A 129,966-nucleotide genomic window follows, 5' to 3' on the forward strand; every position below is an offset into this window, starting at 1 on the left:
AAATCCCCCCTTTTCGTCAGGGCCCTCCCAAATTTCTTTATAAAATTTGAAACGGTTGAAAAGGAAAGGACTTTTTGAATCACAAAGGGGAAAAATTTGGCCCTTGTTTTATTTTTTTTTTAAAGAAATTTCGTTTACATTTATTTTTTGATTTTTTGCGAAATAAAATTTATATCGGGGCACCAGAGCCTTTTAAGGGGAATGGGGGGCCCATTTTTTTTGGGATTTATAAAACCAAAATTTTTTTCCCTTATATCGGGGAAACTTTCCTGTTTTCAAGACCAACACCTAGTAAAAAAGCAAAACGTTTGTTTGCGGTTTTGTTTTTGTATTTCTGAAAATAAAATTATTTTAAACCCTTAATTTCGTGGGGGAATTTTTTAACCCGTGCATATCTTCTTTTTTAAGTGCGTGTATAGAAAACCTTTATATTTTATTTTACTAACAGTATTTTTTCAGTGCACAAAATGGGTAAAGATTTTAAGTAAAACTTTTTTGCAAATATGCCCCGTGAACAAACAAAAAACAATAAAGGATGAAAATTGCGGGTTTTAAAAGTTTGCTCTTGGGTATATTTTCTTTACAGATAAGGCAAACTTTTGACGTTTATCCGGAGCACCCAAAAATTCCCCAAACCCCCTTGAGTCACTTTTTTTTGTGGTTTTGTTCTTTTTTATAGTTTAATTTTTTTTTCATTCTTCCCAAACGGGGTTAAAAGAATGGTGTTTTTCTTTTAAAATTTAAAAATACCTTAAAATTTCAAAAATTTTTAAAATTTATTAGTTTTTTAGTTTGCCCTTTTTAAATTTAATCACGTTGCCCCTTTCAAGAGATTTCGGGTTTTCCCGGGTTCGGGGAAAAACTAATCACCTAACTATACAAACGGTTGATTAGCCTTATAATATTATTTATCATATCATTGGGTCAGTCTACTGTATTATATGTTGTTTGGGTTTTTTTCTGGTTTTTTTTGTTGTTTTTTTTATTTCCGGTCTTTTATGCCTTTATAGAAATACGTCTTAAGAATGCATTGTGTTGACATTTTACTGAGCTTCTACCTTATTCCTTCACCATTTTAATTTACCTTTTCATGGACAGTACTGTCATAGTTTAAGTTACTATCCACTACCGGGCTACCGGGCTACAGCCAGCGGAAATCATGTATAGTAAATAAACACAATATGACCAAAACCATAACTTAAAGATATTCGACTTTATGGTTTCTATAATCATGAAGTATTTAGCATATCATAAAATTAACTTATGTTCCACTTCTCTGCATCACAATCTTCATTATTTGAATTTAAACATAAATTAAATTCTCGTTCTTGTGTAAAATCTTCAGAATTTCTACATTTCTAATACCTAACTTATAGGTAAATTCATTGAAAGTTTATTTCTCTTTAATACAAACAATAATCTAAGGATTTAATGAGTTTATAAATTTATTTTTCCCGGGGAAAAAAAAAAAACCCAGAACGTTTCGTAGGCGTTTGAAATATTTTAAAAAAAAAACATCCCATTTTCCCCGAAAAGGGTTTCCCGGGGCCTGTTCCCCCAGTCCCGAAATAATTATTTAAAGAAAATTTTCAAAAAAACAAAAAAGCCTTTCCCGGGGAAGCAAAAGGAACCCCCTGGATAAATTGCTTCATTTTTGAAAACGGGGAAACCCAAAAATGTTTCCCAAATTTTGTTTGGCCTTTTTTCGAAAAACAGGGGTTTCAAGTAATAAAGTATTCTTGGCCTTTAAAAAAAGCAAAAATGGGTATGAAAAAGGGCAGAAAAAAGCATTTAAAATTTTTTTAAGTTGTGGAGCGAATATCTTTTTTTGGGCCCGTTGCCCATTTGGGAAATCCTTTTTTTTGCTTTCCGCTGTGAGAGAGCTCAATTCTTTGAAGACAACTGGATCTTCTCTAAGGCTGCAATTTCGATAGGGACTAGTCTTTGTTATTAATTACACCACATTTTTCATACCAATACGCTTTGAAAAAAGGCGTTGGCCGCAGCGTCTTAAATGTATAATTACACTGCTCTGATTTAGCTGATACAATATTGGAATGTGTGAATTGTTTTCTAATTATATTCATCCAATTTCAAACGAAAACAATTTAAATATATCGCGTTTCCCCTAAAAACGGTTTTACATTGTTCATTGAAAATATATTGGATGTCAAATGGCTTGAAAAGCCGTGTCCATAATTTAAAAAATGTTTGATTTAAAATCGCGTTTAGACTTATTGCAACCGTCGAAATATAAACGTTTGCTTGAAAAGTTTCATTCATAATTTGCTTGATCTACAGCTTTCAGAAGTTACTTTTGATTGGACACCTGAAGACATTTTTTAAATAAACTGAATTCTTACATTTTTCAACTCGTGTTAATATGACAGTAATTTAGAACTTAAAAGTGTTGACAAACCTGATAATGCCTATTTGAAATAATATGTATCGGTGTTTTACAATCTTATAGATGCAAAGATCAAATGTAAAATGTTAAATGGCAGTTTCTGACCTATTTATAGAAATATTAATACTCGTTTAATGAGAGTTTCTTGTTTACTAATTGAATACGGTCGCATTTCAAAATTTCAGAAAATGTCACATTTTTCGTTATCTGACGTCATATATTATGAACAGAAATATGACATTTTGCCAACATTTAAACATGATATTCCGCAATAGTTTTAGAATATAACAGCCTTTTTTTTAATTTTAAAGAAAAATTAAAATTTTTCCATGCATTTGGGAAAAAAGTCATCAAGAAAAAATTTGCAAAAAGTTTCCAAATTTGTTTTAAATTTTTTCCCTCTCGAAACCCACGTATTTCACATTTTAATTTTTTTTTTTTTTGTCATGAATTTTTTTCTTTACCCCAAAAAGAAATAAAACTAAACGTCGAAATTTAAATACTCCCAAATTTTAAACCCTTCATGTTTAAAAAAATTTTTCGGGTTTATATTTCTTTAAATTGACCCTTTAAAAATTTTTAAATTGGGATTTTTAAAAAAAAACCTTTTCACCCAAATTTCCCCTCAATTTAAAAAAAAACCCTTTGTAAAGGGTTTTACAAAAATCATCCCAAAAAAATTTTTTTCCGATTTTAAAAGTCCCACCCGTATTTAAAGGGCAAAAAGTTAAAAAATAAAACAATTTACCTTTCACAAAGGGTTTTGCCTATCACCGACGCATTTATAAAAACAATCAACAAAAATTAAATTAGGTACAGTGTGTGGGTAAAATTTTCTCCCACTATCAAACATTGTGAAGTATTATTTTATATGCATACTGCTGTCTGGGTATGAGAAAGAATTTTCCATCTGTTTGTGTCTTAAGCCATTCAGTGTAATATTTAAGACAGTTTCATAGTTATATAAATATACAATGTATGTGCATCTTTTAAAGCATTTTGTTTAAACATATTTTATTCGTCAAAAGAATTATAGTGTACCAAAAACAATTTCTACATATCTTTAAAACCATAATTATGCTAATAAATTCAAAAAGAATTTAACAGAAAGAAACCGAGTGCTTTTTGTTGTTGTTCCGTAAAAAGTAATTTTAAAAAACAATAAAAAAAATTTTTTTTTATTTAAAATTTTTTTGAAAAAAAAAACCCTCATTGAAATACATGTTAAAAACATTTTTCATATTTCCCTTGAAATCGTCTATAACATTTTAATTTGGTCTTATAGTTTTGACTGTTACATTTTCAGTTACCATTAAAGTATATAAAGCTATATATCTGCTGCAAAAATATCGTGTTTTTTTTTTAATAAAATGCTTGTATAAATGTGGTAGTTAATTGTACAAAATTGATAAACAAATGAAACCCTTTTTAAAAAATTTAAAATATTTTGTTTTAAACATTTATTTTTACAAAAAAATACAGAGACATTTTTTTTCGGAAAAAACCCCCATATGTAAGGGGTTTTGGAACTAATAAAAATTTTAACTGTTAAAATTTTTATAAAAATTTAAAAAAAAGATAAAACTTTAAAAAACCCCCACAGGAATAAAATTTTATCGTAAATTATGCATCAATACTAAAAAGAACTGATTTTAAGAGGCACAAATCACATGTTTAGTGTGTGGGCGTTGTATTAAATATGATTAAGTTCGTTCTGTTCTTTATTTCTCAACTTTATTTCTTCAATAAACAACTATGTAAAAAAGAGATCGCTATATACGAGGTTGACTGTAGAAGATAGATAGAAAATTTTAATGAATATATATACCAAAAAAACAACCCATCTTGTCATTTTAATTTCGAAAAATGTACCCCTAGGTCTTTATGCCCAAAAAATTCAAAAAAGTAGCTGTCTTTTAAAAACAAATTGACAAATGACACTATGAGTTTTTTAAAAGAAAATTTTTTCATTTTTAATGTCAAAATTTCAGTGAAAAACCCCAAATGTGAAAAAAATGTGCACAACGTTCCGTACATTTTGGGGAACCCTTTCGTCTTTAAAAACATCGGGGCAATTTTGGGGGTGAGGCCTTAAAACTCAACCGATGTAAAAAAATTTTTTTTACCAAAAAGTATCCCCGGTGTTTAAACGTTTAAATTAGTTTTTCAAAGTATTTCTTATTGTTCCCCTTAATTTTTGGTTTAACATTTTAATTTCCAGGAGATTAAAAATGGCGTTTTCCCGAAGTGGGCGTTTTTTTTGGGGTTATTACAAAAACCAAAAACAATTTTTAAAAAATTTTCACTTTACCAAATGAAAAAGTTTTTACTTTTAAATTTTTATTTAAAAATCTTTTTTTTTATCGTAAATTTAAAAATTTGGGAAAGGGTTAATTTCTTTTTTACAAAAAATTAGCAAAAAAAGATTTTTTCAAAAGTTTTTTTTGGCTTTATAAAAAAAAATGGAAAAATTTTTATGAAATTTCTTAAAAAAATGATTTTTTAAAAAAAATAGATTTTTAAAATTCCCCTTTTTTTTTTTACACAAATTTTTTAAATAAAATAAGTTTTACCTAACAACAACCATCCGTCCCCTCCCACCTCACAAAAAATAAAGAAATAAAAGGAACTATAAAAAGATACAAACAGACAAACGATAACAATCACAACACAAAAACAAACTAAACATTAAACAAACACACATAATAAATAACAAAATAAAATAATGCAAAAACTTTGAATATCACGGAAATTGTCCCTAGTTTTAAACAACACATTAAAATAAAAATTTCTTTTTGAAACCTTGCTAATGAAATTGTAAAGATTTTGAAAACTTTGAAATTGTTTGCTTTGTTTTGCTGACATTTTATCGTCACTAAACGTTATAAATCCGTTTTAAGAATTATGGATTTTGTTCTTGTCTTGTTTGGTTTATAAGTTTTACGGATGATATAGGAAATACATTTTAAAACTAAATTTATATCAATATAGCATTTACAAATACCCTTTAAATATGCATGCCTCCAGATGGGCCAAAATATTTCGAGAAAAATCAAACTTGAGAAAAATGTACTAAGATTTTAGGTATAATAAAGATATTCAAGATTCAAGTAATAATTTACATGTTCTGGGCGATAAATGACCGATTTAGAGGAATTCACACCATATTGCCACTGTAACTAACGCGGTAATGGTTATTTTGTATATTTTGACCTTATTTTAGTTATTTACGTTGATTGTAAGCGCTGTTTGCAACGTGTAAATTACTTGCTCTGTCTTCTTTACAATATTGTACTTTTAAATACATTTTCAAAATGTTTGAACCTTGCATGCTGCTTTTAAAGTAATTAATTTGAGGAAATAAATTCTGTTTTATGGCTGGTCATAAGTAGTTAACAGTCATTGATATACATGCTTGGAAGAATCTAGGAAGTCTGTTGTTCTTTGCGTTCCATTGGATGTAATGTTAATGTAATTTAAAATGTAATTTATAATGTAATGTAAATGTAAATATGTAAATGTAAATATGTAAATGTAAATATGTAAATGTTAATATGTAAATGTTAATATGTAAATGTAAAAGTAATGAAAATGTAATGTAAATGTAATGTAAATGTAAAGTAAATGTAATGTAAATGTAATGTAATGTAATGTAATGTAAATGTAATGTAAATGTAATTGTTCTAGCTGGAAATGTTATTATGTATTTTTCAATGATATTTTGGGCCTTTAACTTTAAATCCATCAAAAACAGGGGACTTTATTTTTAAAAATTTTTATATTATTAAGATTGACAATAAAAAATAGTAAATTTTCTAAAAAAATGAAATATAAACCCTACCGAAAAAAAAAAAAAAAAAAAAAAAACATTTTGAAAGTTAAAATTAAAAAAATATTTTTGCTGAAATTTTAACTTTAAACTATGATAACTTCTTTTTTCGATCTCCCTTTTAAAAAATTTAAAAATAAACTTTTAAGTTTCACCCCAAAAAGAAGATAATTTTTATGTTTTTTAAAACCCACACCCCTATAAGTAAAAACCCGCATGAAAACATATAGTGTTATTGAAAAACTGCCAGTTGTTTTGTTTTGGTTTTTTTGTTGTTGTTTTTTTTTATTTATTTTTTGAAAAGATCGAATTCAATTGACCAGTTATAAGAAATGCAACTTTCCAAACATCGTTTTAGCATTCTCTTACTCAAATTAGCCATTCGATATTCAGTAAGAATTTCCTAGATTTTAATACATTACTGCAAAAAAAGTATTTCACATAAGGATGAGCATTATATATTTGCACAAGATCCGGGAAGAAACATATTTCCTAGATGAAACAGATTTAACACGGTACCAGAATTTTCTAAGACATTTAGATAAAATAGTTTTATTTGTGTTTAAAATGTTTGTTTACATTTCAAACCCCTATTTAGATTGAAGCACGGTTCATTAGATTAAATTTATATGTATGTACATGTATATGAATTCAATGATCTAGTTAAGTATAATATTATTCTTTTTATTCTTTTCACAATATCCGCTTTAACATTAGAAATCATATTTTATTATATGAATTACAAAACAATAAAATATATTTCGTATTTAGTATTATCTTAAAATGAGTTTAAACACGGATTTTAATTGTAATATAAATCAGTGGTCAGTGGTCAAATCAATGTCTCCAGATAAATGCAATTTTTCATAAAAAAATGAAAATGAAAGTAAAAGTAAAATATTTTGAAGTGAAAAAAGAAAGTAATTTGCACTATGCAATCAGCACTTAAAAACAAAGTATATTACTAAAAAGAAATCAAAATAAACGAACAATAGCCCTGACTGCGTTAGTCATGCAGTAAAAATATGGTGATAAATACTGCCAAATTAGTCAATAATCACACACAACATGTAAATTATTACTCGAATTTTGAATCTTTTTTACCATTCTTAAAATCTTAGGACACTTTGCGCAACTTTGATTTTCTTGTAATATTTTGGCTCATCTGTAAACATGCAGCTTTAAAATTATTCGTGAAGATCATCCAAAAACCAGTTCATTTCTTTATCTAATGATGTGGAGTTTTCTCCCTTTATATATAGAGAAATTACGTTGGTCACTTACATAGTCCTGGATAAAAGATGATGTTTATATTTTAGAACTATTATGTTGTAATCCATATTAAGATTTATCTCACATTCATATCATCATTATTATTATTATTATTATTATTATTATTATTATTATTATTATTAGGGACAACAACAAAACAATATCATACTTTAACTAATTTATTTTATAGTCATACATAGTGGCATATGTAATTTATCTCACTGAGTAATGTCTTAGTTTATCTTTGGCATTTTATGGGCACGACTCCATTAATAAAAGCCAAAAGGTTTGGATACCGGGCATACAAAACCCTGTTAGGGCATCCATAGCAAAGCAAACAAATGACACAAAAATCAAAACAAGCAAATGGAACAAACTGTATAGCTTTTTGGAACAGTATGTTCTAGAAAATAATTGATCAAAGCAATACTAGTCTTTCAATTCTTCATTCACAAAATAGTCAATTTTCACAAATGTATATGAGCAACAACACAGCATTGACACTGTTGCGCGAAATTGGTTCTGGGAAGCAGAAACCAGTATCGCCAGTATCACAAAATGTCTATTCGCCGGCCGCAAAATGCAAATTTAGCAGACACAACATGTGAAATCTAGCATTTGAAAGTTCATAGAACACAATCTCTGGAGTCGCACCGTTGTCGAATTCTCTCTGCTGGTGGTTTTGGCCAAAGCAGTTTTCCTAAAAGATACCTCTTCCGTGGTATTTAGTAGGGCTAGCTGTCTTGAAACACGTCGCTTATGTTGGCTAATCTGAAAACATATCAAAAGAGGACAGAAACAACAAACAAAGCATGACACTAGTATTAAATTTAAGCTCAAATCTTTGACACTTCACACTCATAATTGACGAGGAGGGCGGGTGGGTTTTTTCAACAACTCATTTCTTCCTTGTTACAATATTCGACGCCAGCGTTAAAAGGATATGACGTAGATACAGTACCTACGTCATAACCAGGGCAGGGTATAAGTTGTTCCCCAAATAACAGAGACTATTCTATAGAAATAGTCATCATTATTAGGGACAACAACAAAACAATATCATACTTTAACTAATTTTATTTTATAGTCATACATAGTGGCATATGTAATTTATCTCACTGAGTAATGTCTTAGTTTATCTTTGGCATTTTATGGGCACGACTCCATTAATAAAAGCCAAAAGGTTTGGATACCGGGCATACAAAAACCCTGTTAGGGCATCCATAGCAAAGCAAACAAATGACACAAAATAAAAACAAGCAAATGGAACAAACTGTATAGCTTTTTGGAACAGTATGTTCTAGAAAATAATTGATCAAAGCAATACTAGTCTTTCAATTCTTCATTTCACAAAAATAGTCAATTTTCACAAATGTATATGAGCAACAACACAGCATTGACACTGTTGCGCGAAATTGGTTCTGGGAAGCAGAAACCAGTATCGCCAGTATCACAAAATGTCTATTCGCCGGCCGCCACTAGACTTCGGATGGTGAACGGGAGATTTTCCCGTTTTCCAGTCGAAGGCTCCGCCAATAACATACAATATGATACAATATTGGCTCCGGCGAATTGAATACTTAAAAAAAAATTAGTCGTGCCCAGCCATTCTATATCATGATAGAACACTGCCTAGGTAATTCAACTTTAAAGCAGCTCCAACAAATATGCATATACTAGCGCTCAAAATCAAATTGACACTATACAATCAATTTGGGTAGTAACCATTCCGAGTTCAGTCTCTTGACATGAATTAAGCAAAAGCATTCAAACTGCTCCAAATATGTGCTAGCTAAATGTATATACATTTGACAGTGCATGTTTTCGAGATATCAATTTAGGCAATAACGTTCAAACTGCTTCAAATATGTGCTAGATACATGTATACAATAAGTGCATTCAATCAACTGAACTATAAATTATGCATCAACACATCAACTTTTCAAAATATGCCTTTCCTGAACCACTCTATGCCATAGGTGTTCGGGCGCGCTGATCAGCCACTCACCCCACAACCCTCCCACCCCCCAAAACCCATTTAAACTGCAGTATTTTTCATTTGAAAACATGTTTTAATATTTGGTATATGCTTTTAATTCAATTACCTTCATTTCCCACAAAAATTAAAAAATTGATTTATATATATACATATTTAGTAAAGGTATGCAACTCCCTGCCACATTTTTCAGCACTCATCTTAATAATAATTGAACTCCATAACCCCAACGTTTTTTCACCAATTTTCAAATATTATGGTTCTGAAGGTTGGAGGGCCGCAAAGTGGGCGAGGGTCCCCCGGGGGCAGCCACCAACCAACGCGCCGAAAACATAGTGCCCAATACAATAGTGACCATCAAGATCGTGAGACCTGCATGACTCTGAGAGCAGATATTTCCAATTGCATTCCATGGGTTCGAATCCTTGCAATTCAACCAACATGTTTAATAATGTCAGGTTTCCATTTGTTTTTAAATCGCATGATGTAAACACTTACACTCCATGCGGTAAAGAAAACTAGCAACAATTTAATGCATCATATCGTCGACAAGGCAGAACACTTGTATAACATTTTAGTATGCTTAGCACCTATTGTCATTAGAATAGCATGCAATATTAACGTGTTAGAAATTGTCCTAATTTTTTACCCCACAATTGTACCTAGGTTGCCACAATTGAACATAGGTTCGAGCTATATTTTTCAATTTGCAGCATTTCACACCACCCATCCTGGTCAGTCCTGGACTGTCTTTCTTACAACTGTGTGAAGCGCTTATTTAAAATAGGTACTTATACTAATATACTTAACTGAGCTGTAAAAAGATTTGAAACAATTAATAGATTTCATGGAATATTTACTTATAAAATATCTTTATTGGCCAAAAACATACTAAATTCCCAAACTCCAAGAATAATGGTTTAAGCTTTTTGTTGGACATAAATTCTACTGCCAGTGTTATCAGCAATTACACAAAATATTCTTTCACTGGTCAGTTTGCAGCATCAAGCTATACTGTCAGTTAAAAGTTGTTTGATTCTGTATTAGTGTCAATTCAACCAATTAATAGACTTAAATAAACATTGATTATAATAATACACATGTATTTACATTTTATTTTAATTGAAAGCCACATTCATTAATCTATCTGCAATACAGAAAGCATTTGCTGATTTTCAGCCAAGACATTTTTGATTATCAAATTAAGTAGCTGCTGAAAACAATAATAGTCTAATAATATGGTAATTTAAGTTTTGAACAAAGTGAAACCTTAGAACATTGCCAAGTATTTGCATCATTTTATTTAAACATTGTAAAGTTAGTGTTTTTATGTGCCTTATTATGTTTATGTTAATAAAATAATCCAGACAGAAATCAACAAAGTTTATTACCATGAAGATAAAAAGGCAATCATTTTAAGAAAAAATTATATAAATATCAAGAGCTTAGATGGACTCTGAAGTGCATAATAATTTATTACAAAATTATAAAATATTTGTACATTTAATTGACACTAATAGAATGTAAACAGTATTAAACAGTATGTAATAGATATTTTTGACATAATGCATAATGCCCATCAAGGCTTCAATTATAATGAGTGAACAGGTGAAAGTCAAATAAGTTTAAATCTTGCCATAATTCCTTTCAATTTTTATAATGATTAATATGTACTTTCCATTTATGAACGATAAATCAATGCCATTGGAAATTACCCAAAATGTTCAATTTATAAAAAGTTTGGGACAGTCTTTTTATATTTTAGGCATACTTATATTTTATCCTTAACATTTTAAAATATCAGCTGTAGGTCAATAACCTTTTTTCAGTCAATTATTTGAAACATAAAGTCAATTCATAACTTTACCATGACAAAATAGGCATAATGTCATTTTAATATCATAACCATGTTATTTTGAAATTTAATAGGGTGTACTTTTCACAATAAAATATTGTTTCAACACGGAAATTAAAGTAAGACGATTTATATTAACTTTTTACCTCAAACCTCACATTCTCTATTAGTTTACATAAAAATTGGTCTTGCACTTTAACCAAAGTTGGGTATTATACTAAAGCCAAGAGAAAATTGTCTTGAATGATTTTCCTTTGAACAACATTCAACAAAGAAAAGTTAAACGTTGAATGCATGATTTTGTGTAAATATTATCAACAGTGTTTAACACTAAAATTTAAGAAGCGTGTTCACTTTTATCACTAGCTTAGGGGAATGAGTACCTATCATATATATAGCATGAGATTACAAGAAATCCTAAAGAAATGGAAATCTTTTAACCTCTAAATTTAAAACTTCTACCCTCTAAATTAAAGTTTTTAAGTTTAATTATGTGTAGATCTATTGTCAAACTATAAGAAAAAATGAAAAGTAAATGATATACTTTCAAATTTAAAGTTTTATATTTGGATGGTGTTCACTATGACTAAATCATCAAAAGAGGTTCACAATCATTTAATAAATTAGCTATCCATTTATTATATTAAAATATTTATCATTTTATTTTTAGTAAAGTAAATAAAAGGTGCAATGGAAAATAAATTTTACAATGAAAAGTGAACTACAACTTGTCAACTCAAAATTGCAATAAATTGTGTGACAAATATAATTTGTTATAAATCTGTACTGTAATGTAGCCTACACCATGAATTAATATTATAAACAACATAGTCTATTTAAAATTATTATTATTATTATTAATAATTTATTATTATTATTATTATTATTATTATTATTATTATTATTATTATTATTATTATAATTATGAATTCATGATTGTCTTATTATTATCATTAGATCACATCATCATTATTATTATTACTATTAACAATTCATTATTATTATTATTACTTTTTATTATTATTATCATCATCATTAATAATTTATTATTATTATTATTATCAATTCATTATTATTATCATTACTATTAATTTATTGTTATTATGTTATTTTTATATAATGTTTATTAATTTACTATAATTATTATTATCTAATATCTTACTCATGTGACTGATGTTGCATTGAAGTCTGTATCTTTTAATTATTTGTGCATTATTGATTTATCAAATTCTATTTAATGTGATTTTAACCCCTTCTTATCCAACATAATTTGCTTATTATGCATACTTAATTTTACCATGAAAACAATAGGCCCTAAAATAAGGCAAAGTATTCACATCTATGATAACAAATACTGAAATATAACTGAATAATTAATTTGTTAAACTTGTAGATCTAAACCTAGGTTTCACATTGTAAAATAATGTATAAAATAAACATTTAAACAGGAAATACCTCACCTAATACTGTAAGGAACTAAACTTCTAGATCTACTAACATCAGTCACCAATTTATCTCATACAACAATTCATCAAATGTCAGGAGTCCACAAGACGCTGCTGATCACCATCGCATTTATTTCCACATTTCCCATACAGACCAGTAGTGTATTGTCTTTAATCACATTCTTCCAATCTCGTCAAGCAAAAAGAAAATTATAGATCTATTTCGAAGATTTAAAAGCAAATAAAATATATTTTAAAACTGATCAGCTAATAATAACTGATTTATTATGAACCTGTTAGATTAATAGACACATTTATTCCTAATTCAGGACAATTAGCACAAGTTAACAAAATTTCTTGCTTCCACCATTCTTAACGCCATTGAAAATAGCAAAGTGCACCTCCTGACCTAGCTAGATCATCGTATTATTTATGTAGATCTAGATCTATCATATTTTTTTTAAAGGTTTTCATTACAATCATCATCGTTACCATCAGTAACTAATACACCGCGAATGATTTAACATTATAGCGAAATACAGACATAACTAAATGAATAGCCGTGGGTGAGAGTAGATCCATGGATCGTCATAATAAAATTGTCAATTTACGGCAGCAGTCAGCATAAAGCTAGACAAAGTACAATTCACAAAACAATGAATATAAATAATTTAAATTTAAACTGTTCTCGACAACAATCTGTTGAAGATCTAAATCTGAAATTGAATAAGAAAACTTCTCTGTCCATATAAAATCCTGCTTGATTCAGTGTGTTCCATGTTCCCACCAAAGACATCAAGAACAAATCCGCTTCAATCGTGGAAAATATCAACAAAATTGCTGCTTATAGGGCACACAGAAAATCACCGACGTCTTATCGATTCATATCTAGAAGATATTACTATCGATTGCTGATTTGATCAGCGATTTTTTCCATTTTTTTTCAACAACTCATTTCTTCCTTGTTACAATATTCGACGCCAGCGTTAAAAGGATATGACGTAGATACAGTACCTACGTCATAACCAGGGCAGGGTATAAGTTGTTCCCCAAATAACAGAGACTATTCTATAGAAATAGTCATCATTATTATTCTTTATTGTCAATGAATGCATTTTAAGCTTTTATTTATATATTTGTCTTACAATTATAACCTTTTTTGCACTATGAAGCTGTAATTTCGTTACATCATACATATTTATCTTGTTGATTTATAAGCCAATTTGGCTGTTTGCCTTCTGTCGCTTTTTTATAACTTAATGTACAACATATCACAATATTTTTTTACAAAACTATGTTCAATTTGTTTCTTTAGATAATCGATATCTCAAATGTATTTTATGTTATGTAATGTATCAAATGCATTTGATATAACAACGGCATAACATCAATAACGAGCGATCTTTTTTTTGTAATGTAAATACATATGAAATACATAATGTAAATAAAATGCCCAGCACGTGCAATGCAATAGGGGAGACTGGGGCACTCTGGGACAAAAATCATAATTTTCAATCTCCAACTTAACATATCTTAAGGATTGATGCTTTCTTTTGTGGATTAAAAGGACAATATGTACTGGATGTAGCAGATAACTAACTGAACCTAAAATAATTAAGTTGACTTGGAGATATACATTAGAATACGGTCATTAAAATGTCCCAGAGTACCCCGAGCTAGGGGCACTCTGGGACACCATATATGGTACAGTGGGACATGCTTGGGTACGTAGGACAACATGTATAATTTCATTGAAACAAAAATATTACTGGAATTGAAAATCTGCGGTTGTTTCAAAAATCTAGATGTTCCAGTGCACGTAACTTGTGGAATTCTGCTTAAGCCGATGGGGGCGGGGGAGGGGGCGGTTAATTGCACTTTCCATTACTGTTTATGAACAGGGTTGAAATCAAACTGAGCCTACAACACTTTCAATTTTGCTGTTTTGGGCTTTCTGTAGGAATTCTATTGAAATTTCTCTATTTTTATTTTAATCTTGATAGGTGCGTGTAGTCACACTTGTTTTGTCCAAGCATGAATCATTGCCATATTAATGAATGACAAAGTTAGGAAAATATAATCTTAATTCATTCATTTGACGTTCATTGTCATTTAAAGGTCAAGAACATATCTAAATTATTCCATATGTTTCTTTGATCACAAGTGTTGTTTTGTCCACATATGAATCAAATTCTTCCATAATGACAAAATATGACAATCAAAATTCAATAATATGGCCATGACGGTCGAGGTCATTCAAAGGTCAAGGTCAGTTTATCCTTTCAGAAGTTCTTGTCCAAAATTTTGTTTTGCCAAAATATTAAGATAATTCATTTATTAATTACCAACTTACATTCAATTATGGCAAAAATCAGTGAAAGTGCAATAATCTAACGGTCAAGGTCATAAAAGATCAAAGGTCAATTTGAGTTTGATACACCCAAAAGAGTGTTGTCCCAGAGTACCCCAACCACCCCCACCATTTTTATGTGACAATAATTTAAAAAGACAACCAAACCAAGATTTATTTCAAATCAGAAAATAAAGGCACTGTTTAGCACATAATCATTTACTAATATGATACAAATAAGTATTCAATGTAGAAGAATTTGAAAGCTATATAGGAATTTTATAGAATTTCACTTTGGAAGGTAAAAAGTGCATTGTACTCGCCAGACTGATTTTTACTAAATTTGCTGCTATGAAACTTTTGAAGGTAAAAAAGCTTGACAAGATCAATCATCTGCATTAATCAGGTTTAAATCAAAGAACAAAAGCTATCAAATAATCCCATTGTCCCGCAGTGCCCCATGTCCCAGAGTACCCCAGTCTCCCCTATAAGATAATATTAATATAAAATGTGATTCTGAATATCTGATCACCAATGTTAGAATTCTGGGGGTAGTTCAAACTTGCAGACCAAGATTATAAGTTCCAATGGCGAGATCTCGAAGCTTAACGTACAAACAATTTGTTGCTTTCCTTAGTGTTAGCAAAAGTACCATATAACGTTGTAGGAATTTGGTTGTTTTTATGATATATCTCTCAATGAATAAAGTCGCATTGTCCGTTGTATTTTAAACAAAAGGGACACATTATTTTTCCTTTTATGTTATCATTGTTAATTTAAGGCGCCTAAAGGTACTTTGTTGTTTCAAAGAATCACTCTGTAAAATATCATTCCCTTGGGTAAGAGTTAATGAACCTTGCACGGTTTGTAGCAAAGAGTAATACGTATTTGTATTTTAGCGACAGTTGGTAAATTATGAAATTGTGTTATGCCAAAGGCTACAAACAAAATATTATCCCAGTCTTCGAGACTTATTACATCTAATTCATTTGTAATTGCCAGGAGGTGGTTTATGTATTGATTTCATAGACTATTCATGAACGAATATAAATAGTTTATTAATATTTGTCATTTAATCATTTTTGTACAGAAGCCGATGAGAAATTTAATTCCAATATTCATTTAAAGGCCCAATTTGCTTTTATTTTAATTTCTCAAAAGCTTTTATATTTGGGGTCCTGTTTATAGCTCCCAAAAAAGTTACTCACTGGCAAAATAACCTATATCATATTTTGCTTCTAGTTGCTTTCTGGGGATTGTAAGAGTTGTATTGTTTTAGAAGTTTGTGTGGAAGTCAAAATACTACTTTGTTTACAGAACAGAACAGAAACTTTATTTTCAGACTTGTACAAAATACATCGTCTTACACAATACAATCAATCAAATATATTTGAATATAAGTCACATTACATAATAATTTCATAGTCAAATGTTAGCAAAGCATATGTTTGTATTGCTTAATTTATAATTCTGTTTAACGCAAATCATATAAAAATATTAGCAAAGCAAAATGTAATCTATATTCATGCAATCAATACTTATTTATCTACGCTATGTTACACAGAGGATTAACCGTGAATTCAACTATTCTCTTAGCCAGTGCTTCTCGTATATAACAAGCAAGGTTACGTAAAATAATCTTATTATCACTATTTAATCACTATTTAATAATTCTAAAAATTAATACATACTAGGTCTAACGTAGTAAAATTTCTTTGTGTATTTTTTCTCAGGTCAGTCATTGTAACAAGTGCAAATCAAAACAAAATGGTACTCATCTTCAATATCATGTAAGCTACAGTATACAAAAACGTTCATTTCTTGGTATCCTATTTGAACCATAACAACCAGACTGTATAAGTAACGGATGTGCTGATAATCTTATTCTACTAATATAATGCCTAAGGCTACTAGGTAATAAATCCAGATATTTTTCATACTGGAACACATTTTTTATATCCTTGTATAACAATAAAACACTACTATTAACAATATCAGCGTGTCAGCTTTGTACAAAGGAATCAATTAAACGCTGCTTGAATTCTAATAAAAACAATGTACTACATAAACCCCCTTGATTATGCCAAACATACATAAAACCATTACATTTTGATACTTTTTTGTCAAATAATTTCACATTCAGCAATACAAAATGTACTTTCTTCGATAGTTAGCAACATGCTCTAAAAGCATTATTTTACCAGTTTAAAACTCATGTTTGCCCTTTTTTAGAAGGATAAACTTATTCATTACTGAGGCATAATATACTTTTAAAAGAAGTAATTTCAAACTGTATCACATAAATATTAGTGTATCTACAAAACAACAACAATCCACCTAATATGACATCAAACTACACATGTTGAACAAATAACACGCATATAAGATGATATCAAACACGTTTTGAATCTAGTCGTTTTTAAACCTTAATGACTATAACATCAATCTGGATGGATCTTTTTCACCTGGCGTATTTAGTCTCTCATTTGTCATAATCTGAAAGGTAAGAATAAAAGCACAATATAGAAATTATCAATTCATCAATAGAAATCATCAGTCATCAAGAGAGGTTTTTTGTAATCTTAAATATGAAATTTGACTTATACATTAAACAAGCTTAAATATGAAATTTGACTTATACATTAAACATGATATTACTTGGTGAAACTATCAAATTCAATCACAATAATTTACCGTCTATTTGCTAACATACCATGCTGTTTTACAGCAGTAGATAAAAAAAAACTTGATTATTCTCAATTTATATAAATTTTGTATTTTCATAATCATAAATTTCTTAATGAAAATTCTACAGCTTTATATAATCTTTGTTAAAAACATCATTCATTCCTGTCACAAAATATCAATATATCAGTCAATAACCAAGCTTGTGTATATAAAACACAAGCATGAATGTTTAATGATAAAGATCACCAAATTTTGTACAAAAAAAGAAAGGATGAAAGAAAAACAAAAACAACATAAAAAAGAACATTTTAAGTATAAAACAAAAAGGTTATTTTGTTCAAAAATAGTAATTTGAAATCATATATACATGTATATTCAGACTAACAGCGTAGCGTGCCAAATTTTCTGAAATAATTTAAATGTAAGCTTCTTATTCAAATTTCAACAACAACCACCAAACCCCAATCCACGCCGAAACAATAAATGGCGAGAAAAATCACTCATTTTTTGGAAACTAGCTGTTAGGCAAATTAATTTACATTTTATTTTACATTTAACAGCAATTTAAGATTACATTAACGTCCTTGTAAAGTCAAGGTAAACATTCAGTTTGATAACTATATATAACGTAAGTTCATTCATTTTTCAATTTAGAACAGATTTTTACGATATCTTTATTCTGTCCAAAACGTCATAGTGTATAAATCACTTTTTCTGTGTGTCAGTCACTTTTTTCTGGCATTGTTGTTAACTAAAACAAAAATATCCCCGAAAAAGTTCCTATCAACTCGATGTATAAATATGCGTAATTATTTCCAATTCCGCTATCAAAACTCTGAAAAAGACAATAAATCAATATATGTGCATATTTTATGCACACATGTGTAAAGTTTTACATCACTCTGTCGTGTATTTACAAAGCTAACGCTCCGACGCGGAAGCATTTTATATTTTATATTTCATTTCTGCGCGATCGGGAGAATAAAAGTAATATTCTACTTTACCCACTTCTTGCATTAGCCTAACATTGTATTTATAGCCATTTTATTTAACCGCCCCGTCTCTACGTCGATTATCTGCTTGTGTATATACTGCAATAGCTTCATTGTTTACAATGATGACGTATTCTGTGTAAATTACACTACGTGTATGCCTCTATCTCATAAATGTTCAATAAAAACGCTCTATTGGCTGTAGATAATAACATAGTAGTGAGATTTGGGAAGAGCGAATCGTAAATCACGGCGGCTGTCAAGGGCTAATTGAGTTCGGTCTTATTGATTGGTTAAAAACGGAAAATGATGTTGTATCCTGCTGATCCATTTATCAGTGTCAACCAATCAGAAGCTATATTTAGATAAGCGCCGAACTACGATACAAGGGAGGTAACTGTTCATGAAAGGGAATACCTAACAGGTCTAAGAGTTGTCTTAACTTTGTAGACTATGAGAAATCTATCGAAAAATAAAAAATAAAACACAAATGTTTTTATATGTTTATGAGTTGTATTTATAGAACACTTACATAATTCATAATTTGCATAAAGTTTTTATAAATTTAAGACATACACGAGAGTGACCCAATTCGTTGTTAATTTTGATAAAAGAGCTCTCGTTATTATAAATTCAATACAATACGAATGACCTGTATTGTCGAAGCCACATTTAACACAATGTAGGTAAATGGAACAATTCAATCCAACCGCAACGGCGTCAAAAATACATTTGCATTAATGATATTTGAAAATCTGTATTCAATTTTGATCCTTAGCGCCGCGGTGTCTGAAACTCTCGTCCTATCAAATGAGAATGGCAATTTGATAAATTGCTTTATACCGTGAATGAGTCGAAACATGTGTGCGTAGTCGGGAGAAATATTTAGCCTGAAACAACACGTTCTTCCGTATGCTGGTACTACTGATGTTTACGTCACTGTTTTGGTGTATGTATGTTTATTGCTCGATTCGCATGTATAATTCATTCAAAACTAAACAGTCTCCGAGGTGTGCAGCTGTACGCAGCAATCCGATATCTGGCAACAGTAACTCTTCGTGACTTTAATCTTCTTGTTTTTATAGTTGCGTCCCTTCCTGCAGAAGAGGAAATCTACTAAAGTACATGTCATACTATGCGGGAATAAAAACGGAAGACTGGTATGTAATTTAAGCTACACAAATTGTGTCATCAGTTTTATATATAATATTACATCATATTATTTAGGATATATATTGACGAAAATTCGAGTTATGCGCTTGGTAAACGAGTAAAAGGAACAATATTTTCGTGGGGACTTAGTTGGTATTGTTTTTTTTCCGCTTTTTGGACATACATTGTTTTTCTGCAAAAAATATTGATGCGCGTTTAATATTTTTGGTCATATTTTCTTAATTATGTCAATGTAATATTAAATTAGATTAATTTTGGATGTTATTCTTTTCTAATTTTGGTAGCATTCGTGACATGTTTTAGACAATTAACAAATTAATCACCTGAGTTATTTACAAATATAAATTATTCATATTTTATTCCTTTTATTTCCATTTCTTCAAAGCTTTTTATAAATTATGTAAAAATATTTATATTCAATCGATTCTTCTTGATATGAATGTTAATTCATTGGTAATTGATAGTTTCGTTAAAATAAGTTTTATAAATTTGAAAGTAATTACTAAACTGTTGCCGAAAATCAAACGTTGATTTAAATTTGCTTTTGTTAAATTGTTCATCATTTTAACTTATTAATTTGCTTAACTATCTAACTCATATATTCCATTATTTAGATCCGAACTTTAATATTTTCCTTTCACTTTTTTCTTTATATTATTTCGTAAGACGACGATATGTCAAATATAAAATGTTGTTGCATTGATTGCAATATTTTGAATTAAAAACAGCATGTATTACAGAGCTAATTGTAATCATATAACATTTGAAAAATAGGTTGCCATTTTAAATCATAAACTTTCTGAATATAAAGAAAAATAACTTGGGTTTTTATCAAACTGAAATGCATTATTTCATTGTTTCTGTAGAATAGGGGTAAATTCTTTATTATAAGTATGATCATTTTTTCAAACAATTTATTTCAGATTCTCATTTTAACTCTTTTTTATTAATATACCTTTATCAGAAACAGCATTGTCTCACTACAAAAAAGATAAAAGCTTAAATTTAGAAAAACATCGATACGAGAATCTGAATTATTCAAAGTAACACATTAATTTTATATCTTTATAACTTTTACCAAATGCCACGCAAATACCGTATAAAAATTACAAATATACATTACAAATAGAGGAAATATTACAATGTACAATATACAATATAAATAAATTCAGGACTATGAGCTATTAAGGATAATATTTCACTGCCTTCATTTCTAAAAATGAACACATGAAATATTAATTTCAACAATCATTTGAAACCAATAATTTAAGAACATACTCTTTTTAATTTAACGTTACAAAATGTTTGCTATTCCCTATCATTATTGTTTTAATTATAAAACTTAATTTAAGTTTGATATATCTATAAAAAATATTCATAATGTGAATGAAAATCGGTTAGAAACATAAATTTTAGTTACAATCAAACGGACATTTTAATGACCATTTAACCTTATTCAATCTTCACTTGAAATTGCGACCATAAATTCTTAACTTAAAGAATGCAACAAGACAGTATTAAGTCACGTCCATTTTACAAATATTGACAAAATAAATGACTAAAACTGCCGTGACCTTTTCCAGTACTGGACATCAAACAGGCATATTTGAAAGGCTAATTAATAATTGTGACACACGAACGGACTTCTTAAAGTACGCGGTTCTTTCCCTCAAAGTAAATCACAAACGGGAGGCGGAGGAAAAATATTTCAGCAATTGTACCAAGGGTCAATATTTTCTTTTCGTTAAATTATGATAGATCTTTCCTCTTGTAAATTGCTCATTTCAAGACAGTATAATTAATCAAAGTGTTTTCGATTTCTTCCAAGTCTTTTCAAAGGTGGCGAAGGTTGTTTAACCACGCTGGCGTTCGATTTTCTCATATTTTTCTCAAATTCTGTCCTTTCCTTTTCCACTAAAATTAATGTATCTTACTGTTTACTATGACTATTTTAGAAAGAAATCTTTGGAACATTAAAAAGTATACATCGCCGGTGAATGTCTTCAGTTAGTTATATTATTATTTCTTTTCAAAATTGACAGTTTCAGTAAACTTATTGCTGTCACAATTTATTTTTCCAATGTCAAGATTAAAACAATTTCATTTCATTTTGAACAACAATTAATGATAGAAAATAAAAGTCAGTTGACCACACATGTAACTGTTTTCACATTTTAGATTTAAATTTAAAGAGAAACATGGTCTTTAAGTCTGTCATTTCGGTAGAATGTAACATAAAAGTGACATATTCGCATAATTTTTCCATCAATTGTTTTTAAACTCTAGATTCTTACAAAAACATTCATCAGTGACAATGCATTCTCGTTTTCATTTAAGTACTTGCAGTCACATTTTAATTGATCAGCATTGTTACCAACGATTTAATATTATTTATATCCCTTTCTTGCCATTTAAAGTTGCTAGCCTTGATTGGAAAAGGAACATGAGAAAACTTATCACACACATACTTAGATTTTAAGGAGTGTATTAGTATTCTAAATCAAAATGACACCTTGCTTATTTAATTCAAACCCTGTTTGAATTTACACGTATCGTATTCAGTATTATCAAATTATAAATATACCTTGTTACTGCCGGAGTTTGGGTTATTTGTTATTTCTTCATATTTGTACTGATTATTATAGATATTAACTTTGAATAATAGATTATTTTCATTTCCTCCGATCATAAAATGTATATACCATCATCTCTTAAAAGGTTTTGAGATTTGCAGCAAAGTAACAGTCTAAAATCAATTCATTTATTCACTTGATAATTTTACAAATAAGAAAATTATTACATTTTTCTTAGACATTGGCATCAACCATTAAACTTTTACATAGTTTTAGCTTATTTAACTTCTTTATATTTTTCTTAAAATGGCATAATTAAGATTGAAGGCATACATATTTATCCAGTAGTATGTTGAAGAAGAAAAATAGAATTTTATTAGATGAAATTCAAATATTTTTCAAAAGCATAGTTCTGTATTTATATTCAAGGTATCAAACAAATAATTTACATTTTTGCTTGTAATATTTTTCAGTTTTCATATTTACTATATTAAGCTACTATATTAGTTGTTATCTTTATATTATTAACATATTTATAAGATATTTTGTGATTAGAATGTTTTAAAATGTAATAATACAATAAAGAACTTTAGATTCGCCAACATATACTAATTTTTTGATATTTTTCAAACTAATACAAAAATCAAATGACTTAATTTCAACACAAATGAATTTGCACGATTGAGCGTTTGAAACTCATATCAATAAGATGTATTAAATAAGAAATCCTTTACTTTAGTGCATAGAAATAATCTGAATGTCCACTATATACTTGTATATGCATAATTCAATTGTATAAAGCAGCAAATAAATGTACATTTCTTAAATGCCTTGTAGCTAAAATGTATTTATAAATTTATTTCTTTATAAATGTTTTGTCTTCTGATACCTGCTTATAAATGATAGATGTAAACATTGCAGGTCTAGTTAGATGAATTTGTCTCATGTTTTATTTAATTGTTTTAAGAAATTATCTAAATGTGTAAAAGCAACATATTTTGCATTTTCAAAGAATTCTCCTTATGGGCACTTTAATATCATTTATTATTCAATAATTAAAAGCATTTCTTTTGTTAAATATTTTACAAAGATAGTTCACGCAATCAAATAACAGTCAATGTGATCATTAAACTGTACTTTTTAATATCAATTATATTAAAGATTATACTATGCTCGAATTAGATATAAGAAAATATTGGTAATTGCTACACAGTCTCTTTGTAAATATACAATAAACATGTTTGGGTTCACACATGTTTAAGCATACTATAGAAGGTCACACCATGAATATAAAGTGTCATAAAAAGACTGGCAGTTTTTTTAAAGAAAAGACCAAATTTACTGGACCTGTGATAGGGAACTTAGCTTCCCATACATAGTTTATGTATTCTTTTATTCAAATTAGACATCATAGATTTCAATAACCTTCAGTGATTAAAATATTTTACTCTAGGATGAGCATAGTATATATTTAACTAAAATAATGATTATACAACTAACAAAACAAAACATTGTAATATACAAAACATTGTGAAATTTATAGTTTTGAAAATTATCATTCTGGTGAAATGCTTGTTTCGGATGAACAATTACAAGCAACAAGTTTTAAGGTTAGGGAAAACAAATACAAATCAAAAAGAAATTTTACTGCAATTGGAAATAGAATACTTAATCAAAAATCTTAACACAACAATTATGATAATTTTTCTATCAATATTACCTACTTAATATAACAATCAAGCGAAGGGTGTTAAAAATATATAGATTCTGTCTTCAATGTGTTAAAGTCGCTTTATAGGCAGCATGTTTTTTAAAAAAAAAATAGGGTTTTCTTCACTTTTAAAAATCAAAGTAAATAAATAATAAACAGTAATATTATTTATTCTGTTAGGCCTGCGTTATAAAAAGCATAATTTGAACTATTATTAATTTACTTTGCATTTTCAGGTCGAAATTCATAGAATGAAAGTCATTTAGGAATTTCAAGCATTATTTCTACCGCTATTTAATTTGATTGAAACTTAAATGTTATGTTTGAAGATCGTTTCATTTTTCAATTGTTTATATTTAATCTATTACGATATGTTTTAAATAAAATTGCAATAGAAACAATAAAAGTCACTTAATTCGTATTTTCTGTTTTAAATTCAGATGAAATGTTCTTTATATAATAATGTTTGGCATGTAAAGATGTACAGAGCTTTCTTTTTTCAACGGAAAAAATCGTATTTTCCCTTTAACATAAGGATGCTAATATTCATTTTCTTTTTAACAAGAGAAATAAAAAAATCTTGTAAAAAATGCAAATATTTATGGCTGTTTAGATGCAAACATTTAGCAGTCACTTTAAAGAAATATTTGATCAATCATTCGCGATTCTTGAATCATTTATTACCTTAACTTATCCCTTGGAAATGTCTTGTCTCACCAGCGTCAAATTCAAGATACTGTCTGACGTCCGATTATCACTGAAACATTTTGATTGGTCTCTGTGATTGATGAATATTCACGGTGCTTGTATGAGACATGACCCCGAGAAAAACAGGGGAAACATTGTTTCTGCCACTGTTAAATATTAATGGCAAAGCAAACTTTTTGTCTTCCATTTTTGATTTAAATTATGGCTTTAACAAATCATATGATCATATTTTCCAATGTAATTTCAGGTTAATGTTAAAATGGATCGATAAAATGTGTCTAACAACTAGAATCTTGCGTTATTTGTTTACACAATCGTTGCAGAATGAGAAAAAATCCAGGTCGGTAAATAATTGTTAAAGATATCTTTATTTGAATGATCCAGTTGTTAAATAAATCAGTAGAAATTAATGTGAAAAGAAATCAACGGCATCAAAATCAAATAAAACATCATTTACGGATTGTTGGTTTATAAACAATATCAAAGAAACATGTCGGAAAATAATCCATTTAACAATGATAATACATGTGTTATAAATAAAATATCAATTTAATATTCAGATTCTTCCATAAACTGGACTGATGAAAATGTTATTTTTATCCATTCAACGTAATAGATAAATATCTCATAGATGAAGTATCCCTAAAATTGTGTGTTAATGACACATAGCAAATATAAGAAATGTAATAGAGAAAGCACCACAATTGTTTTCATCAAACAAGCTTTGCTTGTGTCGCAATTCTAAAAATCTTTATATTATCGTCAATCAAAAACTTAATATAAATTGTTTGAATTCTCTTTAGATTAGTACATGTTTTGTGCGTTTTCAGTATGGTTTTGTTATTTTTTACCTTTCATGTGCACATTCCCATTGTTACAAAAAAGAATTTACCGTTTTTCCTTTCATCGGCAGAAATATTTCGTGTTTTATTTGATGTGTTTGGACTGTCACTCGCAAAGTATTCCGTGACGCCTACCAATGGATTGTTCTTTTTTGGGTTTCTTTTCATCTTCAACAGCCTTTTTATTTTACTTTTACTTCAATAAAAACACAAGGGACAACTGAAATAACAGAGGCAGAATTCGTTAAATGACATGGTTTCAGTCCAACGTGTCAGCGGGCCTTGTGATAAAGCTAAAATTAATGAACGCGTGTTCAAACAAAAACACTATCATCAAAAAGTGACCGCTGTTCGCCGCTTTCTGAAATTTATTTTCATCGCGATGTCTGAATAGTAGGTATTATGCAATGTCACACGTTTAGAGGACCACCGACATTCATACATTATAGAAAAGAAATTTCACTTTAGTTTTTAAAATAATCAAGTATCAAAACAAACAGATCAAAACTGCTATTGTTAACTTTCTATCTTAAAATATGTTCTGTCAAATTATTATTTAAAAGAATGTTAAGCAGAGTTATGCAGAACGAAATTATTATTTATTTTTATGAATATAGTAATTCCAGTGCAAAACGGGTGTTTTTTGTCTTTCTTTGCAATAAAAATGCAGAAATATATCATTAGGTTTGGTTCTTAAAGGGAAGTTGATTGCCCTTTTTACATTAAAACAAAAACAATATTGATACAGAAAAAATAAATGAAATAATATGAATGCAATCTAATGTTTATTTATAGTGGATACTGATGCATGATATTTATTTTACAATTTATATTATTGGCTGTCTAGTGTCTACATATCATTTATCAGCAATATAGAGACTTTTAGCTGTATTGTTGATAAAATAAAGAAGTTTCATTGGTGGGGAATATTTCTGTCTTCTTTGATCATCTTTAACATCTGAACTACTTTTGATGTATGAATATTTGAATAAATTGGAAAAGTATTATAGGAAAAATAATTTAATACCTTTCAATTATTTAAAGCAACAGCACAGTTCGTCTGCGACAGTATTTATGATTGGTATTTATTGTTAGTTATAATTATATTAATTTTCAGTTGTTGATTTCAGTCGATATAGAACAGAACAAATATAGATATACAATGTTTCTGTAGATATGAATTCATCATTCATATTGAATGACTAAATACATAATATAAATACAAAATATTTTTCATATTTCTGTTTATATTGTTTTAAATACCTTTATATAAATATATGTTAATCTGTTCGGTTACAACAGCAAGTATTTTTATCTAATAGTATCCATTTTGAAAGATATATCATTTCTAATTTTGTATAAGATGTCGAAATTATTTTTACATTTTACTGCAGACAAAGGTGTTAACTATATTCCGGTGTATAAAATCAAAACCTGTATCAAAAAAATTCTTATTCTAGAATTATATTTAATCATAAAAATAAAAATATCCTCGCATTCACGATGACACTGACTTTATATTTTGTTTAATAGCATTCTGAACATTTCAATAAAAAATTCTGAACATTTCAATAAAATAAGACATGTCTGTCTGTGTCAATATTTTACCCTAAGGCTTCTTTAATTTTTCTCATTCAAAAATTGCATAAATTGATATATAAATAACATGATATAGTTTATGCTCTGATTTTACTCCTTAACATAACAACACTAACAAAATCAACTACAATAACGCAAAGTAGTAGTACTATATCGAATAATTTTCTTTGATATGTTACAAACTCAGCTGTGTGTTTTGTTTAAATGATAGGAACTCTAAAATGTCATAATATTTTAAATTCTTTTCTTTTCGACACTCAGATTTGATTTGAAAATTTTAAATCAACGGCACACTACCAACATTTGAACAAACAAAACATTAGCTCTCTCTTCTTCTTTAGAAGCATGTCGATGAAGCCAACTTGACGCAACGTTTTAAAAGTCGGCACATATAAGAGCCAAAGAATACTCTAAAAACAAAGTGAACGACGTTCGCAGTTTTCATTTTACAACCCCTTCATTTCAAATGATTTCGGATCTCATCAATTGTACTAACTTTGACTCATATATGTCCAATGAATCTGGCAGCGACTTCACCATCACACTTCTAGAGCGAAGGAAACGTCTAAAGATTGCGTATGATAACAAGCAAAGCGTTTGGCCAATACAAGATCTTGCCCCCCGTCAGGGACGCTTTGACTTGATCACTAAAGACTGTCTATTGTCTTGTGTAATACAAAACGTGTCCATGATTTCTTTAATAGGGGATGAATAATGAGCCTAAGGCCACCTTTAGTGCAAGCCAGTCGTCCATCATACTTGAAATGTAGAAAAAAAGTAATGCGACCACAAAAACCTGCTCAATACAAAACCAACTTTGTAGTTTCTTTAACTAATTGTGACTGGCTTAAACAGTTCTCAAAGACTGCAGTATCATTACAAATCAAGAAATGCATCTCGATTGCTTATTTTCCTGTTCTAATTACTGATCTAATTTGGCACATTCGGATTCCTTTTCCATATCATATTCATCATCTACAGACAAAAAATATGATAATTGTGGATATGTCTTTTAGTCATGCATATTATGCTTGTAAACGAAGATTGTAAATCTGACAAGGGTATTCTACTAATAATTTAATGACAATTAGTTTGAGAGATCATTAGTTAAAATGATAGTATTGATTTTAAAATAAGTCACGATCGCTCATAAGCTTTGTCATTCAACCAAATTTATATTAAACTTAAAAAAGGATCAATCTTTCTGATTACATTTTGCAAATTAAACATTTTTTATCAGTGCAATTTGCTTATTAAAGTTTTTTTTGCTAACCCATATTTCTGTACAAAATGTACACTGCAGAGAAAAGTTTAACCTATTGATGAAAAAGCACATTTGATATCATTCTTTTTTTCCAGATGTATTACATTGTACAGTACAACTTTGTAATCAATCTTATTAGTAGGTAAAGTTTGTTTTTGGTTTAACTGTGACACTGCCAGGTATTTATATAGGAACATTGTAAATAATGTGTTCGTTGTTTGTTTGTTTTGATATGTAAAATATTTTTATAGAAACATCTCAATTTATTCATACTCCGGTAATTGTTTTTTTGTATTCGTGTTTTGTATGTAACCTATACACATTATTTTGATTAAACATAAAAGATGACTTTTAGTTTAAACATATTTTATTGCAGCACACACATGTAAAATAATACATGTAAAAAAGTATACAAATGATATGTATAACAAAAAGCAAATGGGTTGTGCAGCAAGTTCTAGGAACATTAAATTAAGCCATTCCTAGATAAAAAAAAAACTAAATTTAATATGGTGAAGATTATTATTAACTGACACAATTGAAATTTATTCGTTTTATCAAATATGTTGATGTGTATTTATTTGTGTATGTTTTAAACATATATTTCAAGTAAATACTGAATACTAGTGATACTGGAAAGCGGGTTTCGTGATTGGAATCGAATATCTTCAAATTTATTTTAAAAAATTCATTCTGTTATATCTTACTTGCATTCATTTGCTTTGAAGTTAATATTACTACTGTATAAGAAAACCTTGATATAAGCATTGTTGAAAATTCAATATATGAATAGTTTGTAAATTTATACTAAGTTCAAGGTCAATCATATTATAGCTTCCCGGTTTCAACTCAGATTTGTTTGAGAAAGTCGCACTCAATAAATTGTAATTTCCGTATTTAGAAGAAGAAAAAAGGAACAAGATGGAACAAACTATGTACATGCTTTCTCATTCCTACAAATTGGTTGAGAACATTCTTTTCATTGCAGTGTTGTATTTCGTATTAGAGATGGAAATTGGTAGTTTTACTGATACAGATTTCCTACCATCCGTCTTCGTCAAGCCGTCAAATTGACATCCCCGTAGTTCATCTTTATTCCAACATATCCTTTTACTTAAAATACAAAAGGACTATTTCATTCCCGCAGCGTGGCGGATATTTTCATAGGAAAACCATGGGTCTCATTCTTATGCATCAGATTGTTTTAATTAGTCGCAGTGTCTTCCGGTTCGCGGCGAATTGCCGCCGAATTACTACGCGTGACGTTTACACAATATTGTGCAACGGTCTCTAAAGATTGAATATCGAGAACGGGTTAATTAAGTGGAACTGGGCAAACAATGTCTTGGACCAATAAGAGCCTTTGGCTCATTTATCATCATCATGTCAAGTTTTTTCATTCTAATATTCTAAATTTTCAAGCTCAGTCCCTTCACATGAGATATCTGCATTCATTTTGTTCACTTCATTGACTATAGGCTGATTGGATTTTCCGGCGACTGTTCATTCTGTAAGAATTGAGACATCCATGATCTTTCTACGGGAATAATTCAATATTCAATCCACGTGCCCTCAATTAAAACCAAATCTTTAAACTTAAAAGACATAATTCCTATTAACCTTCAGATTGCCTTCGTCCGAGGATAATAGAATTTAGTGTTTGTACTTTGCTACAGTTAGTTGAGCATTGCAGATAAGCTTGTTTCACTACCTTTGAAGTGTTTGGGTGAAAAATATCTTGGAAAAAATTCCTTACAATCCTGGATACATTTTATCATTGACGGTTGGAACTTTAATTATCGTTACAGATAACGAGATAAACGTTTTCTTTTGTAGCATCAAATTATTTGAAATCGGTTGAGTTCATGTCTTTGAGTACAATAGTAAACAACCGGCGTTGTTATCATTGCCAGTATTGTTGTATTTATCGTTGTTATCGTCAATATTATTATGTAACCACTGCAATTCGTGAAGTATCTATTTAAATTTTTGATTTTAATTGTCGGTATAAAATAAATTATTTTTATCAATATTGCAATAAAATGGATTGGTTCACAATGGGCTCATTTTAAATAAGTGTTTCAAATATTGTTAAAATTATATAGAAATGTATCATTTGTGTATTATGACAAAATATTTCTTGAACAAAAACTGTTGATTAAGCGATTTAGTATGAACATTTATATGATGAATAATCATATTTTGTTCTAGAACAATTCATTATCTGCTATATATAAATATGTAATATCAACAGTAACAAACAACATCCCCCATACATTGCAGTTTGCTGTCAATATGAAACTAAATACTACCAACATGGTTATTTACAACATTATATACACCTAAATTGTAGACCAATTCTTAATAATTTAATCAAATGCAAGATATTCTGTATATCATTAAAGTTTTGATTATGTTTTATAATTCATATTTACTTAAATGAATTATGTGAAACTTCTATATAATTACAGTATTTAACATACAATGTATGCGATAAGTATTTCAAGCAAATAATAATAAAAACATGATGATTTGCAAGCAAGAGCGATGTCATAATAGGCTAATATTTTGATGACCTTATTTGGTTGATATTCAATGTTTGTATTCAAATTCCTTTCATTCAAAGACAATCTAATCACTAATGAAAAACAAACAATTAAGAATGATATGCTAAGCGTACCTTTTCCGTTTTCAATGAAGCACTAACAATTGTTCCTTACTTGCATATTTGTAAAGTTCGTCGCCATGTTGTTAAGGGTCTGTATTCGTTTTCTTAATATGGGTTTTCCTGTCTTCGATAAATCAAACCATTTCTTTTACTTATCATATCTATGTTTGGGTTTTCTTGGTTAAAATTCTGCTTTATGTGGTGCAAGGAGGCGTGGGCAGTGGCATTTGTTTACAACTATCGCCAATTTACAGGCTCCATCAAACCGACCTTGCAATGTTTTCATTTGTTTGTGTTTTGACCGTTCTTTTAGGTTTCCATTTTACTAACAAAATGTTTAATTATATTTATTGTGTCATAGTCGTCATCATACGGTAATGTAATTCTTTCATAGAAATTTCTGTATCAACTTCTATATCAACGGGACATAGCTTTATATGCAGTGTACACATACATGATTCAATGAAAACTCGACACAAATCATTATGTGCACTAATTATAGCAAATTCTTAAATGATTTTTATCCAATTCCTTTTGGCATGAACCAATACTCCCAACCTACTATTCTGTTCAGCTTGCCTTAGTTAATACCTAAGATAACTTATATTTCAACACGTTAGTAGCTAGAAATAATGGTTAGCTGTGAAAAGTCATTATTAGTTTTCTCGACACTTGATTGCTTTGATGTCTTACAGACTTTCAAGAAAAAACAATTCTGCATTAATTATTGCTTCATTTAGCAATTTATAAGTTCTCTGCAAAAAATTACAATCCTTCAGATAGTTTTGATATAAACAGTCTTCTTCACTCAACCACTTATTTTTGGCAGATGTTAATCATTTTTGCTTTTAAACATCAGAGAGCAATTTGGAGAAAAAATACATATTTTCTAAGAGTATCAAGTCTCAGCTGATGATAAGTAGGAATTTTCCGGGGATGTCTTGAAGTGTTTCACCACATTCTGTAATCAAATGATTGACAGGGAAACAGTACTCCCGCTGATTGCAAAGGAACAAAAACACGAGATTATTTCTCGACGTGAAATGAATATGATGTATATGTCAAAACAAAAGTAACTCTGATATTCTTGATGCACAACGCATGTAATGAGATGGGAGAAAAGGAGGAAACAAATATATGTTTTGTGTACATAATAGTTTGTTATCCTGAAAAAATTTGGTTTTAAGATCGTAAGATAAGTTCTTGGAGACTTATTTTTATTTTTCTTGCATTCGATTTTATTTTGTATTCAAATTCATTTACACTGTATATTTAAGTTTCACTCAAGGGATGTATTCATAATTTTCTTTTCGTTAAAGATTACAGTTCATGAAGCAAATGATAATAAGCATTTCTGAAATAGAGTAAATGTTATACCTAAATAACGTCCAAAACACCTAAATAACGTCCAAAACGACAAATTAAAAAATGTTGCAGACTCGGTTTGATTGAGCCTGTTCATGGACGGCACTGCAAAATGCAAGTTACCGTCTTGGCCCCGTAGCACCGGTTGAAGTGTTAAGCATGATTTTAACCTTGCATTAAGATGAATATTAATTAAGCTGGGTTTCTTTTTGTAATTTTGCTTGTGGTATTCATCACATTTTGAACTTCAAGTTGTTTCATTGTAATTCGTTAACCACATATCAATATTCTCATTCTTAGCTAGCTCATTAATGTCAAAACATCGGTATCATTTATTCATTCAACGTCAGTATCTTTGTAATAACTCGACAGTAACAGTACTATTCTTCTAAAAATTATCGTGATCTCACAAACATCACTTCCGCCCGAAGATGACGTAAGCAAAGCATAGTGAAGTTGGGCTGAAATGAAACACCTTTTCTCACTATGTCAGACTGTTTTACCTGTATATCAAACTTTGGAAGGAAGTGTAGAATAAAACAGGTAATCAGTTGGAGGCTGGTTATACTGTATCTTGAGTTACTTACAGTAATTCAGTTATGTAACTAACGTTTATAAATATTAAAGGCACGTCTAGATGCATTTGGTAAATTCCCAAAGATATGTAAAAAAAACTAGGCTAGCTGAATTTAGAGGAATTAAGGTTTTTGCATGACAGACAGCGTACAGATGTAAGTGATTGCAATTCAACGCAAAATATTTGAGATTCTCTTTTTTTCTTCAACTTCAGTGAATGCGTGGGTACAAAGTTAGGTTGTATGAAAGAGAAGTATATCTTTGCAATTGATCTTCATATAAATATCGTATTTTATTTGATAACATTTTCCTTTAATCAAAATGTTAATGATAACGATGACTTAATATGTTAGAAGGAAATGAAAACAGACACGCATTTTAACCGATGTTTCCATGTTTTTAACCAATAATAATTAATAATAACTTTTATTTCACCTATCAATTATTAGCTTCTGATATTTTCATTGGATAAAAAGGGTCACATGGTGACTAACTACTTTTATATAGTCGGTTAGTAGTAGCTGAAACATATTCTTCGCTGGAACAATATGGCAAGGATTCAACAAAAATGTCTTTTTAGTTCAATATTTCCCTCCATAAAATTGCCATTTTTTTGAAATATTCACTTTTGTCTTTCTGCTTTTCATCAAACTTTTCTTTGTGATAACAAGAGTTATTTCCGTGGTCACCTTTCATTTTGCAGACAATTTCATATATATCATTATCGCAATCATGTTAATATGATATGATATGATTATGCTGATTGTGATTTCTTTTAGTATAAATAAAAAATAAAAACTTTTATAGCTAGTACTTCGGGATGTTGGAGATGCCAAGCCTGCCATTTTCACTAATTGTTTTCATAATTTAAAAGTCACCTTTTTTAGAGTTGATAAAAAGTTGTTATACTTTAATCAAATGATAATATGTAAATGGCATCAACTTGTAAGAACATAATGTAAGGTTTATGCTCCTTCCACACGTGCAGATGAAAACGAATGACTGGATAAAATGCCACTGCAATTTATTTTCTTTACTAAATTTCTCTCTTTATACCATTGTACAAAAAAAGCTAAAGCTGGGCTTATCTTTCATATCAATGCTATCAATTTAAACCATTGTTTTGAAGCTGTTGGAACCATCTTCTGAGTAGACAATTTATCATCTAATGATGCGCCTAATCAGCTACACGCTCCTTCACAATGATCTTTAAAGATTTTTTCTTCCAGTTTATCGATGCCGTTTCACCTTAAGAGAGATAAGAATGTTTCTTAAAAGATAAATGTCTGATTATGTAAACAAAAATAGAGAAATAAAAACAAAATACTACTAGATACGAGTTGTACATCGTGTTACGTCCTTTATGTGGTAATATTTGAAATCCTTAGGAGAAGATTGTGAGAATGTTACGTATGAAAAAAAAATTAAAGGAACTCCACTGAGTTTCAAAATCATAAAAATAACATTTTAAAATTGTACATAGATCAAGTGAGGTACTCAATATTGAGCTATTAGGGAAATATACTCAGACATGAATTGAAAATCGTATTTTTGTGCTATTCGTAGCCACGTTTGAGTGGAAAGAGTTGCAGTGCTGTTCATTTTTTAGTCATTATACATGAAAAATAACTATTCGGAAAAATGGAGCGAGTGAGTGAATGAATAAACCAAAGTTATTGGTCAACTAGAGAAAATATGAATCCCTAAAGAAAGCCCAACAAGGCAAAATTGAAAATGTTGCAGGCTCGGTTTGATTGAGCCTGTTCATGGACGGTACTGTCAAGTGCAAACTACCGCCCATGACTTTATATCAAATGGAACATAAATCTCGTAAAATATATTTCTAGTCACGTAATGTCATATAACGTCAGTGGAGTCCTATTAACTGAAGCAATATATCAGAAAATGCTCTTGTATGTTACATCGTAATATCGGACAATTGTATCAAAGCAATATATACGTCTGTGCTAAATGAGGTACAATGTGATCTGTTTATGATCTTTGAAAAAACATGTATGTGCAGCTGTTACTTATCGTATGTCCTTGCTTTGAGAATTCCATCGGTGTTTTAAACAGGTATAAAAGTAGCATGGTAACACATTTGCTGTGCAACATTTAAGGTCACAAACAGAAGAAACACGTTAAGGTATTCCAAGATTAAAGCAAAATCAAGCAATATTTTGACATTGATATTATAAATAAAATTTTATATCAACCTCATGCGTACCAAACTGAGTTTTAAAAACTAAGAAAATCACCGAATGTTCTAATCAAAAAGATCATTTGTTAACATGATATCAAAAAGTGTTCGTATTGTTGGGGAAAAAAGATGGACACTGATTTAGACAGGCCTTTGAGAATTCTAAATTTGGTCGCAAATATTAAAGCACCTTCTACAACTGTTTCAGAATTCACTTGGTAATTGTTCATATTGTTTCTTTCATCCAATGAGATCAACCGGTGTCATAGCCGTCGTTTCATTTAGAATGAAATCGGTTCTGTTTTGGTTAACATCTTTGACATTGTCAAGTTCTTCATTTGTTTATCATCATCTTACTTATGTTTACCTTGGCATATCACGAAAATCTCGTGCAAGAATCCAATATACAAGGAATGCAATTAATATTTATTGTGCGTTTCAAAGAATTGGTGTAAGTGTTTCATCTTGTTGAAACAGATTAAAAATGCCCGATCCTAATGCGCTTTTGAAATGCACATTTTCACATAAGCTGTTTCGTAAGGATTTGTTTCCGTTAATTGTGCAAGAAGCTTATTTGTGCCGGTGTTTTTATATAAAGTCTTTGTCTTAATGGGATATATGAATTGTTTTCAGGTGTTAGAAATATGACAATGATTATTGTAATAATATTCTTGTATATTCCACTTCTCGATAAAAAATATACATTTAGATATGTACTTCATTTTTGAATGGTAGTTGGTAGAATAGACACGAACAAGACAACATGTAATCAATGTAAGAGATAACTTAATCAATATATATGCAAAAACATTGAAAAATAAATGAAGGGAACGAAAGACTAAAAATTATTTTAAGTTCTAATAAATGCCATTCTATATGTAGACAAAATATAAGCGCAAAGTTTTGTATTTGCTACTATTAAAAGTTGTAATTTGTTCACAAGAGCACACCTTTAAAAGCCGGTGCTTGTGAAGAATGAGAACAAAGCTTCATGAGGAAAGGCGGTATTTAACAACCGCAGCCCCCAACAAAACCTAGTTACAACTTAACACCGATACGGAACCCAGCAGGACCCATTTTGAGCGGTTCTCTTGTCAATGCCCCTTATAAGTACAAAATAGTTATTTCGATATTTAGATGCAAACATATGTAAATGCCAAAATTATACAATTTGCGGGCATATTCCAAATTTGAATGTTTTGTCAGGCTTTCTATGACAAATATTAGAAGTTCATTTGGCGGGGAATCGCTTTATTTTCACTGTCTCGTATCACAGAATATGTTAGGACTGAGAATGAGGTTTGGTCACCATTCTCCAGTAGTGTTTTAACTATTGCTGTTTTTTATAGTGCGTCTCACCTTGCTCCTTTGTCATGTCTTGACTAAAAATGTTCGTTTGCTATTTGCGTTTCTGTTTATTTTCTACTTCGCCGTTACTTTTCTCCCACCTTTCATTTTTTTCCTTCAAATTTTTTCACTGATAATTAAACTAAAGCCCCGTTTTGGTTCGTAACTGGTCCATCATTCGACCAGTTTGTCTGCCCCTTCCCATTTGGATCCTGTTAATCTTTATTCTTAACAACTTTTCAATATTGGTGACAAGGAAAAGAAATTAACTTAGAGAACAATCGAAGAGAAGCTTTTGATATTTCTGATAATTTTAGCGATTAAAATTGCAAATGAACAAAATAAAAAAAGTAAAACATCTTTCCTTGTTTGATTAACGCTTACTTGACATTTAAATGTTAACCCTTTTATATGTAAGAAATTGGTGTCCGTTTTCCAATCAATGCGGAAAGTCTCCGTCTCGTCTCCTCTTTCTGAATATCGTATGTTTAGCACTCATTTATTTTCGACAATCACGTTTTACATTTTGTCTTACGATACGTAAGAGCCAAGAAAGTAGATAATACAATTGAAGAAATGTAAATGCCGCTCTAAAATAGTTTTTTTGTTATTTTGACTTTGGAAATGTTATCCAGATCGTACTATGTTTGCCGAATACGTTCGCATTCTTTGAGTTTGATTATTACTTTTGTGTGAGGTTATGGATTAAGATTATTCAAACATCTATATGCATTCATGCTTACAACTATTTAATTCCGGGAATCCTCGATTGTTCATGTTCTGAGGACTGTTAATATCGGAGGTTAGCCCAAATCATCTATCCTGTTTCGGCGACATATGACCTATACTGTGTTGGTTCCAGACAAACAAATTTTGATGTTTTGAGTGTGTGTTCAGAATTTCCCTTCGTGTTTTCAGGTTTCCCTGTGTTTTTTAGAACTTCCTTACGTGTTTTGAGAATTTTCTTTCGTGTTTTCAAAATTTCTCTACGTATTTTGAGAATTCCCTTACTTCTTACTTAAAGGTTGGCCACAGCTTTATATTGACTCTTTCATGCTTTAATCTGTTGTATCATATTTGACAGCGATAGTGTCATCTCTATGCTCATCGCCGTGTTGCGCTTGTTCTGCATGCTTGAATTTGGGTTATTATTTATCAAAATTGTTTCTATTTTGCCCTATTAGTTTTAATTGTCATGTCGAAAAAGTCTTATTAAAGGCGATTTTATTAAACTGAAGCTTATAGTTTTATTTAGTTCGTTAGGCTTTAGCCTTATATAGGTCATATATAAGAAGAAAATCAACAAAGCTATACAGGTTTATCATGATAGTTACAAGTCTGCTTCTTTAAAATTACGAGTACAAGACATTCTTTAGCCCATTTGTGCATCTTTTTTTTGTGTCATTAATCGACGATGTCAACAATCAATTGTATATTGCACCATCTTCACCTTTATGGTGTGTATTAATGAAAAGCTTACTAAGTCTTATAGGCAAGACATTTTAAAAATGACTATGATCTATTTTTAATTTTAGATAAAATAATTTGACGTACATTGGAGAAAATGAATTAACCCAACCTTTCTTAAGTTGTTGAACAAGGTACATGCCAAAACAGAAAATTGAACATAACTGCGTTTTATTAAAATATTTAAGCTTTGAATAACAGTTCAAGAACGAAGTTGTTATTTCTGAAACAAGTGTTTATTTCTTTAGGAATCCAAATATCAACCTTAGGTACGTATCAAAAATAACTTAATATCCGTGGTTAACATTTTATCTGTATATATGTATACGCAACATGGGGTTTCTGAAACTCAATACGGCCCACATCAATCGTTTTTTTGAATAAAATGTTTTTACATACATTTTATATTGCCAATCCCTTTAAAAGCGGGCATGGCCTGCTCATTTTTAGGTTTTTAACTGCCAAGTGTTACTCTACACGGGAACTCGATATTATATTAACTGTAATAGAGCTATTTGTCTTCCTAGTTCTTTCGTCGTTCAACAATAATGTACAAAAATAGACTCGCAGACGTGAAACAACTACATTTACACGTGCCACCAATACTATCTATACTTTTAATGTTGGAATAACGTCGATTAATACAAATGTGAGTAAATAATATTTATTTTATTTGGCTGATTTTAAGTTTTTTAAATCTTTTACTATCAGCTTAACACGGAACAGTTATTTGAATACCTTCGCTCAGTATTTAAAATATTATTCTTATTAGTATTATAAGATACTCGTATAACTATTGTTTCAGTGGAAAAACTTTCTTTTGTTGAATGTATTTTTTTGTTCATTACGTTCAGTAAATACCATTATTTCAAGTATTTATACAGTTGTGCTTACTTGTATAATTTATTTATTTTAAGTTAATTGAACATTTCATATTACAAAGTTTTGATTTAACCGTAAAATAAAAGTTCTGATCTAAACTAAAATGAAATGTTTAAAAAAGTTTCAAACACTTGTTTTTACTGTTTTCTTTTCTTTTTATTTCATGCATTTTGTTTGTTACGTAACGGCGTTAATAAACTTTTCATAATCTCATTTTCGTAAATGTTATGTATTGCCTAAAACAATCATAGCATAATTTCATCAGTTTATCATATAAAAGAGATTGTAGTAAAATACGGTTTCAAAATGGAACACTTCCTTTGAAATAATCTGAAAGTTATGAGAATATTGGGGTTATGTGAAGTAACATGATATGTTATGTTGCAACCAAATTAATATGACGTAAAACATTTAATATCTCGGTAAAACTTCATTACGATATAATTTCCTAACATTATAAATCGATTTTATGATTTAATTTAGCAAGCGCGTCATTGTATCAAATGTTAAATCATTTTATCTTAATGAATTACGCACAATAATTACGTAATATTGCTCTTCGTTTCGTCGATACAGCAAATTCAAGAGACTACTGTTTGTTGACTTTTCGTGTTTTTCTGTAGTTTGTACAGCATTGACAAAAATACACACACACAAAAATAGAAAGTAAAAAAAAACTATTGTAGTGTTTTCGTGCAAATTGACGAAATATTAGAAGCACGAACAGACGACATGTTAATGTTTGTCGTGCATTTGCCTTTTCGCCTCGAAAACGGCCTGATATCGTACAATATGGAATCAGTCACAATGAATAAATGCCACAAGTTCTAACTTCAGAGTACCATCACTGTATGTAATGTTATTCATTATAAGATCAAAAGTGCTGTTATAACCTTACTATAATAGCAAGGCAACTGTAACGTTTTAAAGGATATAAATTTCATCAGATATTAAACTGTTCAAAATAATCCCCTAATAATATTTAACACAGCTATAAAATGTCAAATATAATATTTACTGCTTTTTTGTGTGCTTTAGAAATTTCATTTGCGACATATAATGTTTCCATTCATATAAAACTGCTATCAAGAGCCCCATATCCCGAATTCTGAATGAAACGTTCTAAAATTACACCGAGTGACTTTAATTGACTTTTTACTACTCTTTTATGACCAATTTTCATAATTTTGCAGCGTTTCATGGCTGTTTTACTACCTAAGCGTTGCAATGCTCTATTGTTCTGGCTTGTCATTTGTCAGATTGGAACGTTATTTTCGTGGGTTGGTATATAGTATTCCTTTATTTTCAAGTTTTATTAAACGTTTCAGAAATAAAAACTTATGAATGAAAAATTATTAAGTAAAATGCAAAAAAGTGATGAAATTGAAAAACGTATATTTATTGATTTGATTTTAACTTTTTATTATTTCATAAAACTAACGTCTGTCTCCGGCGAAAATACGCAAAATTTCAATATATCAAATATGAGTGAAATCTTTATAAACATACGCTATATTAACATAGGAAACATAACGTTTTGAAAACACAACATTTTATTGACTTTAACACTTAACCTGCTAAATTTCATTTCTAGGCTTCTATTTGTGAATTGTACATTATAAAGTCAAGTCAAGTCATGTCAAAAACTTTTATATCTCTCATTCCATGTACAAACATAGAAACAATGAGGTCAACATGAATAAAAGGTACAATGAGGCTCAAATAACAATTATTTAACATAAGATCAGGCTATACTTACAAACAAACAAAACAATCTGACATTAAATACGAGATATGTATATTTTCAAGGACCAAGTATGTGGAGAGCCATACTTTGCTGTATGTTTATAAAACATATGTGTAAAAAATTAATACTAGTACCCTAATCAGGAATCAGCTATATCAAAGTGCTTAACATACAGTATTTTGTATTACTATTTAGAAATTAATAATACACGTCATAATAATATATTTTTTTAATGCGCAAAAAGAAGATGTTCGTTTTGTATACAGTAGATAGAAATAACACCTTTTTCTGTTAGTTATCCAACAGTATAGGGCAGTGACTGACTGCATGGGCGTGCAGAGTGCCCTTGCTCTTAACTAATGGCAAAGACTGATCGATTTTTTGAACCGATTGGAATCAATTTTAAAGTTTAAATTGTCAGTAACATTGTTACATATTACATATATTATGTTTACTATTAAAGTTTACTATCTATATTGCATCCTGAAAACAATCTACCATTCTTGTCAAACAATTAATGAAAGCTTGTGAGAATTATTAGGATATTGACTTAACATAACATTTACATGTATCATAAACATTTTCATATGATAATTTGTTTGATGTAAGTAAATTATATATTTAATGACCATACATATTTTTAATATCATAATTCAACTTAATTTCAGTTGTGTAGATTATCATTAGATAATGAACAGAGAATTTTCACAAAACATATTTCAATTAATTTAATGCTTGTTGACTATGAACTTTTAAAGTTTTTATCAAATATTAATTGCTGCTTACAAATTGTCATTTTTTCTTTGAAAAGAGAAATCTTCTTAGAGCAAGGAAAACAAAAACTAAATAAATTGGTAAAAAATGGCAAGTCGGTAAGATAGTCTTCACGTGAGAAATATTGTAAACTGCTACATCTTCTATGCTCCCTAGCACCGGCTTAAAGAGTATTCGGTTTTCTACTTTAAAACTATCGCAATCATGCCAGCTCTAAAAAAATGTAGCTGATAACTGGGATTTGTCTCTGTTTGGTGGCCATTTTGCAAAGCCCACGTGAACTTCTCTACAAAAAATTACAGAAAAAATAAAATGCAACATAAATTCAAATGAGTAATTTAGAAAATTGCGTGTTCGTGTATTTGTTTATTTATTTATTTATTTATTGAGTTCTTTATAATTGTTGATAGTAGTTTGTCTGTGTATTGTTTTGTTTTTGTATTTTCTTGTGGTAAAAAACGAAATCTTGAAAAACGAAAAAAATCTAAACTTTCTTTTATAACAGCTGTGATTTCTATTTTAATATAATATGAAATAAAAACAAACGCATAAAAAAGTAAACTTTGGCACATATTTTATATCGCAATTTATTTTTGGAAAACAGAATCGTGCAAGTCAAATTTACATGCTAGAACATGATATTGCTAACGACTCATTCCAGATTTTTGCGAAACAAAAATTCAGAACCTTTTCACAGAATATTTACTTCAATTCAGTTTGAAATAACTAAATAAGAAACTGGTATTATTTTAATTTTTATTAAGATGCTTTTGTCAATACGTCAACACACAAAACAAGAATTATGTATCTCCGTGTCCATGGGTTAAATGTTAATATATAGACGTATAACTACATGCAGAAATATGATATATTAATAAATGTTTTTGATAAGACTAATAAACTATTTGTATAAACCACATGGTCAATAGAGTGACGTCCAACACAAAAACACGTCTTATCACAGCAATAGGGAAGAGATGTTACTCTAGATGTTGTCAATTGAACAAATACATGGCATTCAGATTGAAATTATCGTAGGAAATCATCGATGTAAAGTTCTTGATCCTTTGGAGATGTGTCTGGCACGGTAAATAGAGACAACATGGGCTATAAATCATTGGATGCCATGTTGTCTAGAACGCGCTTGTGTCCATACGATCTGCAAATGAAAATAAATTGATTATTTTAGAAGCTTGCAGTGCGCATGACAAAAGAATAATTGACGCAGACCGATAAACCTTTATTGAACTGTAGGGTCCACGCAGTTTTGGGAAACCATTGGATCGAAAATAGCATGTACGTTTTAGCTGGATACGAATATCGACGTCTCGAATCACTGATTTTCTTATTCTATTAAATATTTATATTTATTTTCCATTATTTGAGATCATGGGTCTCCAAAAAAACAAACATAGAGTAATTTTAGAATAAAGGACTTAATACGGGCGACTGTAACCTGAAACCACTGTTCTAGAGACTGTAATTGGCTATACGTATAATGTTATGTATATATTTGTAATTTACTGGTAAGCGGTCCTCAAAAGGCAAACAATACTAATATAATTAATATTTGTACAGGTGCTTAGAAAAGCAAGAAATTATTATGCCTGTGTTGTATAACCACGTATGGGGTCTATGAAGACGTCAAATTCGAAGGCAGCTTTCAACAATTCTGAATAATATTTCTCGCAACTTGTTTAATTGATATTCAAATTGTTTTGCTGCCTGGGTTTTATTTTAGCATTTAATGCAAAGAAACAACTATTATGATAGAAAATGAAAGTCTAAATAATGTTTTAGAAATAGTCCACATGTGATTATTGTAAAGCTTAACTCAAATAAATAACGAATACAGTTGGAAATATTTCCCGACACAATATGTTTATGAACATAAAAAATTATCAGTTTTGTAAAAACACCGAAACCTAACTGAAGCTTGACAACGGATTCAATTTGTTTGTTCTCAGACATTATTTTGTAATGATTTTAGTTTGTTTTTTTCAACTCGGAACCCTTTGAACTTTCGTAATGAGTAAAAACATTGCAGTAAATAGGATGCAGATGCAAGAACTGAAGTGAAATAAAAACAACAGAGAATATTTTGTATTGAATGTTAGTCATTTATATCATTTTGTTCGGCAATATGTATTGTTTTGAATACATAAGTCATCAAACCCTCAACTAGATTCCTTATGTCAACTTTTTTTTGCTTTCTTGGCTATGTTTTTTCTGTTTTGTTTTTCCTCAATACTTAGTCATTCGTACGAGAAAAGAGATCCGAAATCATGCCCAATTATCCATATTGATCGATTCAGAAATTCTAGAGGACCAAAGAAAAGCAATGCAATCCTTTCGACTTCTTACTATCGTTCAATGTCACAACAACCTACTTTGCTTCTTAGGTATATTTTTTACACAGATTGAGTAAATTAGTTTTATTTAAAATACTTTATTTGTTCCGATACGTATTCTTTATTTTGACATTTGCTCGTGACAATTTCTCCGGTGTATAGTACACGCTAGTTTTCACAGCACACCCGCGTTATTCTATACCCATCAATTTAATATGTTCGTGCAATGTTGCTTCAGGTATCTATATAATTCTGTTTTCAGATTTGAGTGACAGGGCTAGACAGTCGTTCTCCGCTCTTACAGCCCAACGTCGTCGTTTTGACAGGCGAACCTGAGTCCTGAATACCGATAATTCGTGAGTATTGTCATGTCTTCGTCATCTAGGGGGAAACCTGAATAAAAGGCCCTCGACCTGTAAATACAAGCTTATATTAATTCATGAAGCTTCGAGTTCTCGCAAGAGAGTTCTGCCCAAAATCGGCTTTTAATTGAGACACGACGAAACCTCTGTAACAAAAAGAAACCTCGCCCGTGAATATTTTAAATCGTATTTTTTAAAAGAAACATACAATACGAAATTGTTAGTCATACAAAAATGCTTTAATTTATTCAAATCCGTTTGTTAAATAACAACATTCCTTTAGTGCGCATAACAATCCGTCACACAAACGGTGTGTAATGTATAAAAAGGATTAAACTGAACAATTCATTTTTAGACTTTTTCCGTTGACACTTTAAGTGTCCGTCCTTAAAAAGGCGTGTTTCTACAGATTTTACAAAACATGTCGGAACTAAACCCTTGTAAGTTTGACGCAAATCTTAAAGTTTGATTCTTAATATATTAGTTGATATTACCGTCGAGGGAGGGGGGAAGGTGTAAAAAGTCATTGATCACGTCGTGCCAGATTTGTCTGTTCTTTGTCATATCTGATTTTGAAAATGGGTACCAAAATTAAATTTATTGCAAAAAGGCCAGTTGAATTTTGTATAAAGCACTCCGTTTATCAACTGGCTTCAACAATTTTGTAAATATTATCGTCGCCATTGATCGATGCGTAAGAAAGAATATAGAATCAGTTTTCGCAAGTTTCTGGCTGTATTGGTCAAAATGCAGTAGTGAAATTCTCCCTTCTTTTTCGTATATTCTTTGAATTGCATTCTTTCATATAGCCTTAAATTAACTTGACAGAATACAAATTATATGATATTGTTCATTTCTTTGGAATATATCTTCATTGAAAAAAGTCGCGTAAAAAACTTCAAATTTCAAATTGATAAAAAATTAATAGGAACTGATCCGTCTAAATAAATACCTTTGCATTTCCATCATTATTGATTATAGGATTATTTTTTTTATTAAGAAAAAGAACAACATTTCTATTCCATATTTATATTTAATTTTTTTCCGAAGCATGTATTGTATTGCAGTGAATTATATATTTTTATTTTTCTGTGATATATGAACGAACATTTAATATATTCAAATAAAAATGAAGAAATGTAATTCAGCACTGCTCGAACGGGAAAAACACGATATATTTAAAACATGTATTAAATACTATTATTGTATCGGTTTAAGGTTTTAGACTTTTCCTGAATTTCAGAATGGAAATGTAATATGGAAAAAATGATTGGCAAGAAATCGGGAATTTTCACATTTTTCACTTTTCTACTATTGTTTGGCTTAAAATGATTTCCTAAATTTATTGTATCATTTGGTGTTTGATTTTTGTTTCTAACCAGTTTAAGTTGTACAAAAAAGTACACTATGTTTATTAAAGATATCAAAATTCTACTGTTTTTCCTCCGTAAAACAAGTATTTATTTGTATTTGCAGTCTCCAAAAATACAGTAATAAAAAAAAATTCTTCGTGTAACATTGTAGTTTTTTAAATCATTTGTGTTTTGTTTTATGATTTTAGATATGTTTGGATATTAATTTTTCGTATCAGTGTCAATTAATAATTTAAGCGGAAAATACCAACTATTTGTTGCAATAAAATAATTTAAAAAATATGCAAACATTTAAAATATTGTTGTTTATTTGTTTGACATTTGTAGATTTAAAAACAAAGTTTAATTTAAAATTAAATATAAATAAAGTAACATTATCAGATGATACGACTTTTTTTCAAAAAAGAAAAAACTACACATTTTTTTAAGTAAAAGTATTTCTACAATTAAAACACTCATATTATCTTCCATTAATAATTATTGAGGAAACATCATTCAATATTTAAATGATTTTGAAAGGGGGAAAATTGATGTTTGTCCAATACGGCCCATTAATGAAAATAAGCCCTATGTTAAAGTGTTTTAAGTTATATGTTAGAATATATATATTCTATTGTACTTGTAAAAAAAGCTTAGAACATATATACTTTCAAATAGGCTTTTATACATGCAACAGAATAACATTATTATTTAAACTACTACTAGTTAAAGGCAGATGAATATTTTGTTCCTCGCATCTTGAGATATTTTAGTATACAGTATTATAGTAAAAAAAACAATAACTTTAAGAGCGGTGTTGGGGGGATGTTGGATACTACAATGTAACGCATATATCATTTACATCATGATGCATTGAAGTTTGTCGTAAATTAATGATGACATTATTTCCAATATGTAAGTAGTGAAGTGAGATCCATCAACAATCTTATCTAGCTGTCAAAATAATAATGTAATGATGTTTTGATATTTCTTGTAAAATACATCATCATAATTATTCATCTTATAATGACTTATTGAAGGCGACAGTTTATGGGGACATCTGAAATAGTTATTTGTAGGTCGTAGCATACATTTCTTTTTCAAAATGCCAATACGGAACAACATAGTTCCAAGCGTCAGTAAATGATGTGACTAGTTTGCTTGATTAGTTTACCAATGTAATGATTATGTTTAATCGTTCTATTCTTGATACTTTCTTGTATAATCAAATGTTTTCTAAAGGTATAAATTAAGCCATTTTCTTGTGCTGTACAAACTGAAATCCTTGGACGGAAAATGGAAGAACACAGCAAAAAAAACGTGCATTCACTTTTTACACGTCTCTGTTTATTCCAATAACACAATTAAAACTTAACTAATTTATTCGCACTTTGTATTCAAATTTTATTTTCATTTCTATTCCATTGAAATTATTCGTTACCTGACACTATAAAATATACAGTGAATTTTATATCCAAAATAATATATTCCACGAGTTATCTCATTAAAATTGCGCTTTCCACGTATTTATCAAACATTAAAACACATTATAAGAATATGAAACTCACAGGGTAAAAGCACAGGTTTTATAATTCTTAGATACATATCCTGACTGCCTGAGATCTTAACCTGAAATAAACATCGTTACTGGTACATACATTAAATGGATGACAGTTATTTTATTAATAGGCTCTGTCCGTCTATGCTTTATAGCGTAATTTATCAAACATTGTTTTCCTATCAGGGGAGTTCAGATTTGTACGCTTGTGAACTGAGACAAAAAAGAACGAAATGGAGAACTAACATTAAGAAAGACTCAAAAAGTTTGCAAACTCCTATTGGAAAAAATGGGAACAAGGGTCATTAATTTCTAATTTTCAGCTATTTCTACTTGTATTTGTATTAGCATTCGTTTTTGATGGATGTTGAGATATTGTTTACCATATGCAGATGAGCTGAGCACAGACCTATCAATCATTAACAACAAAACGACCGTTCACATTTTAAATTTTAAGTTATTCTTGGTCTTTACCTTCAACCCTTTTTTTTCTTTTGGATGAATTTGCAGCCAAGTTCAATCCGTAGCCAATGTAAAAAATCTACAACGTTTGTATCTCTGTTTGAAAATAAATATTCCGGATAAAAATAAATTCGCTATCATTTATTTACAATGTTATGATTTAATTGTCTGCGATATAAAAGTTTGTATTTGTCTCAGAAATTTGTTTCATTATTTTTTATATTTAAATATCATATGTTTAAAATCTTTAATTACCTTTTTGGCAATCATCTTATAATATAAATGATATATATTAATATAAAAATAAATATCAATGTTGTATTTTTTAAATTAATAACACTTATTTTATATCAAATCTAAAACATGTGCTTTATTACTTGAATTAAAGTATTTGTTGATATGTTTTGCTTTCACTCATTCAATCATTCTTTACGCTGTTGACGCTTAAGACGAAACAAAGAATGTATCAGAAGATAGAGTATAAAGGCTTTGTATAGTAATTTACATTTTCATTACAAGATTGTTTAAATTATGGATAGATCTTTTACTTCAATTATGCTACAATTTCAAATCAAAGGAACTTAATTTCAGAAATTATGCTTTTTGCCAGAAGCTATTAATACAAAATACCAGACATCAACAAAAATGCCTTTAGTGAAGACTAAAAAGGAATCAACACATATCAACTTTTATAAGCATATATGACGTCATATTAAAAGAGAGATTTTCTGTAAGTGATTTTGAAAAATATAATATATTTCTTAAGGCCAAGCATCTTTCTCCCAAGTTATTCGCCAAATGTTACAGTATAAAAAGGCTTAAGTCATCGCTTCTAGTTTAAAAAAAATCTTCTTTTAATTGGAAACGTTTCTATTTTTAAATACTGACTATTTAAAAGCATAAAAATACTTTTGAAAGCAATAACATTTTAGATATTCAAAGAACAAAGTTAAGCATTTCATCTTAAGTCTTTTAAAACTACACGGTAAGAGAGTCTTAAGATCGTTGACTTCAAACCACTTGCCCCTGACTGCCGTGGATTCAAATCAGTTACCCGTTCGTACCTGAAAGAATGCACGAAGGAGCACCTGATGTTTTCCTCCAGCTGTAAAACTAGAAAGTCGCCATATGACCTTTACTTTGTCTGGGCAACGTAAAAACCCGACAAATAGATATCAAAACAAAACAAAAAGAAACAAAACTAGCATGAAGTAAGAAAGTCACTTGTTTTACACCCATCCAGTCTAAATTGTTTAACGTAATGGAATAGAACAATATTCAGTCTTTGGAATTCAAATCACCTAAATAACAATGGGCACTTTTAGATTCAAGTCAGAACAAGTTAGGTTAATAATTGTACGGCCGTTAGCATCAAGACTTAGCCTTAGCAAGATATAGGAATATTTCTTGTAAAACACTATAATATACTATGAGAAAAGCTTAAATGCTTTGAAATTAGTTTGACTGTGTAATTTAATTTATGTTCCTTCGGGCATGTTACGCAATACTAATGTATTTTATTCGGACTTTCGATTTCTTGTTCTTCTAAAACACTCCTTTGTTTGATTAATTTCCAACCTTCATAAAGAGGGGGGAAATGTAATACACATGTACTAAGACGTATCAGACAATGGTTCATTTGATTAAAAGTGTGTGTTGCTCCTGTTTGGATGAAGGTTACTAACCTGCATATTTACTTAGTTTATTAGCAACACGTCATTATATTTCTGTTGTGTGCTGTCCCGAATCATTCCAAGTTCTGTGTTCTGTCACTGTTTAATATATTTAATATATAATGTTTAAGATATTTCTTGCATGACACTTTTGCCCATAGAGAGTGCAGACTTCATCTTGGCTCTTCTTCTTTTATAGATAGTGTCTTAAATATTCTCCAGTTTTGTACAGTCAATAAATGGTTAAAACTTGCAAGCATAACATCTTCGCAATCAATTTAAGACCATCGAACATTTCCTCTAAAACGTCTCCAATTTGTAAGTTGATATTGCGACATATTATTGCGGCACCGCCATCGTGATTTTAAAATATTCTTTGTGAACACTATCCCTTATTGTTAAATCAACAACTTAAAATTATTTATCAAATAGTAACACCCCGCCTGCTTGCTTTTGGCTGAATTCACTTAAGTGATTATTCAAGATATATTTTGTTTCATTCTGTAAAGAAATAAATAATATGTTGATACATATCTAAATAGTAAAGGTGCATCAAACGCCAATTTGCTTTATGTTTTGAAGGGTTGATATAGATAGGGTATGAGCGATTCTACAGCCGTTGCAAAATCACTTTGACATCACTCCCGAGGGTAAAGTATTTTCAAACCATGCAATAACATGTAGAAATTCTATTTCGACGTTGCAACGATATTGCTATACAAAGTTTTTGCAATGGGAGTTAGCAAAGACCTTTGGCTTGTTTTAATTACTTTGATGTAAATCTCTCGTGGATCAATGTGTTGCGCAATAGAAAAGCATAAAGGGCTTGTTATTAGAAAAAGATAAGTTTAAGATAAATCAGAGAAAAACTTCTTGATTTTCTTTTTCATTTAGATCGTTTGGTGTCTGATGCAAGCCGATTATATACTGTATGTTTGAATGAAACTTGCAAACATGTTTCCGAAGAAAGCGATAGGTATGAGAAAGTATACGATATTTTATAGAAGAACTTTATTTAACACACTTTAAAAACTTGTATGTTAATTTGTAAAAGATTTTATTTTAATACAGTACTTTTTTAATTTATACTTATAATCAATCGTAGATCTACGTATACTTTACTGGCCATTTAATGCTTAACATTTTCTGTAAAAAAAAACAATATAAATTTCGCGAAAAGCCACTTATTTCACAAATTAGAAGAAATGTTAATGGAGTCATAGCCCAATGAAGTTTTAAAGTATTAAAAGCAAAACTGGCATGAATAGGAAACTCTGTTCATTAAAGAAAGTAAATTTTTGAAACACAGACTCTTCATAAATCAGGCACATGTAGAAGTTTATGAGTCTGTCAGATTGGTCCAGACGTATAATGTAAATCAAGTAAGACTAATTTCACGAGATTTCACGAGATTCTTAAGTGCGATAATCTGTTATTTGCTCATAAAAAGATAAAATTCAAGTGAGCGTGAATTGGCTAGAAATAAAACTTTCGATAAAGACTGATTTATGGGAATGTTTGCAATACAATACATGAATTATTGGCTCATCTTAAGAAAATGTTAAGAATTTCTAATAAAGTGTTTCTTCTTTATTTGTCATGGCAGAAAATAAAAAGTGATCATGTCACATTTTGTTCTGGGATTTGTTTCATTTATTACATTTTAGCATCTTTTAAATTCTGTCATTAAGATATTTGGTTTATTTTTTCAAAAAAGTAGGAAAAAGGATATATTTGAATTAAATCTACATAGTAAAATATCGGTGCATCAAAACGTTTCTAACGATATCTTCTAATACAAATAACACATTCAAACCAATATACAAAAATCATAAACTATTAGAATATATCCTATCGCGGTATCGTTAAATGAATAACGCATTGCATATGATTATTAATAGTTATATATAAAAATGATTTGAAAACTAGCATACTAATTTATATAAAAAAAGACAAGCTTATGAATATTTGACACCGTGAGGGGTTTTATATGATATATATGTCACTGTCTGTCATGTTTTGTGAAGATTGCTGAAAAACATTGTCAAGTTTCTCATAGCTAGCAAAATAAAGTGATATTTTGAGAGTTAATGCGTTACAAAGCATGATACAATTTTAAGGGAAAAACGGACAGCACAAATCTTCAAATTGTGTTTTTAACTTAAGTCAAGCTAGACTTTCTCATTATGTTCCCTTTATCTTATAAGATCTTTATCAGCCGGTGCTAGGGGGCGTGAGAGATTTTGCATATCCCGAATATCTCTCGTGAACAAACTAAATAAAAACGAGTCTGCAATTGTCAACTATATTCGTTTTTGTTGCCATTGCTCTCGAACGACAAATCTTAAAGCATGAAATTTAATATCAGTTTTTGTAAATTCAAATAAATAACATACAAAACCTGAAGGTGATATGATCGTCAAAACTTGTCCATATTAGACAGTAATTTTGAAATATTTTGAATAATTATTACTGATAAATTCGAATGGACATTTTTTGCTTTGTGATATTGTTATTCATGGTGCATTTAGGTGTATGGTTTGTTTGGTTTGGTTTTACTGCGCACCAACACAATTTAGGTCATATGGCGCCGAAACAGACACGATGATTTTGGCTAACCTGTTATAAACTTAAAGCAACAAAAGGGGTCAAAACCATCTCACCTGCTGGAGCTCATCGTCGATTGCCCACGGTATACTCGTATATTCCGTATATACTAGATAATGAAGTATGAACGGAATAACCGTAACCATCGTAGGTAACCGTCGATGGCTGGAGCTAAGAGATGCTTAGACTCCAGTAATTCGAACCCATTTAGTCGTCTCTTATGCTCACGCAGGGATAATCGTTGACTGCAATTATGGTGCCCCAACCCTTTAAGGCACCCTCAGCCACCAGAGAATCTAAAAGTATGCTGTGTTACATATAAAGAAATTATTAGTGAAAGTGTACATATCTCATGAAGAAAGACACTCTATTCAATACTACCTACACATTCGAAACAAATTCTGCCTTATGCAAAAGTCGAAAATTAGCAAATTCTTTAATATTTATGTAAACTAAGATTGCCTGGTCTTAGATGTATATTGTGAAAACAGATTAAATTTTAGTATACATGACAGATATGAATATTTAGTAATGTATTATTACTACCAAGAAGTCACTTCCAATAAAGCTGGAATGTTGCCATAAATAGTATAACTATTACAGTATTTGTGTAATTTAAAACTAAACAGAAAAATACCAAGATATTTCAACATACAAGAAATGTAAATCTTCTCCGTCGTTTCAATTCTGATTGTATGTGTATGTTATTCACTGTCTTGCCATGAAACCTTTTGAAATTTGACAAAAATAAACTTATGAAATTATCAAGCTTAATATTATGATTATATGTAAGTAAGCTTGATTTCACATAAAGGATTATCTTTCTTAACAATATTTTTTTTAAATCACTTATTTTTTTTAATTTTATATATAAACCTTCTTTATCAATGTGCATGAAATTGTACATCAGAATTAGCTGAAAAACTGTTTTTTTCACTGCTTTTAAAATCTTGTGATATTGAAATGAATGATTTATTATAGAACTATTTATACAATCATGTTCATACAAATTGATTAAATATACCTCGTATGTCTTGGTCTCTCTTTGGTAACATCTTATGCTGAATTCAGAATATTTTACTCTTCTTATCCAATATTAGGGCGTTTTTCTTTTCGTTTTTGCTGATAATAAATGAAATATTCACAAGTGTAATAGCTAATTTTTTATACAAGTATTAAAAATAAAGATTTTATGTGGCTTCTATCAATTATTTCCTCATTAACGAAATAGATGAGAATATTGACAAATGTGTTGCTGTAAAAACACAAAGTGGTTTAGTTTGTAATAAGTTACAAGTTTATATTTAAAATGTCAAAGTTTCTTTATGCGACAATCTTTCCTTTCGTGTTTTCTTTTCATATGATAAAATATCATTCTAAAATAAACTTCTTTTTTCTTAAATACTAACCATGTCGTTTACATGTGCGGCACTGGATAATATGTTTTTAAAAATGACTTTGTTTCAAAATAATGTACACAATAATATCAAACGGGACTCTTTAATATTATATTACACTTTATTTCCCATTTTCATAGATTTTAACATAATAGAAGAAAAAACATATATATATAAATGTACAATCACAATCATTACAAGTTATACAATAATTCAACATAGCAAATATAGGTCATGGTGTAAACATAGGTTAAGCACATAAATTTATATGCATCATAATATAATTTATACATATTTACATTTGTAACAAAAGATGCTGTGAGATATATATATATATATATATATATATATATATATATATATATATATATATATATATATATATATATATATATATATATATATATATATATATATATATATATAATTTATTGTCTAGAATTCCATTTAAAATTAGTGCTTAAACGAAACGAAAACAAAAACACTAAAAATGGATTAACATCTAAGTACGCTTATTGTTTGATATCAAGGAATTATATAAGCTTAATAACAGCAGAGTACCAATAATGTTATGTATGTATTTGTCGACTCGCCGTAAAGCACAACTCAAATGTCTGGTATCTTGATTGTAAAAAAGAGTGCAGAAGTACGTATGTTTGTCAAATAATTCATAAATACTATTGGACGTAATGTATACTTTTTCTGGTTCATTATCTACATTATTGTACAAAGTGTAATTCATCATATTGCAATATGTACAATGTGTATGTACTGGTATGTCACGAGCGAGAAATATATAAATATATTATAAAAACCATTACCATACGTGTGGGTTTTTTTTAAACCTGTAAATGGTATACTTAGAATTTTGACACCATTGAACAAACACAACTCTATTTTTCTTGTGTTTTTTATCGTATGTGTCTGAACAATTATTGTCTGGAAGGGATAAAAAACTAGAGAGGGAAGAAATTGGACCGAACTAAAACTGACAAAATCAACATCGGAAAAGAATCATTTCAAAAAGTCAAGGCGTCGAAAATCGCGCCAAGTTCGGTAAATTTGGTTTGTAAGATTGATTTTACTTCAGAAATGATTTATGACCGGTTCTGACACAACTGTTCGGCTCGTGTTACGCATCTAATTGGCCGATATCAAAAATGCATATGATCCTCGGATGAGGCTGTTGAAAATATAGCTCGTGCAATCAGAAATGTCGTTTCCCTGTGGGGATGCCTGGGAATCTAGTCTGAACCATATGGAATATGTAAATACAATCGAAAATAGTTCGCAATGATAAAAAACAATATCATTGTCTCCTATTACATCTTGTTTTTTTTCATATGTTTGGAAAGAAACGAAAATGAATCATCATATGTTTTAATATACTTATTTCTATATTTGTGCTGTGTATGAGAGATCTAGTTATTTTATTATTTGCATATTATCACTAATGCGTAAAATCTAAAGACTTAAATTTCATTCACACACACTTGTTTGCGTCGTGTTGGTTTCTAGAGAGCTATTTTAGTTTTTAATTTTCGTGCATGATATAAATTTTTACAGAGTTAATGCATGATTTGATGTCATTGATTTCAAATGTTTTATTCATTGCGCGACACCCCAATGTGTCCATACTTTACAAAGCACAATAGTTCAGTGTCCCTACAAATATTATAATTAAATTTACTGATAATTTTAGCACGGAAACAAACAATGCATTAACGATTTGATATGCATCATTAAAAACGGTAAAATAGTCCCATGTTCTTACTTTCTTGTTTATAAATCAAAATAATAAAAACAAACATTTCTTCTAAGTTGTTCTCGATATATTCCCTCAAATAATTTGTATGGAACAAAACAGAATAAACGTAACATTTTATAATATTTAGCACAAGGGAATAGTGATAAAAAATAAATACAGTCACATTTATCCTTCACATTGTCCATATACTATAAGTTGTTTTTTTTTAAAGATTATTTAAACATTGTGAAATTATTTGTTGTCATTTCATGTCAAATATTTTATTGATACATTTGCACATTACAAACAATTAAACAAATAATTATTATTTAAAATAAAAAACCATTGTCATCAATAATAAGTAAGTGTACATCTGTTATTTGTAATTTTATTTCGCTTAACAAAATGTGATTATGACGTACATTTAACGTAGAAAGTGTGAGAATGCAAATTGCAATAACTCGCAACGTTTGTTCTATAAAAGTAACTGCATCACATAATAAAACATAACCTACTGTCTTAAATGGACATGACAAGTTTTCATTTTGTTCATATTTTTGAATATCAAGATGAATATGTTCGTCAGCCAATAGTATTGAGTTTGGTCAGATGTGCAGGTTGACGTGGCTCAATACTTGTGGCAAAGGCTTGTCATTTTTGGGTTGAGCCGATTAAGGGCTAAGAATATATTGCAATACTTTTCAAAAGATATATTTATATCAAATAGATAATTAAGTAAAAACGCTATTTACTTACCATCGTTTCTTATATTTTAATGTGAAAGAAGACATAAAAATTCATTTTTTATGTACGTACATACATTTATTTTAAGTAATGGTATGTTAATCACGATGAAAATTTTAACATTAGCCTTTTTTATTTTGCCTTCCCTTTATTTTCAACATGAGTATATTCCTGATGCAATTCTTCAACCTGAATAATTTTTCAACTTTTTTGTTTTACTGTATTCTTCCGAATCGGATTAAAATGAAAAATTATTTCAGCTGTAATGTTCCTTCAATCATAAACAGATTTAAAAATAGTTATTTAAAAATACTGAAAGTTAAACGCTTATTTTTCTTCAAAAGTTTATTCACATTTACGTTAAAGAACTACACACCAAATCACAGAAAAATACAAGTTCTTGGTAGCTTTTTGTCGGCGACCTCATAGACAATAGGAGATCGCTTTCCAAAAGTCTATTACACGGGATCGACAATAGAATCTTTAGGGAATTAGAGAATTTGATTCTTCAATTAGAATTTGAACATTTTCCATGGCATTTAAATCATCCTTTTGCACTCTGCCTGTATTGTTTCATTTAACATCGATGAATTATTCATACTAATGTTACAGATACAACACAAAAGGCGATAATTCTGTCACCGAAATGATAAATGAGTTGTTTAGACTGTGTTTCAGCGACACTTAAATTATAACTAGTATGTGTCTGTACAAATACAATAAGGATTTTAAAGTCCATTTGAATATCTTGTACACCGATTTTCGTTCTTAGCGGAACACGGCTATATCTCCTTTTAATGGAATTATTTATCCGTGGCAGGGATTTCTGAAAAATAAAGAATTAGAAAATTAAGTCGGGCGATGTAATGTGGGTAATGAGGTAGAAAGGACTAAACGGTCTCCTGCTAGGATGCCTAACGTATGAAAATAAATAACAATTACCGGTGTAAAAATGAATTGAAATAATGCTAATTTGCTAGTTATTGCAAACACGGGGGAGGTATTTCAGTACATTGTTGACGACTGAAATAAGGCGTTTTAACTTTTCGAACAATTATTACGTGTTGTACATTATCAGTTGCATATTCTGTGCATTTGTTTTGTATCTTTTATTTGAAAGGCCTGAAAAATGATTGCTGAAAGAAAAAGGAAATTAAGTTAAAATAAAAATGCTTTACTTTACAAACGGAACATATACTTTTGTTTTAAAACATGAAATTAATTTATAAGATCTTTTGTATTGCAGATGACAAAATCAGAGAGTTCAATTTAATTTTTTAAGCGAAATATACGACATCATTGAGAAGGCATTGCGTACAAGGATTGATGTAAACACTTTAATAAAATTTTAGTTAAAAACGATAGCAACGCAATTTTCTTTTAGAATAATCAGTCAATAAGAGATCTCTTCCTATTGAGACATTTCCGCGACACAAACAGTTTGGCGTCTCTAATTTCCAGAAAATACTACCATTCCACGAAACATGGAAATCAATTTATCGCTGGCTCTATTCGTGATCTGATCAGTAAACTCGATTAGCTTGTCGCCAAGCCTAATGGACAGATGACGCGCTTGACTTTTCTACCGATGTAGCAGTATGCTTTGATCTTTACCGCTCTATGGCATCAGAATGACAATAAGCGATAAATCAAATTTGCTCCACTCGAAATGGCAGCGACGTTTCTAACTCGAATACGCACGTGCCGTAGACGCAGGCCACTCATTGATGTCGTCAGGGCAACGCACGCGCAGCAAACAACGTATTGTTTATATATCCGTGAGGTAAAAACTCGCGCCAATTTGCATATTAATTCAAACAAGGTCAGTTCCCTGTGAAAAGTGATGTTTCCGATGACTTGCTCGTTTCAAAGCGTAATTGGTGTTTCGCGTTTACTTTTTCCTTGTTGCAACTCGTAGCTTATGCCAGAGTGGATACAATATGTTGTGCACTAAACAAGACCCCTACACCTGTGAATTAATTAGTTAAATTGTTACACGCGTTCAAAATACTGGCGTGAATTTGAACAGATTGTTTGAATGCTTGTTAAATTCATTTTTATTGTGTATTCTAAAAACAATATTCATTTAAAACATCTGACAGTAGTGTGGCACGGTTTTACTCAATCTGAATTTTTGAAACTATTTATATGTCAATTATATGACAAATGTTTGCATGTTAGTTTTGTATCTCATTTGTCCATTTGAATTGATATATTGTTTATTTGATCTAGTGATTTCTTCGTTCTGTTTTCAACCGAACTCTAAATCACACGGTATAACTCTATATCCCAAGAAACAAAACTGAACTTATTGCCAATGACCAAAAACGTTCCGCCTTTCATGATCTGCCAGAGGTAGACAGAAGTCAAGCCAAACATTCAGACATGTGTCAGTCTGGTTTACGGAATTTGTGTTGTTTTGCATTGTTCTCTGTACCGAGTAACACGTGGATTTTTAAACCAGTCTGATTGTTATTCAAAGGGGGCTATCCTTTGTATAAAAGCTCAACATTAGTCTGTTTCTTGTTTCGAAAGTGTAAAATTGGAATGCGCGTAGATAAGATAGTCAACAAAAGTGGCACCCGAGTCTCGAGTCATCAATCAATGTGTGGCATAATTTGCTATTGACCTGGACATTTACTGGTTTATAAGTACTTAGTAATCACACTGGCTATTATTGCAAGTCGAGCAAATCGAATCCGTTCAGCTTTCACGGCAAGCGGCCTTTATAAACATTACATCTAGAATGCTCACACTTCTTGGAAACCTGTTCCAATCGGCAATTTGCTTACATAAGCGGGCGCAGCTGTCTGCTTGTATCATGTAAAATGTTTTGTTACATCATAGATAATTATGTATAGTACAAATAAACATTTAGTTTTGTTGAGAATCAACATGTACGTATCAGTCATGTTATTAGAAACATGTTTTTGTGACATGATGTACATTTTGTAGTCTCAGTTTCTTCAAATATAATTATTATAATATATTTATCAATGATTTTTTTTAAAAAAATATAATATAACGGGATAGATTTAAAAAATATAATAACATTAAAATAAATATGGGAAATTTAAATAAGAGGTGGGATAAATAAAAAACATACAAGTAACTAAATACAATTAAATTAATCTTTTAAAGAGAATAGACGTATTTATCTCTCTAAACATATTAGGAAAATTTGTAGTAAGAATTCAGTTCGATAATGCACTTCGTCTATTTTTTTAAGTATAAAATGTTAGTTTTGTATTGAGAGTTTGTATTGCTTCTCAAAAGATGCACGATTTGACTTGGCGCGATAAGTAAGCTAATAGCAAATGAACGACTCAAACATCGCACTGTTTTTGTTTTATGATTTTGTTAATGTTTTGTTTTATTATTAATATAATTATTATTATTATTATTATTATTATTATTATTATTTTTATTTGTTAGTGTAAGTAATAACTCTTTTGTTATATGTAATATACGTCCCCCATCCAATTAATATTTATGGTAACATAACAAATTTACGATTACCGACATATAAGTCGTTTTATAAGTTTGTCAGTAATATATCAAACTTACATACGGTTTACTAACTTATAACTTATACAATATTTTGACACTTATGATTTTCAGTATGTAAGACTATATCTTAAAATATACGATGATAATACATAGATAATTGAAATAGTAATTTGATCATTATTTTATGATTCAGTATAATAATTACTTAATACTGTAGGTTAATAGACGCCGAGCAACTAGCATACATGGAAGTCTAAAAAGAGTAAAACTTGTCGGCAATGTATGTCAATATTTCTGAGAGTTACCGTAGAGTATATGTTTACTTAACTATATTACAAAACACTTTCATACATAATAGATAAGTAATAAGTCAAGCGACTGTATCATTTCTATTTCCAGCAGAACCAATCACTTAATTGATTTAGTAGATCTATTTTTAGAAAACATACAATCTATTGTTATTTTGAATGTTTTCGCTGTCGATAGTCTATAAAAAATATGTTTTCTAGACAAACAAGTAGATTTGCTTTAAAGTGGAGTTGCAACACTTGTGTATATTGTGCTCTTCCAGTAATCGGTGGTCAGTACTTTAGAGTTTATTAAGTTCTTGTATCGATAGAAGAGTTTAAATAGTTGCTGTTTTACAAGTCTGCTTAAAACATGGTCATGTAATTAATGAAACAGTTCACTATTAAATCAATGATGTAAAGTTTATATACGCAGTAAACTTTGAAAATGTGCTTTCTGTTGGCCTCGTTTTGCATACTTTTGCAGTGCAATGAAAGACTAGAGGTAGGCGCAAAAATAAAGGGTTCAATTATATAACTTATAATAATCAAACACTTTCTTTGGTCGTCTAATTATGTTCTTTACTAACATGTCACATTAAAATAAAAAGTATGAGCTTTATTCATATTTGAATCATAAACTATTTAGTCTAAAACCTGTCGTCACTCAAACCATTCCTAGAATGTCATGGGAATTGATACGCCATAAACATAATAACGTCAAGGAAAATGCTGAAGTAACGTTGAATGATTCACCGTCGTATCAGCCATGCTGAAATAATTCTTAAGATACAATAACAAAAGAACCTATTGCAATGCCATTTAAAATTATTTTGGTGTGTGACTGACCATACCACTGGTGTCCTTTTGGTTACTTATTTATGAATTAATTAATCTAGTCTTAGATATTGATTGAGAAGTAAGTTCAAAACGTACTGGCTTTCTTGGCCTGGCACAGAAAACAGCAATCTATCTCTCTTTTTTCTTGAGAATATCAGATAACAGATTGTTTTAAAACCACACTTTACATGACAGCAATACTCTTGTATTTGTAAATGTTGGTTTGAATTGTATCTGGAATGTTTCTGTTAATCACCACTGAGTACGCAAATATTTGCAGCGAAAGATAAGTAAACATTTTAACACGGTGTGTTTGAAAACAATGTGAGTTATTTGCTTTAGGAGGAACAACTTTCTGACAATCAAACGTACGTATGTTCAACGGTTTAAAACACATGTGTCTAATTCGTGGGTTTTAGATCTTCCCTTTAGTCATTTTGCAATGGCTCAGATTATCATAAAAATTTAGTTTAAATTACCACGCTTAAACACAAAATTAATACATTATATTATTTTGACATGTATAATATTATTATTGGAAGTATCGGCCTCTAATATGTTATCTTTATAAAAATAAATGTTATCTTAAATATTCCACGAAAGTAGTATTAGTAAAATGATTGCTTTAGTAAATGTATCCTTTGAAATTCGTTTGATCAATTAACGGCAAAAATGTCAGAGCCAATATCGGTCACGGTTGTTTATCACAGGTTTTTAATTATAGAATATTTCATGTTTTCGAAATAAAGATAAAAGTACAATTGATGGAAATGGTTTGTTATGAAACAGAAATGCCTGCTTAAATAAATGCCTGGTCTGAATAAAGAAAGTTAGTGTATATAAATAATGCATGGAAATACTTATATACATTTAGGGCCAACACACCAAACGGAATATTAGTTCGTTAAATGATTATTGACGAAATAAGTCTACATCTTCCGAATGTTTAAACATTCAATTGATCATTATATACGTGCTTGATGTTTGACAATAATCTTAACTACTAGATTAGGATGATCACATCAAAGAATGGCTTGAAATAAGTGCCGTAATGGAGTGGTACCTTAAACAATGTATACATCTGCATTATACAGGAATACGAACAGGTTCTAGAAAGGAAGTTAACTTCCGATGTATATAAAGTGGGCACCACAAACTTGTTTGACTGTTATGTTTTTATCAAAGGAATTCGGTTTTTACAATATATGCATAACGTTATGTAAATGATTGATTACTTTTAGAAATGATGTTATGATAATAATATCTTTCAAGCTTATTTGAGCATGCTTTTATGTTATATCTTTGTAAAATATTTCGCTATAAATTGACAATACTTATGATAGTTACCATAAATTATAACAATTAGTTAGTAACATGTTCACAAGTTTGGGATGTTTAGACGACGAAATACATTGTAAAACATTGACGAATATTCTTATACATAAAACAAGATCCCCCTTTTCCGTATGTATTTATATCTATCCTTTTAACTTTTTCGATAAGGGGCGGTGTATGACAGGCCAATATAAGCAAGAGATATAACTATTATAAATACACAACATGTCTCTTCTGTACTGATTCATTACACATTTATCACATATACAAATTAACGCATGTAAATTGTTTTGCTACAATTCAAGCAATTTCTTTTGAATCGGACACTTATAATTTAAACCACCTTACTTAAAACTTTCATTGCCTAAAGAACGTTTATTAATATAATAATATACTAAGTATATCTGAAAGATAAAACGTATAATAAGTACTTAAGTCTTTGACTTCTTTGAAGGTCATCTGCGTCTGTAAATAATTACTTTTTAATTCCATAAAACCAGTTTTATATTTTTCATTTCCGATGTTCTCGCGTATCAAATCAATAGGTTGGCGCTCAAAGTTCTTAAGGTAAGCTGTACTTCGGTGAGTTTTTATTCATTTTTGCGGTCACATATCAATGAAAAATTGCTGTTTTTGTAATTTTCATATATAACCTGGCTATTAAAGACTGAGTACAAAATATATCAATTTTCTTTGATACATGTTTAGAGATAAATTTTAATCGTAACTTGAAACATTTGACATAACTACCTTAGTTATTTCTAAATGTTGATCAGTTATGATAAAATATGATATATTTTCATTAAAATCCTGTCGTATAAAGTTAACTGATATATTGATGTAATTTACGTTACGTGGAGAATCGTTTAAAATCTTATATATTTCTCAAGCTTATCAAAGTATATGAAAGAGAAAAAAATAAATGAAAATGTATCGGGTTTCGTTTTAATTTTTCGCTTGACATTTTCATGACGAGCTGTCGAGTGTTATCAGAAAAGTGTTTTCTGTTCAAACGATGTGACAAAATTGTCACAATTTTAGTGATGGGCGTCAATATGGTAAAGTAAATCGCTTTTGATCGTTAGAGCGCATGAAATTTTGTAAATGTCGCGAACAACGTGTTGCTCCCCGAAATATATAAAGATCCTAAACTGTTTAATAGAGATGGGCTATGCCATGCGTGAAGGGGGTTGGAGATGTATATTTGAATTATCATGTGTTTCACTTTGTAAAAGAATGCCTGAATTATAATGTACAGGTCGAAAATAACATCATATAAAGAAATGGGCTTTCAACACACATTTGATTGAAGTTGGTTCAAAAAAAGGATGCAGACCTCAAAGACGATATATGCATATATTTTACATCAAATTTTCAATATTCGAAAATGGGTGTTTTTTCTGTTTATTATTAAAACAGCTGTTTATGTTAAATATTTGTTGATTTGTGCGATATATGTTGCTTTTTTTAAATTTCCGATTAGACTGATTTCGATCACTAGAATTCGAGTTAGAGGATATATCTATTCTACGATCTAATAAATGTTACATTAAATGAGAAGACTTTATTTCATGTCTTCAATGGCATACTGATATCAAACGATATATTAAAGTTTTCAGACTTACATAGAATTAGTGACTGTGCTTTAGGGATGAGGAGAAAAAATGGTAATATTGACAAACAACTTAACTACTTAAAATAAACATATATTATAAAATGATACATTGTTTTACACTGTTACATTTTAGACTGTTTTTGTAAAATAACATTTTTTGATAAATTAAGACTTCTGCACTGACCATAAGATTATCCATTTGAAATCGAAATACCGCATTTATTAAACAAAACATAATGACATCTGTTTGTTTCAATTTCTATATTAGGACAAATGTATGTACTGCATATGAATTATGTTTATTTTTTATGACAGAGCAACCGGCCATTATTCAAAATTTTATAGAGTAAGATTTTAAAAGGTGACTCATGTTGAGTAAGAAAATAAAAAAAGTAATTGAAACTTTGCGATCGAAACTGTTAAGTGTGAACAAAAATTCATACTGCAACCGAGAATATTATGCAGTTTAAATAAAACAAAGTTATATGATCAACAATTTGTTAAGGAACAATACCAGTCGTTGTTTTGATGTGTTTTGTCAAATGAAACGTGCTTCTCCTATAGAGTCTTATCTCCCTATTCAAAAGTTATAGAAAACTAGCATAATTTTCAAATTTAACTGTTTTTGTAAACAGCTTCAAAACAGGTTTTTGCAAGATTATTTCAGTAGACAAACATTACTAGATTAGAAACCGGTTTTACTTTAAAGGAATCATTTAGAATATGATTTTGGTTTGGGCAGCGAATATATCTTTGAAAATTTCAAATAACTCACACAATTCAAAGTAATGAAGTGAACGTTTCCAAAGCTCCTATTTCACCAGCTTAAACCAAGTGACCACTTGCTCAGTACTTTTACAAAGACGCATTTACACCAGGGTCCAGACAGCATTGTCTGCAGAATTATGCGTTTTACCACAACAAAAGAAAGAGTGTATAATTATAATAACAACATTATCAAGGCTTTTAAGTATAACTAGTTGATTTGGCGAGAAACCAACCAATGGCCATTACGTTTGACTCCCCAGTCTCTGCTTTGTTGACCAAAGTACTTTAATTAATATTTCAGGACTCAGAAAATCTCGGTATGGCCAGGGACTCACTTGAGAATTAGGCGATAAATTATTGAAATATTGAGATTACAGATAACTTCATTACAATAGCAACATTTATTGTCTTCACACCATTGTCTTTGCCACAGGACATGGACTATTATCAACGGAATTATCTAATACACTTACACATGGCTATTATATATGGAAAGTACTTAAATATGTAATGCAAAAGGAGACACGCCGATCAATTGCGATACAGTGGCTTTTCGTTTTATCTTCAAATTTCGTTATTGCAATAAGTTTAAGAAAACTGTTAGTTTTAGTATTGTAAATTTGAAAAAATACTTATAAGTGATTTTTGAAGCACCAGTATCACGTGGGACATAACAATTTGCAGAATACATAGAGAAAAAATAAAATAGTTTACATACTTTCGGTTATTTTTATTTGCAATGTCATCCTACTTATAAACATGTATATCCTACGTAAAACATATTTAACATGTCGCCATTTATCTTTAAGGGTAATATAAATTTAAAAGAATAACAGCAATCGCAATTGCCTTTATAGCAATTACCTAACAAAAGGCAGCTCATCCTATTGCTTCTTTTAAGAATTCATAGTATTTTCGCATGACGACCAAATACCTTTTAACATAAAATAGTTTTCGCCTCGTGTTAGCGGTCCATAAAACATAACGACTTCAACAATAGCTCACAACAAGCGTGGAGTATTTAGCGAACATAAAAATTAATTTCACATTACACTAATTATTATTAAGGCAATAAAGCGGTGCTATACCACCAAATTCGCTGACTCTTCCATAAATCAGTCGGCACGTGAACGAATGTATCAAATAGCACAAGCAACTTCATGGCGGTGATACAACCTTAAATTGCGAACAAAATTTATTAGGAGAAAAGAGATGAAGCAGAAGATATATGTTTAAAATTTCGACCGAGGCTTCGTTTGAAAGATATAGTTTTATATTTGGATACAGAGAGTGTAACGAGATTGTACAGAGATGTCTCGCTTGCCTTAATTCAGATAGGTTAAATGTTTGGTGAAATTGGATATGCGTAGCATTAAAATGTCAAGATTTGATTTTATTACAGTACATAGGAAGTGAACAAAATAACCTAAAATGTATTTAATCCAAAAGACATAAATAAGTGTTTAAGGTACTTTAATCAAGTCGTTTTTTAAAAATATTATCTACATACTGATTCTATGATATTATTCATCAATAAAAAAGGAGTTGATAAGTGTTGACAAAATAGTGCTATAGATAAGTTTCGGTGAGTTATTTGTATATATTTGTGTGCGTTTTACACATGATATGTGCAGTTTCAAAAACATGAAGATGTATTGCAAGCTAAATGAGGACTTGATGTTTTATTATATATTGTCTTTAACACTTAATCTGCCGATGCAAGCTAAATATCTTAAATGGACAAAACCATTCATCATTATTTGGAAATTTTCGAAAAGTACTTAGTGAACAGCGAACGGACGTGCCGGCTGATCTTGGCCTAGCAGCACTGATCGCGCGGTTATACAGCAGATTAAGAGTTTATCTATTTGAACTAACATTTCTTATGTTGTAATTACATAAATTATAAATACATGAATATATGTAGTCATATCTACTCCTTCAGTAAGTTGTAATTTGACATCTTGCTACAAGTTGAGTCGATACTATAATGAATGATCTTAATATTTTAGTTAAACATATAAAAAAAAACATTGTGATGTCCCTATCTTTACTTACATATAAGATCATCTTTTATTTTTGTAACTACTTTTTCTATGTTAACAATTGTTAGGAAAAAATTGTAAGCTAAATATAAGTAATTTACAATAATAAAAATACAATGTACGTATGTTGCATTTTGTACATGCATTGATTGATTATTTCTGTAACTTCTCTGATTTTCGGTAACTGGAAACAAATATAGGCTAAACATACTTTTATTCCAGGCATCATTGCATTTTATAAAAGTAACAATACACATTTGTTGATACATTTTGCACGTGTCTTGATTGATTGGTTTTACTCAGAAATATGTGTTATTGCACTAGAGAATCACAAAGACAAACATTTTTGTTGTTTTTTTCTGACGCATATTGAAATATAATTTACATGGTAAATATAAAATTCACTATTGTAAATGATTATGAAAACCTTACCAATTACTTTTTTGCATGTACTAGATTTGTTTTTGTTTTAATTAAATCTTTGATCTTCCAATATTAATTTAGTTGCCATTGGATACGGAATATGAATCACATATCAAACATTGTACTTTTAGAAAATAAAATAGAGTATTTGATATTTTAACCATAAATACATTTTTCAAACAAAGATGGTTGAATACATATAAAAGTGCACATTAAGCCGTGTTCAAACGAAACCATTTCTGGGTTCACTATTTTTTAAAAAAAAAAGAAAATTCGAAAAGAAATCTTAATTTAAAACCGGATCAAACGCTGAAATTATGGCATATTTTCCAACCACAATTTCTTTTCCAGTACACCACACCATAAAAATAAATCAGATCCTTAAACCCAAAAAAGTATACAAGTACTCATTCACAAAACCACTTTAATGACATTTGTTAACCATTTGTGATCGCAAATATAAAAGTGCATGTACATTTGATTATCAAGTACGGAAATAATAAGAAACGTCTTTTTTGTATCAATTAAAGAGTAGTTCCTTTTCCAACTCGTTATAATCATTTCGATTGCGTAATGAACATTTCTAGTAAATGTTGGTGTTTTTTCTATGTTATCGGAAGTTGCATTTGCAATACTAAATAGACAAAAATCAATTTGATGGAGGGAACGAAATTAATTGATGAACAGTAACTAGCCACCGTTTCATCTAAGGATCACGCGATCACGGGCACTCACATTGCATGCTACCTAAAAAGTACATTTAAAAACATTATTTACTGCTGTGCACATGAACATTTTTGCAAATGCCTTTTTCGAAAGAGGATGTGAATAACGGACGAAAAACAAATCATGTAAAGGAAATTAAACATGATTCTATTTCCTACCGAGGAACATGTTAAAACGAAAGGTTGATTCGAAATTGCAAAAAAAATACTTTTAAAAATATTTATTTAATCTTACTCTAACATGAAATTGTTGATAACTTTTTTAATGTCTTTTTTCTGTACGAATATTTGAATAACAAATGTTTGAACACGGTTTACGGTGCACTTTTATATGCATTCATCTATGCTTTAAAAAAATATGGTTAAAATATTAAATACTCTTAATTTCTTTCTAAAAGTACAAATGTTAAAATTGCAGGCTAGTAAACATTTACAGGCATTAATTTCGAACAAAATGGTATTGAAAAGAACAGAAAGAAATATATACACATATACATATATATTTAAATACTTTTCATTTGATATTGTAACGCAAGACGTATTCATTTAAAATGAGCACATTTTTTGATGTTACAATTTTCAACTATTATTATAGATTATTTTTGAAAAATAAGTTTAATATATATATTTTTAAATACCTGTTAAGTTACATTTACGTTTTTTCACCTCTGTATTCATTTTGATGGTCGCATTTGATTAACAAGTCTATCGTTCACATGTTACTTGATTACGGAAAGTTACATGATATCAATTCAGCAGTCAAATCTGGTAGCTAATTCACCGCGAAAAAAACGCTTTTGTTGTGATAGCCGAACGAAAGGTGGGTTTTCATCGTATACGCATGCCGAATTGAAAACATCAAGCGACTTCTTTTATATACGAGTTGTCTCTTCAACGTAAACCTAGTTTCACTTCTGTTCTCGAGTGCTTAAGAGATTTGTTTATGTGTCAAAGAATTCAGTTATTTATGCGAATAGAATAGCTGGGAGAAAATTGATGCGAAAATCATTGCTTTCGTTTTGCGGTGTGTATAATGTATAAACTCTAGACGTGTATTTCTCTCTCTTCTTTTTTACAGCGATCGGTAGAAAAGAGAGAAGCTGTGTTCCGGTCTCTGATTGGATAACCATTAATCACGTGAGTGATGGGGAATAGAACAGTGGCAATGGATTGAGGGATAATATGTCAGTTTGTGAACAGAATGAAATAAATTTTGGCAATCGAGACATGCAGAAAACAGGCTTCTATTATAGCCAACAACAACCGTTTAATTCTTATTATCCGTCAGAAAATGGATATTGTTATGAAAATATTCCAGCGAACGGTGGAAGTTACGGGGAGCCGAGTCCCTCGCCCCCGGGCGGAGATTACTTTCCCCAGGGGCAGTGTAATATACCCCCGGGCAGCAATGCTGCTCCGAATGGTGACTTAAGTCCGAGTCGGTACGTGGATCAGTATTCTTCGAGATGTTTACAAAACATGAATTGTAACCAAAATTTGGACTCAACAAGTCCAACGAATGGTGTTATGAAAAAGGAAATATACCCGTGGATGAAAGAGTCTCGACAGAACACTAAACGACAACAACAACAACAACAATCGCAGCAACAGACGCAACAACAACAGCAACAGCCACAACAACCGCCTCAAAACTCACAACAACAACAAAATCTTGGAGGTAAGGCTTTTTTAATTTTGAATACTCATATTTCTTCCTTGCTTGATGTTCAGCTATAAATCACTTTTCTTCGCCAGTAGCAGTTTAATTTAGGTTAGATCTATCACCTTTTATATTTATTTTACCGACTATTAATGTCAAAAACGATGTATGCGGAAAATTTATAGCCGAGAGAAGCTTTTGTTAAAAATTAGGATATGTCTTAAAGCTTGACTGAAAACTGTTGTTCAGCGGCATATTAGTTACAATTTTATTTTCCTTCTTGCGTTGTTTATGTACAAGCGAGATTTATTTGTCCGACGAACGTTGGTCGCAAAAATTTGTCATTAAAGTAAATATTAAGAACATGTTGCAATTTTGCATTACAAATAATATAATGCATAATCATATTTAGGTAAATAACTTGTACATTTATTACATGTAAAATAATTGTTCACAAAAAACATAGGATAATATATGTTGTCGTCTCCTAGGTATTGAAACCTAATTCTCGGATTAAGTCGCGGTAAAATGAAACTTAATTGCCGCTATAAAAGAGAGGTCAAAAAATAAACAATCTTCATATGTATGATTTCGTAATTTAAGTACGGTCAACGCATAAATATATTACGATTAAGGATATTTTATCATTTGATATGACGTACTCTAACTAAAGATAAAAAAATTTGATACCTATAATTTCATATTTTTATGAGTTAAAATTTTCTAAAAATATTACTTTAAATTGATATAGTATTTTTCTTTTCTTTTTATAAACATTTATGTGTAATTGGTAAGTCCTTTGATTAATGTATAATTGTTAAACTTATCATTTATATATAATTTGTTATTCTCTTAATGTATAATCATTAAACTTTATGATAATACTTTTTAATTCAAATTTAATTATTAATTTTTAACATTAAAAAATATATATAATTAGGTAATTATCATTAATTATTTTTTACATGATTTTGTCATTTGCATTGTTGTCTTATTTATAGAAACTACTTTTATATACCATGATATTTATTATCAGGTAATATTTGAAAAGAGAACGGAGCTTAAAATGCATGATGATAATGTAAATGATGATGATGATGATGATGATGCTGATGATGATGAATAAAATAATACTGATTTGAATACTACATTATTTAAAATGTACAAAAAACATGTTCTATAGTAAATGGCTTAAGTATTATTTTATTAATGCATTAAATACATAAAAAATATGTTAATGTCTGCGTTGTGGTACAAAGATGATAATGATAATGATGACGATTTTTACAACGGGAATATTTTTTTAATTCGTGAAATTATAGTGATTATATATTATTAAAAAAAACAATGCAATTAATCATAATGATGTTTTCAAAATCATTTTATTAGATATATTTAAACTTTTTAAATGATAATTAGTAATTAAATCAATATAGAATAAATATGATTAATATAATAACGCTATCCCCATCATTGAAAGCTGCATCCACGTTATCACATCGTTTTGAAAGATAATTAAAAAAATAAATTATCATAATATCAATACTTTGTATAATTTATGAAAATAAGCTGCGTCATAAATGATTTCACATTCGTAAAACTTTCAACACGCCAGCAAAAAAATAAAATAAAAACAGAGATAACCTCTGTGATAAATCCATCTTGAAAGAATTTCAATGTGTTTTAAATGGCGTTAAAAATCGCAACTCTAAAGAAAAACTAATGGCAATTACGTTTACACACAAATTTAAAATTGCATAAATTGCATTTTACAGCGAAAGCGTTGCGAATAAATACATTTGAAATTTGTAAAATTTGAACCATCTTTAGGGAGAAGAAAAAAACGCGCAATTTGGCACTTTTATGACATACTGAATTAGCAGACGACTTTGTTTCGGTTCTTTACATCACAGACCTTTTTTTCGGAGAATCCCATCACTTCTGGTAAACGCATTTGGACTTTCATAAAGAGTAGTTTAACGCGTAATAATCTGAAAAAGAAAGAGAATATACCCAGTTGTTATATATTATAAGAAAATTTTGAAAATTTATGAATTAGCGGAAAATTGAATTTCAAGAAATTTGGCATATGATTGAAACAGAACTTGTTTCTTTTTTAATATAAATTCTAAACCGTAAATATGATTTAAAAACATTGATTCCGAATTGTATTGAAATAGTATTATATTAAAATTAATTTAACACAATTAAACAAGAACATTATTTTTCTAACAAATGAAAGTGTGTCTTACGCCAACACTCGGATGTCTGGACTAATACAATTATTTGAATTCAATTCAATTTTAAGGCATGGAAAAAAACTCAGAAAGTATATCACATTCCTAAAGCGGACCATTTTCATGCCCTGGAAAACAGTACATCTTGTTCGAGACTTGTACAATATATAATAATGTATACGAAAACATAAATAAAATATATATATTTCAAGTCGCAATGATATACTTTCATAAAACAAAAGATGAATTTTACATGTATTTAATCTGTTTTCGGACAAATGAATTTTCTACAACCTGAAGAAAACGACAGAAATAACTTTCTTAAAAGTATTATTCTTTAATATAGTTTTAATAAATTAAGTTAGTTATAATTGTGAAGCAAGAGTATGCCCAATATTGTTTGAAGTAATGTTTAATTTCTACTGTCAGTCATGTTTACTAATATGTCTTTAGCATGTTGTTGTTTTTGTTTCTAGTTTAATCTGAATGATTTATAGCTTTTATAATGAAACCACTTAAGATATCAAAATCAAGTATTGTTCATTCTCTTAGGCATCTATCTAATTAATGCATTTTACTCGTTGCGAACCTGAACGTAGCAAAAGGAAATTAAATTTGTATCTCGGTGATAGATATTTTTAAAGTTCCTTTAAGATTGTCTTCTTCAATGAAAATATGCTGATAATTGAATGTTGCAAGCGAATTATTTGGTACCTTTAATTGTTATGTATTTTAAATCGTGTTCTAATTGAAATTTAAACGTTTAATCGTTAAAATCTAATAAACATTTTGAACAAATGATTTTTTTGATAATGTGCACAATTAAGAAAAAAAATTAAATACTAGAACATTTAAGTTATTTATAACCATGTTATGAAATGAGTTTAACGAATTACAACAGCTCGAAGTAATCTTCATATTTTTTTCACACCCAGTTATGAAAACATAACGAAAAAAATATCATTTGTCATGCGTATCACATTACAACTTTTCAATCTGATATTTTGAAAATACAAATTTCGAACATGGCACCAGAGATATTGAGTCGCCACTAGACCTCTTTGTCTAGCATACCGGAATATTTCTTTTGATCGCTGTCTACCATTTACCTTATTCATATCCGAGCTGTCGACCCGACTGAAGCTTATATTAAACTACCGAAGCTAGATTTATGTGAAAATTATTCAAGGTTTTTATTCGCCATCAACCAAATATTTGGAGTTGTTAATGAGAAAAAATGTTATCAAATGCTCGTTTCTCCGTGTATTGGGGGAGGCTTTGCCAAGTCACCGAGAAATCAAACAACTCGCTCTTTTCCGGACTAAATATCTTTACGTTGAATCAACAAACGAATAATTTCTTATATTTCATATATGATGAATACGGAAAAAGCCGCAAAAATACAACGATATTTGATATGTCAGACCTTTTAGATTTTTGCTAGATAAATAGAGAATTAATCAATGATCACACAATGATAGGTCTCTTATCAAATTCAAGTCGTCAGATCTGCCAAAATTTTCACTGTCAAATATATGAAAGAAACAACAATGATTGCCATTTTATAAAAATGCGATTGGCGACATCGAGACATCCGCATTAAGACAAAGTCTGTGTAGAGAATGGGCCCGTGATCTGATATGCAAATTAGCAAAAATTAACATACGACGTTTTTCTATGTAACAAGCGGTGTTAAAAAAATAAACATTGCCAACACCTCAACGGTTATCTCCCTTAAATGTTGATATATTATATATGTTTAAAATATTTGAATTATTTTGAATTATTATTAATGATTTAAGAGGAAATAATAAGAATTAGAAGATGGATCATCAGCAATGTGAAGAGCCTTAAATAGTTGAAAATTGCACACTCAATTTTATACAGTCATGTTCCTGAGTGACAATAACATATGCAATATCTTTAAAGCACCCTAGCACCGTCTCGAGCAATATTTAGTCTTTAACGATACAATATTATGTAATAATATATCTATGCATTTGATCAGTTATAGAAAATGAAAAACGAAAATTTGAATGTTAATATAAGGGACATAATTGAGTTCATGGGCTCTAAATTTAACCAACAATGTGCAGCATGGGTGATAAGTTATAGGACCCTCTTGGAGATGCCCAGGAAAATCATTATCAAGAGTTATATTTTCAAACTTCCAAACTAAGATGAGCTATACAATTTGATTAACTTGACAAAACAAAGGAATGAAATAGAAAGAACAAAAAAAAATTAAACTTCGTCACATAAAACAAAGCTTGGTGTATTTTTTCTAATACTGTTTAACATATACCTTTTTATTCTCCATGAAACTTTTGAATATCTTTATATTTATCACTGCATACTTTAAAATTGTGACTTCAAAATGTCATTGTTAAACAAATGAAGAAAATAAACTAATATAAAAAATAAAAACAACTTTTAACCGACGAGGATGAATTTCATTTGAAGCCTTATAAATAGATAACTTTTAAGTCTGCATATAACAAATATATATATATATATATCATTTCACCTACAGCCTAATAGAATACGAACAAATTAAATATGCGATAAAGGTATAGATTGTTTGACAATGTACCTAGAAATAATGAATGCATGCATCATCGTATACTGTTTTAGTGATCAAAAAATGCATACAATTTCTAGTTCGACATTAAATTTTAATAGATGAATAAGCAATGCAATCTTTACTGAACTTATAGCTTATAAGTATGAGTTATTAAAGTTACATTATTACTTGGAAACGAATATATTCTTTTTTTATCGTTTAAATAATGGATTTAGAGCCTATAAGATACTTGTTACCCGAAGAAAGTTGCACTGAATGTGAAATAATTTGTCATAAAAGTTGCAAAAATGTAAACAAAGTAACGTTTTGACTTCTATACAGAATATTAAACAGTACTAAATGTAAAAATGCAACAGAAGGAAAAGATGGTTCAGTTAATTGACCAATGAGTAACTTTTTGAAAACTATAACAGTATTAAAAAGTTTGTATGAAATAGAAATAAATTTTCTTTTCTGAGGTATAACGGCTGTTTAATGTAAGTTTAACAGTATTTTGTTTTTATCTCTATGTAGCTATTGTACCAATTTAATGTTCGAAAGCAAAGACAACGATGTCATCAGTGAAATATACTAACTCAGTATAATTGGATGAACTGAAAAATGCAGGGCAGCCCATACCCCCTGGCACCGGTTAAAACATAACTCAATTTGTATAAATATCTCGGTATTTATGAGATATCACACAAAATTAATATACAATTCTGAATATATAACTGTTAAAGTGTCTGGATTTGTGATATTTCATATGCTAAAGTCTGTATAATAATATTATTTTGATAGTGAAATATTATTTTGATAGTGACAATATCAAAGTTGCATGTATTTTGTTTTTATTATGTAAAGTTAAATTGTAAACTTAATACAGTCAAGTAATCAGTTTCGGTACAGGACCAGTTCCGGTTTCTTTAATGCCGTTTTCATTAAAATAGTTCTGACATTTGATTTTTTGTTGATAATATACTGCAATATATGTCTAACCATTTGTTGGCAGCTCATTTCAGTATGTATTGCTGGTTTTCTAGGGAAAAAAGACATTGAATGAGTCGGAACAGGTCCGGTGCCGAAACTGGACCACTGATAGTAATACAGTCTAATTGATATATTGTATTTTAAGATAAGTTGTTTATTTAAGTTTAGGTAAACTCTCGTCCAATATATACACACATTTATATTCTACTATATATTTGTTCGGGTATAATACAAAAATGAGAAGAGCAAAGTTTCTGGAGCAATGGCGTATCTCACGCATATTTTAACTGTTAAACCGTGCCATTAAAGTATATGAACGCTGTAATATAATTTATGATATTGCAAATGACAATTTGAAAGCTGGGGTATCTTAGATATTGACACAAGCTAACTATGTGTCTTTGTCGAGCTAATTATATGACATTTTAACAGCAAATAAAACATTATAAAGGGAAGTTTATTTACTGATACATCATTGCATGCATAACACAATGTACATGTAATGATTGTTAGAAACATAAATAATTGACTATTTTGATGTGTTTGTTTGTATATGTGAATACTGTAAATGTCTATTGATCTTGATGTGCGTGTGTTTGTATATTTGATCATAAAGGTTCTTGGCAAGACTACACAAACAAACAAAAACCATACGAAAATAAGAATATTTTAATTCCTCTTTGAATTGGACCATGACAAATACTAATTAAGTCACACTTTACAGCTCCATTATCGAAAGTGTAGCCGCCATGAACGACAACACGACATTTACCTGGACCAAAACACGACTGAAAATCTGGTCACGTGCGGTCTTTGATAAAAACTGAATTAGTATTTCAATATCTTCTGCAGGGTTTTTGACGTCAGTTTGTTTAAGAATTATCCAGAGAATATGTATGTTTAGTAATATATGTTCGTTATGGAGAAGATTTCGCATTTTAAACGTAATATCTTCATGTGTGACCACAAGGGTATAGCATTTTCGCTATTTGCAACGTTAAAGGTAAAATCTTCGATTTGAATATATTCCAATAATAATATGAAACAACAGATGAATTAAAACAATCAAATTTTCTTTTATCTAACCTTTTAGTAAATTACTGTTTTCCCTTTTTGCAAATAAATAACATAACATTTGGCATGTAAAAGGAAGGATCTTTTAATCTTCTAAGTTGAATCGCACGATATTAATAAAAGCACGTGTTTTTCTTAAATATCAGTAGAAAATCAGAATGAATGCATATTTTAAAATTTCCTTGCTTCGATGAACGATACTAGAGTGTCTAAATAAAACATTAATAACATATTTCTTTGTCATTAATATCTGAGTTCTGTTTCATTAGTAACATATCTGTAAAGGAAGAGAGTATAACAAAGAGCGTTCATTAAAACAAATCACGGAAATATCACGTGCTATCTTTAAAGGCTATGACGAAATGACACTTCTGACTATTAGTACAATACGCGCGATATGGTTTTTATTGCCAAGATAGCGAATTTATTTCATTCGTATTAGGTAAAAGTTTTGTCTTGGATAACAGCAAAATCTTATAGAATACTCATGTGCCTTTCATACTTTACAGCTCTTTTAAAATAATATCCCAAATTTTCATTCCATATTCTTACAAGCATAAACAAATAATGGTCCATTGTCCTATTGTATCATCGTCTATTTCTATTTCTGATTTTGCAAAATTTTAATATCTGCTTCCAAAGTGATGTTAACTATCAATTTATGTTGTATATTGCCCCCCCCCCCCCCTACAAAGCAGCATTAATTGTTTATATTGGGAACGACAGAGTCAAATTATTTGCCTATGTTAATCATTTAAAATTTTTAATTTGCAGTACCTTTTTCTCTTTCAACTACAAGTAATTTTGGGTTGGTACATATTGTTAGAAACAGGTGTACTGTATGTTACCAATGTATGCATGTTAGGCGGGTTACGAAAAAAGCATATCGCACTTAAATAATATTTTTTTAATCTAATGTCGCATGAGTTAATTATTATGGACTTGCAATGCTATAAAATCTGTGTAAGATATTGCAATGCTTGGAAATTCTGTGTAAGCCAATGCAATGCTTAAAAATTCTCTGTAGGACATTGCAATATTTGAAAATTCTGTGTAAGCCATTGCAATACTTGTAAATTATGTGTGTGTTACTTGAAAATCCTGAGTAAGCCATTGCAATACTTAAAAGTTCTCTGTAAGACATTTCAATGCTTAAAAAGTCTGTGTACGACATGAAAATGCTGTAAGCCATGTTTTGCAGATGTATACATTGAAAATAGTTAAATGAAATTAATATATATTTAATGAAGGTCATTTTTATGAATATATGAATTTTAAGATCATATTGCATTGTTCTATTCTTACTAAATGTTACTTGGTATGATCAAGTTAATTTGAATATATGTGATTCTTTTAAATAAGAAAGACTTATTTGTGCAATGGAGATTGAGGAAAATGTTGTCATCTCATTTATATTTTACAATCCATGTCACGGTTATATATATATAAATAAATATATAATGTATATATAGTTCACACCCTATGTGACAGTATTTCAAATATTCATATTTCACAATTTTTGTTACAGTATTTCAACTATTTATAGTTCACAAATCTATGTTATAGCATTATAACTATTTCAAGTTTTAAAATCAATGTTAATATAATTCATTCATTTAGAATTCACAATCCAAGTTACAGTTTCAATTTTTATAGCATTAAGATTTTATTGTTAAGTATCACTTTAATATTTGCAAATTCAGATGCACTTTTATTAGCATTAATTATGCGGAGTTGTATTTCAGGTGCTACTTGTACCTTTTTGTATAAATGAAATTCAAAACTGGAGAACACAGAAAAAATTACCACCTTAACATAATGTCAAGTGACACTGCGTTCATTACCCTGCCAAAAATGCATATCGAATGAAACAATATACATATTGTGTAGCGAAAATATCTACAGTAAAATACCCGAAACAATACGATAACCAAAAAACTTTAAACAATAACACAATGTTATGTAACGTAAGCACGAACAGTTGAGCTCTAAAAATAACTGATAACATTTGCGTAAAGATAAATGCAAAGTGAATTAACCTTTTCAAAGCGGTGTTTAATACTTATATTTATATGTATCATAATTTCAAAATATTTTTCCGGTATAAACGTCTTTGTCATTATTTAAGTAAAAGTTTAATTATGCAAAGTGACCAAAAATATATAACAAATACAACATTTTACTGTTTGAAATAGATCATAAGATAGTCAAAAGTTTGCTATTTTAAGGATACGTCATGCTGCTTAATTGCTTACATGTAACACGTTTAATATACATTTTTTATCTTTCAAGCCTTTTTTTATAGCCGCGTTCCGTGTTTGTATACATATAAGTCCTCTGGACTTAACTGAAATAAACTGTTAAAATGTCATACAAGGCGGTACTCATTTGCACCTATAATGTGATTTTTTTTTAAATACGGTCGACGGAACCCACGGGAACGTAACGAGGGCGCATGGATTACCGAGAATAAGAAAATCTTGCATTTGTTATAAGCATTGAATTATGCTTTAAGCAAACATAATAATTGTTGATACATTTTTAGTTTCTTGTTAGACAACAACAGAATGTCCATATTGAAACATTTGTGATTGTATGACATATCTTGTTAACTGTATTGTCGGAAAATGGACAAAGCTATTAAACATGTAATAGGCATAAAACAACCAAGTATAACTATGATTTTCTTGTCAAGACAAAGACAATCAGTTTTTCACTATTACAATTCGTATTTCTTTGACATCAATGTAGTAAGAACAATGGCTCCAACTCAATCTATTCTTAGAATAAAAATTGTTCCAAAACATTGAGAATATTACTGTAAGGACGCTACCAAATCTTTGTTACCTTTTATAAGTGTTTTAGCAAGAAAGCCATTTGCAAAGAGTTTAAGCAACCTTTGTCATATTTGCAAGGAACGTTACTTTATAGGTACTGTTTACAGCAAACGTTGTCAGGCCCTACACTTAACTTCCCTTAAGAAACCTACGAATTTATGGTCTCCATTTTCTGTTGCAATGTTATCAAATAAATGGCTTATTTTGCACAGAAAAAAAGTGAGCAGAAAAACATTATCACTTCTCAATGGTATATTTTTCTGTTGTGTTTTTTAACTTTTTGCAAGAGCAATTGACACAAGAGGGTACATGGGAAGATAAACCTGTCACAACCTTGATGTCCAAAATGGATGGAAAATCATCTGGGACCTTATCATTTTATGAAATATAAATGTTCCAAAAGGGTGCATTATCCCTGCATACCAGCATATTATGAAACATTTGCTATGTGATATGACCTCGGCGGAATTCTAATATCCCTATAGTAATATTTAATGAAATCATGTTTTTTGCAAAGTTGATTAACCCCCGATTTAATACTGACAAATTTGTGTGGGTACTAATGATTAATGATGGGCTGAACTTAATTAAATGTGACATGAACGTGTCAATGGAATACCCGCCCATGTTTGGTATGATCCTTAAATGCAATTTCATGTAAAAGCGAAGACTCAATTAAGATCGGATTTATTCGGGACATTCTACAGAATGCTCCATCAAAACCTGCTTAAATTGACAAACCTGTTTAAATTGACAAGTAAAAATGTTATTATATATTTTTAAAGTTATTGCAAACTGCGCATGCCGTAGAAATCGTCGGCAACTTCTGTTTGCTTTTTGTTTGTTTTCTTATGGGTTTTTTTTTCTTTGTTTTGTTTTGTGTTGTTGTTGTTGATGCTGTTCTTGTTGCTTCGGGAAGTTGGATTTGTTTGCTTGTTTGTAGTTTTTAGGTTTTTTGTTGTAGTTGTTTTCAAATACTTACGTTTTATTTGTCTGAACGATATTCTTACCATTACTAAACATTTAGGATTTGGATGATGGAAGTATTTAAGTAATAATAATAATGCAATCAATGTAATATTTTATTTGTCAGAAATGAATCAAATATGAAATCAGTTAACTCTAATCGAGTGGGTTTTCTGAGATTAATCTGTGAGAAATACATAATATATTGATATTAATATCCAATCAAGATTTTAGATTTAAATTGACAATTTAATTTGTTAATATCTACTCAAGCACACATGCATCATTTAAATGATTTGTTAAACGTATTGTAATGCTAATAATTTGTTATGTTGGTGTTTGGAATGATAAACGTTTTGTTATGCAGGCGTTCTTTAAAGTAATCGATTTATTACGTTAGCGTTCTGTAAAGCTATCGATGTTTAGTAATGTTAACGTTTTGTTACGTTAGCGTTCTGCAGGGTTAACATTTTGTTACGTTTGTGTTCTTGAAGGTTAACGTTTTGTTATTTGAGCGTTTAGTTATGTTCACGTTTTGATATGTGTAAGCGTTCTGTTAGGTTCACGTTTTGTTACGTTAGCGTTCTGTAAGGTTTACGTTTTGCTATGTTAATGTTTGGTAAAATTTAACCTTTTGTTATGATATAGTTTTTGTGGTGTAAACGTTTAGTAACGTAAACGTTTTGTTATGAGACCATTTTGTTTTATAAGCGTTTTGTTATATTAGTGTTTTGTTATATTAACGTTTTGTCATGATACATGATGTAATGTTTGTGTTTTATGTATATTAAGATATAATTGTCTTCAAACTACTTTTAAGTATAAACCCAGCTTTTAATACACCTCCTTATGTCATTCAACCGCTTACATGTTAGCTAATAAAAAAGAAAGAAAATGAAAGATGAGTAATTTTTTAATGTCTTGAAGTATTATCAATTATAGTTTTAATCATGAAGAAAAGTTGTTCCCTGTTATCTCTTAAAAGGTTTACCTTCCATTAACACTTATCTTTAGATTGCTTTCTTTCTTTTCTTTCATGGAAATTCAATGATTAGATGATTTTATGCCTTAACAATATTTATTACTTCTTCACCGTTGTTCATTCTGTTTTAGGAAACATCTATGTTTCTAAAGTTGTATATATGCAAAAACAGTATATACGCAATTGGACAAGCAAACAATGTAGATAACAGACAGGTTATCCTAAATTACCATGGTTTGTTTTCGAGCTTCCTAACGTCTGTTTGTCACACACGTGCAATGTAACATAATAAAACTACAGAAAATCTGGCAAAGTTAACAGGACCAGATTTTTAAAATAAAAGTTTGTTTTGGATGTATCTAGTGAAGGGATGAAACATTTTCAAGTTATATAAGTGTTATATTGTGGGATTATCTAAAACGTGGTACTAAAGCAAAACAATATCATTATGCTTCCTTTTGAACTAAAGCGTTCAACAATTTAAAATTAATGTTATTTCAAGAAGTAACATATATGCCTTTCAATAAAGGCTTGGGTCATTATAACCCCTGGCAAATATCAGTGTACTTTTACAGCCACAAGCCGTATTCAAATCATCTTGAAAATGAAAGTGCAATGGAACAAAAAACAGAAGCATTGCTCGGCTTCCAATTCCTTGCAGAGATGGTTTTAGTCCCCATGTCACGTATGAAAATTGCCTTCCGAACTTTTATACGGAAATAGATCCAACAATTAAGCTGTGAGTTTATTGAGTATTCAAGAAACGTAAAGAAGCAAATCTCTGCAGAGACTCTGATTAAAATGCAAGCCTCTGGTGATACGCATGCCTGCTTTACATGTACATGCACGTTGTTCACAAAAATTCAAGAGTGAGAAAAAAAACTAGCTTTTCAAAACAGACCCGTTTGTTTCTGAAATCAGACCCAAAGCCCTGACATCATATGTGAAAAAATGATAATTTCTCTCCATGCTGGAAGAGATCAAAGGCACCATACTGTTTGCCTTTTTGTGGGTTTCCGTTCATATGAAAGAAACACATTAAGATCGCTTACACAAGCGGAAAGAATGAATGAAAATGTTTATATGCACCTATGGTATTTTTTTTTTTAAAATGTTTGTTTTTTCTTCAGTTTGAAATATCAAATTGAACGACAAAAAGGTCAACGGTATTAATGAAAAAAAAGATACTGCAAAAAAATAAATAAACAGTTTATGCCTGTTGACACGAAGATAATTTTTGTATGTTTAGATACAAGTGATAAATAAGTAATAAATGTCTAACCTTAATATACTTTTTACTTTGTACATTGTACAACTTTTACATTGTAATTATTATTCTTTACCCTTAAGAAACCCCGTTCGAAATCACTTTTGAGTATATGTATACTTATTCAACATATACATGTAGTTTATAAGGAATCACCCTAAAAATGCAACTATTTTCTTTCTCAGTGTGATTAGTCAGAAAATACCACACAGTCCACCTCTACCCCTCCCTAACACCGGCAAAAGCTGTATTCCAATAAAGAAAACAAATGGCGGATAATCTGTGCATACTTTACATAAAAATTATCCCCATCCCTCCCTAACACCGGCAGAAGCTGTATTCAAATATAGGAAACAAATGGCGGATAATTTGTGCATACTTTACATAAAAATTCTCCCCATCCCTCCCTAACACCGGCAGAAGCTGTATTCAAATATAGAAAACAAATGGCGGATAATTTGTGCATACTTTACATAAAAATACTTCATGATACATTGAAATTGTGAGTTACTTAGTATGAAGTCAAGGGAAATCCTAGCCAATAAAAACAAATCGTCCTGCTGCAGTTAATCCCTCAAAGAGAGGGATTATATTGGATAAGAGATCATAGGAAACGAACCGGCGAATCATCTAAGACTAGGAAAGCTTCAATGAATTCCTCCAATTGAATAATCATAAATAAATCATTTATACTCGGTTCTGTATTTTTTAAAGAAAGCTTTGATGATGTGGCGAAACTCAAATGTCTTATTAAATGAAAGGTGTCTTTGTGATCTGAACGACTATGTATACTAGTTTGTGTTTATCTTCTTAAGTACTCTTTATAGACTTGTAATGTTTTGAATTTGTTACTGTCCGTTTTCCATTGAATGGTGTGGCTCTTGAGTGTGTTGGCAATTTGTGCAGATTTTGTATTTCTTTTAAATATTAAATCATCTTTGCTTTTAGACAATTTATGATTTGATTGTGTTTTTTTTTTTTCTGATTAGTATTGCTCAAAAGGGCTTTTTGCAGTTGATAGAGATTTTGTATTACATGTATTTCTTTGTTTGTGATTTAATTAATTTTTATATTTTTACACTCATTTGTTTTTAGTGTAATGAAATTTAATTGCCTGATTTCAAATACTGAAAATTAACAAATACACGGCATCTAACACTTACAGAAGTACAATGTAAATCAAGTGTTCATATTGATAATGAAATTGCAATGATGCAGTATTGATACGGATAAATGTTGGGTTGTTTTTACTTTAGAAAATGGATGTCATTACCATCACATTGTACATACATTGCTAGCTTATAAATACCTTCTTTTAATGAATAGAAAACGGATGAAACCGAATCTGTGTATGATTTGGAATGATAGAACGCAGTGAATAGACGTTAATTTGGCGTAGATATTCCAAACAGATCATATAAGTTACCGACCATTAACTGATTAACGATCTTTGTTGATCCATATCCCAGGCAAGATTTCTCAAACCATATTTTCCTGAGAAGAAGCCATCACTACATGATAAGTTGCTTAGATAATGTTCAGCTCGATTTGCTGGATATTTTATTTCATTTCGTCGTATTGGGTGTCCATTATGAACCGTTCTTGTAAAGCATCAACAGCTTTTTAGGATGGTTTTATTATTTTAAAATTGTTTTGAGCTCCCCTTTTCAAAGCACTGGCTTTATCAACAAATCGTATGATTTTTTTACTCTTTCTTTGGTTATCCTTGAACAGTTGGTAAACATTTGTTCTGTTCCAATATATATGAAAGGTAATGTCAAATTGTCAAAAGGAAACAATTTGTTATGGAATAGTTTTATTTGTAAAGAAAATGATATATAATTAAGAAACCTGTCCATTTATATTATGCATTAAATTGAAGATCAAGGATTTAAGGAATAAATGAATTTGTAATGAATTGGTAAAAAAATTTCTCGAGTGAAGTTTGTTTTGTATATTTCAAATTGCGGATACATGTAAAAAATATAGTCTTAGATCCATACCAAAAGTATGCTTGCAGAAAGTTTGTAGTTATATTCTTATTGGTAATCAGGAAGGGCACACTATAACAATCGACACGTTTGTGTGTTGTAACTTTATAAAAAAAATAGTGAAACACAGAATCCCAAACACCAAAAAACGACCAAATTGAAAATGTTGCAGGTTCGGTTTTATTGAGCCTGTTCATGGACTGTACTGAAAAGTGCAAGTAACCGTCCACGCCCCCTAGCACCGGCTTAAGTAGAATTCAACATTTAAACATGGAACAAGACATGTATAATATATAAAGATATCGTTTTCAAAACTTATCTATAATTTTCAAAAAGAAACATGCTCAAGTATAAATAAATGTATTAGAATAGCTGTTACACTTTCTTCTTGGCCGACTTTTTCATCTTTTCATCACCTGAAGTCAGATTTTCCGCAAGATAAGCAAATGACACAAGCGGGAAATTTTTAATCTTAAACATTGATTCTTATAGCACAGTAGGTATTGTTATTTGACAAAGCGATGTAACATACTTTTCCTTATTCTTATTCGCCCTTTCATTATATTGATCTGATCTATATTTACATGTATAATCATATCATATTTCATACAATATGTACATATATACATATCCATATGTATTTTGTCCAAGAATAGTGCAAAGTAAAGTAACAGAAGACCGGTGGTTCTTCTCATGTTCCTGTGGCGGAAATTAACCACAGGGATGGCACCTAAAGTCTGCCACCACATACCTAAAATTTGATATAAGACCCTTACACTGTCGACTGCAAAACTTTATTAACCAAACGTGGTGCTAAACGAGTATAAAACACTTAAAAACTTTTTTCAAGTCTATCCAATAGTCCCGATTTTGGGACCTTCAAAAAGTGTTGTAGTAATAACAGTATTTTTACATTATAATTGGCGTGTTTCCTGAAGTGAAAACATCTATTAAATTGTCAGAAGGAAAAGTAACACTGTGTTAAGGAAAAGTTACACACTCTTACAACCTTATAAGTGAAATGGTATAACTTTATGCATTTCTTACTGATTGGACCGTTGATTTCTTATTATATATCTTTGATATTGAGAACCATGGGTCAAAGTAAAAATAACAGCACATGTCAACAACAGTATAATTATGTATATACATTATATACATGTATTAATCAGGTTCGTTTCAATGCCTGTACCGTTGAAGCCATTCATATGTATGTTTCATCTCAGGGTGTCTGTGTGATTACAAATATCCAACATATAATTGTTATTTCGCTTTCGTTTTGAAGGAAAAGAAATACATTTAAATTAAGTTCCGGGTAGTGCTCCATAGTTTATGAATCACCGTATATAAAGATATCAAGTCGGTCATGAAAGAGAGGCGGCAGAAACGGAAGGATGTGATATAGGCAGAAGTTTTTTAAGTCGTCTGCTTGAAATTCAGACCAAAAACTTAGAAATTCTTGAAATAATTCAAATAACAAAATGTATACAAACCACTGAAAACACTTAGAACGCGTTGAAGTCTGGGGTACTTCCTACCGAATATTCGTCCATTGCCAAAAGAAAAAGGAGGAAAATAGAAATACAGAAACAAACATTTTTCTACGAATATAAATCATTCGTCTGCGGAAAATGATGCAAAACTTCGACAGACTTCAAAAACTGGGACATTTCTCATATTTTCATTTCTTTAGATTTATTGAATGCTTACTCTATGGGCCGTGACGTTAGATTCTAAGAACATGAAAGAAATTTAAGTGTTTTTCCAAGTCTGTTTTTCCTGTCAAAATCCATCAGCAAAATATAGTTCCAGAGCGCAAGAAAACCAGCTGTATCTGTAACTAAATTAACGTCAGTTTCAAATGAAATCCCACAGGGACCTGTGTCCATCAAATCATACGTGAAAAGCGTGCAGATTCGCCGCTATTTCCCTTTGATATTCAACTATAACAAGCATCATCATACAAGTTTTTACTAGTGTCGTTATCACGTCAAAACTATGCACAGTCAATTTTAAAATGTAATTTATGAACTGTTATAAAACATAAAACGCACACAGATGAAACGCCAAAGCTTAGATAAAAGGCCTGACATCCAACCTCTAGTTTTATATACCTCAATCAGACTCCTTTTTTCTGAGTGTGTGAAATCTGTTTAACTGTTTCTGTGCTTTTTTACTTTATTATCTGATCGGTTTGTATTTCATTATGCATTCTTAGTCTAAAAATAGAATATGACGTCATTGCGATTGAAATTGTTCCTTTGCTTTTGCCTCTTTCCTGAAATAGTTTATCAAGTAAAATACGTTGTCAAAATGGATTTGTAAGTAAAATAAACGTTTCTTTAATAATTGGTAGATCAATAGTAAATAACAATGAATAAAAGACAATCAGACTATTATTTAATTAGCCCTAGATTTATTTTACAAACTTATAATTTGCTGAGTTTACTTTGTCTCATATTACATTTTACATACATACATACATACATGCATTCCTTAAATAAACATGTAACATAGTGCATTAAAATTAACTTTTTAATGGAAGTTGTTTTTAAAGCATTTTTGGTTTTTTGTTGATTTTGAAAATTTGTTTTTATTTTAATTATATTAAAATGATCACAAAAGAAAATCCTGATAATTATGCCCACTCATTTCAGAATTGGCAGCTCTTATTGTAAAATAGTTAAAGAATCTTTTACAGTAGTAATCATCACTATAGTTATAACAAAGGCGGAGAAAATAAATAAATAAATAATTAAATAAATAAATATCCTTATCCATTTAAAGTTTCAATGTGACATGTGGTGTTTTTGTTGTTGTCTGGTTGTTGTTGTTGTTGTTGTCATTTTTTGATTATTGTTGTTGTTTTGTTTAATTGTTGTTGGCTTTTGTTGTTGTTGTTGTGTTTTGGGTTTTTTGTTTGACTTTTTCTTTTCTTTTATTTTTTCTTTTACTGTTAAAGGACCAGATGTTCACCCTTGATAATATATTTCACAAAAAATATATATATTCTTTCTGGGAGAAAAAAAGCAAAAAACACGCATCTAACCAGGTGAATTTTTTTTTGGATAGAAACATATATCCTGGAAGTTTAAGAATCATTGTCAGTCGCTAATTGTTACAAGAATCTAAATATAAAAAAAGAGTCTTCCTCAAGTTTTCCCTGTAAAATGGCAGATGCTCGTTGCCGACAAGGTAGGGTGGTTAGGACATATGCGTGCTTTTAATTGAAATTAGACGCGTGATTCTTTCTTCATTTATAATTTATAATCAGTATTGCGTAAGAACTTGTAGTTTCCATTAGGTGAATGGCCGTACGGCGATGAATAATCGATAACGTGGATCGATTATAAATCACGTGCCTTATATCGATATGCTTCGCCGATAATTTTGTTTATTTTTCTAACATTGATGAATAAATATGAAAAAAATAATCGTTTATAATTTCAATTAATTGGTAGTTAACAGAAAAAAATGTCAAATAATTTGATGAATTGGCTGAAATGATGTAAAACAAAATAATTGTTATAAATATTTTGAATAAAATAAATAGTATGTATACATGTATATACATGTACAAAAATTATGTTAAGTGTGTTTCTATTTGTCAAACACTCTAAACTGTACAATGCACAATTTCTTAAATACTCTTGAGGAATTTGAAACTTTTCTCTATCGTCTATTTCTACCTATGATACGATGCAAATTTTACTTTAAAAATTAATGGTAAAATAATTAAAATGAAACAATATACTGCTATTACAATCGTACAGGTTTTGATTTTAAAAATGTATATTTTGCATTAATTTACGCTTCAATGGTTTCATAACACACCATTTATTGAATTAATATGTCACTATCATATTGCATTACTTTTTATGTGCTCCTAATTGATTATAATACTGTAAAATTTACTCGGCATTAAAGATGATCAAAGCGAAAAAAATATGTTTACACTAAAATGCTATTGTTTTAGTAAAAATTTTATATCTTATATGAATTTTGAGTTTCTGAAAACTTATTCCTGGAGAAAAAAATTACACAATTTTACGAAATAAACATTTTAGTAAACTTTTGATGTTTCATGCTACATATATATTACTCTATTTTTAGAACCGACAAAACGAGCTAGGACTGCATATACAAGTGCCCAGCTTGTTGAACTAGAAAAAGAATTTCACTTCAATAGATATTTATGCCGACCACGACGGATTGAAATGGCGGCTCTTCTCAACCTTACAGAGCGACAAATAAAAATATGGTTTCAGGTAAGTTAAGTATAGTTATATTTTATTGTTTTATAAACAGTTTGTTCGCTGCAGATATCACTTGCTAGATTCTTAAAGTGAATTGGTCTACAATGGAAGGTCTGTAAATGCAATAAATAATTACGTTGATAGTAATTAGTATCACACATTAAATAATTAAACATGGAAGTTGTTGGGAGATACATGATCCGATATTACATATATATTGTATGTTTATATAGCAGATAATAATAATGTTCTAGAAGAAAATATTGTTATTCATCATATAAATGGTCATTCTAAAACACTTAGAACAGTATTAACATTTTTTAAGCAGCATTTCATATGAAAATCCAAATGATACATTTCTATTGTTTAATCAATATTTGAAATACTAATGAAAAAAGTGCCCATTGTAAACCAATCAACTTTAAAGTATGTAAAGCTATATCTGTCAGAAAGCAGCTTACAAATGTTCTGTTTGAATTTTGAAAAAGAATAATTCTAAAATACATCTTTGTAAGAAATATGTTGGACTATTTCCTTATGAGATAATTGTGCATTCACAAAATCATTGTTAAACTGTTAAAATCCTGCTTAAACTAGCAACATAATATTTTGTTCTATAACATTTTATTCTGTTTACGTACAGTATTCACGTGTGTTAAATAACAAAGACATTCTTTGTAACAACACTTTCGATAATCCACCATAAAATTATGAAAACAACATAATTTTACCGTATTTATATTTTGTAAGAAAAGTATAAACTGTATTCAAAGCTTAGATCTAATTCAATTTCCTCAAAAGAAATTATGAAAATTGTATATAAATACTTACCGTATAGAATCTTAAATATTTTGCATTTTCTTATCATATAGCAATTATAGCATATTTTTCGGATACATACCTTGTTAGACTCTAGATCATTCAGCGTTCACACGAATATTGTTCTTCAAAATGGTCAATACCTAGGGTTTTCTTTTAAACTGTAAATGATTGTATCTCTTTGAGCACATTATGATGACAAAAGCATCTGTTTTTGAGCAATGTTTATTATTTAACGAAAAGTGCTTATAGTTATCAAAGCGTTCAAAGCAGTGAGATGCTCTTTTGTAAGTGACTGGTTATTTCTTTTTTCAGAATCGGCGTATGAAGTATAAAAAGGAGCAACGACAGAAGCACTCTGACAAAGGCCTCGGAAAGCTTGACGGGTGTCTCTCGGGTGATAGTGATAGCGAGGAATCTTATTCTGGGGGTCAGGACTCACTTAGTGACTGTGGTGGCAATAAACCCCAGCCCGGTGGTGGCAGCCCGGATCCTATTGGCCGACACCCGTTACCGCCAGGACACATGGCGTCACCACATCCTCAAACGCCGAGTCCAGGACAGAGATCTCATGCGCAAAATGCGACAATGCCCCCTCATCCTTATTCGTCCCATTCAGACATGTATTCTCAACAACCGCCGCCGCAGTCAAGTCCCACGTGCCTAAAGCAGTCAGTGTCTCCCGTGCCCCAACAACATCACGGAAATAGCATTAATATGCCAATGAACTGTATGAATAACATGCATAATATGGAAATGGGTCGGTATAATTCCCATCCTAATGTTCCAAATCACTACATACATATGAACCAAAACTCTCACGGGGGTTTTAATGGCGGCCATCCTTATATGGCGCACATGAACTCATATTCAATGTACCCGGATGTAAATGGTGGTCACGAAGACCCGGATCAAGGTCAAATGACATCCGGTCACATGATAGGAGGACCGGGGATGCCTTGTGGTGTGGGTGGGGGAATGAACGGGTATCATCAGGGACCCTACGATTATATACCTAAATTGACTCATTTATAATTATTTAGCACGGCTCTCTTATATATAGGTACTTATATAAATTCGTTGTTTTTGTTTATTTGAAACAAAAGTAAGTTGTACACTGTACTATTTATAGATTTGAAGGAAGTAGGCTATGACGTAAATGGATTCTTCGTTCGAACAGACGATGACCTGTTTTTCTTTAATTGTTGGGGGAATAAAATGTCTGTTGAATATACTTTACAGAAATCATGTGGCTAAAATAGTGATTGTTTTTAATTTTAACAAATAATTTGATATGTTCCAGAATTTAAAAAAAAGAGTCTTTAGAACTATTAACTAAGGTATAGGTATAAAAAGATGAATTGCTATTAAAGAAAATAGTAAAAATTTTTTCTGTCATTAAATGAAATGTTCTTAAGAAAAAGAAGTTGTGCAGAACATATTTTCGTTAAAGCGATGCATATTTATTTCATGTAACTAATCATGCGTATCGATTTATTTATTACTAAGAAATGCACCAGTTGCAGCTCATGAATATTTTACATGCATTTGTCTTTGTTTATTTGTTAATTGCAATTTTAGTGCATTTTTGTAGCAGTGTTGATTATAGTGCTAATTTTGATAATAGTTATTTTGAATAGGGTATAATTTGAATTAGTGACGTCATCGGTAGTGAGGGGTCATATGGTTGTATGATATTTTTTCTATATATTGTTTATTTCTTGACATTCGTATACCTTAGAATAACGAGAAAAAGGTAGAAAAGATATATTTTTCATCATGCATTTAAAATCTAAAATTTGTCATTATTTCTTAATATAATGAAACGACTGCTCCTTAAAAATGGATTTCTTACAATTTTAAAATAATTGTCTTGAGTATGTACCCTTAAGTCTGTGCCAAGAGTATGCTATTTGTAGAACATACCTTACATTTTAAATGCATATTTTATTTTAAAACATGTGTTATTTTACTTAACTTTGTTTACTTTTACCGAATGAACGGACAATAAAAATAGTTGTTTTAAACTACAACAAACCTTTTTTAAAAAATATCTGGCCTTAACTGCAAGTCTATCAATCAGGGTGATTGAGGAGCTTGGTCTTCGTTCTGATCCGTGTTGGCAAAATGCTTGAATAACTGTAAAATTGATTGACAAAGTTGATATTTTGACGTTTACGTTATATTGTTTACATTCGTGAAAGAATAAGAAATATTGTTTTGTTTAAACAAACCTGATAATGTAAATTCCACAGAAAATAAACAAATGTTTCGTATTTTCTTGAGCATATGGACATATTAATACGGTACATTCACTGCACCGTCTGTCCGTCTGCGATTTTAAACATACATTGTTCATGTTTTAGGTAATTATATTGTGAAAAGGCAGTCTATGTGTATGCCTGTTTGATTTTTTTTTCTTGATAAAAGACAAAATTTTAACTGAAGCAGCATCGTTTTTACTGATATGGCTAGTTGGCAATTTTCTTGAAACTTTAATTCTGTCGATTTCTTACAATAAATCTGAATATTATTAACAGTATCGTTACAATGTTTCTTTATTTACAAGCTGTGCTAAGTAAACTAGAAGCTTTTGATTAAGGTTGAAAATTTAAGCTTAATTCTGAGTTTGTGTATTTGAAGAGCGAAATTACCTCTCAGATACTTTGAAATGTTTCTAAACACTGGGTTTTTTCGTAACACAACATTAGTTCTCTGTCTTCTAACAAAAACGCTTCCAGACGCACGTGAAAGCCGCACGGGTGAGTGGATGTTTGTGTTCCATTCACTTTCAGAGGATATATTTACCGTGCTTTATTGTATATATAAAATCAGAAACAATCTCTGGTTATCAATAGACTTGTATTTAACGCCATAGATAGTACATGTGTTGAAATAATGGAATTAAGGGTTATTCGGTGTAAAATGTCGTCTGCTCACTGTGTGCACGCGCGAGATAAAAGTGAGTTTCCCTACGTAACGAGAATTCAAGTTGTGATTTTTTGTATTAATTGTTCTTTTGTATAATGTGACGTCAAAAATAACCCCTCAAGTTCCTGTAGTTATTCCCATATAAATGAAAAAATCTTATTGTACATGTCTTGTTACTTGTATTCATTGTATGTTATTTTCTCGCAGTTTCTCGCACTTTATGAGCTAAAATGTATAATTTTGAAATATTTCTTTTATTATATATGTACTTAAGAAAATGTAACGGATTTGACATATTGCATCAATCTGTTCTTTCTTTTAAATAAACTCCAGTGGCATTTTACCCACTCGCCGCGAAGGCTGAAGTTCTGTGAAGATAGGTGTGTACGCCCGTACATGAGGCGTATAATAAGTCCGAGATAAGATGATTTTGTTACGCCATATAAATCTGCCATTGTCAGTCATCAAACAATGACTGTAATCTGCCACATGGTTCTCTTACTCTCTCTTTCTTAGCGTTGTTCCCTTCTCTTCAATGCTATACAGCAATCATGTCTTGCCAAGGTCACCAGTAAAAAGCAAGGCCAGCATGCACTTTTGTTCAGATTACCTAGACTCTTTATTGTTGACTTTTTATGTGTAGATTTTTTAGACTGAAATCCCTAAAACTTTCAGTAGGCTGTTCCTAATTTAAAGCAGGACAAGGTCATTTCATAAAAGGGGGATAAGAGGGTGAAACCTTTTTACGAATTAGCAAAACTCATAGAGTTTCTGAATTATAGTTCCGATGTAGTAAATTTCGACGAAAATTGTTATTTGGAAAAACAGATCTTAAACTACTGTTTAAGCTGTTAGATTATAAGAAACACACTTTTCTACAAATGGGATTATATGAATATATGTTCTTTTATATAAGTACGGTTTTGTTTAAGTATATATCTTAGATATATATTAAAATGTTTACAATGTTTCATTTAAATACATGAAGCTTATTTGTTAATACATCAGTTTTAGTACAAACATTTGTTTAAGAACTTCGTTTTAAATATTTCTATATATATAATTCATGCTCTGATAGCAGATGAATAGATGCGGAATTTCAGTAGTGTATAGTATATATGAACAAAAATAATGGAAAAACATGAAAGCATGTTTCTTTAAAGTTATTTTGGTTTATGTAGAAACGAATGCTAAAATTTGATTCTGACCTCATGTTCTACAAGATATATTTAAGACTGGCGTCACGAATTTTGGAAAGTTTGTTGATTTAATGAACTCAATTTCTAAATACATCTGTAGCTATTTAGATATGTTAGTATATTTTCCAGGGTAATTTATTTTGTTATTTTTTATTATATAGATAGATTGTACATGTAGATTTGCAAATGACTGATGAATATGTCTAAAACTTTGTTTAAAGAAATTACTTGTCTACATATATATTCAAATTAAATCATTGAAATCCGTGACGTTTTACATTTTTGTTGTTAAATTTGTTTTTATCTGATAATTCTATTTTATTCCTAGAATGTTTCTAAATTTTCGTTCTTCCTTATAAGATTGTATCATTATCTACCATTGTAATGCCAAACCAAACTTTCAAATCGCACGAATTTTAATAACATTGTTAACTTACGTCAATGAACTTATTTTAAGTTCATATTATCCTGATTAGCAATTTATCTACGTATTATTTTAAGTTACTTGCATCTCCAAGTTATATTTACAATAATTTTGACAGAGGGAGTAAATAATATCAGCAAAGTAAAATTGAGTAGTTCTTTGAATTTTACATAACTGTTTATGTTTATTTTGGTATTTGACACATTTTGTTTATATTTTAGGATCACTGCTTATGGTTATATTCGAAATAATAGATTACTCTAAAAAATGATCATATATCCGAATGTTGTTCTTACCCGAAATAAAGTCAATACCGGATAATGATCGCATCTGAAAAATTGTTGCGTCCGAACAATGATCATATCCGAAAATTCGACATAAATTAATATAGATTCAGAATCATTGTATCCGGGCTGTATGAACGAATTTTCTTTTTAATAATATATTAACGGCTGATATGCGAAACTCTTTATATTATGCACCAGATCAACGCAATAATGTTAAACTGAAAAACAATAATAGTTCAATGTGAACGCAGTGATTTTCGATTTTATGTTATCCCATCTTTTTGTGTTGTTAAAATACCAAAGTAAACACCTTATGTTTATTATAAAATTGTCTACATTTTTATATATTACTTTCATTGTTTATCATTTACATTTATAATATGTTTAAACGGTTATAACGTATGAATGTTTTATTAAAAATATGTTAAAAAACTTTCCTTGAAGTTGAATTATGTATATTGCAATGAGTGTTATGTTTAAATGCTATTATTTTGCCCACTGAATATTCAAATTACTAGTGTGTAAATATAAAGTATTGGTCATGTGAAAAGTCACGTGAAAGGTCATGCACGTGTGTTTTTGACTTTTCACATATTGTTAATTGTAATAAACGTAATAAATTGACCTTGAAAAAGCAAACATAGTTGTTATCAATTTAGTTAATACGGATTGTAGGGATCCTTCAGTGCAAGACTATACCAATGCTTGATTCATACAAATGAATCTGAAACTATCACACATTGTACGTGTTTATTATAAATTATTGTAATGATATTTTGGTCAAGTCCGGGAACTTTATGAATGACCCTCGTGTACTACATTGTACGCTTATCCTTTTTTATTATATTTCAATTTGATCAAAATCGAGCATATCAAGTACATATATGTAGTTTTATCTGAAGATGGGAATTATTAATTTTACTAAAGTAATTTGTACTTAACACGAAATTTCTTTTCCTACAAACATTCATACTGATACAAGTGAATTGGTAAAAGTTTTCAGTATTATTTTCAGACTTAACTTTTTTTCTATTTTAAAGAACAGAGCCTATGAAATTTTTGATTCCATCGAGTTTCTGATTTGGGTAAAAAGCAGTCTTGTTTCAAGTGAAATTTATCAGAAGATTTGGTGTTTCCCTATTATATACGACCGTTAAATTCGTTATTACATACCATGCGTCTTAGAGGTTATTTTTAGCTTTATTCTCGTTAATTTTATATTTGATGTAAGCGATCAGGATTTATTTTCTAATCACGTGACTACAAATGAAAAGAAGAATAAATGTGAATCGTTTTATAGCATATTAAGATGAGCGTGATAATGTCATCTTTAAAATCAGTGAATACGTTACAACAAACTGAAACAAAGCTTATATCATAGAAAAAAATAAATTCCGTCTGAGCGAACAGTTGCGTTAATAGATAAGTTGCCAATTAAATTTTCTTCTGCGACACTTCAAATTGACTTGACATGTTTCGGAATAAAAGTTGATTGTGATTTTTCAAGACTACGTTCTTTATACAATGTACAAAATCACATTTAAAAAAACGAAATTGTTTAATGATACCATCATTTTTTGGTTCTGAAAAAAAGAAAATATTGTGTTTTAAACTTTTTCATCTGGCAAGAGTCTTTAACTTTTGTGCACTAACATTATAACAATTTTTATTTGTCCTGGTTATTTTTTTTCTATAATGTACAAGAAAAATACATTTCTGAAGCGTAAGCTATTTAAATCAAATAACTTTCTCTAATATAGTTCTCAGACTATCTCTAGTCTTTTTTACCAATTATTTGTTTGTTATTTGTTATTGTTTTTATGCAGTTTTGATTATATTACACTTTGAAAATATCAGGTACCATATTTATTACTATATTTAGCATAATTTAGCCAATAAATACCTATATAAATTAAAAAATCAAAATTAAACACTTTTTTCTTTCCAAATGGGACATGAGAGATACATAAATAATGTTAAAAGAAAAAAAGAAAGAAAGAAAAAGTTGACCCTTATGGGGATTGAACCCATGGCCCTCATTTTCAATGTAGTTAACAGTAGTTCTAGCCTATTTGAATACTCTTCAAAGCGGAGGTAATGCATTAGGGTGCTAATACCTTAAGTCGGACCTTGACCTTAAAGGTAGGGACATGGGTCTTAGTTGCGACATGTCGTCTTGATGTGGTAGACATTTATGCCTAGTTATTTTAAAATCCTTCGATGCATGACAAATTTACAGTCCGGACACGAATGTGTGTACCTAAAAACTCTAATTGTGATACAGTGAACTTCAAAATTGTAGTGTGACCTTGACCTTTGAGGTAGGGACGTTTTTATTAGACGCGACACAATATCTTGATGTGATAGACATTTATGCCAACTTATTCTAAAATCATTCCATGCACGACAAAATTACAATCCGGACACAATTGTGTGTACCTATAAACTCTTGTGATAAAGTAAAACTTAAAAATGTTAGTGTGACCTTGACCTTTGAGGTCTGGCAAGAGTCTTTAACTTTTGTGCACTAACATTATAACAATTTTTATTTGTCCTGGTTATTTTTTTTCTATAATGTACAAGAAAAATACATTTCTGAAGCGTAAGCTATTTAAATCAAATAACTTTCTCTTATATAGTTCTCAGACTATCTCTAGTCTTTTTTACCAATTATTTGTTTGTTATTTGTTATTGTTTTTATGAACGAATAAAAAACGTAAATAAACTCACTAGTCACTAATGGTACTATAACGATTCATTATTTGCGTAGCAATACATCTAGTCAATTATACATTTAACGAATGACACATCTATGATCAGATACTAGTTCGTTTATCATCCCTTCAGCCATTCAAATTACCGAATCTGGTACACATTTACATGTACATTAATGTTTCATAGCCGTAACGCCATAAATCTAATAGTTTTTGATATGAAAACAATAGTTAAATTAGTTTTGTCTGTCGGTCAGCATACACTTGTCCACATGCTATCAATTACGACCTTTTGTCCAACCGGACAATTCCTGCTATTCTGACCGCGTATCAACCGTATGGTCAATATTTCAGTATTATGGTAGGGAGGAAAGCAATTACGTCTATTCTTGTTCGGTGACGACGATGATTGCGGCATGGTCTAAAACAATCAATAAATAGCAATGAATGATTTATGATGGACAACATGGAACGGGCGTCTGAGAAGTCAATGTGGATTTAGTCTCCCATTATCAAAACCCAAAATAGAAGCTTAAAGAAAATGCCAAAGGATAATTGATCTACAACCTTGCTTCTTTTCTCTGTCTTTATTTGTAACAGATAGTCGAACAAAAATCTATATCCGGCGTTCTTAGTTTTTTTCAGCGTCTGGAATGGTATCAATTGTATGTATATAAAAAATTGGGCGCTTTCTGAAAAATTTACACGACTATTAAAATTGAATTTCCGAACAGAAAAAAACACTAACATTTGTTCTTGGTTTGACGTTGAGTGAATAAAATATGTTGTTGATTTTTAAATATAAAGAAAAGTAATTAGCCTGCATTAAAGATACTGAGTATATACACGTGAATGTAAAAAAGGGCACTAGAGCAGTAAAGAAAGCAAAATAAAAAATAATAAAGAAGCTTTTCTAAATATATATATTCTACAAATATCCGTGATGACGCGTAAAAAAATGCAACATACATGTATTTCTAGCGAAGAAATAACGAAAAATGTCAAGTTAAAAACACTTTTGATAAGCTTGGTTTCATGAACATGTCCCAGTTATCTACATCAAAAAGAATGAATAAATATCTGACACGTTCTTCAAGTATGAATATTAATGACTTTTTATTATTCAATACATATTAGTTATTCATTTGGTTAAAACTTAAAATTCCGCGTATCGGGCATTCTAACAAAGTGGATTTCTGTGTTGCAACAAATAGTGGCTTATTGTGGAAATCATATTCAAATTTGTGGCGCCATGTATGCATTCTTATTGTATATAATTATATTTATTGTATTGATAAGTCTTTGCTTTCACAAAGCAGGTTATGCCATGTGGATAAAATGGGACTTTAGGTCCTTTGAAATAATTTCGGTTCGTTTACAAAGATTGGCATGGTAAAATGGTACAGTAGACAACTGTCTATGCTTCAATGTAGGCGAATCTACATTTTCATCATTTAATGTCTTAAAAGCTTCAAATCATTATTTGCAAAAGCTTGGAGGCCGAACTCAATTTATTGATGCATTAAAAACGAGCAGAAACGCCAATTCTAATCAAGCACGACATATTGTTTTTGCTGTTTTTTCTCCTTTTTTTCTTCTTTGATTTTTCGTCTGCAAATCAAGCATTGATGCGACGGCATCGGCAGTTTACGTATCTGACAGAAAGACGAATTTTAGTCAATTAGTATCGCGAAAGATTTTATAATTTACTGTTATTCTGCATTTCATATTAATATATTCAGTATTTGTATAGTAATTTAGTACTTTTTTTGTTTTCATATTCCTGTTTTATTATTTTAATATTTTAATCTAAATTATTATTATTATCATCATCATCGTCCCGTTATCATGATCATCATCGTTGTCATTATTATTATTATTATTATTATTATTATTATTATTATTATTATTATTATTATTATTATTATTATTATTATTATTATTATTATTATTATTATTATTATTATTATTTATTATCACCATTATCATCATCATCATCAACAACAACAACAATTTTTGTGTTATAACTTGGATAAATGAATGAAGAACAATTTCAAAAACACATACGTTGTGAGACATTCTTAAAACTATTAGATATACTACTAATAATAACTTAACCTAAATAAAGGCTGCTTAAACTATTTTAATTTATTAATCATATTTACAAAAATGTTTAAAGTTTAGATATATTTTCATATAATGCCTAAATTTATACTCTGGCCATGTAAACCAAATTGCTTAGCGCGTCTAAATATAATAACAATTAAAATTGTTCAAATATAGAAAATTAAAGATGTCTAAATATAGTAACAATTTCAGATGTCTCTACACTGGAAAATACTCAGCAAGTTTAGTATAAAAGTTATAAGAAAATGAAAATTCTATTTTAGTAACAAATAATTATGACAAGATACACCCGATGGGATTTGAACTATCTAAAACAAATCTAGTGGTAGAATATATTATAGAAATGGGGATACTATAGTCTAAAAGCAATATTTAAAAGCATGCATTAACGAATTCACAAACTCACAATGATTAATGACGAGACGTTGAAATGCAAAGAAAATATCATCATTTTTTATGTAAAATACAAAATTATATCGCAAAATGCGGGTTAATTTCGCCTGCATGTTACTTTAGGGTACATTATCTTGTATTTTTATGTATTGTTTAAAAATAAGGCCTAGGTGGTTAGGAATTAGTCTGCAGGGGTATGGAAAAAAATGTAAATTTTGACTAATATTTGACTTTAAGGTCAACTTTACAGAAATATAAGGAATAATGTGGGTTTGAAACTTATTTACAGTACTGACATACCATGATGGTGTTGTACATAGACAAGTGATGATGAACGATCTAAGGGCTTACCGCCATTCCCTTTAAAACATATTTTATAGAGAAAAAAAATGCTCTAAAAGTGTAAAGAACTTTTAAGATTTCAAAGATTAACGAGTAAGTTTGTGTTCTTGTTATCCTTTCTTGTGTGTGTGGTGGTGGAGGGGGATTATGATGGGTGTTTAGTTCTTTATCTTATTTCATTTTCTTTTTCTTCTCAAAAAAAATCATTATTCTATATTTCGGCCTTCAGTTCATTTTTTTTTCATAATATTTTTGACAGATTATTTGTTATAAGCTATCAAATTATAGAAAATAAAAGAAATTGACCCAAATTTACGATATTAATAATTAAATAAAGGTTGATTTACTTGATAAAATATTTTTCCAGTGATGGCCATAGATATCCCGATGAAAATTGCATTTTTACGGCTCCGGCATTTCAAAATTATCTTTGTAATTTAATATTTACTTTTTTTGTGGTCTTATATCGGCCAAAAATGTTTCTTTGATTAATAAATGCTATTTATATAAAAGATTGAAAAACATGTCGTATCAATTAACACGCGCATAATAAGAACGGTAAGTCCGTCGGTACTCTTATTAATTCAGATTGGTTGCTCTCCCTTTAATAAGCAAATCACTAAAAATTAACAGATTTATGTAGGAGGGAAAATACACATGGATTAAAAGAAAAAAGTATTTAAATTTGAAGCAGTATAGCTTTGATTTTGACACAGAAATGAAGGGTGTGGTTGGCGTAAACTTTTTTTAGTAATGACTAATGACCTCTTGTAAAAACGCATTTCAGTAATTTTACTTGCGTTTCACGAGCGTTTACAAATACAGATTTAAGCGCGAGACCAGCACTACGAGTAAGATCTGAAATCTATCTGTTAAATTTCTTTTAGTCCTTCCCTTTTCTTCAAAAACCTCAAAAACATGCTGAGATAGAAACGAAAAAAAAACGAAAAGAAAAAAATGAACCCAAAGAAAATAAATGGAGAAAAAGAAAAATCCGGAATATGTTGGCAGCATACTCACTGACTTGTTTTGACTAGGTTATCAAAGAACCGGCATATTATCTGTCATGGAATAAAAGAAACTACTGAAAACAAAATAAGCTCCACAATTTTCCCATTACTCTCTTGAGGATAGAATGATTTTTACAGACATGGAAAAATGCATCATGCTGATAGTCGGTTATCTGATATATTTATACAAGAAAAAGACCCGAGGATTTTTTTTCTTGTTTTCTTCTACCCTAACTTCTGAAGAAAAAATTGCCTGCAGTTTTATTTGGTAACTTGGTTTGTTTATCAGAATTTAATAAATATATTGATCATGGAAAGCATGATTTAAAAGGGTTATGTTTTAGTATATAAGCATACTTATTGATTATGCTTAAAACTTGTACTTAAAAATATTGATTCTTTTCGTTCAGAAAAAAGAATCAATGCTATATATTTTTGTTTTTACTTTTTTTCTTATGTTCGATTTTGTTTTGGCACTTACGATTTTGTAAGATTAATGATTATGTAATTGCTGCTGTTGTAAATATTGTTGTTTCTTCTTCTACTATCGCTAATACTGTTGTTGCTGTTGTTGCTTCTTCTGTTGTTGTTGTTGTTGTTGTTGGTGTTCTTCTTCTTCTTCTTCTTCTTCTTCTTCTTCTTCTTCTTCTTCTTCTTCTTCTACTAATGTTTTAATTGCCATTGTCATTGCTACTGTTGTTGTTGTTGTTGTTTTGTTCTTGTTGCTGCTGCTGCTGCTGCTGCTGCTGATGCTGATGATGATGGTGGTGGTGGTGGTTGTTTTGGTGAAAATGATTATGATGATAATAATTATGATGCTGTTGTTGTTGCTGCTATGGTAGATAATGATTTTTAATTCGATGACGATAATGATGATGACGATGATGATGATGATGATGATGAAGTAACCATAATATTTATGGTAAATCTTCAAATTTGATTATACAGACGAGACGTTATAAAAAGGTGGTTGTTATTGCGGTATTATAATTCCATTTGGTGTTAAGTAAAGTTTTACGCATTTACTTTATATAACTAACGATTGATAGTTTACATAAATAGTACTCGAAATCGAGAGAGAGAGGGGAGATGGAGAGAAGAAAAAAAACACAACATGCTATCAAAACGCTTATTGAAACCATTTCTCTCCCGGCACGTGGAATCTATGTTACAAATCCAGATCTGTAGATATCGTCTAAACACAGCAAGACGTCGAACGAATCTATCGACGATCTGGTTTTTAGAGAACCAAAATTTTACAAGCCCCTCTTATCAAATTATACAGCTGATACTGATCATACTCTTTCCCTGCTGCTAGCCGAAAGATCCAGCATCCGAATTGCTCAAATCCCCCGCCATTATCTACTTACCAAACCATCAAAGCCGAGGGTTTTCGATTACACTGATTTTTTGTTGTTGTTTAAGATACTAAGGCGTAGAGATAAGTTACATTAACAGAAGACAGAAAGACAGATTACTGAATTAAAGAAGCAGTGCGAGTCAAAGATCGATAGAATAAAAAAAATACGGTTGGTTCCCGAGGAATTTGCAAATACTTATTTTGTTTGTTTGTTTGTGTTCCTTCGTTCGTTCATTCATTCGTTCGTTCGTTCGTCCGTCCGTCCGTCCATTCGTTCGTTCTTTCGTTCGTTCGTTTGTTCGTTCGTTCGTTCTTACTTTCTTTCTTTCTTTCCTTCTTTCTTTCTTTCTTTCTTTCTTTCTTTCTTTCTTTCTTTCTTTCTTTCCTTGCTTGCTTCTTGCTTGCTCGCTTCCTTCCTTCTTTATTTATTTATTTGTTTCTTTGTATGTTTGTTCATGTATTTGTTTGTTTCTTTCTTTCTTTCCCTCCTTCCTTGCTTCTTTGCTTCCCTCCTTCCTTCCTTATTTATTTATTTATTTATTTATTTGTCTGTGTGTTTGTTTGTTTGTTTCTTTGTTTGTTTGTTTCTTTATTTGTTTGTTTCTTTTTTTTTTTCTTTCCTTATTTATTTATTTTTATGGTATTTAAGGATATATCATGATTATGAATATAGATATTGGTGTTTGATTATTTTATAATATGACTAAGGTTTTATCAGTGCCTGTCATAAACCTTTACACATACAAGTTTTGATTCCTTACATGATACATGTACATGTAGTCATGATTCGTCTTTCTTTAGTAAGTTTTGATCAACTTCTATACTTTTTTTATTTTTTATAATTTTTATTTGTTTATGTATTTATTTATTTATTCAATATACAGCATACATTTACTAACTTAAATACACGAAAAGTTTATTAGGAATGCCTATATTGGTTTCAACTTCACATGGACAGGTCTAGTTTTCTAACAAAACTATATGCAATGACTGACTAAAGGGAGGTAACTCTATCAAAAATACCGTAGTGAAATAGATAATAAAACTTAATGTAATTCAATGCGACTTCTTTTTTTCTACATCATTTGCATTTAGTCACCAATTACTATAAATCAGGAGACATTATTACACATTAATTTAATTAAGCAAATAGAAAACACCGCTAATTAACTGTTAAATATGACTTGACACCAAGTTAATCGTGATACATTTAACGTCTTACACGGGATCACCGTCTACCGCTTTTTACACTAATTCCTTTTGAAATTAGATGGAAAAACTTGAAAGCTAGAAGAGCCCAAGCGTACTAATTACCTGCTAGTGGTCTTAACCCTCCCTTAAGCTTGAGTAGGAATACCAAATGAAGCATTAGCACATTTGCCCTCAGTTGAATGCATAATTGTATGCGGTATAGGTTTCAGTTCGGATTTGACTTCTGTCTACCCTTTTCGTAAAATATTTCTTACTGAAACTTTGCAAAGATAATATACACGCTTTGTTAGACAAATACTAAAATATATGTCTCGGGTTTGCCGATCGGGTTTCAAAACCCGGGGTTGGGTGTCACCGAAACAAAACAGTGATTGACAGGTCTTTACAACCACCAGACGGGCTTTATAAAGACGTGTTAAAAATATACCACTTTAAGTTCCACAGCAATGAGCAGATTCATACGATATGATCTAAAAATGTTGGTTTGTATATTGAATTAGTTTACAGGCTACTTGATTCGGGGTTTTACATGTCTCAAGGTTGAAAATACACCGGTTGTTATATACGCTATGAGTCAATCTTGGTTAAAAGACGCTCGTTTTTAGTTTGGGTTTAGTATTTTTCTCTTTTTTCTTTAAAGAATAAAGTTGCTGCAGAGAGTATGCGTTTAAAAAAAGTAAAATGATTCGAGTATAATTGTAGGTAGTCGATGCTACTCTTTAGATTTTTTCTCTTCTTAAAATTTTTTTAAAAAAAATAGTCATGCCGTGTTAAATTATTGGTGTCCTAGATTAGGGATATTTTTCGTAATTTAATACCTAAATATTTAAAACCGTCGTACGAAATGTGTTTCATTTAGTATAGAATTTAAGTTTTAAAATTGCCGCCCGCCATACACGAAGTGGATAACACGTATCACGTATAATTCGTACACTTTTATTTCGAATTATGTATACTACGTACACTTTAAAAGAGAGTAAGAAGCTGTAGTCTTATAATATGGGGAGACTGCAACAATGTTGCTTCAATAGCAGCAAAGCAACAGAGTTATCACTATCAAGATAACAACATAGTACATATATCATACAGTAAATTGTATCTTTACACGTTTTTACATCATTTATTTAGATTGTTCAGCGTACATAAAACGCTTTCTCCAAAACAAAGTTTTGGAGAAATATCCCTAACTTACTCGAACCGAAGGTGATTAGTCTTTGCAACCAGTTTAGAGCGAGGCCAGCCTGCAGAACCGTGCATCTGACCAGGCTCTATATATGTACCGTTGGCTTGCTAAATTTATATCCTATCTAAATAATATGTCAAACAAAATTGACACTTCCAAAAATGGCGGCAGAACAAATATATTTAAGAAATTTAGTGAATGAAGTAACAATAGCTCAAATAATGATTGTTGTTGTTGTTGTTGTTGTTGTTGTTGTTGTTTTTGTTTATTATTATTATTATTATTATTATTTTATTATTATTATTATTATTATTATTATTATTATTATTATTATTATTATTATTATTATTATTATTATCATCATTATTATTATTATTATTATTATTATTATTATTATTATTATTATTATTATTATTATTATTATTATTATTTTAATTATCATTATCATCATTATTATTATTATTATTATTATTATTATTACTATTATTATTATTATAGTATTATTATTATTATTATCATCATTTAAAAATTGGTCGTTGAGATTATATTACATTGTGTAAAATAAACATATTTAGTACAAAAAAGTCGTTGAAAAGAAATGACCTTTCAAGTATAGCAGTACCTGCAGAACTTTTTTATTGTACTGAAATTTTAAACTTGTGCTTACACTTGAATAACACTTCACTATTCGAAATATTGTTTATTTTTATGCAGAAATTCACATTTTGAATAAGCATTTGTCTTACACTTTTGATCGATTTATTTGTTGTTTTCTGGTATTTCTTCTCTTATGTGAAACAAACCGCGAGTTTCAGGTCAAATTACATGTTTTTTTACAGGAATAATTGCATTATTATACAACTTCAAAAGTCAATGCCGACCGCCCGCAAAGTGGAAATATATGTTTATGGTATATCAAATATCCCTGTCACTGTACCCTAGTTAGTCTTCATTATGTAGGTGCACATGTATTTGATAATGCATACAAACATTGTTTTACTCGTTCATGTTAGATAAGGGACAATGTGCTATTTTAAAATGAACTTCTAATCACATTCCGGAGGAAAGTCTACTGAAAATGATGCTGGATACTCAAGTAACCTTAAACTTCTCCACATACGAGTATATCGTTTGTAACACATTTGTAACTTACTAAACCTCGGTACAGGCAAACCAGTTAGGAAAAAAGCACGTGCAACATGTTGGACCTGAAAAATCACAAATCCAGTCAAAGATTATAAAACATTTTCTGGCAGGATTTTCATAGGTCAGTATAAATTCTATCTTATACTTTGACCAATCAAATGTCTAAGATTTGAGTATGACCATAGGAAAATTCTTTATTATAACCTTTGACCAAGTTCCAGTCTTTAGTCAATACTTTGAATGATAAAAGCTCCACATATAGATTCTATGTCATGGAATTATGTTATCTTTATCCAAACCGGTTTGAAATAGTCGTAAAAGTCAATGTGTTATTGTATTTTCTTTTAATTGATTTATATATTTATTAATTTTATTTTATTTTGTTGTTCTGGTTACTGCTGCTGCTGTTGTTGTTGTTGTTGCTGTTGTTTGTTGTTGTTGTTTTAAGTATTCTTTCCTTTCTGTACGGTGATATTTTGTAAGAATGTGATTAATATAATGGTAACATTTGACTAACAAAGGGAGATAATTTGTCCGGGAATTGTGATCAGTGATTACATCTTTAACATGGAATAATATTCCTGCGATTCTTTTTTTAATTTGGCATTGAAGTGTTTAATCGATGAAAGTGGAAAGTGTCTTGCATTTATTTAATTAAACAAAATGCAAAACCATTAAAACAATGTTCTCCGGCACAATACACAACCAATTTTTGAATGACATAGTATCGCAAAAAGTACTCTATTATCGTACAAGTCGCGTGCAAACAGTGTATCGAGTTTCCACGATCCTTTCTCGAGAATTCGAACTGAAACGCAATACCTCGGATGTTATTCAATAAATTATTGAAATCAACATCAAGTCAAGATCATATCTACAAGACAACGTGACGAACATGCCTCGACAGACGAACGTAAAAAATCGTTCTGCTGTCAATCATATTAAGTGAAACTCACGATGATAAGAAATTATGCATTCACCGGTCCTGCTTGTTTCATTTAAAATTGTCACGACCATCTGTCCATATAAAAATGTAGGGTTTCTATCATGTTGTCCTGAAAAATAGCGAAGAATATCGTTTATCTTTGGAACAGAGAAGGTAAGATAGAACAAATGCCAAATGTACATTTAGAATATGACAGAATATGACGTCACATGTAAGATGTCTTTTGATGTTCTGATCGAATCCGTTCCGATTTTTTGTCTTTCCTTCACGTTTTTTCCCTGTATATATGATTTAAATGATGGAAAAATCATCTACAACAACTTGTCAGATCCTACTTTCTCGAAATCAGCAAATGGCAGTTGAAGTAACTAAAAAAGAGTTGAGGGCATAATTCCGGGGCAGAAACCCTACAGTAATTACATTCGAGAAATTAAACAGTTTTTGGCTAGTCCATATTGGCTTAGGGCGGAGGTGCTCCCGTAGGCTTTTGACTTCTTTGGCACCGATCCTTATTTCAAGTTGCTGCCTGATCATTACGTATTAAGAAAATTCGTCTGTGCTAATGCGATTATGTGGATTTATTATACATCAAAACCTTAATAAATTTGTAAAAGAAAACCCCGAAGATGCTCAAAGACCGAACCTTTGGAATAAAGAACGGAAAAATATTGAATTAATAAAGAAAATATAAGGAAAGAAATAGTACGAGAAAATTCCCATTTATTTCACAATTTCTGCTCTTTCTGCATGTTGCGGTGGATTACGCCCCTCTTTTCAGAGAATGCTTTCATCTAAGGGCATCCCGCCGCTTGAGTTACATATCAGTGATATAATATGCATCATTATGAGTTTTCTCCCATTATAACTCCAGCAGTTCCCACCAGGGGGCGTTTATTTTAGAAATAATCTTGGAGTATTTTCATACCATGTTAAAATCTAACCGAATATCGCAGATAAGTTCGAAATTTTTACACGCTGTTACAATAATTCAACGATTTCTCATTTCACACTGACTCCGCCGTGCTATCTCGTGATAACTTGCGAGAATTTTAAAATTTTCATTTTCGTGCGGTGATATCTTAATCAAGTTTCCCCAACTTTTTTCGTCGATAGTCTAAGTGTCATGCATTAATACTTTCAACGCTCTTGTTTGCATCTTATGCGTAATTAAGAATACGCCTCAGAGAATTATACCATAAAACAGAATAAATTGTGCACGTGCTAATAATTTGTTTTATTATCATTGTTTATAATACTTAAAATGACCGATAATAAAACTTTATTTTAAATAAATGCGCCGATTTTTCACTTGATAAACGTTAGCCTCGTGTGCCCTTGTATAAATTACTTCCCTTTGTTACTATGACGCCATTTGCAAGTAATGTAAACATTCGGTTGTAGCTATGGCATTTTATTGTTTAAATGAACAATTTCGTTCACATCAGTGTATAGAGAATAAAATGTGACCGTACTTGAATTTTTCGAGAATATAATAATTCACTAAGATTCTTTATCAACTGATCTTGTTATTTCTGCAAAGCATGAGTAGTTTCCCTTTGTATCATTTCAATTATATCCATAACAATGGTGATGATAACTTAAAAGATCAAGAATAATGATAAAACATATGATAATTAAACAGACAATTAGCATATTCGTGTACGAGCTAACTTGCAGAACGCGTCAACCTTCCAGAAATTCAACCATACTTGAAGATATATTGATGTAATGAAATACCATGGTTTTTGATAATAAAAGTCTTAAGATTAATAGATGTTTTGGACCCTTGTATAACGCAAACTACACTACTTGACTTGGCTTTCTTTAAACATATGGATCAAGTGGGGATTGTGACAGTATACTTATGGCTCGTTTGTGGTTTCAAACCAGAGTGCAAATTGGTCCGAAGCTTATTTTTGAAAGCATTTTGTTATAGGATTAACATTCACAGCTCAGCCTGCGTTTGATTCTGATTAAAATATCTGTTGCTTTTAAGTGACGGACATGACCCGGCTTGTTTGTTTCCGACTCAATGCCGAGTGCAAATTTTATTCCAAAAATCCAATTTTGTACATTTTATTATCAAAATGGTATTTTTTCTCGGTGCTTTCATCTATTATGTAGAAAATCAAGCAGACCGGCTTACAAAGAGTTGATTAAACAAATCGCATCGGGGAGATCAAAAAAAGAAGTTATTCAAGTTAAGCATTTTAGCGTTTCTATTCAAGCAGGCCTTTAATGGTTCCGATATACTTAATCGAGTATGAATTATAACTATACCAGCAAACCATCCATGAATTTAAAATGCAAAACTAAGCATTGGGCTTTGTGCTTCCGAAAATTAGTTTATGGGATTTGAACACCCTTTTCATGCATAGTTGGATATAACATAAATTCTTGTTCCGTTTAATTTCCTGTTTAGTTGTCGTAAAAATGACACTTTACGACTGTTTACGACATTACATTGAAGACGTAGTTTCATTTTATTTCTTCGTTTGAAATGAGATAGATATTGTCTGGTTTCTAAATCATTTCTTAAATCCTAACTGCATTATGGGTAAGCTATTGTACTGACACTAAATTTTGATTTATCTTGTTGTCAATGAATATATTCTATCAACACTGGCCATCCCTTCGCACGTGCAGTAATAAAATTTCCCATTTGTGAAAATATTTATGACTGTTTATTTGAAATTAAATCGAAAGTACTTCAGTGTTCTTAGCTTTGAACTATTGAGATGGTTAACATAAATACATCATATAAGTATCTTTCCTCCACCTGGACACCTTTCTATTATACTTAAAGATGATCAATTCAATAAAATATGAGTACAAATTTAATGGCAGAAGATTCGATTAAACTTGATTAAAGCGAGGAGGTTCGTAACAAGAATGCCAAAATATATGCAAGTAAACATGTTTGTTTGTTTGTTTGGTCACGCCGGCACTTAAAAGATCAGATGGCGACAGTCCTGGTGAAGGAATTGCTCAGGTGTCCCCAAGTGCATTGACAGTCACAAACGGGAATCGAAGCACCGACCTTCCGTAAGCTAGCCAAATAGCTTTCTTACATGAAAGACAATAAAAATATAGTATTATTACGGGAATAAATTTAAAGATCCTGTAACACAATTTTCTTATGGTTTTAAATCATAAATATGATGCTCAAATTAAGATTTATCAATATTGTAGGTTCCAAAAAGCATTATTTATAGAGATATTACCGAATTTAACATTTCATGTAAATAAAGGGAGATAATAAAAAATTAGCTTCTATAAAGTTTAAGTCAAATTTTACAATAAGAAATTAATGCATATATTTTAATGATTACATATTATATGCACAAATATTTGCAGTACATATTTTACATATTCTTCGATGTTTGAAAATTGTTTTAATTTCACTTAGTGTGGTATACCACTTTGATCACAACATACAGGATCTTTAACAGTCTGTGCATTAGTACGAGTATTTGCACCAGCTAATCCAACTACGACATCCAAAAGATCATTTCAAAATAAAATTTATTTTTAGACAAAGGTTAAAGTAAAAAAACGTATCCTGAAATGATAGTTATAAATAAATTACGTTAATAATACGCTAGATCTTTCATCTTTTGACGACTTTGATTATAGTAGTGTAAATTTATGTCAAAGTTATTGCCCTTGTTCCTCGAATAAAGAAAGTAAAAGTCTCAGATCGGATAAGTTGTTAAGCAATTTTAAAGATTTTCTTTTTCATAAAAATGATAAACATAAATGGTTCAATTGGGAATTATGCTCTGAAAGAGCGGGATTTTTTTTCAATTCGTTATCATGTGGAAAAAAAAATAGAAAAAAATATATATGTGACGAGGTCATATGATAAGCTTTAAGTCTTTTGTCGAAGAAATCCAAAGCTTTGAATGTTTAGAAACTTAAGACAACCTTCTAAATGTAGTGACAGCGCAAACAAAACGTAGACTAAAATTATGCATGCACAATTACCTAAATTATGTTATTACCTCGATATAGAATCAATTTTCTGCTATTATTAAATGTAAAGATTTCGAGATAGTCTGGGTACAAACTGAAAATAATTGATTTACGGGGTATCTAGTTCTATATTTACGTAATATTTTAAATTATTTATATGACATTTTACCGAAAGACCTGTAGATACGTAATCAGCTTTATAAATCTTGAATCTGTGAGATGAAAGTAGCTTTAGAAGAAGCGAAAGTTTCTCTTAGATGCGCACGCAAAGCTTACACGCACGCACGTGCTTTTTTGCGCGAAATAAAAATCTATTACGCATGCCGTTTATTTGTTGATGACTGATGCACGTTGTTTTTTTTGTGTTTTTTTTTTAAAGTTTAGTCCTATTCGAATAAAATGAAAATGAATATTTAATAGTAGACATAACATAATTATGACCATTTTATACAAGGTTAATGATTTTAAGGCGTTTTTTATTATTATTTTTCATACACCATAAGCCCTCAGGGACAACACATTTTTTTCAAAACTATTGCGAATAGTGATAATAGAACGTTGTTTTTCAGATGGTTACATGTTGCAGAAATCATGCATCATTCCAATGTAATTGTCACTTGGAAGCAAACTAAACACTATATTTCCTTCTAAATCAGTAACTCGACATTGAGGCCGCACAACTACCTCCTCCGTGGTACGGTACCGGAAATACAAGGAACCCCCATTTCAAACGTCTGAAACTTTTATTTCGATATTTCTTTTTATTAATTTTATTATAATGCCTATTATTGTTATTTTGTTGTTATTTTTTGTTGTTGTTGTTGTTGTTGTTGTTGTTGTCATTTATTATTATTATTATTATTATTATTATTATTATTATTATTATTATTATTATTAAAGACATTCATTTTAGTTTTTTTTATTGAATAAAAAAATCTTTTATATTAGAAATAGAATGCATGTACAAGTATACCTGGGACCATAGGGCTATTGTTTCAGATTCCGCTACACTTTGGTGTGCTAGGCTGCTAGGCTGCCAACTTCACGAACATCCCCAATACATCTTCAAAATAGTTTCTACTGAAGGTAAACTTTCATTAAAATATCTAAAATATGTTTATATAAATTTTGATTTCAAGATATTTAGCGTTGGAACGAAAGAAACAAACAAAAATATATGCATATCTACTACTTCTATTTACTCATATTACTTCAATTTTTAACTCTCACTTAACACAGCATGGGAAAAAAGATTTTTCTTTTGAAAAAATATGTTTATTTTGAAACAAATTGCCGAGTGGAGTGCGAATGGCTGATAAGATGATTTGCTTTGAACGCTCTGTCAAAAAGAATCGTATCAATGCGCGGATTACACTGAAAATCGAAACTGACAGGTTTGCCAGATACAATCGGATACAATCGGACAAGATAATTGCATGTTACACCTGGGGTGAAGCTTGGCTCCCGGCTCCTAAACGCACACGTTTTTAGAAAAACGTACAACTTTGAATGTGTCAAAATACACACCACTTGCCGTATCTACATAATGAAGCATACGTAGTTTAATAAGTTAATTGACGGTGGGTCGCCTTCGGTTTACACTAGATACGCCAGCCTCTGGTCATGTGACTTGACGGCGTTCGTGTCGTCAGGCGATTTTGTGCCAGAAGTCAATGATTTGAAAACTAGATACCAATAATCTAATTTTGTAAATATTTATCTGGTATATCATCATTAAAGCTTTCAGTTTTCGTTAAGATTGAATGATTAATCGAACTTGTTGCAATTGAGCGATTGTTGAAAAGGGAAAGTCGGCTAATTCGGGTATATTGTGCTAAAAAATATAAATACATTTATTTTGCGTGTAATATTTTTCTTTTTCATCTTTTTTCTTAAAGGGACTCCACTTAAGTTTAAAAGCCTAACACATAATATTTGAATTTCTAACAAAAATGAGCTGGGGCATTTTAAAGAGAAATATATGCAAAGATAGTTAAGAAATATACTTTGAAATATATTGCAAATCTTATGTTTATGCTTTTCTTAGCCCGATTTGAGTGAAAAGCGTTTAAACGCTTTTCATTTTAGGTAATTTTTTACAATTTGAATAAAAATTCTTGAAAAACGTTGAGCGAGAATGATCTGGAATTTTGCACAAAAATTAGTGGTCTAAACCTACATCAAATGATACTTTTATCTGGAAAAATATTTTCAGTCCCATCATATCAATTGCGAGTATACTCCTTGCGGAGTGATGCAATAACTTGAGATGATGATGATGATGATGATGATCAAAAGACCTCAGTGGAGTCCCTTTAATATTGGTTTTTTTTTTCACTAAATTTGCGAGTTTGGTGTGTTTCACAAGTTCAAAACCTTTTGCAATTGAATTCAAACATGTAAAGGGTTTCTTTATCATAATTCTAAAAAAAGTTACCTCCCTTTGAAATATTGCATCAATTTGCAAGGCAACAAAACTGGCATGGGTGATATAATTTGTTCTCTCTGATGCTCAAACAATTCTTTGTTGACATTTGAAATAAACTTGGACATAAGTCAGAACCGAACAGAACATAGATAGTTTAAACACAATTATACAGATATTGGTGATTTACATAATACAGTCACTGCCGTGGGTTCGATTCCCGCAAGGGACTTTGGATTCTTTCATGTGAGGAAGCTATCCAGCTAGCTAACGAAATTCAGATACTAGTTCGTGCCTAAAATGAAACACGATGCTTGAGATATTTTTCGGACCCGAGCAATGTAATATCGACCAAGGAGCCTTTGCCGATATACATTACAAAAGTCGCGACTACATCGTTGGTCATGTTATTGTCAAATGATATTCATATCACTAAATTTTGATTGGTCCATTAATGAAAAATTTAGGAAAGTAATAGATTTACCTAGCAAGGACCGATATGTAATTTGATTTCTGTCTGCTGTTTTTATTTGAACAAAAGGTAACAGCGTGACATGGCCTGCATTTTCAAGTTGACAAGATATTTGGATAATTCGATGACTTTATTCTCCTCATTTCACCATTCTACTTCAGACGACACTACTCGTCTGGATGAGAACCCTTCAAAAGCATTCTTTACCGCACGGACAGTGACGAAATAATCCGATTAGTCGGGCCGCTTGGATCAAAGAAGAAATTCAAGTGAACAACAATAAAGTGTTTTGTAGGTCAGGGGTCAATCAAATTCCACTAAAATCCCCTGGTTACTACATCAAATCGGGCACACACCTCATCGGAAAACGATTTCGTTCGAATTTGAAAATATCCTAAATTTAGTTTCATTAACAAAATCTGATCACTCGGATCGATTGGTGTAATTGAACGAGTGTGTGGGTCTTTTGATGTCAAAAAGGTTTACTCCCTTTTAGAAATCGCAAACAAAGCCAACGTTTGCTCCAATTAGTTTCAATTTGCTACCATTATTGTAAACACAGGGATCAATACATTAATGTGTTATTTTAGGATATAATTAAGAGTTTGAAATAGTCTAAGGGGACATGCACCGGTTCTGGAACACCGGTTCGGACAGTTGACATTTCTCACCTCTGTCTAGCAGACCTATCACGTGACTACATGATACGTGCAATTATATGTGGCAGATGAGAACTCGATCTTCAAAATGATGGTGCTATTGCGTGCGCTGGGGTTTTCCAAACATCCCAAAGTGATAAATGGGTTGTTTTTACGCCAATATTAAGCAGAAGGACGTGTTTGAGTGAAACAATTTAGCAAGATAATTTTGCAAATATGATAGCCCTTATTGATATTATTCTTTGCGTGTCATTGAAAACGTTGGCTTCGTAAGTCGAGAGTTCAAGTTTGCAATTGCAAAACAAGCACATTATTTCATATTCATGAAATGATACCTTTAGTAATTATTTCTCTCTTGTGCACAGAAAAAAGAATTGTACGTTGTCATTTTTAAACGGTGTTTTTTTAACTGAATAGATTCAACCCGTTTGTATGTTTTTGTATGAATTCAAGATGAATTATATTATCATAAATAACACCAAACAAGCATTTAATTATACGGAAAAAAGTATTCTTATGCTATAAATGCGAAGCAGCTTGCATGACTGGGGAATATTCCTTTTTTCCATTGTAAATAGAATTCCTTTACATAATAATATAAATTAAATCATAATTTGTCTCGGGTCATGCGCCGTCAGTCAACATTTTGCTCAGTCGGCCACTGCGCATGTCGATATGGACGCTTTTTGTCAAGCGTTTGTACGTGCGAGTGATATCCGCTATAATGGCTAAATTGTATATGACTCATATATATATGAAATCTTGACAAATCAAAATTTGTGCAGACGAGAATTTCGCTTTTTACATCACGTTGGTAATCATATTAGTCAGACCTGACTTTTCTAAAAAAAAAAATCCACAATAACGTAGTACTATTACTTGGGTACAGACTAGTTTTCATCTTTGACAATAATAAACTATTTAAAATTTGCTCATGAAAATTTAGGAGAAAGTAAAATTAATAGACCGTTAACTTTATTTTTCAAAACGTCACAATCTGGCTTTTCGTATATCGTAAAATGGAATAACGATTTAGGCACACATTGTCCCAAAATTCACAAGGTGCCTTTAATAATAATGAAACTGCAGGATGCCCCTCAAAACTCACCACGTGCTTAAAATATGAATGAAGCAGGAGTGTCGCAGCCATATTTTCCCTTAAATCATCTTCCTTGTGCCTTAGATATTGACAAAACGAAGAAATGCTGCATTTACATTTTTTCTAAAATTCACCACATACCTTAATTATGGATGAAACAGAATAAACTACACGTATATTCCCGAGAACGTTAAACATCTTCATATCTTAGATAATGTAGGTGATGATTTAGGGAGTGCGAAATTTACGGTTTATTTCGCTAAATTGTAACATCCCCCATTTAAATGACTGGAATTTCGCGTAAAATATTCAGATTTAAACTGTATTCAAAATGTATATCCAATCATAATAGAGGTATGATATTTTACCAACAACACTTTTCTTAGATATTCGAAGTATAATGGCTTATTCTTTTTTTACGATTTTTACAGAATTACCGCTAGACGAGAACCCCCCTTTTTTTTACAAATATCGTAAATGCGCCAAATTCCTTACACTTGTTGCAAATACTTTCCTATTTATGATTGATTGTTTCAATCTGAAACAGAGTATTTTTGAAACACAAGGAATGTTTTCCTATAATTTATTCTAAAATGTAAAACATGCTACAAAAATATGCAAACATGCCGCAATTATCATTTAGCAAAACATTCTACGATGTTATACTCTCCTTTTTATTTGTAAAATATTACTTTTTTCCCCCTTGTAACTTTGAGTTTTAACTTTCGGGAGCATTTTCTCTTCTATCTGTGAATGATATTCGTCCTCAATATGTTAACATAATCAACAAGTTTGCGTTTACTATCTACAATGGAGCGTCTGGTGATCATTTTTCCAAGCGTTTCTATAACTTTGATGTTCCTTCAGAGCGACATGTAACGAAATAAATACCTACATACCGCGGAGCGATAGAAATATATCAAGGGAGTTGATAGTTTTCCTGTATAAAATTCAACGTGATGAAAGAGTGATACCTGGAACTTTGATACTCAAATACTCGAACCAAGTAATGATATCACGATGCTTGTAACTTTAATAGTCGAATGCACGAGTCACGTGATAATATTACGATTCCTGTAACTTTGATTGTCAAAAACACGAGCCAATAGAAGATGGTACATTACCTGGAACGTTGAGAGTCAATATCCGAACCACGTGACGAGATCACAATATTTGGAACTTTTATTGTCAAATACGTACCCGAGCCACGTTTATTGTCGAATTTATAAAACCAAACACATTTTTTCCATTTTGAATCGTAATTCTTTAACAATTAATGGTACACCGGAAGCTCTTTTTGTTCAGAAATGGGATTTGACAATCTTAATTTAATTTTATATCAGATTTTTCACTATATTATTTTGAAATTCCAGAAGAATTTATATTTCATTCAATTACATTTGTATGGTTTTGTGAAATAAACTTAGTCCAAGACAATCCTACATATATCATAAAACTGTTTTAAATATTTCGGAGAATAATCTTTCTGTAAGAAATAAGTATCCATCTTTCATTGGAACACAGGGTAAATACTTCGATTCAACAAATGAAAAAGAAATAAGAAAGATAAATGTTTACGTATAAATGTTTGCTGTTAAACATAGGTATGTGAAGTTGGCTTGTACATTGTACATCGTAGTTCAGCTAGTAATTCGCCAATATTTGAATTACTAGCTAGTAGATCGGTATTCAGCGTGTAGTTCGGACCAGACACACTAACATAAATAATATTTGAATTACTAGCTAGTAGATGGGTATTCAGCGTGTAGTTCAGAACAAACCCACTAGGCATACACAATATTTGAATTACTAGCTAGTAGATCGGTATTCAGCGTGTAGTTCGAAACAAACAAACTAACATACATAATATTTTAATTACTAGTTAGTAGATCGGTATTCAGCGTGTAGTTCGGACCAGACACACTAACATACATAATATTTGAATTACTAGCTAGTAGATGGGTATTCAGCGTGTAGTTGGGAACAAACCCACTAGCAATCACAATATTTGAATTACTAGCTAGTAGATCGGTATTCAGCGTGTAGTTCGAAACAAACAAACTAACATACGCAATATTTGAATTACTAGCTAGTAGATGGGTATTCAGCGTGTAGTTCGGAACAAACCCACTAGCATACACAATATTTGAATTACTAGCTAGTAGATCGGTATTCAGCTTGTAGTTCGAAACAAACAAACTAACATACATAATATTTGAATTACTAGCTAGTAGATCGGTATTCAGCGTGTAGTTCGGACCAGACCCACTAACATACATAATATTTGAATTACTAGCTAGTAGATGGGTATTCAGCGTGTAGTTCATACCAAATACACCGGATTACACAATATTTGAATTACTAGCTAGTAGATCGGTATTCAGCGTGTAGTTCGAAACAAACAAACTAACATACATAATATTTGGATTATTAGCTAGTAGTTGGGTATTCAGCGTGTAGTTCGGACCAAATACACCAGCATACACAATATTTGAATTACTAGCTAGTAGATCGGTATTCAGCGTGTAGTTCAGAACAAATACACCAGCATACATAATATTTGAATTACTAGTGTGTCTGGTCCGAACTACACGCTGAATACCGATCTACTAGCTAGTAATTCAAATATTGTGTATGCCGGTGTATTTGGTATGAACTACACGCTGAATACCCATCTACTAGCTAGTAATTCAAATAGTGTGTATGTTAGTTTGTTTGTTTCGAACTACACGCTGAATACCGATCTACTAGCTAGTAATTCAAATATTGTGTATGCTAGTATGTTTGTTCCGAACTACACGCTGAATACCCATCTACTAGGTAGTAATTCAAATAGTATGTATGTTAGTGTGTCTGGTCCGAACTACACGCTGAATACCGATCCACTAGCTAGTAATTCAAATATTGTGTATGCTGGTGTATTTGTTCCGAACTACACGCTGAATACCGATCTACTAGCTAGTAATTCAAATATTATGTATGTTAGTGTGTCTGGTCCGAACTACACGCTGAATACCGATCTACTAGCTAGTAATTTAAAATATTGTGTATGCTGGTGTATTTGTTCCGAACTACACGCTGAATACCGATCTACTAGCTAGTAATTCAAATATTATGTATGTTAGTGTGTCTGGCCCGAACTACACGCTGAATACCGATCTACTAGCTAGTAATTCAAATATTATGTATGTTAGTTTGTTTGTTTCGAACTACACGCTGAATACCGATCTACTAGCTAGTAATTCAAATATTGTGTATGCCGGTGTATTTGGTATGAACTACACGCTGAATACCCATCTACTAGCTAGTAATTCAAATATTATGTATGTTAGTGGGTCTGGTCCGAACTACACGCTGAATACCGATCTACTAGCTAGTAATTCAAATATTATGTATGTTAGTTTGTTTGTTTCGAACTACACGCTGAATACCGATCTACTAGCTAGTAATTCAAATATTGTGTATGCTAGTGGGTTTGTTCCGAACTACACGCTGAATACCCATCTACTAGCTAGTAATTCAAATATTGTGTATGTTAGTTTGTTTGTTTCGAACTACACGCTGAATACCGATCTACTAGCTAGTAATTCAAATATTGTGTATGCTAGTGGGTTTGTTCCGAACTACACGCTGAATACCCATCTACTAGCTAGTAATTCAAATATTGTGTATGTTAGTTTGTTTGTTTCGAACTACACGCTGAATACCGATCTACTAGCTAGTAATTCAAATGTTGGCGAATTACTAGCTGAACTACGATGTACAATGTACAAGCCAACTTCACATACCTGTTAAACATTGGAATTTCTAAATCCCGTTGTTTGTAGATCTATCTTCTTCGTTCTATATATAAGATCATTTTCTTTTTGGTACCAATCTGTACGGAACACAAAATTATAATAGCGGCAAAGTACCTGTTTCGAGCATGAATCTTGAATAAGAAATTAAAAACATTTTCAGTCCATACAGTGCAACCTTCTGCGTAGCAACACCCCTTGGGAGAATAATTTTGGTTGTTGCTGAAAGGTTTCGCTCCAAAGAGGTAAAATCTATTGTAAAGTCTTAAGTTAGGAATAACTGTAAAAAGTTTCAGAGGCCGATATGCAGGGGTTGTACTGTATTTGTTTCCCATATAATGCAAGTATCAAAATTAGAATCCCGTGCATTCAGCAATTGTTCACGCTTTTCTTCACGTTTTTGATACTAAGGTGATATCTACATACACGTGTCAATCAAGTATGAAATATGTTCCGCTTCATTATTCACCGATTGGTCAACATGTCTTCGCTACAGGACGTACGCCTCTAACGAGCAAATGATTTTCCACTGGCGTTTGTGCAACCTTGACTCCGCGTGCAATGCAAGCTTGTACCGACCTCCCCTCGCGCTGGATTTTTGATTCAGGTTCTTCAAATGTGGCATTTTATCCGTTTTAAAGCATTTGGTTTACTTTTGAAAGCGCTCGTGTCTCCGTACGTTGAAAATTCTGCGAGTTTTTTCCATGAAAACGTATGGGAACCTTGTTTGCTAACAGAGTTTATGTAACGTTAATGCCAAACCTTTTTTTCTTTTCTGTTTCTTTACAGAGTTGACAAAGATGTCTCCTATGGAAAGACAGACGATCTGCAAATTAAATGATAACTTAGATTTTATAAGACGTTAAGCGTATTATATGAAGATTTACGTACATTTATTTGGTCCTGTCTTAAGGATATTTACCGATAAAGTACACAGTTTTTACATATTTAAAGCTACAGGCGGACATATTGCAAGAGAAGAAAAAAAATGATAACTGTTTTACGCGCGCTCTAGTGAAATGGGAGGCAAGTAAATTTAAGGTGAAATAAACGCTATGGCAAATACAGCTGAATAAAAAGATATTCTCTTGCCCTGGGCAAGATGGCGTAGCGACAAAAGTATGTTACAATCACGAAAAGTGACAAAAAGTCATCAAGTTAAACACATGGTGTGTGAAGATGAAGCTGATTATGTCAATCAGAATTAAGTAGTCCCGGCTTATCATCAAACACTCACGGCGAAAATATAAAATCTTATTTACTTTTTTTATACATTTTAAAATCTTCTATAAAACACGCAGCTTTTTTGTTTAAAAACCAACCATTTTGAGTGTCTTGGTGTGTCTGCGTACCCAAGGATTTCTTGACAAAATTACAGATTATTTAAGAGATCATAAATATTATCTGTCTTTTTTTAAACAAATTTCACTTTCAATCCATTTAACTAGATTTTTATCTTCAACCTATGTGTAATATAATTTATTTGTTTTTATTTTTGATCCACAGCGAAACACAGTGTGATGTTTTCCTTCTGATGGATGAAAAAAAGCAAGCAAACTTGAAGACCTAGATAAGGCAATGAGGAAACCCTAAGGTTCAAAACCCTTCCTGACTTTGAAAGCTTCGCCTCACTTTGCCGTCCGCGGTTTTTTTTTATGAAGAGTCATCACATAGTTTGAAAGCATGGCCACATATGGATCACTTAGAAGAAAAAGAAAGCATGACGCGTTGATGATTGTTAAACTGGCGCAAACATTTTTGATAAGTCAACAGACATGAAAGAATGTCTTGGGAACATTTTCAAATGCTGCAAATGGAAAGCTTCCTCCTTAGAATCTAGTTTTTTCACAACTCGTGTGCGGCTTCTAGTTTTAGATCATTTGCAGATGGTGTCAGCTTGGAGTTCCTTATGAAAACATGAGTTTTTATCTAGCATTTGAAATTCGGAGGAAACACAGCTTGTCTTTAACAGGACAACAATTTTATAAAACAAAACTTGCACATTAGATAAAAACGACGTCATACGAACCCCTTAAGTAGCGGCTGGTTAAAGGACGAAAGTCGGCGAGCTTATGCTGCGTGTTAGACAGATTTAAGAGACCTAAACGTTTTACAATTATAACAAACGATTTTATCGTAATTGCTATCACAATTTGTTAAAAAAATGACTTTGAATAAAACAATGATTTTGTGTAGAAAACGTTTATTTTTGCATAAAACATATGGCTGTATTAAATGTAATCTTCGTTCTTCAAAGATTTTGATTTTGAATTATGCAGACTTTAAGTTTTCTAGTATACAGTCATTTCAAAATTGTTGCCCACGAATTATCAGGCATGACATTTGTAACTGTTGTCAGAGGCCGAAGGCCGAGTGCAACAGTTCCAGATGTCATCCCTGAAACCGAGGGAAAACAGTTTATTGTTCCACAAACACCCATGAAATAACCGTTTTATTACCTAATACTTTGTAATTAAACTACAATATATATTGCAACAACATAGTAATAACATTTTTACAACTTTTTAATTATTTACAACTGACTGACGAACCACTACCGTACATTGAGCTTAGCGACGTTCGAAGACGGAATAGTAACGGGCGGCGTTAACAGAAATACCCGAGACGTCAACGGGAGTGTAACAATAAAAAAAGTTGACCGGTCAACAATACATTTCATCATTACGCATGCCAATGATTTCAGCGGTTCAATTAAACAGTTGTAAATATGGAATTAGTATGTATAGTAATAATATCCACTTATTGTAACTGTTTGTTTGTTAGTCCGTTCGTCTGTTCGTTCGTTAGCTTGTTTGTTGTTTTTTTTTAAATGAAGGTAATTTGGGACAATTCGTTACCTATCTCTTTAAGTAACTTTTTATTTAATTTGACGTCATACAATTATTTTAGCATATGAGACACAAACTTTAATTCATGCATCAGCTATGGTAGAGGACGTCATTCATTGACTTCAGCGCATCAATGATATCTCATTTATAACGTCATTTCATGGCTAAAACTATTATACAGTTATTCCATATGTGATTTGGGAACAGTCAAACAGTTGGCCCGAGGTGGAGGGGGTAGTGTTTTGAACTGTTGCCCAAGGCCGTAGGCCGAGGGCAACAGTTCAAAACACTATCCCCGACACCGATATAACTGTTTTATAACCTGATCAATTAGTGTTTTAACAGTACTTGCAGAAGAAAAAAAGAACAAGAAAATAGTTTTGCACATATGTAAATAATTAAACTTAATACTTCAACTATGTCCCGTCACGTCTGGTTTATGATCAAGATCGATGGACGTTTCAAGTGGGAATCCTCTATGACGTCAATGACGTTAGAGCACGCGAGGGAAACAGTCGAAACTATTGACCGGTCGACAGTTTGCGAACGTTGACGTTTTAAGAATTTCAGAAAACAGTTAAAAATACCAAATTACATTTATATAAGGAATCAGGTAATAATATACAGTTATTTCATATGTGATTTGGGAACAGTCAAACTGTTGGCCCGAGGTGGCGGGGGTAGCTCAGCATACCGGATATGAAAGAAATACTTTAGACGAAAACATGATCAGGCTCTGTGAAACTCCCCCATCACCCACTCCCATCAAAGATAATATTGACTAGCACGGCCTGAAACCGCTGACCTCCGAGTATGCACCTAAATGATAACAACGTTATAAAACGTTATCCACGTGCTCTGTAGCAAAAATGAACTTTCGGGAAAAAATAATTTCGTTACTCCTCATTTAGATATTCAATAAAAAGTTTCAAAAGAGTCAGATCCCTTTGCCAAACGTTAAAATTGTGTTTCGTCTTTTGAAGAACAAACCGCGGATAAAAAGAATAATACACTCATAGCCGATATTGAACGAACGGAAATCTTAAATTATGTTTAAGTGTAGTTATTTCGAAAATTATACACTGTTCCAAAACTTATGATGTGTGGCGAAAAACAATAAATCAATGCATACAGCGTTCAGGGGGGCGTTCGCGTATCAACCAGACTAAAAGCTGCCAGCCAATAGGAAAACGCTTCAAGAAGTAAATATTAGGATATCGAATTACATGAAAAACCCGCGGTGAGTGCTTACGAATAACAATATTTCATGCAGTTTTATATGAATTATAATAATGATTATTTTATGCGCGAAATGCATTATATCGATTTAGTTTCACATAAATTTTAATATTAGTTCTTGATAGAAAATCAGATAAAGGGCTTAGCTTTAATGATAAAAGTAAAAGTGATTCAAATTAGGATACGTTTTTTTTTTATTTGCAAGATTGAAGTAAAAATAGCGTATTTTACTCCTCAGACGTAAATTATATATTGATTTTGTATTTTAACATGAAATATGTTAATTAAGTTTGATATATACGTGTATATTATTATTAAGTTATTTTGGATATTCGTATTGAAATAAAAGTCTTAGTTGCCGGGGATATTTGATGGGAATTAGAAGTCATCCGATCGTGGCATGAGCTTTTAAAACTTTGTGGCTCATATTTTCGAGAATTAAGTTTTCTTTATTTGTTGTTGTTGTTGTTGTTGTTGTAGGGGTAGAAGTAGTAGTTGTTGTTGTTGCTGCTGCTGTTGGGCCAAAAATGTTTTTTTGAAAAGGCGGAAAACAGTTTGAAATTTCCTATTCACACAGGCCTCTCCTGTCTGTGAATTCATCTTTTTGATGTGATATTAACAAGATTATAGCCTAGATTAATATTATTCCTAATCTGAAACATTACTACAGCGTGGAGATTAATTCAAAATTAACTTTAAATACAATGAAAAATAATTGTTTTTTTTTTCTGCGGAACGCAACGGGATTCTTTTATTTTCTATTAGGTGAAATGAACATTATGATTTAAGATATAGTGTAACACATGTTCTGGTATTATTTAAGGATGCTAATCTGCCATGAACAATACACAAATGTACATTTATCTTTCTACTTTGTTGTAATCTAATATATAAGTATTATTTTTTATACACTCAATTGCCTTATATTACCTTAAAGCTGCATGCCTCCAAATGAGCAAAAATATTTCATGAATCACAAATTTGAAAAACAAATGTACTAAGATTTTGAAGAAAAAAAAAAGATTCAAGATTCAGGTAATAATTTACATGTTATATGCGATTGATAACTTATTTTGCAGTATTTATGACCATACGTCTATTGCGTGACTAGCTCAGTTAGGACTTTTTTTTTGCATATCTTGACCTCTTTTTGGTAATTAACGTTGATTGTAACGTTTGCAATGAGTAAATTACTTTCTTTGAAAACCTCACAATATTATACTTCTAAATACTTTTCAATCTTTTTTTATGAAAATTAACATGAATTTGGAGGCACGCTACTTTAATGCTAAACAAGAACTATGACAAAACACAAAGTTGAAAGTTTGTTTCTTTTATTATTTCAAGGATGTACAAATGTGCATGCTGCCTGGGCTCTTTACTGGTGGAAAAAAAAATACTTTTGGTACAAGCAGATAGGGTTATTTTTTCAATCAAACGCTAATATCGAATACATATACAATTATTTACTGAATATCTTAGACATAGCTTTGAAATAGTAGAATGAGGTGTACATTGTCTGTTTGCCATTAAATGATATGAATAAAATGCAAATGTGTCGTCTGCATTAATATTACGCTACCTGCTGTCAAAATAATAAACATAAATTTGACATCTCTGTCAAGGATACCCCGAATGTTGTTGTTTAAATTTTGTATCATTTTATCCTGTTATTTGATTATGTTTTAACATCATGATATTCGACTTCAATAAAAGTAAATATTATCATTGTTGCTGTTGTTGTTGTTTGTTGTTGTTGTTGTTAATGATGACGATGGTGGTGATGATGGTGATGATGATGATGATGATGATGTTGCTGATGATTTTGTTGTTGTTGTTGTTGTTTGTGTTGTTGTTGTTGTTCTTACTGTTGTAGGTGGTGATGGTGGTGAAAGCAGTAGTCGTGTTGTTGTTTTCTTTTTCTTTTGTAATTCTATAGGTATTTTTTCTTAAACGATAACTTGTTTAGTTAGAACTTGATATGATAATTGATCTATATAATAACTGTTTTTTGCATAATTTTCATTTTTCTCTCATTTCAAATGTATATTCTTATTAGTGCAACATATAGAAATGCATTTAAAACAAGTTAACGTTCTAGACACCTTTGATTAAACTTATAAAATCAAGTTTAAGATATAGATTTTCATATTAATTTAGAAAAAAAAAACATATGGTTTTCCAGACAATTCATGTGAGAAAAAAATGCTTTATATATAATTTTAAGAGGTCCATGTTTACGTTTTGAGAAGAGATGTATGAATCTCATAACCATTTTAATTGAATAATTAAGTTTGCATAAACAATGAATAACTCACAGATCCAGACAAAATTTCTGTAAATATCCATAAGAATTTACCTATAACGCTTAGTTTATAAAAAGAGTGGGGCAGTCTTTTTAAATTTTAGACAGATTTATAATTTTACCCTAAACATTTTCCAATATCAACTGTTGGTCAATCACCATTTTGACAGTCAATCTTTTGAAATATAAAGTTAATTTAGCTCAAATTGACCATGAAAATATAAGCATAATGTCACTTTAATGCCTTTTTATAGGAATAAATATTAATTTATTTATATTATTTGCGTATTTTAATAATTAACAAATCTCACATTTACGGGTATATGTACATCCACATATGGATCACTTAGAGGAAAAAGAAACACGAGTGGTCGTTAACAGGGGATAGTCGAGTTTAGGACACCTAACACTATTACATGAGTCATCCTATTGATAACGTAACTAATACGTACCATCCGAAAAACAACACATATTTACACTTAATTTTGGTATATGCAAAAAAGATGTTCATTATCAAAAATAAGCGATTTTTTAAAAATAAAATAGCGTTTACTCAAGTATACAACTTATCTAATTATTGAGACAAATACAGACTGGTACTTAATCTAAATATTCATTGTTGGCAAAACTTAAAATATAAATGGGGAAAACTCTACAAATAATGCTTTTCAGGTTGTAAAATTATATTTACAGTTGTAAAATATTCAAGCAAGTGTCTTAAATAAGTTTTAAATATCTTGCAAGACACTGCTAGAATTTAAAATTTGATGTCCATTAGTTTCTTCTGTGCTTTATTTCAATATTTACATAGAATTACATATTTAAAGTACGCCATTTTGTATTTCTTAAATCAAGGCATTTTAAAAGTTCAAAACTAAATGAAATAAAATTCTTCCCTGGCTAACATGATATATTAAATGTAATAGATGGAAATCCACAAATATGATTATATATATTCTTTTTCTTTTTAAAAAATATGAAACAAACTACATGTATTTTTTCAAGAAAATGATAAAATAATATGTATCACTCGGATGACTTCGGAGAACAATAAAAGTATTGTATTTGTATGATTTCAAATTTATCGCGCAAAATTGTTCACATATTATCATATACATTAGAAATGTCACAAATATTGCCCGCTAGTTGAAAAAAATCGGATATTTTTCCTAAAAGTACAACATTAATATAATATATCTTTAAATTAGATCATATTCTATTTTTCTCAACGGAAAAGCCATAAATTTATTTCTTTACATTATATTATTATTTCATGAATGACTTATAATGTGCTATGTTTAATTTAAAGAAAAAAGAGAGATTTTCCTTCCTGTTTATCATCACTTTCAACAGTCAATATTTTATTTCTCTGTAATTTTCAAAATAATTATATTCGTTATTAAAATTTGTGAAAATTCATTTTTGACGTGAATATATTTGTTTGTTTTTTTTATGAAAAGCTTCGTACACATTTATACGCAGCCTGAAGAATATATAAAACATCTTAAATTACATAACGCCGACCTGAATAGTTTTCCCGCTGCGCAATCGGCATGGTCACTTTGTCGTCTGCTTTGTACCACGTGATCTATGCGGTGAGCCGTACAGACTGCCCGTCGTGAATTACGTAAAGCGTAATAAAACCATAAGGACTCGTATAATCATCGATTAATAAAGAATGTCAAAAGAATCTATGAAAATATGTAACGAATAAAACAGGATGGAATGCATGAATATATTAATATGTAAAACGTCAAACTGTTTCGTGAAGACCATCGCTCAGCGTGGACATTTTTGTGACCCACACCATGAATTTTGCCATGCATCCGGACTGTGTATCTTAAATGACATGTACACCTTGTTACCGGCATGACGTCACGTATTGATTTGATTGACGATAATAGAATATGCATTGTGTAAATGGTGATGATAATAATGATGATAATATATGTATATAATTATTGGTGATAATTATGATGATATAAATGATAATAATGATGCTAATGTTATGATGTCAACGCTTATTGTAATATCATCATTATTATCATTATTATTATGATTTTATTATTATTATTATAATCATTATTATTATTATTATTATTATTATTATTATTATTATTATTATTATTATTCGGAATAATAATAATAATTATGGTGAGAATCATCATCATCATCATAACCATTGTATTATAAACTTCTTTCTCTTCTACTCTATCTTCATCATTATCACCACCAAAAACCACATCTACTACCAACAAAATAATAATAAAATTATTTTAAGAGAACCATCATAGCCTTGTCAAACTATTTATAAATCATGAAAATAATCTGTTCGACTAATTGATTTATATTAATATTATATATATTTAATTAGTAAAAGTGACATCTGTACATAATACCCCTCAAATCGATTAAGTTATTCATTTACATTATACAATGTACATTTATGTGCATAGTAATCACAAACTTTTGTCTAAAACTAAATATTTTATTCAAATTTGAAATGTAAACACTATTTAAAAAATACTTGTGATGGCTGCATTATAAACAGCGTTTTCTCGTGATAATTATCAAGAAAGGATTCAGAGTATTCAACAATCCAAAGATAACTTGCAATCGAATAAATCAAATACTTGTAATATATAATATTGAAATTGAATAAATTGTTATGAATAAAACAAAACAAATAAGACTTGAATAAACGCTTAATATTAACACAGAATATGTAAATAACTTGTAATACTTTTATGTGATTTTAATTATTGTAAAAAATAATTTATTTCTTTTTTCAATCATATCCAGATTTGATTTTTAATTTAATGTACCTTTTACTTCTGTAAATATTTTAAGATTTTATACAGATTTTAATGTTGTATTATAACTTTATTGAATACATGTATATTACTGTTTATATGTCCCATGTATATATATATGAAAATGACTAGATTAAATAAGGATTTATAAGTAAAAAAATGAATTTTAATGTTTTGAATATTTAAGATGCTGAAATATTATAGGTCCAATATGCCTAAAATATGGTTTTTTATTTTTATTTCTCAAAAGCTTTTTATTTTAGGTGTCCTGTTGTACTATCCAAAAATTTCTTTATTGGCCAATTACCTGAACCATCTTTTGTTTCTGTTGCTTTCTAATTATACTGATTTAGTAATTTGTATGGAAGTCAAAATACTACTTTGTTAACATTTTACTACTATCATGACAAATAATTTCATTAACACTGCTACTTTCTTTAAGTGATACACAACTTACATGCTTTTAAACCGTTTTAAACCGTTATTTTAATGTTATAAAACTCATTTTTGCTTTTTCTAAAGAAGAATAAATTTTATTTTTTTCTGAGGCACAATATTAATTCGTTTCAAAATGATTCCTAATTGTGTCAAATTTGTCACTAGTTTATTCATTTCATACACAAATTAGATACTTTTATAGTTGTGTATAAATGATCATTTTAAAGTTCATGTATATTAAAAAGTAGCCTACAAAAATCCCCACAAAGTGCTGTTATTATTTAAAACTGAACCATTTTCAAGCAGCTCTATTTCCGTCTCTGGAAATCAGATTTATAACATTTCTATCAATACTTACTGTAGTTAATAAATGAAAAGTAAAAATATGTTTGTAAGTTTTAAAAAGTATATATTTTCAAATCAAAACTAACAAATAGCACAAACAAAATTTCAAACAAATGGAGATGGGACATGTATTTTCATTACTTACAGTCAAATAACTTTTAAATTAAAATTCATGAACTGTACGCGGTATTCACTGTCACAGTTTATACAATATAAGTCGACTTGAAATGCGCATTTGTTTTGAATGACGCTCCACATGAATTTACACGGTCGTGTTATTTCTTTGACCCTTTGATGACCAATAACAACAAAACACTTCCAACAGCGTCTAATCAACTAACGTTAACTCGAAACTAGTGACCACAATAAGTACTTTCCTTTTGTTGATGCTGAAGTAGTCAAGACAAAAGAAACGCCGTTATTTTCAAGTAGGTAAACGATAAATATGTAAATTAACATCTATCCAGACCGAAATTGACACATACGTATCTAATTAAATCCGTCACATCAAAGCAAGTTGCCGCCGACACTTGGTTTTTAAAAAAAATGCACATTGTCTAAAGTCATATGGTCTCACTTGAAAAAAGTTTAATAATTATTTCCGTAAATGAAAATGGTAGACATATTTTAAGATTGTAAACATTCGCTATAATTCCACACAAATTGACCCGTTAAAATGGCGTCCACGTGTGTTAACTAGCTGAAGCACATATTTATACATGTATATGTTTATGTTTCATTGAATGCGTGTAATTTATCCAAAATTTTAGTCACCCGTAGCAGAAGTTTAACATTATGGTCGTTGTAAGTAATAGTTAAGTTGAGTTTAAACTGTTTAAACTATTTCAAATGTTTTGTTCTGTTCACATAAAATGGCGCCTATGTATGTACACATTTTTGACCGTTGACCAACGAACCTGTAAAATAATCCATTCTGTTGTTTTCAGATATCGAATTTCACCTGTATTTAAAATTTTAAGACACTTTCGGAAAGTTTTTGTACAGTCTCTCGGTACATTATTAATGTTGTTTTGTTATATGAAATTTTAAATAAGTTTGTGTTAAATTTTATTTAAAGTTGATTTAAACAATGCATTTTATAT

At 30.2% G+C, this 129,966-nt stretch overlaps 1 protein-coding gene and 1 long non-coding RNA gene across 8 annotated transcripts; one reads left to right on the forward strand and one right to left on the reverse strand.

Moving 5' to 3' along the window:
• Positions 1-19,758: 19,758 nt before the first annotated feature.
• On the forward strand, positions 19,759-94,653 carry LOC132739023 (homeobox protein HOX3-like). Of its 7 annotated transcripts, none has more exons than XM_060726669.1 (5): positions 19,759-19,783; positions 44,344-44,437; positions 68,610-69,209; positions 88,212-88,366; positions 89,489-94,653. In XM_060726669.1, exons 3-5 carry the CDS (start codon positions 68,714-68,716, stop codon positions 90,206-90,208), a joined length of 1,371 nt encoding a protein of 456 aa, XP_060582652.1. In that variant the 5' UTR covers positions 19,759-19,783; positions 44,344-44,437; positions 68,610-68,713; the 3' UTR covers positions 90,209-94,653. The 7 variants fall into 7 exon arrangements, with proteins under 7 accessions (XP_060582652.1, XP_060582647.1, XP_060582651.1 ...); XM_060726664.1 differs by lacking the exon at positions 19,759-19,783 and adding an exon at positions 19,816-19,994; XM_060726668.1 differs by lacking the exon at positions 19,759-19,783 and adding an exon at positions 20,121-20,139.
• LOC132739024 (uncharacterized) lies at positions 42,475-47,765 on the reverse strand. Its single transcript, XR_009626947.1, has 2 exons — positions 47,364-47,765; positions 42,475-42,889 (listed from the first exon to the last, which is right to left on the reverse strand). It is a non-coding gene; the product is annotated as an uncharacterized LOC132739024 (long non-coding RNA).
• Positions 94,654-129,966: the final 35,313 nt, after the last annotated feature.

The sequence above is a fragment of the Ruditapes philippinarum genome, unplaced genomic scaffold, assembly GCF_026571515.1.
Source record: "Ruditapes philippinarum isolate M1 unplaced genomic scaffold, ASM2657151v2 ctg1_1_1_1_1, whole genome shotgun sequence".
Classification (NCBI taxonomy): Eukaryota; Metazoa; Mollusca; class Bivalvia; order Venerida; family Veneridae; genus Ruditapes; species Ruditapes philippinarum.

Excerpts from the sequence above, each read along its gene's own strand:
- LOC132739023 (XM_060726669.1), top strand. The coding sequence starts at position 68,714 with ATGTCAGTTTGTGAACAGAATGAAATAAATTTTGGCAATCGAGACATG. Across the intron at positions 69,210-88,211 it reads ACAACAACAAAATCTTGGAG|AACCGACAAAACGAGCTAGG; the intron begins GTAAGGCTTTTT and ends CTCTATTTTTAG. Across the intron at positions 88,367-89,488 it reads AAATAAAAATATGGTTTCAG|AATCGGCGTATGAAGTATAA; the intron begins GTAAGTTAAGTA and ends TTCTTTTTTCAG.